We start from the raw sequence: 144179 nt of genomic DNA on the forward strand, positions 1-144179 counted from the left end.
AACATGACAAAAATGTGATTTTCCTACTTTTTGTTAAGCAGGTCACCAACACCTGTAATGATAACCTAATCACCTCAGCAAAATCTCTTCATAAACCAAAACCACAAAAATGTACGCTTAAAATGAAAGTGCGTCAGTCATTGACATCCCGCCAAAAGACTTCTGATTCTCTCATAGCAAAGACCGAGGGCTCCTGGACGCAGCCACCTCCTCCAGCCTTCTAATTGGCTGTCCTCGCAGCTGAGGCGGAGCCCGATTTTAAATACAGCCTATCAACAGCCCCGCCTTTTGTGGCGATTTGCTCGCCGCGGGACGAGCGGCGCGAAGAGCAAGGAACGGAGCATGCGCATTCCTTCTCCTTTTCTCATTCTACCTTGGGGGAGCCTTCGAAATGAAATCCTCGAGTCGCGGCGTTTGGGCGGGACGACGGGATTCGTGGAGTCTATTGGCTCTCGGAGCCGTCGGTCTGCAAGAGGCGGGAGCAGCGGTTTTCACGGACTAGGTTTCCGATTGGGCAACAAGTTTGGGGAAGAGAAGGGGCTCGGGGAGGCCATTGGCCGAAAGTTTTGGGTCGCGGTGCGGCAGTTGGAGGGGGCGGGGCTGCAAACGGCTTCCCGAGGAGATTTGGGTTTTTTTACCTTTGCAGGTAAAGGTGAGGACGGAGAGGCGGCGAGAGCGTGGGAGGCTGTCGGAAGGTGGCTGTCGGCGCCTCCGCTCCACAGGTGTGCCTTTCCGCGCGTGGTCGGCTCGCTCGCCTGTTCCCCTCCGCTTAATTCTGCTTGTTGGGCATGCGGGAAAGGGCTGTTGCCTGCCCCGCTGAGGGTCGTCTCTGGGGCAGTCAAGGCCGTGCGGGTGTTGTCAGGTGCGAGGGAGGCAGGCCCGCTCGTAGGCCTGTGCTTTGTCCCCGTGGCCCATTTCAGCAGCATTGGGAAGATCCCCCTTGAATTATAACTTAGTGTAAGATAAACAAGAATAATACTTATTTGACTTGCCCTGCCTATGTCACCGGTGGCGACCCAGGGCAGCTTGCATTATCCTCATCACAACCCTAAGAGGCAGGCTAAGTCAGGGGTGGCCAAACTTGCTTAATGGAAGAGCCACATCGAATAAAATGTCAGATGTTTGAGAGCCGCAAGGCATGAATGTCAGATGTTTGAGAGCCAGAAGGAAGGAAAATAGATGAGGGGGAGGGAAATTTGGAAAGAAAGCAACTTTAACTTTAAATGCATTCTCCAAGTTGGCCAGTGGGGGGGGCCTCGAGAGCTGCACAATGTGTGTGAAAGAGCCAAATAAATGTCAGTTGGCCAGATGTTTGAGAGCCACAAATAGATGGGAGAAGGGAAAGGTGGAAAGAAAGCAACTTTAGCTTTAAATACATTCTCCAAGACGGCCAATGGGGAGGGGGGAGTGGGTGGGGTGGGGGCCTCAAGAGCTGCACAATGTGTGTGAAAGAGCCAAATAAATGTCAGATGTTTGAGAGCCACAAGGCATGAATGTCAGATGTCTGATAGCCAGAAGGAAGGAAAATAGATGAGGGGGAGGGAAATTTGGAAAGAAAGCAACTTTAAATGCATTCTCCAAGTTGGCCAGTGGGTAGTGGGGGCTTTGAAACCCACACAATATGAGTGAAAGAGCTACAGTTTGGCCACTCCTGCTGTAGCCCATTGCAGCCCATTTCCACTAAGGAATTATAATTGTTACTGTAATATAAGTAAGACTAATACTTATTTGACATGCCCTGCCTGTGTCATAGGTGAGGACTCAGAGTAGCTTACATTATCCTCATAACAACCCTGCTGTGAGGTAGGCTAGGTTGGGGTGGCCAAACTTGTTTAAAGTCACATAGAATAAATGTCAAATGAGAGCCGTAAGACATGTATGTCGGAGTTTGAGAGCTAGAAGGAAGGGAAATAGATTTGGGAAGGGGGAGGGAGATGTGGAAAGAAAGCAACTTTAACTTTAAATGCATTCTCCCAAGTTGGCCAGTGGGGGTTTTGAGAGCCACACAATATGCGTGAAAGAGCCACAGTTTGGTCACCCATGCTGTAGTCCATCGGAGCAGCATTGGGAAGGCCCCTGCTTCCACTAAGGAATTGTTACTGTAATATAAGTAAGAATAATATTTACTTCACATGCCCTACCTTTATTCCTGGTGGAGACCCAGAGCAGCTTTCATTATTGTGAGAATAGGACAACATTGTCTTATTCTCACAACAACCCTGTGAGGTAGGCTAGGTCAGGCCTGGCCAAACTTTCCTAATGTAAGAGCCACATCAAATAAATGTCAGGTATTTGAGAGCCGCAAGGCATGAATGTCAGCATTTGAGAGCCAGAAGGAAGGAAAATAGATGGGGGGAGGGAGATGTAGAAATAAAGCAACTGTAGCTTTAAATGCATTCTCCAAGTTGGCCAGCAGGGTAGTGGGGACTTTGAGAGCCACACGATATGTGTGGAAGAGTCATGCGTGGCTCCTGAGCCACAGTTTGACCCTCCTGGGCTAAGTTGAGGCTATGGAGGTGACCCAGGTTCACCCAGGGAGATTTCATGGCGGGAGGGGGAATAAAAAAAAACACAAAGCAGCCATTTGTTGTTACTTCTTTAAAAGAAGCACTGTCTACCTTTGTCTTGCAGGCTGGAAATATAAATGTTGCAGAGTTGTATATTTTATATGAGGCAGTAGCTTATATTTAGCAAAAACAGACATTCCTGTGAGCAATAATTCTTCATTATGCAAAATAGATATTGGACTCAGATTGCATTTTTAAAATCATTTATCCTTTGATAGTAGTGAGTAACTAAGAAGTGCCAGTGCTAAGCTGGTACCTGTATCATATCTGGATCTGAAGCCTTCTTGTCATAATCACAGGTTATGAGCACTTGTGATATAATGGGAGAGGGGGGGTCAATACTCATTGTGCATAAGCTCAAAGATATTTTTTTGTTGCTAGAGATTTGAGCCTGTTGAAAATTTGTTCAGAGCTGGACAAAGCTCTTTGTAATGCTGTTTACTTTCAATCAGGATGTTGATAGGAAAGTTGTTTTGCTTTGCATAGGGATTTTTATGTGCATTGTGGATGTTGCGGTTGCCTGGCCTTGCTTCGTATGAATCAGTATTTGGCTGGATAAGGAAAACGGCCCATAATGTTTTGGGTGCTTCACAGAACTATGTCAGTCATTTGGTGCCTGCATGGCAACCCAACCAACAGCTGGAATGTGGGCATGCAGCTCCAGGAACCCAGCAGCTTGGGGAGGGACGGTGGCTCAGTGGTAGAGCATCTGCTTGGGAAGCAGAAGGTCCCAGGTTCAATCCCTGGCATCTCCAAAAAAGGGTCCAGGCAAATAGGTATGAAAAACCTCAGCTTGAGACCCTGGAGAGCCGCTGCCAGCCTGAGAAGACAATACTGACTTTGATGGACCGAGGGTCTGATTCAGTATAAGGCAGCTTTATATGTTCATATGTTCAGAGCCAGGCTTTTCAGCCTGTTTGGAGAGAGGCTCAACCTAGGACCTTGGCTAGAGGCATGGCCTGGGAAGTGTGACTCTGGGGGCACTGCTGAGCACTGAAGGCAGTGTGGGAGGAGCTAGGGAGGGGGTTTGGAAAAGTGGAGAGGTTTAAAAGGCTGTCAAATGAGAAGAAGGGAGAGGGGAATTGCAGAGGAAACAAAAAAGAAAGAAGAAAGGGAAAATGGTGGGAAGGAACTGGAAGAGTTCCTTGAGCCCGGAAAGGCCTGAAGAGCCACACTTGAAGAACAGCTGTACTCGTTGGTATTCAATGAATATTTAAGTTCACCAGCTTTGGAATTCTTCTCTCTGTTATAATCAGTAGAAGGCTAATTCTTGTTCACTACCACCCCGCTTTGGAGGTGGGAGAACAGCAACAGATGCAAATATATATCCAAGGGCTGGTAGTCTCTCTGGATTAATTTTCAGAGAATAAGTAAAGGACATGACAGTGTACCAAACATGAGTGATGAACAAGGGTGTGGTAAAATGTTCTAATTATTGTGATGTTAAATGATAATTCTGAAGAAATGGTGAAACACACTACAGTAAAATTAATTCTGAAAACACCACGTGCCACAACCAGTGTTTAGGGGCCACAACCAGTGTTTAGGGGCCATAGCATGGAATTTGTCAAGCCCTAGCTGAACTATATCGGGGTGGCCAAACTTGTTTGATGTAAGAGCCACATAGAATAAATGACAGATGTTTGTGAGCCATTTGAACCTCAGATGTCTGAGAGCTGGAAGGAAGCCAAATAGATGGGGGAGAGAGGTGAAAAGAGCAACTTTAAATTCCAAGCTGCTTCGAGAACCATACAATATGTGTGAAAGAGCCATATGTGGCTCCTGAGCCACAGTTTGGCCACCCCTGCACTATATGAGCACATCTAATCCTTGCAATAACTGCAGTGAAATATATGCCATGAAACATTACAAGATGTACTAGCGAGAAATAGCAAATACTATGTGTTTTGTTCAGTGTAGTTACCTTTTCAGAAGATGGTCACCAGACTTCCCCCTGTACTGTTCTTTATAATTTTTTGAAATCAAAAAGCAGTTTTAGGATTGGGTATGAGAGCTACTCAAAAGAACAATTACAAAAAGGTTGCATGGCTACCAAATAGGCCACTAGTGTAAGCAGGGGCAGGAATCAAATTTAATCTCCACTCCAGTGGAGAAAAATAAAACATGCAGCCCTATACTGACAGAGATCTATTAAAACTAAACGTATCATAGAAGGTTTTAAAGAAGAAAAGTAATTGTTATGAAATGTTCCCAAGGTTTACTGATACTGGAGCTAATTTTAATTTTTCTTTTGTAATAAACTTACTCTTCAGGAAGAAAACGCTGTAGAGCTAAGAAATTCTGTGACGATGGAGAAACACGGTTGTATTAAAGAACTGGAAAAGAATGATGAAAATAACATTAACAGACAACTGCAGAAATTGAAAACTGAGTTGGAGGAGTGCTATAGACAAGAGACTTTAAAATTAAAAGAAATTTGTATAAAAGAAGTGAATACAAAATATAAAAATAATCTTGAGCAGATAAAAACAGAATTAAATGCTATTAATTATGAGGGAAATGTTCAGAATTTGAATATCATTGTTAATTTAAATAATAAACTTCAGGCATTAGAATCTGATAGCTCCTCCTTCTACAAGGAACTTGAAAACTGTGTTGGAGACTTTGTGAGGAAACACTCTGAAATTGATTGGAAGTATACCACTCTGGTAGAAGAACTTGTGTTACAACTTACTAATAGTGAAGAAAGAGCAAGAGAATCAAAACACGAAAAGGAAAGTTTAAATCAAGAGATTGAAAAACTCAGTTCTTTAACTTGGGAATTAAATGACAAACTCCTTCTTGAAACAGAAAAAAGCAAAGATTTACATTGTAAGTATGAGAAAGAAATACATTTTTACAACATGATGCTAAAAAATTTACAGCTAGAGACAACACAGTTACAAGAAGTATTGGGGAGGCAGAAGATAAAACTTGAAGAGATGCGCAATACGCTGCATCAATATGAAAATGAACTGTGTCCGGCTGACGGGGAAGTGACTTGTTTGCGTGATTTCAGAATAGACACTTTGAAAAATGTGTTAGAAGATGCAAGGCAAAACCTAAATAAAGTCAAAGCCCTAAAGGATACTGACAACTTACAATCTGGTTATTACGTAAGAGATCATATAGCAGAACTAGAGCTAGAGGCTGTTCCTGAAAACACAGAGGGATTAATTAAACGTTTTGATATCACAGAGAGGCAGGAGCAGTCGGGCATATGTAACAGTCCTGGACATTCAGACCCTGGAAAAGCTGCTTTTAATACATCCACATGCAGAGGTGTTTTAGAATCCAGTAATGGCAAGACAGGTTTTAATTTTAATGACGATTTTTATTCAAATGATTTGCTAGAAGAGACTTTAACTGAAACTGAACTCAGTGAACAATCTATGGCTTTACTCTTTTCTGGTTATTGTTCACCACAGAATGAAATAGAAAGGCACACCCATATAAGTGATCATCAGGTTGATTTTGGTATTGGAGATAATGGCCTGATAAAGCAGAGCAGTGAAAAAGGATTTATTTTTGACAAGGCTTTTCAGGGAGCTGGAGGAGATGCAACAGCTGAAATCACAACTGCACACTTAAAAGAACAGGAGGCACATGTTGCTAATGATGAATCTCTCAGTCGAAAAATGGAGAAGGAGCTAGAACCAGAAAACAAAAGGAAGCAAGGAGATAACAGTGATTTAATTATTTGGGTTGAAGAATTCAAGCATGCAGTGCAAGACTTAACATCTCGTTCATGGGAAGAAACAGTAAAGGACCTCCAGCAGGAAAAAGAAAATTTAATGATGCAATTGAAGCTGCAGGAGCAATTAGTAAAAGATGTTCAGGAGCAAAAGACAGCCTCTGATTCTGTGACCAGTGAAGTACAATCTCTGTTTGGACGACAGCTAACAGTTTTGCAGAGGCAAAGAGATCAAATGCAAACCCAGATTGATAGCCAAACGGCAAGGAACAAGACCCTTTTGGAACTTCTTGGTCAAAAAGCTGTTCTAGAAAAATTCTTATTGAAAGAACAGGAGGATCTCAAGTCTGAAATCAGCATCAAAGAACAAAGTTTATCGTCTTTACTTAGGGAGAAATCAACCTTGGAAGAAAAACTTTTTGCAATAGGGGAGCATCTAAAGGAAGCAGAAAAGGCTTTTGAGGAAAGCGCTAACAAAACAATGATTCTTGAACAAACGGTTGATGAACTTAACATGAGAATGAAAAGCACTCAGGAATCACATGAATCTGACAGACTAGTGTTTGAAGAGAAACTGAAAGCCAGTAGTTTAGAATTACAGAAGCTTAGCGCTGAAATAACACAAAAAGAAAGGGAATTTATGCAAAAGGAAAATGAGTTGAATGAAGAAGTAGCTTCTTTAAGGAATGTTCAGTTGGAACTTGAAACTCGTCTAGAGGAGACTGTAAAGAACTTGAAAGAGATGCAGGCTGAGTCAGAGAGAGTTCAGAAGGAAGAACTTAGTAGAACCAAGTCTCTTTATCAGTCTGATCTTTCAGATATGAAATTGCAGCACCAGAAGCTGGTAGGTATTTCTCTGGACCCAGGGGCCATTTCTACTTTTATTTGTAGAGGAATGATAAGTTGAATGCATTTGAAAACCTGTAGTCTTTATAGTTATGCGTTTGTATTGCATAATTTGGGTTTAGGCCTGGTTATGGAACTGCAGCAGCCTTGGTCATCCTGGTGGATGACTTGCATTGAAAAACAGACACAGAGACTGCAGCTCTGTTAATTCTCCTGGACCTCTCTTCAGCGTTCATGGTATCCTTCTGAACCACGTGTCTGGGCTGGGTTTGATAGGCATTGTTCTGTTGCGGTTCCAGTCCTACCTGGAGGGTAGGTTTCAGAAGGTGCTGTGAGACTGCTGCTCAGACCTTTGCCCTGTGGGGTCCCATAAGGCTCCATCTTGTCCCTTGTGCTTTTTAACATGAAACTGTTGAGTGAGGTTATCCAGGGGTTTGGCTGGAGTGTCACCAATATCAACTCTGGTTCACACTTCCAGCTGATCCTCATGAGGTTGTAGAAACCTTGAACTGGTACCTGGAACCACTTTTGGAGTAGATGCAATCTAATAAACTGAAGCTTAATTCTTACAACACAGTAGTTCTGGTGGTGGGCAGAATATTTGACCTGGGATGTAAGGTGTCACCCATTCTGGACAGGGTTGTACTTCTCTTGAAGGAACACGTCTGCTATCTGGGGGTGTTCCTGAACCCAGTCCTACTCCTAGAGAAGCAGGTAGCCAAGAACACCTTTTACCAGCTTCAGCTGGTTAACCAGCTGTGGCCTTTCTTGGGCAGCATCTATTCTGCATGCCCTGGTCACATCTAGATTAGATTAGGGCAGCGTGCTCTATATAGGGCTGCCCTTGAAAAGTGTTTTGAAACGTCAGTTGATAAAAAGATGCTGCAGCCAGGATGTTGAATGGATCATAGGGACCATATCATTTCAGTCTTAGCCCATCTATACTGGTTCCCAATTTGCTTCCGGGTACAATCCAAGGTGCTGCTCTTGATCTTCAAAGTCCTGTACAAGTCGGGACCAACATACCTAAAGTACTGCCAGTTATTCCCTTGTGAACCTAGCTGAGTAATATGGCCATCTTTGGAGGCCCTGGTTTGGGTGCTCCCACTGTCTGGGATTAGGTGGGTGGCAAGCCAGGAGAAGACCTTCTCTGTTTGTAATCAGCAGGCAAAGACTTCTGTTTTCTTTAGCATTCCCTGAGTGATCCCTCCTTCCTAAGTAGTGTTTTAATTGCTGTTTTTATGTATTGTATGCATTTTAACTCTTGTTTTTAAATTGCTTTAATTATGTTTCTTTAGGGGGTTGATTTTAGTGATTTTATAATGTATACTTTAAACCAGACACATCAAATACATGGTCTTGGGAAAAAGAAGAGGGCCATATCTGACATAAATGTCACTTTGTTGTAATGCCAGGTACCAGAGATACAAACTTTGTAAGGATAGCAGCAGGTAAGCTCAGAGTTGGCGTGTCCTAACTGTGAGGCCCCATAGGCTAGAGAGGGAGAATGCAGAGGAAAACCCATATGGGGGGACTGGAGAGCCGACGGTGTAACACTGGGCAGATGCCCCTGCATTGCCTGGAGGGGAGCAAACCCATCTCCACCTGTTCCTGCCATCAGTGCTGTGAACCCAGACCCTAGAGTAAGAACATGAAGCAGCTTTACAGTGTCTGTAATGAAAACCTGATGGGTTTTTAGGTATTTGGAATAATTGGAAAATCAGTTTTTCTTTTTTTCTCTCAGATAGAAGATCTGAATGAAGAAATAAAAGAGAACATAGAAAAGCAGAAACAGTTGGAAGTAGAATGGAAAGAACAGATTGGAATAATAAAAAAGGTATTGAATTAAATTAGTGTGCAGCTGATTTGATGGCAACTGGATCCTGAAAGCACAGTAAAACGGTATTATTTTTTATATGTCAGTCAACACCTATAGTGAGGAAATACAAGGGAAGTGTTTGACAGTAGGTAGTAGGTAGTCTTGCTTTTGTTTTTTTCTGCTGATGCTGTGTTTATCGACTCAGGGTACCTGGGTGTCCCAAGTATAGGAAGATACCACCAGGCTACAGTGTGGGTATGTCTCTTATACTGGAGTTCAGGGAACATGAAGAAAAATTTTCCAGGGTAATGGAGCAATTTGGTGTGATATGCCACTGTCAGCCTGGGTCTGGCTGGTGGTACAAATGTTGTACAGTCTGCACTTATAAAAATTTGGGGCAAATGTGCAATTAAATTATTCCCACAAGGCTCAACATTAATGTCAGTAGTTTACAGTCAAGAATTCAAAAGTTCCCGGCTAATGTACAGTTTCACTTAACTTGTGTAAAGAACATGGGGTAGGTTCAACATGACTAAAATGAGAGAATTTTCAAGCAGTGATTCAATAGTGTACTTTGTGAAATCAGAACAAAAGAGTATTTCCAAATAAAATACTGTTTACAACTAAGAGACTATGAGAGCAATCCTAAGAAGATCGGCTCAAAATGCTATTATGTTCTATTCAATGGGATTTACTTTCAGGAAAATGTTATTAGGATCAGGGCTTCTTTTGGTAGAAAAAGCCCAGCAGGAGCTCATTTGCATATTAGTCCACATCCCCTGATGTCACCATTGTTTCACCCAGGGCTTTTTTGTAGAAAAGACCTAGCAGGAACTTATTTGCATATTAGGCCACACTCCCTGACACCAAGCCAGCTGGAACCGCATTCCTGTGTGTTCCTGCTAAAAAAAAGAGCCCTGATTAGGATTATGCTGTCCATTACTACTGTCCAGAGTTCTGAACATCTGTAGGAATTGGACAAAATTTGAGCAGTTTTTACATGATCCGCTAGGCAAGGAAGACTTGTGTCCGCAATGTACATCTGCTTGGGTAAATTAGGTGAGACACTGAAACTCATAAAACGGCTTAGGACCATCTGTGATCACATTAGATGTCGCCTCTGGGGAAAATACACTTATAATATATAGATGGCACCTCAAAATGTGGCAATACTTGTAGATTTAACTTTTGTTAAAAGTGTTTTAAAAACTCACCAGGATTTCCCCCCCTATGGGGTGAAATTATGTACTGGTGCAGTCCTGCATATCTAAAACTTTGGGAGAAAATGAGTAGTTTTGTATGCAGTTTGAAGAGTTTATTATAACAATGACCAAGTTTAGTGGCAGTCCTTACTATTGTGATCATATTAAACTATAGGCAAACATTAGACTTTTCCAGAAAAGATGTATTTGAAGGTGGGATTTTGCTAGTGTTATTTACACCAGTTCCACTCTTGTCTCTAGTAAGCAAGTGGCAGATACATGTATTACTTCTGGCAAAGGCTAACTGTGAAGAAGTGAAGTCTAAATAATGAAACTTCTTTTGTTTATTAACTCTTTCTAGCTGACAAAAACCCAAACTAGCTTAGATACCTTGCTACTTGGTCTCTAACACTGGATACATTTTGTTATTATTGTTAGAACAAATGGGGACCTATGAGACTTGATGTGGGCCAGGGATCCTGTAGGGTTTTTTTGCCATCTGGGCAAGGAATCACTAGGAGTGTGTATGTATCGGGGGGAGGCATTTGTGAATTTCCTACATTGTGCAGGGGGTTGGACTAGATGATCCTGGAGGTCCCTTCCAACTCTATGATTCTGTGATACTAATTCCATCCTTCCTGCCCTCTTCCTCGCTTGCCTGGCAGCCCACTCCAAGTAGTTCACATGGCAGAGGAGAGGGGCAGTGGTGATTATTTTATTTATTTACGTTGGATTTATATGTTGCCCACTCCGCAAGCGGACTCTGGGCAGCTAACAGTCATAATAAACCAATTTAAATTACAGTTGTAAAAAGATAAACATATATAAACGATTTTTAAAACCCCAAAACATTTGTTGCTATGAAAGAGATTTTGTAACACAGGCGGTTTATATCGATATCTCAGTGTGAGTATTGATTACTCCTCCCTCCTCCTCCTTTGCCTGCCATGCTGCTGCAGTATTGGTGGCTGGGTGGGGGCAGTGGCTCTTGCTGCTTCCCCACCTCCCCATCTCCAGTACCCCTGCCTAGGTAGCGATACAGAGAGCAGCTGTGGCAGGAGAGGGATAGAAAACAACTCCTGTTCCCCCTTCCCCGCTTGTCTCCAATACCACCGGTGAGGAGTTGGCAGTTGTGGGGGCGCAGTAGTGGCTCCTGTTTTTTCTCCTCCACCTGCCACTAGCTCTGGGCCTGAGGGTGGCGCCTCAGGTGGCATCGCAACTGCATCCAGGCACACTTGTCAGACTCAGCTGTCTTCTCCTTGCTCAGTGCAGCACTTGCATAGGCAGCATTCCGCTTGTTTCGGAAGGGTTTAAGCCGCCTCTGTTTTTTGTAACTTCAGAGGTCTCCTGGACGGCAAAGACTTCAAATTTTCATAACTGTACCAAATACTAAGCCGAGTATACATAATGCATTTTTAATATAACAAAAGTAGTTTTAAATAGAATCAAAAAGTATTGCATATAATTAGCCCCCCCCCCGCACACATTTTTTCCTAACTGTTTCCTTTAGGCTCCACAATTTCACAACTGTAACTATATAGCTTCTCCATATAAATGAATTTGCTTGTATATAAAATCAGCCTTTTTAAAAAAAAAATAATGTATGTTTGCTGGCTTGCGATATTTGCATTGTATTTTTCCGCTGTAATCGTTCTAATTTAATTGACCTTGTAGCTTCATGAACGAGAACATGATCGTGAAGTAGCTGAGCTAGTTACACAGCATGAGAATGAAATGAAAGAGCTACATGCTAAATTAATGCAAGAGCAACAGCTGTTGTTGGATGAGTTGCAACAGCAAATGGAGGCTGCACATGAAGAAGAGATGCAGCAAGCAGAGGTACAGTGTCAAACACCAAAAATTCAAGGGTCTCTGGCTGTTGAAAGTAGCCTAAAGTTAGGCCACTTGTTTTTAAAAAGGCATATATAGTATTGCTAGTTAATGCCAAATAGTTTTAGAAGTATAGGACTAAAATATTCTTAGGCCTGAACATGTTGTAATTAAGAATCTATGATCACAAAACTGATTGATGTTTGAACAGTATTTGAATACCTGTGTATGTTGAGTCAATCCACTTTTTTGGATATATTGATGGGGGGGGGGGTTTGTGTGTGTGTCTGCATCTGGAAGTCATGTCAACCTCTGGTGACTGACCCCTATTTGGGGCCCGGAGGATATTTTCCTATGGTTTCCTATGCAAGTATTAACCAGATTTGGCCTTGCTCAGCTTCCAAGATCTGACAAGATCAGGCTTGCTTAGGCTATCCAGGCCAGGGTGAGTCAATCCACTTTCGATGGCCTCAGTGATTTTCTCACAATTAAAAAAAAAAATTAGCAGCACTATGAACTGTGTGTGTGTATGCCTCTGTGTGATGGCAGCATTCAGGGTGCCGGCTTGCTGGATAGTTGCTTGCAATGCATGTGTAACTACCATGCCCCACATCATCATGTGATATTTGTCTTCAGATCAGCCAATTTGAGTTATATTTATGACTTTGGTGCTTGTAAGACTTGGCATACAAGCCTTAGGATTGCACCTTAAAAGTGATAAAACCGTCAGTTTAGTAAAAAAACAAAAACAAACAAACCCAAGAAGCAGCATTACTAAAATAGTATAAAGGCAGCATAAGCATAATAATAATAATAATTTTTAATTTATATCCTGCCCTCCCCGCCGAAGCAGGCTCAGGGCGGCTCACATAGCATAATATAACACAAACACAGCATTACAATAGTAGATGATAAACCAGTTCAAACCAGCGACAACAAAAAATTGAGTAAAATGAAAAATTTTGACCCAGTGCCAAAAGAATTTCAGATTTGGCACCAGTGGAAAGTTAACACGGATAGTTGATAGTTCCGCAAAAGAGAACACTGTATCCTCCCTGGAGGGGATGAGCCCTGCTTTTTGATAGTGGGGGAGTGTAGATCTCAGTTGCTAGGTTTGATGAGAATGGGTGGTCTTTTATGTACACTTATCAAACAACTAGTCCAAGAGTATCATTTTGATAGATCTTTAAAGAGGATCTGAAGTGAGAATTTATGAAGGCAACACATTGACAGTAAAAGAATAAGGCATCTTGAACTGCCAGACTCTGGAGTTTTGACTCGCTGTCCCTTTGACCATCTATGGCCCCCAAATCCTATGCTGCTTCTAATAAGTGCAATTATCATATTTTTCCTAATCTATATGCACTGGTTGTAGGGGGGATTTTGTAAAATTAACTATCAGAATAATTATGGGAAGCTAGATACCTGCCTGATTGGTTTTCTTTAACCGTGGGACTTCTGTATCTTTATGGGGTTGTCTGGATGTGTGTAAAGAAATTCAAAGCTTAAACAGTTCTCCTGAAGTAGAAAGAACCTTCAAGATGCCCAGACTTTTTTGGGTCTTGATGGTGGAAGAGCTTGGGCCTAATTGAGGATTACTTCACTTCAAGGTAGGGAGCTAAATACTAGCAAGTAAGATCCAGGAGATCTGTTTCTAACTTAAATGTCTACTGTGGGACAAAGAGGCAGAGTCTGGGGGTATCGCAAGGCTACTGGGGGCGGGGAGGGGGGGCGGTGCGGGAAACCAATGGCAGGAATTGGGAAGTAGAGAAGTTGACTGTTGATGTACTGGCTGATATGAGATCTTTTACTCCTCTTTTATGTATTTGGTCGATGACTGTAGAAATAAATGATGTATGTATGACTGTTGCCTTCTGTCCCTCCTCTTAGCAAGTTGCTTGTTCTGGCTTTCCTCACAGTCAGCCTTTGACTCTCCCAGTCGGCCATCGTGATGTGTTCCCAGGTGGTGTAGCCTGAACAAGGTAGCCAGGATAGCATTTCAGGGTGGCCATCTGGGACCCCCAGCAGTTATCCCCAGAACAGGATGTTTGAAGTGGGAAGGGGATTCCTCAAAAGTTCAAAAAAGAATGAATGACTGGGACTGCCTGTTTCTTGAGGACTTTAATCCCATGGATACCCTGTCTCCTGGTACTAATAGGGAATCGAATAGTGTCCTATCTGGTCTGCAGCTTGAGAATCTGATGGGGGCTCAGGACATAGGGCTAGAAGTTGTCTAAATACATGATTTGTATAAAATAAAAATATTATAGGAAGCGGTTAGACCTCATGTGGCTTAAGAAATCTGCAGCGATTACCGTTTTTTTAAATTGCATTTTTCATTGCTTTTCTTCATTGCAGACTCTGCATAATCTTAAAATTGAAGCTTTAAGATTAAGTTCAAACAATGTGCACACGTCTCAGTTGGAGCTGATGCAGAACAATCTGAGGAAGGAGAAGGAAACGGCCCTTGTGGAACTGCGGGAGATGCTCAACGATAAGCATGCTCAAGAAGTAGCGGTTCAGCAAAGCCGATATCAGTTTGAGCTGCAGCATATCAAGGAACAACATCTGAAGGAAAAGGAAGAAATGATTTTGAGGCATCAGAGTGACCTAGGTATATAGCTAATAGATTTTAAGCTCATATTGCAAGCAAACTAACTGTTGGCTTGCTCCTTTACTGGTTGACAGCTGAAGGCAAAATCATGGTTGCCACCTAGATATATCACACTCTGTATACCACACTTTGAGGTTAAATGCTTACACTATGTACTTAGGTCCACCCACATTTAATATAGCTCTTGGGCAAAATGTAAGTGCTAGCATGCTTCTCAGCAAAAGAATCCAAGCTAGTGGGGCAGGTTTCTCTTCTAGGTCCCAGTTGAGAGCAGCAGATGAGTGGCTGGCTGCTGGTGAGTGGGACTTAACGTTTTCTCCCCCTCCCCCCCAAACAACAACAACAACAACAAAACTGTTGCCTGATGTGATTGTCAGGTTGCCTCATTATGAAACTGGCCCTGATGGTAAAGTTATTAGAGGCTTTACAGTAAAGCCTAGTAGAGAACTTAGTTCACCTTCTTTGAATACATCATGTACAAGAACTGATACATCAGATATTTTATGCAGTTGAAAATGTTTTATTTTTCAGATAAAGAGAAGAAAAGGGTAACATTAGAAATGGAGGAAAAACATGCCAAAATATTAGAGGTATTGTGTACAACTTGTTCCTTTAATAAATTAAATTGCCACAGCAATTGTTCGATTGATTTAGAGTTCCTCAGAATGGGTTTTCTGTTTCTTACACCCCCCACCCGCACAGAGAGCATGTGTTTTGATCTTAGGCACTACACTATAGAGAGATTTCTACAATGTGGGAGAGCAATTCAAATAACGAAGGTCACACTACAGACTTGTGTCCTGTATAAATAATTATTTCATGTCCACTGGTGTTGCTTGCAAGTCTGGGAGTAGTCAGACAAATACATTGACACTACTTTAATGTACATGGATATGGTGAAACAAGCCAGCAATACCAGTCACTTGGTTGCCTGTTTTGCCTAGATAGTATCTCTAGGCAGGGGGTTTCACACCCCAACTCTACCACCTACCTCAGCAGCATCTGCTGCTCAGAACTTTCCCTTAAACTGCACAGAATCAGCTTTAATCAAGCTTATTGTGAAGCCTCCATTTAGAATCTTGTAACTTTCTGCACAGTTCCTTGGTACATGGGACATAAGGATGAAAGGTAATGCTATATTGTTAACCAGTTTCTTTAAAAATGAACATTTTATTATGAAGGACAAACTATTTAAACTAACATTAGTACTACCAGCTCTTGATCTCCTGGGCCCATATCAGGAAGGGAACACTTGGAGGTTAGGAACTGCATGGCTCTCAGCTTCCAGGGATGGGGCGGGGGAACCTCAGAGATTGCGAGAAAAGGAGATAGGGGAGATTGACGGAAGGGGAGTGAGTGAGAAAGAGGGGGGAGTCTGTTCAAGAAGGAAATAAATAAGTGGGGGGATGGGGTGCACCCTGCCTGCAAGTTAAGGCCTCGTGTTAAAAATCTGAAGCCCATGTTTAAAACATTTGAAACATACTTGAAATTGAGGAAAATTATTGTTATATGTCTATACACATTGTATTCACAGGTAATTCTACTCAGTGGAGTGCTCTTATCATTAAAGGCTGGCCTAAGTGGGGCTGCGTTCAGAATTCCTGTTTTCCCGGAAGTTATTTAGCAATTGCCAAAGAACTGAGTGTGAGATTAAAACTGAGATGTTGTCTTCCTTCTACAAAAAAGGGAATTGCTTGGGGAAATGTGTGCAAGTGTCTGCAGAGAGTTTTCAAGTTTGGGTTTTGGGTCTACCCAGAAAGCTGCCTTCTTTTTGAAAGGGTCATAGAGTTGACAAGAAGGCCAGGAAAACCACTGGATTGTTGCAAGGGGCCAGACTGGAAGAATTACTGTTCTCTGTGGGAAAGAAGGCATTGTCTTTTCAGGATATTGTGTCCAAATTTTTAATGTTAAAATAAAACTTCATTTCGTTTTAGGATCTTAAAAAAGAATGGGCACTGGATACAGAAATCAGTTGTAAAAACATATCTGAAGAGTTAGCTGAAAAACATCAGGCTGAGTTGAATGAGGTGAAAAGAACTCTGAAATCAGAACTTGAAGAAGTAAAAAGAAAGTTGGAGAGCCTGTGCCTTGAAAAAGAACAGGTTGAAAGTAGGTAGTTTTATTTTGAGGGAAGCTGTCGTTTCTGTGAAAGTCCTTGTGAGGGAAGGCTCAAATGTAGAGTTTAATCTGTTTAATTTACATATGTTTGGTGCTTCATCACTGAGGTCAGTAGGATGAGGACTACCTCAATACTTGAAGTGCTGGCCAGAATTATGAAGCAGATTCCAAGGGGAAATGGGCAGTTGCTAGGGAAGGTATGAGCTTGTGTCTCATACAACTTTGTTCAGTTTCAGTATGCTGGAGACAGATTGCATTCCTTCCCGTCAAAATCAACACTACATATTTGGCTGTAGGTTCAATTGTCGGACTGGCATAGTCATATATTACTGTGGCAGACGATAATATGGAGAACTGAAACAGTGCTCACCCAGTGGAGTTTATCTTGTATCTATCCAGATAGATACACATACACACACATACACACACACACACACACACATACAATATTTAAAACAAAATATGGACATACAGGGAGGAGGGAAAATAAGACTTGGTAAGGGAATGCCAGGCCCCACCCAAAAAAAGCTTCTTGTGGCAGAAGACAACAGTAGAGGTAGACAGACAGACCTCTCTGGGGAGGTAGTTCTGAAGCTTTGGAGCCATGGCCAAGAAAGAGCTCTCTCAGGTTGCCACCTATCTAGCCTGACATGTTGGGTGCAGCCAAAGCAGGGCTTCTCAAGATAACTGGAAAGGTTAGGTGGGTTCATATGGGACAAGGTGGTCTTTATTGGGTGCTAAATCATTTATAAGGAGATACTGTTGTTAACTGAACTCAACATTATTTTGTAGCGGAGTGTAAAAACCTGGAAAACCAGTACCAGCTTGCCATGACGAAGCTGCAGACTGACCATGCCCAAGAACTGCAAGATGTGAAAGAACAAAGCCAGACCAACCATGCACAAGAGCTGCAGGATGTGAAAGAACAAAGCAAGAAACGTGAAGAAGAGTTACAGCAGGAGGTAAATGGATTTTTTTTTTCATTACTGTAGATACCATGAAAACGCTTAATTTAATGTTCTTTGCAGGGATGGAATTCTAGCAGGAGCTCCTTTGCATATTAGGCCACACACCCCGATGTAGCCAATCCTCCAAGAACTCTATTTTGTATGCTCTTGGAGGATTGGCTAAATCCAGGGTGTGTGGCCTAATATGCAAAGGAGCTCCTGTTGAATTCCACCCCTGGTTCTTTGTATTTCCAGTATGATGCTGGATTTTACATTTCCAGTATGGATGTTTTTCTGATGCATGTAGGCAGCTATCAGTCCCTCTAGAAAAAAAGGGTCATATATAATACAGTTCAGTTAGAAGCTTCTCCTTTCTTTGATGTGACATATGAACAATAACTTTTCTGAATAAGGGAAAATTTGCTCTCATAATATGTCACGTAATGGTGGGAGAAAGCCATCTGGTAGTTATAGTTCTGGTTTCCACATAAGAAGGATTTCCCAGATTTTCCATTCAGGTACCTCTAGGGCAGGGGTCCTCAAACTACGGCCCGCGGGCCAGATGCGGCCCGCTGAGGACGTTTATGCGGCCCGCCGGGTTATGGAAAAATCAGACTGGAAGTGACGTTCGACCTAAACTCGCGTTAGCAACGCACACCTCCGGCACTGGGCTGAGGCGGCAGAGACAGAGTGTGAGGTGATACCAAGGTGAGGTGAGTTCCCAGGCCGGGGTGTGTGGTGTACGGAAGGGAGAGAGATGCAGAAGACGGAGAACTGACGGCCCGTGGCCTTGTACAGTAACGGCAGTCCGGCCCTCCAACAGTCTGAGGGACAGTGAACTGGCCCCCTATTTAAAAAGTTTGAGGACCCCTGCTCTAGGGTATTTTACTACATGTAATGGTGTAAGCTATTCTGAGGAGTTCATAGTTGAAAATCAGGATATGTGTAGTAAGTAAATAAATTAAATATAATTTAACTCCAGAATGGATTTTTAAATTTCTATTGGCAGCTATTGCATATTCATTCTTTAATTATAGAAGGATCCTATAAGGAGTCATGCTTGGGACCTAAACTCAGTTCTGTTATCATTCATACAGTCTCTCACTGTGCGAGAGCATCTATGTAGCATCTGGCTCCTTGAAGTTTTCTGTAAGAAACAGTCATTGTTGTCGGCGAGATAGCTGCGCTACAAAGAAGGCAGACAAGTACTGTCTTCCCTGATGAGCCGACATCTGTCCTTTCACATCCCACTTTTTTGTGAAAGGGGACGTTTGTGGTTTTTGCTTCAAAGATCTTGCACCGGTGCCTTTGCTGTATAACCTGTATATTCCACAGATAGAGGAGTGTCATGGTATAATTGAAAAACTAAAAGCGGAGTCTCAAGAAGAAATCAAACATCTTTGGTATCAGCTGGACAGTGCACGAGCAAGTCGGCAAGAATTAAGTGGTAGGTTCCTATTTCTGACAATAGAGAATAAAGCTAATTGTAGCCAATTTTCTGTTTCCTTAGGAATTGTAGGGCAAGATGCTGTGTCATTCAGTTATTAGTTAGGCTAAGGAATAAGAGATACTGATTGAACTTATTGTCTTGAAATTTGAACCTAGGTCTCCATTTTGGAATACCAGTGTGCATTTGACACCTCTCTGAGGATGTATCTTTCCTTTAACAGTCATTCTCTCTTCCCTGGGCACTATGGTTTTGTGACAGGGGACTAGGAAAGGAAAGGAAAGGTCCCCTGTGCAAGCACCAGTCGTCTCTGACTCTGGGGTGATGTTGCTTTCACAGCGTTTTCACAGGAGACTTTTAATGGGGTGGTTTGCCATTGCCTTCCCCAGTCATCTACTCTTTCCCCCCAGCAAGCTGGGTACTCATTTTACCGACCTCGGAAGGATGGAAGGCTGAGTCAACCTCGAGCCAGCTACCTGAAAACCCAGCTTCCACCGGGGATCGAACAACACTCTGTGCCACGGGGCTCGACAGGGGACTAACAGACAGTTAAGCTGGTCTAGGAATGATACAGATTTGTTCATTCCTGGAACTTTTGGTTTTATACATTCTATTGAAACTGGTAAGAGGCTCCTAAGAAAGCCAAGAGTGTATTTTTTCTAGTAAGCTTTATCTTATTTTTCTATATAATCCTGTTTGACATAGTAAGATATATTTGAAGAAAAATGTGTCCTCTTTGCCACCACCATCCCTGCATTCCAGAGTTAAAAGAACAGCTACTTGCTCGCACATCCCATATGGAAGAAATGGAAAACTTGAAGAAAGATTTTCAAACTAAATGGGATAAAAAGAGAAGCGATCATGAAAATGAATTGGAGCAGTTAAGGCTTTATTTCGAAGAGAAATTAAAAGTTCTGGAAGGGAACTACAGAGAGGAATTAACAGTGCTGCATCAGAGGCTGCTAGAAGGAAAAGATGATTCTCTATTGGGGATTGAGAATGACCAAGATGAACATATGGATATGGGGTAATGCCACAATTTTCCAGTATATTGATCTGAAGCAACCTCTTTTCTTCCAGAATTAATTGCGAACATGCACTGGCAGCTGTCTTTGTATACAGCTCTGTTTGGCCTAACACTTTACATGTGTGATTGTGGACTATGGGTGGTTGAGTGTAGGACATAAATTGGGGCTAGGTTTGCAAATTCAGCACATAATTACATCTGTTCTTTTATTTTTTAAAAAAATCTTTCTCAAGTTGTCTTTCTCTCTGCATAGCCCATCTGTCACACTTTTAGAAGAGATGACTGAAAAAGAGAGACGGGATCTTTTTGAACAGCTCACTGTGCAACTGGAGCACCACAAGGTAAATTAAATGCCTAGTAGGACGTATAAAGGTATAGTTTAAAGTCTGTGTGATACTGTTTTGACTGTCTAGATTTTCCCTTTATTCTGTAATTTCTTGACCCCTTGTTCTTTTTTTGCCTCATTCTTTCCCTTTCACCTCAGCCAGCTGTATTCTGTTAATCCTTATTCCTATCCCAGCTTCCTTGAGGGCCAGTTCGGTGTAGTAGTTAAGAGTATGGACTCTAATCTGAGAGAACTGGATTTGATTCCCCACTCCTCCACAGGCATCTGCTGGTGTGATCTTGGGTCAGTCACAGTTCTTGAAAGAGCTCTCTCAACCCCACTTAACTCACACGTATCTGTTATAGGGAGGGAAAGGAAAGGAGATTGTAAGCCACTCTGAGTGAAAGGTGGGGGTATAAATCCAGTCTTCTCCTCCTCCAGGTTGTTTGCTGAGCTAATACATTTCTTCTTAGTTTTTGAAATATACTACATTGATGTTCCAAGATGCCTTTAAGCCAGTGGTTTCAATTTTGTTTTATTTGAGTCTCCTTTCTAAAATTCCTTCCAGGATTGTCACCAAATTTAAAGGATTTTAATTTATTACTGAGTAATAATAATGATTTATTTGCTAAGACTTCCATAAAAGAGAGTTTGTAACATGACTTTTCCTGAACAGTTGTTGCTGTGTGAATGGCTTGCGCAGGTTAATATTTCAAGTTGTTATATGTTGAACGTTTAAAATGACTACATTTCCTATGTATCCTATTTATATATCATTTCTGCATACTGGCTTTAGGAAGAACTGTCCGGTTTACAGCAGCATTTGGATAAAAAACACAAAAGCGAGCTAGAGTTATTGAGCTCTTCCCTCACACTCCAGTACCAAGAGAATCTGATGAAAATGAAGATGGATCTTTCTGATAGATACACTCATGAAATTGAAGAACTGAATAGGAAACATTGTTTAAATCTTGAACAACTTCGTGCCAAGCTTTCAGAGGAGCACCTCAGAGGTGAAAAATTGTTAACTTTCCGTGGAGAAAATGATATTTATAAGGAAGAAGCTTCCTTTGTGGTGTAAAGTTAAGACACCATGTTCACGAGGCTTTGGTTTAGATGTGTTCCACTGTCTTTTGCATTTTCCAATTTAAGAAATGCATGTAGCAGTCAAGATGGCATTCCAGCTTGAATGGTATTCTGAACATGCACACCTGTTTCTATTCCAGTGTCGCAGCCATCATGGGAGCTACAGCACTGCATTGCACATTGCAGTTTCTTCCTCCCTTTGAAATAAGGTTGGCAACAACATGAAGAGAACCTGTCCCTTTAATAGGGGCTTAATGGAATATTAACCAAGTGGCACTAGTTACCTCCGTGCCATGAAAAGCTTCACTTGTCCAATTCCATGCATTAAGCCTCCATGAAAAGGATATGACTTTTTTTCCCCTTCCAGGTTGTTGGCAAACACTATTTTGAAAACAGGTGTGTGGACTGAGTTCTTATTCTAACTTAAAATGCAAAATTGTGCCCTGGACATGTGTAACAAACTTCATTCTAGTATCTCAGTGGTAAATTAACCAAATGATGAATTTGCTACACTCAGCCAGTAATTGTATGCATATAAAAACATATGTAAACACATGTTGTGAGTGAAAGTCTACCATGCTTTCAAAAATTCTTGCAGGTTCTCGGTCTCTTGCTCAGTTCCGAAACACCAGCTTAAAATTTGAATCCTGTTTCTTCACACACACTCAGTGCAGCAAACTACCATATTATTTAAAAGAGGCAACCTACTGTTAAAATGAAATCAAAATATAGCAAACGTATAGCAGGAAATATTATGTGGATAAGTTTCAGAGGTTCGTGAAGTATTTCCCTCCCAGGATGTACAGAAATCATTTTAAGCATTGAGTATACCTGTTCAGTTTTTAAAATATTTGATTAATGGATCTTTTATGGTACCATTTTGCGTTGGGAGCAAATGAAGGATCTCTAGCAGCAATCTGGACTTGCCAGTGTTCTTGAGTTCCTGACTGCTCAGTAGAAACCGTCAGGTACAGAACAAGTTCCTCCGTTCTTGTTTGCTATTCAGCATTTTGGTACGATGGAAGGGTGGGACTTAAAACGTGTCAGTCATAGTAAATTGCACAGAGGCAGACTTCTGTTGAGATGTAGGGTTTTTGGTTTGCTATAGGGTGGCCAGACCGTCCCGGTCTCCCGGGACATTCCCGGATCTGGCCACCCAATCCCGGATCCCGGGCTGCCTATACCGGGACCATTAAAGGTCCCGGTTTAGGCAGCCCCGGAGCCGGTGGGCCGCGGGCGCGGGCGGGGAAGGCGGGGAGTGAGGAAGGGAGCGTCCCTGCGCCTGCGCAGGGACGCTCCCTCCCTCACTTCCCGCCTTCCCCGCCCGCGCGCGGGGCCCGGCGGCAGTGGTGGAGGCCTCTCCGTGGCCTCCGCTGGTCGCTGGAAGCCCTCCAGAGACTCTGGAGGGCCTCCAGCGACCAGCGGAGGCCGCGGAGAGGCCGCGGGGCACCCGGCGCTGGTCCCGGAAGGCCTTCCAGAGCCTCTGGAAGGCCTTCGGGGACCAGCGCCGGCCAGCGAAGGCTTCCCCGCGGCCTCCGCTGGTCCCTGTAGGCCCTCCAGAGTCTCTGGAGGGCCTCCAGGGACCAGCGGAGGCCGCGGGGAAGCCGCGGGGCACCCGGCGCTGGTCCCGGAAGGCCTTCCAGAGGCTCTGGAAGGCCTTCCGGGACCAGCGCCGGCCAGCGAAGGCTTCCCCGCGGCCTCCGCTGGTCCCTGTAGGCCCTCCAGAGTCTCTGGAGGGCCTCCAGGGACCAGCGGAGGCTGCGGGGAAGCCGCGGGGCACCCGGCGCTGGTCCCGGAAGGCCTTCCAGAGGCTCTGGAAGGCCTTCGGGGACCAGCGCCGGCCAGCGAAGGCTTCCCCGCGGCCTCCGCTGGTCCCTGTAGGCCCTCCAGAGTCTCTGGAGGGCCTCCAGGGACCAGCGGAGGCCGCGGGGAAGCCGCGGGGCACCCGGCGCTGGTCCCGGAAGGCCTTCCAGAGGCTCTGGAAGGCCTTCGGGGACCAGCGCCGGCCAGCGAAGGCTTCCCCGCGGCCTCCGCTGGTCCCTGTAGGCCCTCCAGAGTCTCTAGAGGGCCTCCAGGGACCAGTGGAGGCCGCGGGGAAGCCGCGGGGCACCCGGCGCTGGTCCCGGAAGGCCTTCCAGAGCCTCTGGAAGGCCTTCGGGGACCAGCGCCGGCCAGCGAAGGCTTCCCCGCGGCCTCCGCTGGTCCCTGGAGGCCCTCCAGAGTCTCTGGAGGGCCTACAGGGACCAGCGGAGGCCGCGGGGAAGCCGCGGGGCACCCGGCGCTGGTCCCGGAAGGCCTTCCAGAGGCTCTGGAAGGCCTTCGGGGACCAGCGCCGGCCAGCGAAGGCTTCCCCGCGGCCTCCGCTGGTCCCTGTAGGCCCTCCAGAGTCTCTGGAGGGCCTCCAGGGACCAGCGGAGGCCGCGGGGAAGCCGCGGGGCACCCGGCGCTGGTCCCGGAAGGACTTCCAGAGGCTCTGGAAGGCCTTCGGGGACCAGCGCCGGCCAGCGAAGGCTTCCCCGCGGCCTCCGCTGGTCCCTGGAGGCCCTCCAGAGTCTCTGGAGGGCCTCCAGGGACCAGCGGAGGCCGCGGGGAAGCCGCGGAGCAGCCGGCGCTGGTCCCTGGAGGCCAGCGCCGGCAGCTCCCTCCCTCCCTCGCCGCGAGGCCGCCGCCGGAGGACTCCCCGCCGCCGCTGGACTCCGCCGCCCTGGAATAAGGTAAGGGGGCCGAAAGCGGGGGGGGGGGCGGGGGGTTGCCTTCCTTTCTTCCCTCCCTCCTCCCTTCCTTCCTTCCTTCCTTCCTTCCTTCCTTCCTTCCTTCCCTCCCTCACTCCCTTCCCTTCCTTCCTTCCTTCCCTCCCTCCCTCCCTCCTCCCTTCCTTCCTTTCTTCCTTCCTTCCCTCACTCCCTTCCCTTCCTTCCTTCCCTCCCTCCCTTCCTTTCTTCCTTCCTCCCTTGCCTTCCTTCCTTCCCTCCCTCCTCCCTTCCTTCCTTTCTTCCTTCCTTCCTTCCCTCCCCCCTTCCTTCCTTCCTTCCTTCCCTCCCTCCCCCTTCCTTCCTTCCTTCCTTCCTTCCTTCCTTCCTTCCTTCCTTCCTTCCTTCCTTCCTTCCTTCCTTCCTTCCTTCCTTCCCTCCTTCCCTCCTTCCTTCCTTCCTTCCTTCCTTCCTTCCCTCCCTTCCTTCCTCCCTCCCCTCCCTTCCTTCCTTCCTTCCCTCCCTCCCTTCTTCCTTTCTTCCCTTCTTCCCTCCCTCCCTTTCTCCCTTCCTTCCTTCCTTCCCTCCCTCCCTCCTTATGTTCTTATGTGACACAGAGTGTTGGACTGGATGGGCCACTGGCCTGATCCAACAGGGCTTCTCTTATGTTGTTATGTGATGCAGAGTGTTGGACTAGATGGGCCACTGGCCTGATCCAACAGGGCTTCTCTTATGTTCTTATGTGACGCAGAGTGTTGGACTGGATGGGCCACTGGCCTGATCCAACAGGGCTTCTCTTATGTTGTTATGTGATGCAGAGTGTTGGACTGGATGGGCCACTGGCCTGATCCAACAGGGCTTCTCTTATGTTCTTATGTGACGCAGAGTGTTGGACTGGATGGGCCACTGGCCTGATCCAACAGGGCTTCTCTTATGTTGTTATGTGATGCAGAGTGTTGGACTGGATGGGCCACTGGCCTGATCCAACAGGGCTTCTCTTATGTTGTTATGTGACGCAGAGTGTTGGACTGGATGGGCCACTGGCCTGATCCAACAGGGCTTCTCTTATGTTGTTATGTGATGCAGAGTGTTGGACTGGATGGGCCACTGGCCTGATCCAACAGGGCTTCTCTTATGTTATTATGTGACGCAGAGTGTTGGACTGGAGGGGCCACTGGCCTGATCCAACAGGGCTTCTCTTATGTGACAATACTGACTTTGGTGGACCCAAGCACTGATTCAGTGTAAGGGAGCTTTGTGTTTGTGTCTTCTAGTGCAATTTTGTTCTCAGATCCTGTATTTACTTCATCAGTATATGGGATAAGGCACTTTCTCAACTGTGCTGCATAATGCAGCCTATTTATTTTGTCCTGTTGGCTCTGTTGGCTCTATCTGCGCCACCTTCATCACTTTCGGGGTGTGGATCCCCCAGTGGAGTGGTCTCCCGACTCCCTCCGCCGGCTGTTTCTGATAGCCCTGCGCCCCCTCTTTCATTTGATATGTGTCCCGTGCGGGTGCCACCCTCCCGCCGGGAGATGCCGCAAAATGAGCCCCCTTGAGGCTTATGGCGGCAGGGCTCGGGGGAAGCGAGCTAGACTGCTGTTCTTTTGAGGGGTTATAGAGTGTTTCGAGCCCGTCCCTGTGGCATCGGTCCCATCATTGTGGGGCCCAGGGGGCCGGCGCAGCAGCACGCTGAAGCAGCCTGTCGGTCACTTCCAGGTTCCTGTCCTGCATCTTGACCGGTGTTATTAGTGACAGGCTGCTTCGGCGTGCCGCTGCACCGGCCCCCTGGGTCCCACAACGATGGGACCGATGCCACAGGGACGGGCTCGAAACACTCTATAACCCCTCAAAAGAACAGCAGTCTAGCTCGCTTCCCCCGAGCCCTGCCGCCATAAGCCTCAAGGGGGCTCATTTTGCGGCATCTCCCGGCGGGAGGGTGGCACCCGCACGGGACACATATCAAATGAAAGAGGGGGCGCAGGGCTATCAGAAACAGTCAGCGGAGGGAGTCGGGAGACCACCCCACTGGGGGATCCACACCCCGAAAGTGATGAAGGTGGCGCAGATAGAGCCAACAGAGCCAACAGGACAAAATAAATAGGCTGCATTATGCAGCACAGTTGAGAAAGTGCCTTATCCCATATACTGATGAAGTATATACAGGATTTGAGAACAAAATTGTTTCCGGCGGTGATATTTGGGGGATTTTTGGGGACGTCACAGGAAGTGCTGTGAAGTCACTTCCTGTTTCTGGCAGGTGACGCGGGGGAAATGATGTCACAGGAAGTGATGCCACTTCCTGTTTCCGGTGGTGGCATGACATCACCGGAAGTGACGTCACCGGAAGTGACGTCACTTCCTGTTTCCGGCGGCGCGCACGCTTTGCGCGCACCCCCCCCCCCCCCCCCAGTGTCCCTGGCTGGCCTTCAGACATTATGGTCACCCTAGTTTGCTACAGGGATTCGCTATCAAATGGTTTGTTTGTTTTATATTATGCAGACAGTCCCACCAGTAGAACTCCTTTTCCTGGTTTCTGTTTTCTCTCTGCTTCCTTTGCAATCACTAAGAGAGATGCATCTGGCTGCTCTCCTCATGAGCTTATGCGGGGTGGTTGACCACTAGGGGGGCGAGAGGTATGGGGCAGGTCTACAGACAGGTCAGTTTAGGGCCTTGTTCTCTCGCCATCTCTTTCTGAAGGATTTACACATTTGAAATCAAGGAATCTTTGTTGCCTTTTCCATATCTTAAATAAGCCTTGATTTTTTTTTCTTTTGGAATTGTCAAGGTTTTGTATCCCTCCCCGCACTACCGTTTAAATGTCCTGTCATTTTTAGAATTTACTAAGGTTCGCCTACAAAGCGCTCAAGACGCTGCGCGTCAAATAGAAACGGAGGTAGCAGAACGATTTGCAGCGTTGGAAAATGAATACAAAGTTAAGTTTGGTGTTCTTGAAGCTGAGAGGAAGTCAGTTTCCACCCAACAAGAAGAAATAGAAAACCTGAGGAGAGAAAATTCTAAACTGAAGGAAACGAGTGTACAAGAAGAACTTCTTTTGAAAGACAAGCTGGAACAGGTTGGTGCAATGTGGAAATATACTGAAATAAGGAACGATAGGAAACGCTTGATGGGAGCTAAAGGTATCCTTCCATTTGGTGAAGGAGTCCTTTTGTAAGCACCTCTGGATCTTGTCCAGTTTATTTAGAAGTCTGCCTCAACTAGAAATGACAAGTTTACTTGACTGTAAGTTCCGCCAAGTTCAGAGGCCCATAAACCGCCCTGTAAGGTAAGCCAGTATTTATCATCTCTATATTGTGGATGGGGATGTTGGGTGGAGAGGACAGTGACCATAGGGGAGCAGTCTTAAGCAAATCTAACTCATAAGTAAGTCCACTTTTATTTAATATAGCTTCCATGAAAGTCTTGCAGTTTAGGTTACCTTGTGAGTTAGTGGCTGGAGTGAGCATTGAACTAGTGACTTTCTGACAGTGTTTCTTATCCTCTTTACTAAGCTGCCATCCCTGCTGAAGTTGGCCTTTATTTCTTTTGGGATAATCATATTGCTACAAGACAATTGTCTTTAGCATAGCAATAGTCTGGAACACAACTACCACACTATAGCGGAAATGGCTATATGTCTAACGGAAATTTCCATAGGTGATTTAATGTTTTTGCATAACATTCACAGATTAAATGTCAGCTCATTGAAGATCACGTGAATGAATTAAGAAGAGCTAGAGAAGAGGTACATGAAATAGAAGAAATTCACAAAGCAAAAGCTGAAGAATGGAAGCTGAAATGGGAGGACTTGAACATCAAGACTGAAGAGAAATTGCTGATGTGTAAAGAGCGTGAAGACAAGGCAGAACAGGAGAAGCAGACCTTGAGAAAGCAGTTTGAACTTCACGAAGCTGAGATGACTTACCTTCAAGAGCAGCAGGCTGCCAGAATCGCACAGTTAGAGAAATCTCTAACGGAGCAGCAGAACAACGTCCAGCAGCTGGAGGATAATTTAGCAAATGCACAGAAGACTTTGTCTCAGTATGGTGATGAACTAAACTCTGCAGAGGCTCTCATGGCCACAGAATTAGAAAAAACAAAGCATGCGTTCCAAGAGGAATGCACAGAAAAACTTGAGGATGCACAGAACAGGTTTGTAATTGCACATTAGAACCAAGGTCCGAAAGAACCATGGATGAAGCTCAGAGCACGCAGCAGGCAGGGGCCCGTCGCTATGGTGGGGCCCCCCAGGGTCCCAACTGAAGCCACAGCAGCCCTCACTGTGGGAACTGCTGCCTGCTGTCCAGGGAGGCAGGAAAGGAGTGAGTGGCAGCAGCAGCCCTCTCTTCTGAAGCTCCCAGCCCCACTGAACTCCAATCCCAGCTATAGGTCATCCTCCAATCAAATGCCACTGTTGTGCTCTCTTTCACCTGCCTTACTGGTTGGCAAGAGGTAAGCCATCGCCAAGCCAGCAAGGCAAGCACCACTGCACCCTCCAGTTCCCAGCTGCCTCAGTGCTGTCAGATTCCAGGGGGGACGGGGGAGGATCCTTATGACAGAATGTCTGCATGAGGGGGGTAGGTGGAGTCCCTCACTGAACAGATACTCTGTTGGATGTGTGGAAGCACACCCATATCTCTAAGGCAGGCCCCCAACCTTTTTTATCCCAGGGACTGGCCCCACGGCTGGTCGGCCCACCGCGGCCCCAGAGCCAGACCCCGCAGCACCTCCTCCTCCCCCTGTTTCCTTCTCCCTCCTCTGCGCCCCCCACAGCCTTGCCGCCGGCCCCCACGCAGCCTCACCGCCTCCTGTTTTTACCACTTTAAGGCCAGGAAAGGTGAAGTGCCTTCCAGATGGACCTCCCCCACCCCTTTGCTGATCAGTTGATCCAATTCGCCGGGAAAACTGCGGCAGCACGGCTGTTTCAGTGGTCACTTGCTGCTGCCGCCGTGGTTTTCCCCGCTGATTGGATCAGCTGATCAGCAGGGGGCGGGGGAGGTCGGCCTGGAAGGCGCTTCATGGCACCTTCCCTGGTCTTAAAGTGGTATAAACGGGGGATGGCAAGGCTACGCAGGGGGACGACAAGGCTGCGTGGGGGGGGGGGGGGCGGGCAACTGCGCCCATCTGGAAACAGGCCACGGACTGGTACCGGTCCAGGACCCGTGGTTGGGGACCTCTGCTCGGATTGATGATGAACACTATCACAAACCTGGATCTTGTGCTATTTTTCTTTCTTTAGCTTTGTCCTCTGCCCATCTTTAAGCCTCAAAGCTATTAGCAGTAATATTCCCTACAAAGAAATATGTGCTAGAAATGTTGGCCTACAGTGTTGCTTCCTCTTTGCTCCATTTTTTTTTTAGCCTTGAATACATAAATCTGTTCTCTGTACATATTTATAAGACTTTACAGAGCAGAATTTCTTTCCTTCGTACATGTTCAAAGCCTGCTTTGTGAACTACAGAAAGACTCCACTTGGATATTAGATCAAGAAGCAATTTTTGATGGCTCTACTGACAGTGCTGCACCTTAAACCTTTCACTGTTTAGTCCAGGTTTGGTTCCCATTTGCTTTGCTTACCATGATGGCAAGTCAGAGTTTGATCCAAAGCTTCTGAGCCCTGCAACTGGTCAGTCACTCTCTGCATATGGAGGGAGGCAGTGCCCAAACAGGCCAGGCAAGCTTCTGTCTGTCATGAACATCAGATTTGTTCCTAACATTTAAATGGAACTTTTATAGTCTCATTTTGGGCCATAGGAATGTAAACAGCATTGTGTGCAAAAATGCCCTAGAAGTAAAAGAGCCAGTTTGGTGTAGCGGTTGAGTGTGAGAGAGAGCCAGTTTGGTGCAGTGGTTAAGTGTGTGGGCTCTTACCTGGGAGAACTGGGTTTGATTCCCCACTCCTCCACTTGTACCTGCTGGGATGGCCTTGGATCAGCCTAGCTCTGGCAGAGGTTGTCCTTGAAAAGGGCAGCTGCTGTGAGAGCCCTCTCGGCCCCACCCACCTCACAGGGTGTCTGTTGTGGGGGAGGAAGATAAAGGAGATTGTAAGCTGCTCTGAGACGCAGAGTGGAGGGTGGGATATAAATCCAATATCATCTTCTAAAAATGCTTTTTTAGTCAAAGCATTACATTTCCGTGTTGAGATCTACTGTACTTGTTTTTTAAAGTTTTTTTGAAAGTGTTTAAGAGCCTCATGGCACAGAGTGGTAAGTTGCAGTATTGCAGTCCTAAGCTCTGCTCATGACCTGAGTTCGATCCCCAGCGGAAGCTGGGTTTTCAGGTAGCCGGCTTGAGGTTGACTCAGCCTTCCATCCTTCCGAGGTCGGTAAAATGAGTACCTAGCTTGCTGGGGGGAAAGTGTAGATGACTGGGGAAGGCAATGGCAAACCGCCATGTAGAAAAAAGTCTGATGTGAAAACGTTGTGAAAGCAGCATCACCCCAGAGTTGGAAACGATCGGTGCTTGCACAGGGGACTACCTTTACCTTTTTACTGATAGTGTTTTCTGTTTCCTTGAAATTCTAGGTTTATGGAAGACAAAACAGTCATGACTAAGAAGTTTGCTGAAGAACATGAAATTCTTCTTCAGCAGCTGAGAGAAAAGCATATTGCTGAGCTGGTTTCTCAAAGACAAGAGCTGGAGCATAAACATAAGGAGCAAATTTTATCCCTCACATCGGATCTGCAGGCGCAACACCAAGCTGAAATTGAGACCCTCAAATCCACATTTAAAAAGGAGCACCAGATTCATTTAGAAACAAGCGAAGCTTATCTGCAGAAAAATTATCAAGCCCAAATGACAGAGCTAGAGGATAAGCATTTATCAAATATGGATACTTTGGAGTCCATCTATCTCTCTGAAATTCAACTCCTGCGGGACGAGCACAGACAAGCAGTTGAAAGTTTACAGGTAAATTTGCAAGAACAGCAACTTAAACAGGATAAGGCAAATCAAGAGCTGTTGGCACAAAATCTAGCGAGGATGGAACAGAAACACGCGGAAGAGCTGCAGATTTGCCAAGAAAATCTGAAAATACAGCTGGCTACAGCTCACATAGAAGAACTTAAACTAATGGCTGCCGAACTGGAAGAAGCTCATAAAGTAAGTAGGAGTAATAAATGATTAGCCTTTTTGGTTTTAGTTTGGTTGCCTTTTCGTTGATAAGGAGCAGCATGCTTGACATTGACAGCGCACAAATCTAATTAGATTAGAATTTTTTTCCTGTGAAACGGATTGATAGCATCTTAACAATTATTTGCATAATTGAACAGATACAAGTGTTTGTATTTATGTGTTAAGAAGAGCAAACGTTGTAGTAATTATAGGTTATATATTAAAAAAACTTGTAACATTTAGCGGGTTAGTTCTGGAATTGTCATTCTACAATGATGGAATGAGGTTTTAGTTTCAAAGCTGTGTAGAATCAGTACACGAAAAGTAACATGTAAGGGCATAGGGTGCAATCACACCAGCAGTTTGGCCCAACATATTCACCCCTTCCCTCTGGATCATATGGGCGTGCTCAAATGTGCATATCTGGCTCCCATGCCCCACTTGTCCCTACCTTGTGCAAAAACAACTCCCACATGGATTAAATAGCCACTGGGAAATTCCAGTGCCTACCTCGGCGAAGTACTGCCTGAGCTCCCTGCTCACAACCTGAGTTCGATCCCAGCAGAAACTGGGTTCAGGTAGCCAGTTCCAGGTTGACTCGGCCTTCCATCCTTCCGAGGTCGGTAAAAGGAGTACCCAGCTTGCTGGGGGGAAAGCAGAGATGACTGGGGAAGGCAATGGCAAACCACCCCATAAAAAGTCTGCCGTGAAAACGTTGTGAAAGCAACGTCACTCCGGAGTCAAAGATGACTGTTGCTTGCACAGGGGACTACCTTTACCTTTTTAATCTAATATGAGAAATATTGAAGCGTGGCATTTCAATGCAGAATCTTGCTGTTCAGTTACGAACTTTTTATTGAGGCCAATCTTATAATCTCAGGCAATGCAGACCAACAGCCCCCCACCCTCTCCCCAGCAGAGATGACTGGGGAAGGCAATGGCAAACCACCCCATAAAAAGGCTGCCGTGAAAACGTTGTGAAAGCAACGTCACCCCAGAGTCGGAAACGACTGCTGCTTGCACAGGGGACTACCATTACCTTTTTACCCCAGCAAAGTACTTTCATGGTGGATTTCCAGGCGTCTGATTGCCCAGGCCACCATGGAAAATGCCGCCCTGAGCCTGCTTCGGCGGGGAGGGCGGGATACAAATGGAATAAACTAAACTATAGTATTATTCCACTCTGTTTCTGATGCATCCTTTCCCCCACCAGCTGCACTCCCAACATGCATTTCAGTGCCCCCCTAGAACACAACCAGGAGCACATGTGCATTTGTCTGCTTCTGTGCATGCACATTGGGAATTAGGGAAAAAACCCAACCCAGCCACAGGTCTGTGATTGTGGCATGTTAGCAATGTGAATGACTAACCACGGGCCTGCAGTACTATTATGCTGGCTTAGAGGGTGCCAGAAACCGCACCCTCTAAGCCAGTTTGGTGTAGTGGTTAAGTGTGTGGACTCTTATCTGGGAGAACCGGGTTTGATTCCCCACTCCTCCACTTGCACCTGCTAGCATGGCCTTGGGTCAGCCATAGCTCTGGCAGAGGTTGTCCTTGAAAGGGCAGCTGCTGTGAGAGCCCTCTCCAGCCCCACCCACCTCACAGGGTGTCTGTTGTGGGGGAGGAAGGTAAAGGAGATTGTGAGCCGCTCTGAGACTCTTCGGAGTGGAGGGCGGGATATAAATCCAATATCTTCTTCTTCTTCTTCTTCTTCTTCTTCTTCTTCTTCTTCTTCTTCTTCTTCTTCTTCTTCTTCTTCTTCTTCTTCTTCTTCTTCTTCTTCTTCTTCTTCTTCTTCTTCTTCTTCTTCTTCTTCTTCTTCTTCTTCTTCTTCTTCTTCTTCTTCTTCTTCTTCTCTCTATGGGGCGATGACAGCCTGCCTGTCTAACCGTGCCTAGAATCCAGTTCCTATGTAGTTTTGTGTTGGGATGAGGAAAGGCTATTTCTTATAGAAAATCCCCCTGCCCCGTTCATTTCATTCAGTGGATAAATCTCCTTGTCTCGCTTTCCTGGTATATTTTACCAAAAACATTCCTTGTTCTATAGGCCACTGGAGTTGGGTGTGTGTTGGTTCCTCTGTTATCTGGCTGTAGTATTCTTTAATCTAGACATTGCTCTAAATGTATCTATTTGGCCTTGCTCTTAAAGGAATATCTGATTGCTGGAGTATATGTTAAGATCAAACAGGTAGCTGTTTTGTAATTCTAAGATATGCAGTCTCTAAACAGAACATCAAAGCTGAGTTGTGATGGCTTCATTTTCCATTTAAAAATGCTTAAGTTGATATGGCTGTGTGGGATTTTGGTATAGCAAATACCTACCTGTTTGGAAATATGAGCTGCCTATAATTTGGGGCTTTTGTTTTACCTTTGAAACTCTACAGGAGGATTTAAGGGCAGAGTTAGAAAAACAGAGATGTTTATTAGAGCATGATTATCATAAATCCTTGGATTTGTTACGGGGAGAAATCCTTGGTATGGAGGAGCAGCATAAGAAAGCAATGCAGGAGCTTCAGGAGCTTCATATTGCAGAAATTCAGAAGGAAAAGGAACATTGGCAGCTGCTTCAGAGAGAGAGAGAGCAGCAGAACTCAGACAAGCAGCAGGTGAGAATTCTACAAATTTGACTGGAATTCTGAGTAAAACTCTAGTTAACTTTGAGTTTGGTTCTTTGTGGATGTTCCGCATTTGTAACTGAAGAACAACCTTGTCCCATGGTTGCTGCATGTGAGGGTATCAGGTTTTCTCTCTGGGACATAAAGGGGTGCAGGAGGTCACATTCGTTTTGAATTAGCAGTGTCTCACTTTTAGAAGAACATCAAGCAGTTTCTGTCTCTCATTCTCATCTAAAGATATATTACGTTTTACTGCTAGTGCTTGGACTAACAGTCCAGGCAACATGTGAGAGACTGAGTTTTTGTGGATTGCGTGTATCCACATAACTTCTAGCTCCCTCAAAAGGCCTTGGGAGCGAACAGTATTCAATAGCCAGTCCAAAAGGAACAAAACAAAATATTTTGTGCTGTCATAGGGAAGTGAAGGCTGAACAGAAAGGGTTGGCAGTGTGTTGCCTGTAGTCTGTAGGCAGATTTAGCAATCTGAAAAGCAGTGGTGGAATTTAAGTAGGAGGCTAGTTGGAGCTGAATTAAATTTGACGGGGTGTCAATTTGATCCAAGCTTGCAAATCAGCCATATAAATTTGGGGAGATCAAGTATGTGCCCTACTATTTTACACACAGGCATTCTGCAGTCTGGCTCCTTATGGTAAGTAAAAACAAGTTTGGGCAGCGATTCTGAGTAATCATTAAACATTTTATTAGAAGTTTTTAATTGCAAAGCAGCATAAAAATTATTAGGCTACAAATCCAGCTATATAAAAGCACATGGTTACAAAAACACATGAGATTTAGTAGAAAGAAGAGAATAAGGAGAAAGAAACAGAAGGAATTTCTAGTACATTGTTAAGGAGATAGTTTGTTGGTTGAGAAGGAGAGATAAACAATTTAAAATGTTACACTTCAGCTTTCTTCAAAAAATAACTTGGGTATGTTACAGAAGAAATGCATCTGGTTACTTCATAATGAGGCTCTCATGCCTAAGGGGCAACCAGAGAAATGACCTGAAAACTAGAGGGATGCGAAGAGAATAGATAGATAGGAAATAATGTGGGGATACAGGGATCTGCCTGCAGTGGCTGACTTCCTTTCTCCAAGATCGGGGACAAAGGGTGGTGATAGGGGAGGAAGCATCCCAGAGGCACCCCCTTAGTTGCGGGGTGCCGCAGGGAGCGGTCCTATCCCCGATGTTATTTAATATCTATATGCGCCCCCTTGCCCAGATAGTCAGGAGGTATGGACTGGGTTGCCATCAATATGCGGATGACACCCAGCTCTACCTAATGATGGGTGGCCAGTCTGACTGTACCCCGGAAAATCTAGACCTGGCATTACAAGCCGTGGCCTTCTGGCTCAAACTGAGTCGGCTGAAATTGAATCCGACGAAGACGGAGGTTCTCTACCTGGGTCGAGGCGGTCCGGGGAGAGAGATCCAGCTGCCGGCCCTTGACGGGGTGCCACTAATACCGGTCCCCAAGGTCAAGAGCTTAGGCGTGCTCCTCGAGTCCTCCCTTACAATGGAGGCTCAGGTGGCAGCCACTGTTAGATCTGCCTTTTTCCATCTTCGGCAAGCACGGCAGCTGGCCCCTTACCTGGACCGCAGCGACCTAGCGACGGTAATCCATGCTACGGTCACCTCAAGAATAGATCACTGTAATGCTCTCTACATGGGGCTACCCCTGACGCTAACCCGGAGACTACAACTAGTGCAGAACGCTGCGGCACGGCTGTTAATGGGGCTACCACGATGGGAGCACATTCGGCCAGTGCTGAGAGAGCTGCACTGGTTGCCTGTTGTGTTCCGAGTTCGCTTCAAGGTGTTGGTATTAACCTTTAAAGCCCTTTATGGTCAGGGACCTGCCTATCTACGGGACCGCCTTTCCCCATATATCCCCCAGAGAGCACTGCGATCAGGGACAAAAAATCTGCTGTCCGCCCCTGGCCCAAAAGAAGCCAGGCTATCCGCAACAAGATCTAGGGCCTTCTCGGTGGCAGCACCAGAACTCTGGAACACCCTCCCAGAAGCTATAAGGGCCCTGCGGGATTTGTCGGCGTTCCGCAGGGCCTGTAAGACCGAACTGTTTAGGCAGGCTTTTCTGGTTGACTGAAAATGGGCTGCCACCGGACATCCTACAGAAGCTGGTGGTCATAGTCAGAACCTAATACCGCCAGACTAGACTGAGATAGCGTAATAGTTTTTAACCTATAAATGTATTATGGTTTTATATGTTTTTATGGAATTGATTGTTTTTATGATATTGTAAGCCGCCCTGAGTCCGCTTGCGGAGAGGGCGGGATATAAATATAAAGTAATAAATAAATAATAAATAATAATAAATAATAAACTTGAGCAAGAAAAATCTCTTGTTCTTCTCTGTGTTGGCTGAGACTATTGCTTCAGAAATGTGATCTCCCCCATCTCTTTTCCTTAGCCTTAGAGAAGACAGCCTCAGCCTTCAGCTCACAGCCCAGTGTATGCCCAAACTCTTACAAGCAAGAGTCTGGTAGCTTACCTCCCCACGTGTGATGCATTGCTCCCCTTTTCATGGTTCTCTTGATTAATGAGACATTCTCTGTTGTGTCACACAACAGAGTATCTGTTATGGAGGGTTCATTTGTCTCAGTCATGGGCCAACTGGCCTTGCTGTCCTTCATGTCCAGGTATTCCTCTGGAATGTTTAGTAGTAAGGCCTTAGAGCATGTTCATCTCTTTCCCCTGAGAGACCTGTGCAGTGCCTGTGTCGAGAGGCCTCTGCTCCAGTTGTGTTGAGGTAAGGCCTGTTATGCTCCCTGCAGTCAGCTATTGTGACATTGGCATGGTTTTTTGCCCATTGATGCCTCATCCTGTTTCGAGGGATCACTTATGGTGAAATTGCCAAGCCCAGGAACAGCCTTGGAGCTACTGCTCTGGACTCTACCCCCATCATATTTCAGTTTTTCTGCTAATTTCCACTCTAATAGGGTTCTGTTTATTCAATTTTACCTGGGATTTGTTATCAGGCAACAAATACAGTTAAGAGTAAGGCTGCAACATTTTGAAGAGCGCGTTGAAAGAATATTTGCTGAGGACAATGCTATGTGCTTCTTGAGCAAAAGTGATACTTGAGCACACGTGATTTTTTATCTCCCACAGCTGGAGGCAAAAATTAAATCTTTAAACAAAGAGATGGAAGAGGCCCATGCTGAACTGAAAAGCTTACGGCAACGGGACAGAGAGAAGCAAGAAGGAGAAGCATTAATAGCTCTGTTGAGATCTGATTTTGAGCTTTCTAAAAATGAACGGTCAGTATATTTTAGGACAATTCAGCTATACTTTTTACATTTAATTGTTGTATTAGTTCAGCAAACCGAGGTTAAAGTCTGAGAGTGTATCAGTATTGGAAATATCATTCAGACAGGTTGTTTTTTTAAGGTGGTACAAGACACTCTCTTGTGTTTGCTACAGAATGATGTGGACAATGTATGTGAAATTTATTGCCACAAGTGACTTGCTCCAAAGAATTGTCTTCTTTTCTCTCACTTTTCTGCCTTCCCATCCTGCCCTTTATTCTTGTTGCAACACCATTGATATTAAGGTGGGCTTTGGGTAACGAGTATAGTGCCCCAGTTGTGGATAAGAATTTGGAGCCAAATCCCATTTCCTTTAAGACCAACAGTAGATAGTTGCTGCCCTTAATTCTTGACACATTTGCTCCTCTTATCCCCAGCTCTGGCTTACTTCAATACTGCTACACCTTTCAGGTCCAAAAATGGCTCTATAAATCCTCAGTATCACTTTTCTACTTTCAATGTCCTAGTAGGGCTGGCGAGTCTTTTCCTGGTCTTTTCCAGTGAGTCTCAATGTGACCAAAATTCCAAATGTGTGTTCAGGTACCATAAGGTCAGGGGCCCCTGTTGTAGACTGTATACTCCTTTGGTATAGGAACTGTGTTATATCCATCTGTGTGCATGCATAAAAATACTGGGTAAATGAGGAGCAGTCCACAGACTTGAGAAGCAAGCTTTCTTTTATCATTATAGCCTTTATTTTTTTGTAGCCGCAAGAGCCATGGGATAGCTATGCATGTAATTCTGTTTTTTTAGGAAAAAATTGCAAGACTGTAATCAGCAGGCTTTGAGATTACTTTTGATAATGGTGAAAGCCACAAAAGAGATAGAAGGCCTTATCAGCAAGAAGACTGGCCTTTGTCTTGATGACAGCCTGGCATCTGGAGATTCGGGAGAGAGTTACAGCACAATTGGAGAAATGGCACTTTCTCAAAAAATGATGGAGCAAGGGGACATGAAGAAAAGCGAGAGGGTTCACCAAGGTAATTATGTGCAGTGAGAAACAGTTTCCGATGTATCCCCACAGTGTTCTTATTGCATCCCAAAGCTGCCTGCAGTCCAGGTGGAAGGTGCTATAGATCCGGTGCTAAACAATTCCCAAGGATTTAAGAGGGAGAGTGAACAGCACACTTCATTCCCCACTGTTGAAAGGGCTTAACTTGTTCTATGATCTAAATTCACGGTCAATATCCGTTTTTCTCTTCCATTAATACATTAGAATCTATTCTAGATCGTGGCCAGACGCTTCTTCGTGCCTGGCTTCTGCTTGGAATAAGACTGGAGGCGAGGGGCTTGTGCCTTCCTTCCCCTGTTATTACTTTACTGCTGATCTGAAAGTCATCATGACACCCTGTGACTCCTCCTTATGATCCCTGTAGGCAGGAAATGTTGGTCTTTCCATCCCCAAGCATGGGAAGTTCACTTCTTATAGCAGTTCTAGAATTTCTTGAGGAAGGGCTTTGCCAGAATGGGAATGGGGAAAGGAATGTATCATTCCTGTTCTCCCCAAGTTTCTCATATGCTTCTTATGAAATTATTTGATGTGTTTTTCAACTTTTTCCATAAGTACTTTATTGTTTTGAAGCAAAATTCTATTATGTAGGGGGTATATTCAGTTCATAGATAACTTGGTTCTGAGTTTATATTATTGTTCACATAATATAACTGGGTTTTTTTGGGGGGAAGTGTTTAAGAGATTAATCAATTACAATGTTATTACAATTAATGTTTTTTTAGGGCAAGTTCTTGATGAAACTCTACCTGAACACAGCTTTGACTCTTTGGTGCCTGATGAAAGGTCTGAACTGAGTCAGCATTTATGCGAAAGTATTTTTGAAAACCCAGATCTGGTATTTGAAAATGAAGAGAGAATCCATAAAATCTGTCATTCTGTGCATATTGCTGTGGAAAAGGTCATAGAGCTGCTTGCAGAATCAACTAAACAAGTAATGACATAATTGCATTTAGTTAATTTAATGTATAGCAACCTAATTATATATTGTAACCACACCTATAGATAGTTTGTGTGCAACAGGAGCTTATGCTGGCCCCTACTAGGACCTTCTTCTCTAATATATTCAATGGAATGGAAGTGTTGGGGATCAGTTGTTTGATATTTTCCATGAAGGAAAACAATATTAAGTATTGCTAGTACTATTTCATGTATACATGATTTTATAGAGGTTTTTTTTTTAAAGACATATATTTGTAAGTATTCTGCATATTTGTAATCCAGAATAGTTAATGAGGAAGAAAACAAAGGGTAGGGAAGGGAGACTCAGAGAAAGGTGGGATGCCTTCTGAATAAAGCGGTTACATGTACAGAAACTCAGTTACTTGTGGGATGAACATTAAGGGCTGAAGCCCTGGTGAAGGAAGTTGCCATACAGAAGCAGAATTATAAAGGAATGTTCTTACTTTTGCAGATCTTAAAATTGCCTTAGAGCAGTAGGACTCGCTCTGTGGATCACAGAGAGCCACATCCACAATTCTGTCGAGCAAAATAGGCACCCAGATCGCTGTATGTCCCGCATGGTGAAAAGTACTGTCAAGTTGTGGCTAATGTATGAAGATCCCATAGGGTTTTCAAGGCTAGAGAAGTTCAGAGGTGGTTTGCCATTGACTGTCTCTGCATAATAATAATAATAATAATAATAATAATAATAATAATAATAATAATAATAATAATAATAATAATAATAATAATAAGTTTTTATTTATACCCTGCCCTCTGGACTTCCTTGGTGGTCTCCCATCCAAATATGAGGCAGGGCCTGACCCTCCTTAGCTTCCGAGATCTGACAAGATCAGGCTAGCCTGAGTCATCCAAATTAGAGCTTATGTCCTGTGCACTACCACAAACACACACTGACAATCATGTATAACAACTTTAATTCCTAGAGTACTTCTGAGCACAGTGCCATCGAAGCTTAGCCAGCCCTTGTGTGAGGGGAGATGGGTTTGCACATCAGAGTTGTGAGACAAAATGTTGTGGAACTTTTGAGTTCTCCAGAAACCTAAATGTTTCTCCATTAAAAAGTCCTTTTCAAATTCAGTTCTGCCGGAGAAGAGATATTCAGAAACTCTGTGTGCTGAATTTTTTTACTTACGTGGAATTTTGTTTGATAGGGTAGCATTCAGCATGATATACCTGATTGCAGTACCTCATTGAACTGCATATCTTGACCTAGCTTCATACACAAGAACCCCTGTGTCTCCACAACCTTGATATGATCACCATGGACAAGTTGTGTTGTGTTTTGAAAGTAAAGTTGCTGGTTTTACTTTGGACCAGAAGTAATAAAGAAATAACCTTACTTTCTAAAGAAATTGCCCAATTTGCTGGAACCAAGGAGTGCATGCTGTATAGAGGAATAGTGCTCAGAAGAGCCATTAATGGCAAATCCAAGAGCCACATGGGGTCCCAAGGCTTTGAGTATCACTGACAGAGTTAATCCTTTCACTGTGTATCCAACCATTTCTATGCCTGCTATTATTCTTTATGCTGCAAACAAAATGGCATTTCACTAAGCCTCATGTGGAGATGAATGGCAGAAATGAGGTCATGGAGCTCCAATAGAGGGGAAATAGAGAAGCAAACCAAAATGGAGGTGTGGTGTCAAAAGTCTATTAGAAATAAAAAGTAAAAAGGACTTCTGGCTATGACCACTAGATGTCACTCATGTATCTTAAAAACATTTGATAGCAATTTATTCTGTACAAAAGTCCAGTCTGTCTTGTTTGGTTTGTGGTCAGAACCAAAACAGTATTATAGCAGCACAATAAGATACAGTCCCAACTTTCAATAGTCTCACTCCATGACTGAATGAATTGGTTCCTATATTGAATACATTGCTGAGATCGGGTCCCATCACCAGCCTATTGGGTTTGAAAAAGAGACACTCAAAATGTGATATTTCTCATCCGGAGAATGCATCATTTTCAAGATTCAACATAGTCCACTCTTATTCAGAAGTGCATGTTAAGTTGGACATTAGAAATTATTGGAGTGAGGCTATTGAAAGTTGGGACTATATCCTATTGTACTGTTATAATACTATTTTGGTTCTGACCACAAACCAAACAAGACAGAGATAGGACTTTTGTACAGAATAAATTGCTATCTAATGTTTTTAAGATACATGAGTGACATCGAGTGGTCATAATTAGCGGTCCTTTTCACTTTTCATTTCTGTGCCTGCACGTTGGCTCCCTCCCCCTCTTTTTTTCTTGTCAGAAGTCTATTAGAAGCAATGCTGATTCAGAAGTAGGCATGCAACTGGTTCTGGTTGAGGTTACAGCCTCATGAAGTACCATATAGTTTCCCTCCCTAAATGTCTATATTCGGTTCCAGTAGTATATGAGATTACAATTCACGTGGATAAAACCAATGAACAAAAAAATTCATTTAAAGTTAGATTTGGGACAGTGATTGAAAGGTTGGTTCACATCAGTTTTGATGTAACAGTACTACTTCACAGTATGGGCAGCTAACTAGAAAAGTGGATAGCGTATATTAAAATATAAGAGAAATACAATGTATCCTTCATTTAGAATGTTAAAATTTAATCTTTTGAAACTGGAGCAAAGATTCAGACATATCCCACCCATTCTCAGAGAGAAGAGGAATTCAAACGTAGGAATTGGGAAGCCTGCCAGGTCATTAATGAGCACCGTGAGCTAATGGAGCGTCTGAACGAAGAGAGCGCAGCAAAGAACCAACTGGCATTGGAGCTTCATAAAGCAAGAGGTAGGGGAAATCATCTGAAACATCTGGCTTATAGAAGTACATCAGGAAGGTTAAGACAGGTTTGCTCAACCTTCATAATTCGCATTCCCCTACCAGTTTGCATCCCAATGTATTTTTATGATTTAACATATCCTAAACGTAGACCTGTCTTTATGTTGGCACATCTTAACGCTTTACCATCTGCAGGCTTGTCAGAGACGCTGGTATTCTATATTCAAACAGAACATGCAGTTGCAGCCTTAATCGCATTGACTCTATTAACCACATACTTTTAAGCTGCCCTGAATTTTTAAAACTCAGACAGGAACTGATTTCCCCTCTACTTAATAGGAATTCTGCTTCTCTGACTGCTGAGACTTGTAGGATACTGAGCAATGGAAGATGGATTGGTTATACATAGGGTCGCTAGATTTTTAGCTGTAGTTGTAGAAATAGGGAAACATTCCAGAACAACTGCATAAACCCTGTCATTATGCAGGTAGATCTCTATTCATTGCTTGCCCATGAACTCAGCAGCTGTTCGGGACCACTGTGGCCAAGGAGTCTTCTCAGTTCCTTCCTTCTGTTGACAAAAGTTAGGCTTCCCCCTTCTCCTGCCTACATATAAGGAACAGAGGTTTGGAGGTATTATATGCTAGAGGGGCAGAAAAAAGTACATGTCTAGAATTTTCAGGACCTGGTCAAGGATGCGAAGAAATAGATATGATAAAAACTCCTTGGCACAGGAAGAAGGTTTCTTTTCCTTTGATGCTGCATCTGGGAGTGCCTGCAGACCTCTCCACTGGGAGGAGACAGCCATTGTCCATGTGGTTGGCCTGGACAACTGAAGGGAGCTCTGAGGTAGGAGCAACTCTATAGGGATTGGTAACATCCTAAGTAAAAGGAAGTCTATCCTGTTTTAACATCTGGTAGGGTATGGATAGAGAAAGGGTCAGAGGGATGTCTTTTGGAATTTCTTGCTCAGTTTTTGCTGTGCTATAAAAGTGTGTCTGTGCACATTTTCTTTTTAATAATACTTTGAACTTTTGCTGTTGGGAGTAGTCCTCTGTTCCCCATAGACCTCCACCATCTTGGACACGCTGTTTTAAAAGGGACACTGGGGGAAGGCAGTCAGCTGGGGTGCCCAATGCAGTCAACTGTCTCTGTGGTGACCAGACACTGGGCAGTGGGTGACACAGAGGCAAGGCCTCATGACTTGGTAGAGAAGATGGGAGTCCTGTTGCTCCCAGAGGCAATTCCTTCAAAAAGGCAGATGGCGTGGCTACTCAAGAGTAAGAGAAATACTCTCCGGGTATTGAGAAAAACCTAGAAGGGCAGGGCGGAATAGGGCCTGCCAGCCCGTTCTGCCACAGTTCCAGTGAGGCCTGCACACATATATGTGCTGTTTTTTCCTTGCAGCTGCAGTTGATGTTTCCTGAGGCTTTAGTAATACATTAACACAACAGCTGGCAAATGCAAGAATTAAAAGCATTAATAAATTTAGTCTGGTAAATAGAAGGAAATCAAAATTGAGAAGTCTGACTTCTGCTTTTTAAAGACTTAACAGTTACAGGATTACGTATGAACAAAATATGTTTATTAACAGTATATTTTGACATTTTTTTCATTGGATTTCTTTGCAATACTGCTTTGCCTAAATGCTTTCAGTGTCTGATCATTATTCCTTGATGCCCTTTCTGGATTTAAGGGCTCCATGAAGGCTGTTTATCAGAGAGAGATACTTTGGAAGCAGCCCTGCGTCTGAAAGAAGAATCTGAGCGCCGTCTTATTGTAGAATTGGAGAGGGTGAAAGCACAGGTCCAAGATCTTACCGAAGAACATACAAGATGCATTGAAGAGCAGAAGTTAATACTAAGTCAAAAGAAAGCTTTGACTGCCAATTTAGGGGAGAGAGAAACTGGTAAGAAATAGGGTGCTGTATTGGCGGGGAGGGCGGGGTATAAATAAATAAATTATTATTATTATTATTATTATTATTATTATTATTATGTAGTTTGTTCGACACTGAAACTTGTTTGTTAAAAAGGCTTGAGAAGTAGACCAAAGGGCGGGAGGGGGGGAAGATTTCCATTAGTATTTTAACTGTGTTGAGACTATTTCGCTCCTTGGCCTTTTGGCTCAGATCAAGTGTGTGTGTTCGTGTGTGCATGTGTATGAGAGAGAGAAATCGAACGTAAGCATGTATTTGCTTAGGGACAATCTCTGGATATTCTCTAAAGGCCGCCTTCAAGTGACTTATACTACAGAATGACTCTTCTTTGTTACGTTGGTGAAATAAATGAATATAGCAGTCTTCAAATGTTATAAATGTATTTAATTAACATATTGATATGCTGCCTTTCTGCTACTGCGATAATAAATTGTTGCCTACAGTATGCATGACACAAGAGAGAAAAGGTGACAGGAAGAAAAAGAGGAAGACAAACTGTGATACCAGATAATTTACATGACGGGTAGATAGTGAATAGGTGGAATGGCCAGTGTAACTGGGGGGAGTAGGAGCCACGCAGCAGTTGCTCTCAGTTCACCCAACTGAAAAAGCTTCCTTGTCTTGCATCTTTCCCTTAATTCTACTATTTACAATGGCTGCTTTTAGAAGCAACTCTGGAAAAAAGAAACAGTTTGTCCAAACTGAGCCAATGAAGTGTCATGATCTCCCTATTTGCTTTGATGCTGGTGCTCGGTCTAGATTATTTTTAAAAGCTCCATTCTTATTCTGAAATAAATTCTCCGCTTATATATATTTTTTTCTTGTTGAAAAGACTTATTGAAGGAAGTTGAACGTCTCTCAAAAGCGAAGTTAGAACTGCAGTGTCAGGCGGAAAAGGACTGCTCCGCCTGGAACGCTCAGGTGAAAATGTTAGAGGCGGAGCTCGAAGAGCAGCTGCACAAAAATCAAAAGATGGCAATGATGTCATTAGAAGCTGTTGATTTGAAACAACAAATACAAGCCCTTGAGAGACAGTTGAGGAGTCAACGGGATTTCATGGATGTAAGATAATCAATTGCTTTGTAGTTGTAGGGACAAAGTATCAGTTTCTCTTAATTATCAATTAATCCATATCCTTAAAATAGTGTTTTTGTTGTTTCTCTTTTTGTTCCTTAAATTATATAAATATATATATTTTAAAGTGGTGCTAATTTATTTGACAGAAACAAGCAGTTGAAAGAGAGCATGAACGCGATGAATTTCAAGAGGAAATTCAGAAGCTGGAAATGCAGTTAAAACAAACAGGAAAAAACCAGGCTTCTGGGCTTTTGGTAAGTAAAATGCCATGGGTTGGATTCTCCCAGCTTCTCCTGTTAAGAAGTAGAGCAGAGAGGTACTTTTTGACATCCATCATCATTGTATCTGTAAGCAAGGAAGGCCCCTAAGTCTGTGAGATGCCTTATCTTTACACAAATCAGAAATGAAAAAAGGAGAATGTCTAGAAACCACTGGGGACAGCGTTTCATCATAAGAGGAGCCCTACAAGATCAGATCAGTGGTCCAGCATCCTGTCTCACACAATAGCTAACCAGGTCTTCTGGAGGGCCAACAACAGGGCATAGAGGCTGAGGCTTTCTCCTGATGTTGCTTCCTGGTTCTGGGATGCAGACGTTTAGTGCTTCTGAATGTGGACATTCCCCTCAGTTACCATTGCTAGCAGCCACTGATAGACCTATCTTCCATGAATCTATCTAGTCCCCTCTTAAAGCATATAGACAACAATTTATAGAATCTAAAGATGATATAAGAATCTAAGATGATTTAAGGCCCCCTTAAGGTCAAGAAACCATGCATATAATCACCCCCTTAAAAGATGACTGGTTCTCAGCCATTGGTAGAAAACTAGACAACGTTCACAAGTTGAAGAATGTGCTTAAAGCCTATCTGTTCATGCTTCAATATGGCTTCTGATTTCATCCAATCTAAACATTTCTTAAGTGGATAAGCAGAATGTGACTTTCCCAAAGAGGAAATGAGGCCAACTGGTTGATAGCAGGATGGGTCCAATCTGGACCCCTTTTAAATATTGGGACAGTAATTGAATGTCTCCGTGAATCAGACATTTTCCCACTGGAATAAAAATTGGAGCCAAAACTGTGGCCCACCTATGTGGATTAGCCTTGAATAACTCATCGGGAATTAGATCAGAACCAAGGGAGTTTCCTACTTTTAATAATAATAATAAATTTTTATTTATATCCCGCCCTCCCCGCCAAGGCAGGCTCAGGGCGGCTTACAAGACATGGAATGAACCATGATTATAACAATACATCATATAATAAAATACAATAAAAACATTAATAAATTAATTTAAAAAACCCACTACAGTTAAAGGTGCTACCATACAACGCGGTGTATATGTATATATCAGATGGCTAGGTGTCACTTCAGGATTCCATCTTATAGGCCATTTGAAAAAGGACAGTTTTGCAGGCCCTGCGGAACTGATTATAGTCTCGCAGGGCCCGTACCTCTTCTGGTAGTTGATTCCACCAACGGGGGGCTGTTATTGAGAAGGCCTGCTCCCTCGTTGTTTTCAGTTTGGCCTCCCTTGGTCCAGGGATTTTTAGGAGATTTTGGGAGCTAGATCTCAGTGCTCTCTGGGGGATATATGGAGAGAGGCGGTCCCTAAGGTAGGCAGGTCCTCGGCCATATAGGGCTTTAAAGGTAATAACCAGCACCTTGTAACGAACTCGGAACACAATTTTAACCCCTTAATAAGGCATATAACTATATAAGGCACCTTTAGACGCATTAGCATCAGAAAATAGTCTCTTGAAATGCAGGCCCATAGCCAGGAAAAAATTTTGGGGGGGCCCACTGGGGAAAGTGGTGGGGTCCAAAATTATGTCACAAAAATGAAAAACAAATGCTGTGGGGTGGTCCGTTTGATCTAGGAGGTAGGAGAGCTGAAGAAGATGGTGGGTGTTGTAGAGCTGGGATGTCTGGTTGGACAGCCCCAGTGAGGATGACAGGAGGTTTGAACTGGGAGGGGAGGTGGCGGAAGGCTGACTCCTGGGCGCTGTGGTAAGCAGAGCTGTGGGAGAGCAAGCCCATGCGCAGCACTGCGCTGACCAGATGGTTGAAGCTGAGGGATGAAGGGACACTAGGCTGAGAGGACTTGATGTGGAGCAGGGGCTCATGGGGGGACAAGAGGCCATTGGAGGTCAGGCTGAAGGTAGTATCTTGCGGGGTGAATGAGGAGGTGACAAGGAAGTTGTGCCCACTGAAGGAAGCTGGGTGCTGGTATGCAGAGAGCGCTGATGAAAAGGTACCAGAGCTTGGGAGGACCTCTGAGATAAAGAGCTCAGACCTTCTACTTTTTAAAAAGAAGCCTCTTTATTTTTTGTAGCTTCCTTGACTTGCATTGTCAACTAAACATGCCTTCTTTTAGATGTGGCAGTACCTTTCCTAACCTGTGGAATGCATTCTATTTGTGCTTCAATTAGTGCAATTTTAAATAGCTTCATTTTTGTAAATCAAATATTACAGTTTTGGAGTTCAGGGGTAGCTTTCAATTGACCTAAATACGGGAATTAATAGCATTGTGGTCACTGTTTGCAACTGATGTAACAACCTCTACATATCTCATCAGGTCTTGAGTTGTAGTCACTGTTCCCAATTGGTGGAACAACCTCTACATCTCTCATCAGGTCTTGAGATCCACTCAGGACAATGTTCAAGATCATTATCCCTCTGGTTGGCTCTGTGACCAACTGTTCCAGTGCACTGTCATTTATACTGTCTAGAAATCTCATATGTACAGCTTAACTTGAGTACGTGTTTTACCTAGTCCAGGGGTGTCAAACATATGGCCTGCGGGCCAGATCAGGCCCACAGAGGGCTCCAATCAGGCCCTCCAGCAACTGGCTGTCATCTTCATTTTCCCTTGCCTGCTTTTTTTGGTCGCCATTTTGTGATTCTCCTCGGATAAGCCAGAGCAGCAAAGCAGCCTTTCCCTCTCCCCTTTCCCTTTTCCCAAAGGGAGAGGAGGGCGAGTAGCCTCAGCCAATGAGGGAGCTTGGCTCTATAGCTCTGCTGGGTGACTAAGTTTGCCAGGCTCAATTAATCACCCTGCAGAGCTACTGAGACAATCCTCTTCCTTCTAATGAATGGCTGAGGCTCCTCCCCTCTTCCTGCCCTGGGGAAGGAAAGAAAGAGCCAGAGCGTCCTTTGCCCAGTTGCCACCATCAGGAGAGCTACAAAGAATGCTTTTAAGACTATCAATGTTTTAGTGAAGATATGAGCTTTTTGCCTTGCTACAGAGAGAGAGAGAGTTTTGTTGGGTTTGTAACTGGGTTCCCCTCCTCTTTTTCACTGTACTCATGCCCTCCAGTCTTTCTCAATAGGAAAGCATGTGAACTATTTAGAAGAGAAGTATCAGCATTAGGCTGATAGTGTGCTCCACCAGGTTTACTCAGCAAATTTTCCTTATTTTTTTCTTTCACATTTTCCTTTGATTGGGGGTCTTGAATTTAGACTTCCCAGATAGTAGGCTGACACTGACCACTGTACATGGCTGTCTCTCTGTTCTTGTTTTTTTGGGGGGCGGGGGGAGTTGTATTTTTTTTTTTAGTTGTAGTCATTTTTCTGGGGAAAATTACAGTTTTGTAGACAAGCACATAGCCTCAGTCTGTGCCATGGTGCCTTCACATGTTCTTCACTAGTATGTGAAGCAACTTCTGTACAAAAGCTCACAATGCCCAGCTGCTTCATGTTCCTCTGGGTCTTAGGCTCAAAGCATTGACCATGAGATGTCTGCAATGAATGTCAATGAATCAAAAGCAGGTTTGCAACTTACAGATGTGCACATCTGAACAGCACATAGTCAAGACTGGTACCGCACAGACATTGTCTGCAGTTTTTGATGCAATAATTCATAGCAAGGTGTGACATTTATCAGAGAATGTAAAACAAAATATTGCAAGCGAGCTAATATTTGAAGCGTGTTTTATTTTAAGCAAAAAAAATCTTTAATTGTGTTTCTGTGCCCTTTATAAAGTTTATATTTCCGCTACCTGGCATTACATTTTATGATACACATGGCTTGGCCCAACAAGGTCTCATTTATGTCAGATCCGGCCTTCATAACAAATGAGTTCAATACCCCTGACCTTGTTAATGTAAGGGTAGTTGAAGTCTCTCAGTGTAGTAATATTATCTGCTTTAGTCAGCTCCTCTATTTCCTTCTCTATCTCAAGATCAGCCTCAAGGGTTTGATCATGTTGGCAATACTACACCCCCACTTTTGAAATAAGCATACAAAGTTCCTTAAATCTTTTTCTATAAGAGAAAATAATATAGTAGGGATAGGCACAGACCTGAACGCCAAGCCAGAGTCCGGCCCGAACTTGATCCAATTCGAAGCTTGCAAGCTGAGATCTGAGGAAGGTGCCTTCTCCAGACACTCACCCTGGGCTTTTCGGGTGGCCTTGGGATTGTGTTTGGTTTGATGCGCACCTGCCAGTTCTGGGTAGCATCACCCCCTGATCCCGATGTGCCCGTGTTTTCCGGAAGCGATGCAAGTGTGTCACTGATGCGCTTGCATCACTTCCAGAAAATGTGGGCATGGTGGGAGTGCTGGACAATACTACCTGGAACTGGCAGGCAAGCGTGGATTGCTTCCAGATAATGTTAGCATGCGGGGGTGGGGGCTGATGCCACCCAGACTGGTTTTGTTTGGGCAGGATTTTGGGTTTGGGAGTTTGATCCAGGGCTGCCTGGCTTGCAAGTCCCATACTGAACCAAAATTTTCCATCTGTGCCCATCCCTAGTCTTTAGTGTCATTGTCTTGGTGTGGTTCCTGGGCTTGGTGGTATTGTTCCAGTTATATATGCAAGTGTGTGTGTGTGTGTGTGTGTGTGTGTGTAAAAAAGCATGGCAAAGGCAGAGAATACTGTATGTTTCATATATCAACAGTACATGGAGGTTTTAATTATATGTGTGGACTTTGAAAGCAAATTAAAATGTTACAAATAAATTTGTTGGTTAAATTTACTTTCCATTTCTCAAAGAGCATGTGACATGTTGTTTCTCCATGATTGCAGGTAGAGTCCCTCTATGACGAAATCAAAGAAAAAACAGATGATTACAATAAGCTTTTCATGGAAAGAGAGCAATTGCAGACAGAACTTACTCTTCGAAATGAAGAGACAGAAAAGCTGGCAGCAAGGGTCAGAGAACTAGAGTCCCTCAGCATGGAAGAGGCAAAGAATGTCAGCCAGCTGACAAAAGAAGTGAAGAAAATGAAAAAAATGGAAGCTGAATGGAAACAAGTAACCTTATCTTAAATTGTTTTTACATTTTTTAAATGGGGGGAGGAATTTGATAATGTGGGGTAAATGCTAATAACTTTGTATGAACTTTGTCATTTCAGAAGCAGTAGATATCAGTTTGTATTCTATCTGTTCTTCTTTTCATGGCCCATTAGGCTTCATATTCTGGCTTCATGTTTTTAGGGACACAAAACATCAGGTTCTAATTCAAGCCAGACTTCCTTTTCTCACAGTTTAAGCCATTGGGAAACCATTTTTCCATCATCTATCATATTTTAGCCTAAGGACAAAATCAATAGGAAATATAATTTAAAATAGGGGACCCTCTTCATAGCCCTATGTATGCTGTCTCCCCCTACCCTGACAGTCATCAGATCTCTGTTCAGTTTTTAGCACTATTTAAGCATATCACATTCACTTTTATATGGTGTTAATTTTGATACTTTAAATTTCAGGCTTTGTGGTTTGTATTAGAATGTTTTCACCGCATTTGTGGACATAGTATGGTCACTGCTGGAAGTATGAATCCTGGGTTTAATTGCTTCATAGGAGGAGGTGCTCTTTGAAATGTACAAGGTTTAGACAACGTTTATCTCTACAGATTGTATTAGAAATACTATTATTTATCTTTTTAAACTACTGTCTTTCTTGCTCTTGATTAGGTTGCTAAAGAAATTAATTAATGACTGCAGGTTATTGTTTTTTAGTTTAAGTATTATGCTTCCTTTTCAGATAAAAAAACTCATGTGCAGTTTGGAAAATCATTTCAAACAATGTCTAATATTTTCATTTGTTAGCTACATTATCATAATTTCCTTTCTGAAAAGGAATAGTTAAATTAAAATAGAATGGTAATTTCTTATTACAAGGTGATTAAAAGAAAATGGGTTGCAGCGCCTCACATATATATGCTAAATTACAGATCATGACATGTTTTCAAAATAAATTTAGTTGTGACCAAAGCAAGGCAGAGTCAGATACAATATATTTTATAAGGGCTCAGTTACAATTGTCTCTGAGAGACTTTTTATAAATGACACAAGATTTTCTTACATTTGGCGTTCAGATTAAAGTGCCACATCGATTAGAATAATATTTTGTTCCTTAATTCTTATATTCCTTTTTATAGGATAAAGAAGCATTGCAGCAGCAGCAGTACAATAATTTGATTCAGATTTCTACTCTGCAATCCAAACTGGATGAAATCAGACACAGAGTACTTCCGGAAGAGGATATAGATCATACGTTAAAGGGAGAATTAAAAGCGCAAGAGGAGCTTCTAACAAAAAAGAGAGAAGTAAGTTGAAACAAAAATAGTGCACAGGTCCAATAGGGGAAAAATTGACAGTATTGACTCTGGCGTTTAGAAGCTGAAAATCCCCTTTTAAGATTGTACCTAAAAACAGATCTTTCATAAGGCTGTGTGTTGTCCAGTTTTCTTCTTTGAGGGGCCTTTGTAGGTTTGCATACCTAGACACTTGGAGGTGTATATCTTTAATATATGGTTTGCTTGACTGCAATACTTTCCCAGAGCATTGGGTTTTTCTGGCTAAAGAGCTGAGGAGCTCTGAGTCCCTGTACAATGGACACCTGATACATTTTCTTGGTCAGACAAATGTTGGTGTAAAGAAACTGTGATGGATGCTCTGTGACAAGTTTCACTGGACATTTGGTTTTAATGTAGACTGTCAAATCCTTAACACTTTAGTAACTGGTAGCTGTGCCCGTCTATCCACATTACTGGGAAGTATTTGGGGCTTTAGTAAATAGCTAGATTGAACTACCCTTCACTTTTCTACATTTATAGTCTGTAGGGTGTTTTGCAGAGCTGGGTACCAAGATTGGTGGATTGGTACCCAGATTGGTACCCAGCTCTGCAAAACACCCTACAGACTATAAATTGCAGAAAGTCTCAGAACAACCAGCAAATTCCACAGAACAATCAGCACAGTCAACAACCATCTTCCTTATCTTCAAACCCCTTCCAATCCTCCCAGCAATTAACACAGAACAATGGTCACATTCAACAGCCAGTTTCCTTATCACTACCCTTCCAGGAAGCCCCACCAAACAATGGGCACATCCACAAACCAATTGCCCTTTCATCACACACCCTCCAGCCTAGAAATAGCAGCTCTCCAGCAGCCCTGGCCCCACTCAATGCACAGCAGCCAAAAGGTCTGAGCGCCTGCTCCGGCTGCAACGCCACTGAGGATGTTCTCCGCAGCTGAGAACGAAACGTTTGGAAGGAAAACTTTCTCCAGTAGAACACGGCACTTGATCCCGAAAGACTCTACAAACCCTAATGAGCAGAGTTCTTTGGAGTAACAGGATGTTGAAGGGGGAGGATCGTTAACCTCTACCCATCATCCTGTGGTCACAAGATTCACAGAGTTCTGATGGGACAAAGCAAGATCTCAGACCCCCAGATATTTATGGACAATGGAATCTGACCTAAGCCAGACTCCTTTCTAAAAGTAACTATCTGATGTAGTCACTACAATGTAAAGTCCCATCTCTGATGTCACAGGCTAACTTTACCAATCAGAAAATTACTAAGTTCCTCACAGCTGTTAATAACTCTGAACGATCAAAACCAACAGCTGGTCCAGTCCAAACTGTGTGTGTTAAAAAGAGATTAATTTTGGCAAGGTGGCCCAATGTGGAATGGGAATTAATGGGTTATTCCAATGTAAACACCTGGGGTCTTGAGCTACATTAAAGTTTAGGGGTTTTGTTACAAACTTAGACCACAAAGCTTGATTTTTTTAAAATAAACTTTTTATTCCTCTTACTAAGGGATTTGTTTTGTGCTGTTAGTTCAGGCCTTAGAGTTTTGGCAGGGGCATGCCTAAATTGTCAGGTGTGGAATTTTGCAGTTGTGTTGATAGAAGACAGCATTTTTCTTCAGAGATTTTTTTATATACACCGATACTAAAACAGATTTTATTTTTGCTTTGTTTTAGGTCGAAAGCTTGTTAGAGCAACTCAAACAATTTGAAGAGGATTTGATGAATAAAAATGATGAAATCTTGAACCTTCGTTTAAAATCTGAAGTGGAAAAAAGAGACTACGCCTCCAAAATAATCCAGCTTCAAGAAGAAAATGTGTACCTGAAAGTAGGTCTGATTTCTTTTTTCATTCCAGATCCATGATCCTGGCTTGTTTTATCTTAGTGAGCGAGGGTGTTGGAGTAGGAGCTAGGAGACCTGGGTTCAAATCCCCACACTGTCATGAAATCACTGGCTGACCTAGACTAATGTTATGTGTTCAACTCATTTCTTTAGGAAAACAGTGAAAAACTTAACAGGAGTCAGAGTCCAGGGAATGGTGACTTGGCTCTTCTCCAGTTTCTCAAGTCCTTACTTGAAGAAAAGAATCAAGAAACAGATCATTTGAATACGCAGATTGCGCAACTAGAACATGAGCTTGAAAGCTGCAAGGAAAACAAGGTAACATGTTGAGGCTAGGCCTTCTTTCATAATAAAATGTTAATATATATCAGGATTAGGGATGGGCGCAAACTGGTTCACGAGCCAAAATTCATCACGAGTTTGGCCCAGTTCATGGCCTCTGAACTGATGATCGGGGAAGGCATCTTCCCTAAACATTTACTGAACTTCTGCCTGGTTGGGACCATTTTAACCTAACAGTCATAGAATCATAGAGTTGGAAGGGACCTCCAGGGTCATCTAGTCCAACCCCCTGCACAATGCAGGAAACCTACAAATATTTCCCCGTAAATTCACAGGATCTTCAATGCTGTCCGATGGCCATCTAGCCTCTGTTTAAAAACCTCCAAGGAAGAAGAGCCCACCACCTCCCGAGGTGCCTGTTCCACCGAGAAACCACTCTAATGGTCAGGAAGTTCTTCCTAATGTTGAGCCGGAAACTCTTTTGATTTAATTTCAACCCACTGGCTCTGGTCCTACCTTCTGGGGCCACAGAAAACAATTCCACACCATCCTCTATATGACAGCCCTTCAAGTATTTGAAGATGGTGATCATATCACCTCTCAGGTGATCATAACCACCTCTCAGCCACCTCCTCTCCAGGCTGAACATGCGTGTCCACCTGCTGCTGGGTTTAAATGGCTACGAGCCATTTCAGTGATCTGTTTCACTCTCCCTCTCCCCATTTCCAAGTGAGGAGGGAATTAAATGGATTGCTGAAATGGCTACAGGCATGCCAGCCTAACAGCAGATGGCCATCCCACCCCACGGTAAAGCTGACACGGCTGCAAGCCATTTCAGGGATCCATGCTTTAGCATGAAGTGAGGTGGGAGTGATGTGGATCACTGAATTGGCTTGCAGTTGTGACAGCCTAACAGTGGATGGGTGCATCTGGCCTGCTGTTAAATTTAAATGGCTGCTGTTAGATTTAAATGGGAGGGTCTGCCAGGAGACAAGGTATATGAGAGCCTGCCCATTTTAATGACTAAACATAGGATTATGTACGCTTCCCAGCAGATTGTATCCATATAGTTAGGACTGGATGGCAAGCTCCCCCTCTGACCAGTGAGACAGCAATTATTTATATATTTATTAAAGCATTTATTAGCTGCCTTTTGCCTTTGCTTAGTTCTTAATAACTGTTTTCACCCCCAGAGTCATAAACAGCAGATCCTCACCCCACAAAAGGAGAGCCTAGAAATTACTACAGAAATTATCATAGAAGTTAACATCAGCTGCCGAGAGAGTTTCACCATGCAAAGTGATTGGTTTATCTCCGAGTAGCCAAGGTGTTTTAGTTTCTGAAGAGACAAAAGTCCTGATTAACTGACAGAGATCAATTCAGCTTTTAATCAGAATTTTGGGGGCAGTTAAACAGAACATTATCCACGTAATCGATTCAGTTGTTACTACAACTCCAGAGATAATCTGAATTTATGAGTGTTATTTTTCTTTGGGCTGGTCCTAATAAAAGGTATTGCATGGCTTGAATGCCAGTTGTGTGGCTAATTTGCCTTTACTTGAGAACATGATGCGTAATCATATTCTGATCATATTCAGGTTATTGTCTACTCTGCCTGGCAGAAGTTCTTCAGGGTTTCCAGTAAGAGGGGTCTTTCACATAGCCTACAACAGAACATTTCTAACTTGAATTAACAGGGATTGAACCATGGCCTTTCTGCAAGCAAAGCAGATGCTCTGCCACTGAACCATGGACTTCCCCATAATTGCTTTAACCATGTTTTATCTTCTACTTTGAACTTATATTTTAACAGAAAATGTAGCCTAAAATATTCCAGATAAAATGAAAGAAAACTAGCTTCCAAATAATGTGGAACAGCTAGAAGAAGAAGGTATTGGATTTATATCCCGCCCTCCGCTCTGAATTTCAGAGTCTCAGAGCGGCTCACAATCTCCTTTACCTCCCTCCCCCACAACAGACACCCTGTGAGGTGGGTGGGACTGAGAGGGCTCTCACAGCAGCTGCCCTTTCAAGGACAACCTCTGCCAGAGCTCTGGCTGACCCAAGGCCATTCCAGCAGGTGCAAGTGGAGGAGTGGGGAATCAAACCCGGTTCTCCCAGATAAGAATCTACCAAACTGGCAAGTCTGCATATGCCAATAGATTTTCATAGCAACTAAGTCTGACATGTTTTTTTTTTAAGGTTTTGGAAAAGCAAGCATTGAAAATTGAGGACCTGAAGTCAGTTATAGAACAACTCTGTGCTGAAAAGGAACAATTGGCAAGGGATAAATCAGAAGAAATAGAACAGCTGCATGGTGTAATTGAAAATCTTCAAAAAGAATTACTGCTTTGTGGACCGATTGACGATGAAGGTGATGATAGCCAAGACCATTCTAATACCCTTGTACTAGAAGAGCAGGAAGAGAACCTTCAAACTGAATCACAGAGCGGATCATTGACTCCTCCGGAGAGCAGAGATGGAGATGGAGATGCCAGCTGTTTGCTATCTCAGTCCAACCAGCAACACCTTCACCACCAGCTAGAAATAGCTTTGGCTGACAGGGAAGCTTTGCAGCAGCTGTTTGAAGAAAAAGAATCTTGTTTTAACATAGAAATAAAAAATCTGGAACAAAACCTTAAGAACATTCAGGAGTCTTCTAGACAGTACTTCAGAGAGCTAACGGATTTACAACTACAGCATAAGGAGCTGCAGGAAGACTACAAGCACATGGAAGTTTGCTTAACAGAAAGGAATTCTGAAATATCTGTCGCTACTTCCTGTATTCAGGAACTTAAAGATAAACTGAGAGAAAGGGAAGCTGCGTTTTCAGAGAGAGAACTGGAACTCCAGGCTGTGTCAAAGCAGAAGGCAGAGCAAGTCATTGAAGTGCTGCGAGAAAAAGAAAATGTTGTGCAGCTTGAAAATGAGTTCAAGGCCTTAGCGGCCACCCTGCATGACAAAGAGGTCACTTATCAGAATGAAATCAGTGAACTTAAAGCTGTGGCCGTGGAACTTAAGTCTCAGAATGAGAAGTCCATGGAAGAACTGGAAGCCCTGCGGTCCGAGGGAGCTCTTTTTCACTTACAGTTGAAGTTGTCCTTGGAAGAGGACCAAAACGTCGATCAGAAAGAAACTAAACTTTATAAATCAATGTTGGAACAAGATACCTTCCAGCTTCCTCTAGAAACGGAGGAAGGGAGAGAAGAGCAAGAACTAAGTAACAAGCCATCCGTGTCGGTTCATAGTGGCAAACTGGTATGTAACACCCCTAATGTCCTAAACTGTCCTGCATTCTGCGTTCCTAAAAATGATCAGCCGTTGTACACAAGGTGTTCATAAGACAGAGTGAGCTTGGACCCAGAAATCAGGTGCCTTCATGACACTTTCCTCATATACCAACAAGGTGTGCTATCAGACACTTTCTTAAGTGATGAATTAAAAGAAAAGCCCAATAAAGATTCTCTTAAGTAAATAAGTCCTGCTTTTTCTGCTTTGATAATAGCTAACTTTAAATGAGATACTCACTGATTTTTTTTTCTTTTTTTTTTGCACAAAACAGTATATATAGACTAAAAAGGGCATAGCAAAGAATGAAGAGAGGGTGGAGACAGTTCCAGCCATAAGGGACAGCAAGATAAAAAAGGGATTCTTTGAAGGAATCAGGAGATCTGAGTCTGGTGAAACCGGAGCAGTGAAGATCATGATCCTTGACTGTTTCGGATACAATAAAGTAAAGCAGGCACGATCATAGAGCAGAGGTGTCAAACTCATTTGCAACGAGGGCCGGATCTGACACAAATGAGACCTTGTCAGGCTGGGCCGTGCGTGTCATAAAATGTAATGCCAGGTAGCGGAGACATAAACTTTATAAAGGACACAGATTTTTTTTAAAAGCTTAAAATAAAACATGATTCAAATATTAGCACTCGTTGGTCTTAGAGGTGCTTTGTTTGTATCTGAGTTATACGTAGGACTGGATCTTTGACCGTTTTTAAATTAGAAACCCCAGGTGAGAACTTAAAAGGCAAGGGGAAGGGTAGCTTTATGAAGGAGTGTGGAAACCTTTCCTCTAATCTCTCTTACAATTTAAAACAGCCTTTCGAAACTCTTACCTCTCTTTGGGGGAAAAGACAGGAGCAAGCATCCAACCCTGCCTCTCCGCCCCAGCTGCATACATTTCAATTTGGCCTAGAGATGCTTACAAAACAGCATGGGGAAAGTTTGCCACAGATTCACAGAACATACAGCAGTAGCCAGTGAGGGCCGTGAAGTATTTAACTGGACTGCTTCGCCACCACTGGAACATTAGCTGCCAAGGAAAGGTACAAGGCCTTGAATATGTTGTGCTGTGTATTTGGTCATGGACCGTAATAAAGCAAACTGAACTGAACTGTTGTGGTAGAGAGAGTGCTGTGAATTCTTTTATGTTCTCTTTCAGTCCATTTACAAGGGGACTTTTCACAAGGACAAAGATGTTTGTAAAATTAAATTAAACCTGTTGTTGGTCCTTCAGGGCTACTGTTGAATTGTTAAGGCAAGATACTGAACGTTTGAACTGTTTTGCAGGAAAAAGATGTTCTAACGACTGATCACGAGACCTCTAGCAAAAATCTTAGTATTCAAGATGAACACCTCGAAGGAATGCCTTTGATCGAGGAGGCAGAAACAACAAATACTGTAAAGGAACAACGGCATTTAAAACTGCACGGTCAGCAGACATTGCACGGTAATCAAGCCCCAAAATCTTGGACGTGCAACTTAAGCAGCCTTTCACAAAACATGCAGCCCATTCAACAAATACCAGAAAACTTCCAAAGTATGGTCATCATGGATAAGACTTTGTGGGACTCTCCTGAGATTATGAGAAAACAAAATAGTATGGAACTCCATGCAAGTGGTCATCTAACCCCCTTCTCAGAAATGGAGGCCATGCACAGCGCAGCTTTTGAAAGCCTGTGTTCCGAGTCCTCGGTCATACAGGCAGACTCCTCTGGATCGTTGAGGTATAATCAAGAAACAGCAAACAGCTTCCCCTTCCAGTTTCCAGCATTCTCAGGACCTACCTTCCTGGACACAGAATACAACGGTGGTCAGGGAAACATTTTAGTAAGTGATTGCTTTGTAAAGGCCCTTTCAAATATGTAAAATTCCTTCATCGCATGTTGAGACATTGCTTAGTCATGTGCCTTCAGTAGGTTCCTATGGAAACTAAATGAGCAAAGAGTGAATAATAATAGGTATTGTGTCATACTAGCCAGTTTTTGTCACTTTATCATGAATTTCAGCCAGTGAGGTAATTCTGGACTACACAGCAACATCTTTTAGTACCGGTTGTATGTAAGTCACATTAGGGTTTATTTTATTTCTATTTACTTTATTTACAGTCTGGCTTGCTTACTGAGACCGGAGGTGTATTTACACAATGTAAATCAAGACATCTAATAAGCAATGTAATAGTGCCAGGATTACAGAAATCCGTAACGACAAAACAGAGTTTTGGAAGTAAATGTTAATTTGAGCTAAGCAAAGGACAGCGCTGCCTTATATTTATGGGGACCTAATCTAATATGGAAAGCCCCGTGGCGCAGAGTGGTAAAGCTGCAGTACTGCAGTCGGAGTCCTCTGCTTACGACCTGAGTTCGATCCCAGCGAAAGCTGGTTCAGGTAGCCGGCTCCAGGTTGACTCAGCCTTCCATCCTTCCGAGGTCGGTAAAATGAGTACCCAGCTTGCTGGGGGGAAAGTGTAGATGACTGGGGAAGGCAATGGCAAAACACCCCGTAAAAAGTCTGCCGTGAAAACGTTGTGAAAGCAACGTCACCCCAGAGTCAAAGATGACTGTTGCTTGCACAGGGGACTACCTTTACCTTTTTAATCTAATATGAGAAATATTGAAGCGTAGCATTTCAATGCAGAATCTTGCTGTTCAGTTACGAACTTTTTGTTGAGGCCAATCTTATAATCTCAGGCAATGCGGACCAACAGCCCCAGGCACAAGTGCGGATACGGGTCTCCTGAGGATTGAAAGGGCAGGAAGGTGTGAGGAAACAGCACCCCTTCACTCTCATTTTGTTGGTTCAGTATAACTAGATACCAACCCATCTGGTGTCAGTGTTGGTTGCAGGGCAGCGGTTTGGCAACAATTCACTTACAAACTGGAAGAATTTGAGGGCGGTTCTGGTGGGCACCCTTGGGATGAGGCGAAATGCGCTTCCTCCTGCTGGCACCAAGGCTAGGACCTCAGTAGTGCCCTTCAGTTCAATACTCCAACAGTGCATGTGTGACTAGATGGCAGCATTTTCTTTCAGTATATTCAACAAGGGGAGCATGGTCAATTTCTGCTTGTACCCTGTATTTCAGGAGAAACCTATAGTGCATATAAGGGCAGTCCTTCACGATTGGTATGATGTGAAAAAAGAACTGGGTGCTCATACAGCAAAGGCTCCTCTTCACTCATAAAGAAAATTTAAGCACCAGTTTAAAAAAACTTAAGCACTAGTTTCCTTTTATTATGGAACAATTCAAAGTGCTTGTATTTGATCATTCTTCCCCCCCCCTCTTTTTGCACATCTGTTGTTGAATAGTTACGAGATGCTGAAAACGTCACATTGATGCCATCTGAATTGCAAAATGATTTAAGATCAACAATGTCCAAACTTGAAGGTGCAAGCACCGATTTTGGCTGCGGTAAGTTACCTTTTTGAGCTGGGGAGGGGATTGCTTTTGTAGGCCAAGTCAAATGTTGTTTGGATGCTAATTGGTCAACATGAAAGCATACCTTGGTGCTTGCACACTCCTCTTTTCTCCCTGAATTGGAAATAGAAGGTGATTAGGGGATCAGAAGATCTCGCACCTGTTTCAGTCTCTGTTGTGATATATTATGTATGTAGCCCATAGACTCCTGGAGTTGTGGGGCACTAGGGTTATTTGCTGGATTAAAACTGTAGGGATGGTGCTTCTTTTGCCCAGGTAGAAGTATATGTAGGGTTTTTTGGTCAGCTACATGAACAGTATGCAGGCATCTTCCCTTCTGCTTCAAAACAGCCAAATAGCATACCCGGTTACTCACCCTGTGTTTTCTGGGTAGTAGTACACTTCTGGGTTTCCGCCATGCTTGTTGGTTGCCGTATGGGCTACATTAGAGAATCTTGGTGCATATATATAGCATTACTGAGGAACTTCCGTATTCATGGCCTTCTTTCCCCAGTGGAGCTGCCTCCTCCCCCTGAACCATCTGCAGTCCACTTTCAGATCCTGGCCTGCAGTTTGAGAACCACTGGCAGGACACTGGTCCCCCCCCCAAGGAGGAGATGCCATTTCAAGGTCTTGCTGGTTCCCTGTCCATAGTTTTAATGTAGTCACTGCTTTGTTTTTCAGGTACTCATTCAGATTTAGTTCTTCAGTGTAGTAATGAAAATGAAGAAGCCACAGTACACGAAGGTGGCAATGGCACACAATGTCTCGGAATTGTTCCAGGGGCCACTGAACACAGAACGAAGGAGAAGGAAATGTTTTCACAACAGTTAAAGGTAGTGTACAGCTGGAAAACTGCTGAATTCCAGACTGCAAGATCTAATATAAAGAACATCAATAAAATCAAGGGAGTAGAAATAACATATTTTATTTAATCTATTGGTTTAATCATTTTAAATTTTAAATTTCATCTTTTTTTTTCAAAAATTTCCAGAATAAGAGGATGTATTTAGTTACTCTAACTGATGAAAAATATTAATTTAAAACTGGGTAAACCTTGTATTTTTTACTAAGGATATCAGGACAGCTTGCATGGTTGTCCCATCCTGCATAATATTCTTTCTATACCCTGTGTGGCAGGTTAGGATGAGAAAAATGAACTAGATCCAAGTGTTTCATACCCTCACTGGGAATTTGAACCTGGGTGTCCTGGTCTTAGTCTAACCACTACACTGTAGCAGTTTTTTAAAAATGATATGCTGTGTAATTATCTTTTACATCTTGAGGCCAAAACTGGTGGGTTTTTTTTTTTAAACTTTAAATTTTTATTAATTTTAACAACAATTAATAATTCGAATACACTTTTAACATTTAAACATTTCAACATTTCTTGAAAGATGAACAACTATGTAACAGTTATACGTAGATTATTGTAAGTCTCCTCTTATTCTTTATAACAGTAAATGTCCATAAATCCAAACAATAAGTTATCATTCTTTTAAATATAATACTCAATAATATGAAAAATCAATATATTTTTTTGGTACATATTTTTGAGGATCCTCTTCTAAATTTATATAAGTAAAAAACGGAAACCATTTTTTAATAAAATTATTATTCTTCCTTTGTGTCTCCATTGCTTTTATTTGTATTGCCAGTTTATCCAAAGCTGCTACCTCCCATATTTTTGTCAGCCATTGTTGTGTTGTAGGGGACGCATCTCTTTTCCAAAATTGAGCAATCAGTAACTTTGCCGCCATTATCAAAAGACTTATTAATTCCTTTCTCAAGTTAGAAAGTTTTGAGTTGGGCCAGAAATTCAAAAGGAACGATTCTGGAGTGAAGGGGATATCTTCAGCTGCAATAATATCAACTATGTGTTTAATTTCTCTCCAAAATTTATTAATTTCTGGACACAGCCACCAACAATGTAAAAACGACCCTTCCTGCTTACAGCCCTTCCAACAGTCTGGAGTTGGTTTTATGTGAGCCAAAAAAAGCTTTTTAGGTGTCAAGTACCATCTTGCAAACAGCTTGTAGTTTTGGAGTTTCACATTTAATGAATAGGTGGTGTAAAGTGGAGATTCCCAAATGGATTGCCATTGTTCCAGGGAGAAGGATATACCACAGTCTTTCTCCCAAGCTTTCTGTTGGGTTGTAATATCAGACCAGTCCTTAGCATTAATTAAGTTGTATATAGTCGACGTTAATGTTTTAGTTCGTTCTGTATTCTTTTTTAACAGGTCTTCAAAAGTTGTTAACGGCCTGTCTATCACTTCTACAATTCTGGGGTTATGTAAGATGAAATGTATTTGTTGGTACTGAAACCATGGGATTGATATTTTAAATTGCGTTTCCAATTGTGTTTTAGTAAGCATTTGTCCATTCTTAATAATATTTTGGAACTGGTATATTCCTGCCTCTCTCCAAATTTTAAAATCCCCTGGTTCACGTCCTGGTTTAAACCATGCTTGACCCAGAAAGCTTGCCATCGGCGAAGTGGATGGTATTAAAGTTTTTTTGTGTTTATCCCAAAGTTTTAAAGTCAGAGCTAAGTATGGGTTATTATTTGCGGCAAAGTGTCTGTCATTAGGGTTGTTCCAAATGGTTTCCCATAAATGGTCATCTGTTAGATATGATGCCTCAATTTTTACCCAGGGTTTTCCGCAGTACTTTATTGCATACATTAATATGTTTTTTAAATTCGCAGCTAAATAATAAGCTTCTAAATTAGGTAGACCTAGCCCTCCCTGTTTTATTGGTCTTGTCATTAATTTAAATTGAAATCTTGGTTTTTTGTTTGACCATAAAAATTTAGAAATAAACTTTTGTCTTTCTCCAAAATCCTTAGTTGAAATATAACAGGGTAGGTTATAAAATAGAAATAAATATTTAGGAAGAACAAAGGTCTTAATCATATCAATTTTTTCTAACAACGTCAGATTTAATTTACTCCACTGTTCCAATTGTAGTTTAATGGTACTATCCATTACTTTGTAGTTGACCGCATAGAGGTCCTGTAAATTTAATGGTATTTGTATACCCAGGTGCCGAATCGATTTTTGAACCCATTTGAACGGAAAGGCGTTTAGTAGAATTGATTTAGTATTTGGAGACACTATGATAGGGTATAATTCAGATTTTGTATAATTTATCTTAAAACCTGATATTCCACTAAATATTTGGATATGATTTAATAGTGATGAAATAGATTGGAGGGGGTTTGTAACATAAAAAACTGCGTCATCGGCAAATAGACTCAATTTATACTCTTCGTTTCCTACTGATATGCCAGTTATCGATTTCTCCTGACGTACCGCAAAGGCCAGCGGTTCTATAGAAAGTGCGAATAGTATAGGGGACAGGGGACAACCCTGTCTTGTACCCCTATGCAACTCCAAGTCCTCAGATCTATAATTATTAATATAGATTTGTGCTTTAGGTTTTGCATATAAAGTTTTAATGGAAGTTAAAAATTTCTGACCAAAACCCATGTATTGTAATAAAGTAATTAAATAAGGGACCTCCACCCTATCGAAGGCCTTCTCTGCGTCGATGGCCAAAAGAACTGATTCTTCCTGTCTTTGTTTCCCCAAAAATATTAAGTCCATTGTTTTACGGATATTATCCGTTAACGTTCTTGTGGGGATAAAACCTGATTGGTCAGTATGTATGTATTCTGTGATGACATTATTCAATCTATTGGCCATCAGAGCAGAGAATATTTTAAAGTCATTGTTTAGAACTGAGATAGGTCTAAAAGAGGCTGGGTTTTGTTTGTCTTTTCCAGGTTTAGGGATTACTGTAATTCTTGCTTCGGACCACGTGTTAGGCATTTCTCCATTGTACATGACCGAGTTGCAGGTGTGAACCAAAGGGTCTAGCAGCTCTTGCTCAAAGGCCTTATAGAATTCTATAGGGATACCATCCCTGCCTGGAGCCTTATTGTTTTTAATATGCTTTAAGGTTTCAGAGACTTCCAGGGGAGTTATATCTTGTTCTAAGTATGCCTTATGTTCCGAAGATATTTTAACATTGTAGTTTATTGAAGTAAGATATTCTTTAATTTTGTCAGGTTTTGGGTTCTCTGATTCGTATAACTTTTGATAGAATTTCTGAAAAACTTGAATTATATCACTTGACTTAGTAACTAGGGATCCCTGTTGATTTCGCATATTATGGATAAGATGGGAGGCCCTCGTTTGTGTGGTCCTCTGTTTAAGTAGTTTTATCGATTTAGGTGTTTTAGTAAAATATTTTTGATTGAGTATCAATAAGTTCTTTTGTATTTGAGATGTTTCCAATAGTTCCAATTTTTTTCTTTCCTGTTCTAATGTTCTTAACGGTTTTTTCCCTCCTTTGTTTGCATATTGCAGTTCCATATGTTTGATATTATTCGTTAGGTCTAGTATTAGTGATTGTCTTTCCTTTTTATGAGTGGAAGCTATTGCAATTAATTGCCCTCTAATAACTGCTTTAAAAGCATCCCACAATGTGCTTTGTGTTACATCCTTGGTGGTGTTAAATTTAAAGTATTCCTTTATCGCTGCTGAAATTTTTTTACAAATTAGTTCATCTTGTAGCAATAATTTATTTAGTTTCCAATGGTATCCCTGTTTGTCTTCAGATTGAGTGGTAAATGATCCCGTAACCCAGGAGTGATCTGAGATTGTACGGGGGCCTATATCTGCTTCTTGGATTTGGTTAGCCAACTTTTTGCTCACTAGAAGATAATCAATTCTTGTATGAATTTGGTGAACGGTGGAGTAATAAGTATATTGCCTTACTCCAGGGTTTAATGCACGCCATATGTCCATCAAATTAAATGTATCTAATATATTCTGTATACCTGTTGGTTTCAGTATTTTTTTCCCCGTTTTGTATGTTCTGTCTAATTTAGGGTCCAATATGTAATTTAGGTCGGCACCAATTATTATTTCTCCTTTCTGAAATTCAGACAATAGTTGTAAAGTAGTTTTCAAAAACTCTTTTTGATTCACATTTGGGGCATACAAAGATGCAATTGTTAGTGGCTGGCCGTCCAATTCTCCACTAATAAAAATATAGTGACCTCTAGGGTCTGCTTTTACCTTTTGGCAATGGAAAGGTACTGATTTTGATATTAAAATTGCTACTCCTCTAGATTTTGATGTTCCTACTGCCAAATAACTTTGATTAAACCAGTTTGTGGACAATAGTTTTCCATTTGTGTTTTTTAAATGCGTCTCCTGTAGGCATACTATATTTGCTCTATCTCTTTGCATAGTGTTCAGTAGTCTCTTATGTTTTACAATATTATTGAGACCTCTACAGTTCCAACTGAGGAGCTTATATGGGCGTGTCATCTTCCAATCTAACTAACAAAGATAAATAAAAATAGAAAATAAAAAGAGCTCACACAACAAAACTTATCTTAAAAAACAACTTTTTAGATAATTTAGATTAGATTAGATTAGATTAGATAATTTTATTTATATCCCGCCCTCCCCGCCGGGGCAGGCTCAGGGCGGCTAACAGTAACAGTAACATTCCATTGTATAAAAACAAGGTTACATTCAACATTAAAATTCTAATAGATTTAAAATTAATTACAGTTATAAAAGTGCTAATGCTATTGCTATTTGTTCTTTATTATGATGGCGGTATCATTAGTACTTAATTTTCTACATCATCGAAAGCCAGTCGGAAGAGGAAAGTCTTGCAGGCCCTGCGGAATTGTTCAAGATCCCGCAGGGCCCGCATTTCCTCTGGAAGTTGGTTCCATAAGCTCGGGGCCACAGAGGAGAAGGCCCGATTGCGGGTGCATTGCAACTTCACCTCTCTTGGTCCGGGGATAGTCAGCAAGTTTTTTCCAGCTGACCTCAGTGCTCTCTGGGGTTCATATAGGGAGAGACGGTCCCTGAGGTAGACAGGTCCTCGACCATATAGGGCTTTAAAGGTAATGACCAGCACTTTGTAACGAACCCGTGCAGCTCGCGCAGCCCAGGCTGTATGTGCTCCCATTTAGGGAGCCCCAACAGTAGCCTGGCCGCTGCGTTCTGCACCAGCTGCAGCTTCCGGGTTCGGTACAGAGGCAGCCCCATGTAGAGGGCATTACAGTAATCCAGTCTCGAGGTGACCGTTGCGTGAAGTACCGTTGCCAGATCTTGGCGCTCTAGGAAGGGAGCCAACTGCCTTGCCCGCCTCAGGTGGAAGAAGGCTGACTTGGCAGTGGCTGCAATCTGGGCCTCCATTGATAATGAAGGCTCCAGTAAAACTCCCAGACTCCTAACCCGGTGCGCCGCTTTCAGCGGCGCCCCGTCGAAGACCGGAAGAGGTGTTTCCCCTTCCCGGGCGCCCCGACCCAGACAAAGGACTTCTGTCTTCGCTGGGTTCAATTTCAGCCCGCTCCTCCTCAACCACATTGCCATATCCTGCAGGGCCCGGTCTAGATTCTCAGGGACGCAGTCAGGCCGGCCGTCCATTAGCAGATAGAGTTGGGTGTCATCTGCATATTGATGGCACCCAAGTCCGTATCTCCTGGCAATCTGGGCAAGAGGGCGCATGTAGATATTGAATAATATTGGTGAGAGAACTGCCCCCTGAGGCACTCCACAGTCCAGTGTGCGCCTCCGGGACCGCTCGCCACCAATTGCCACCCTTTGTCCCCGATCCTCGAGGAAGGAGGAGAGCCATTGTAAGGCAGACCCCCTCACCCCTATATCGGCGAGGCGGCGGGTCAGTAGCCGATGGTCGACCGTGTCGAACGCGGCCGACAGGTCTAACAACATCAGCACCGCCACACCGCCCCGATCCAGATGCCGTTGGAGATCGTCTACCAGGGCGACCAGTACTGTCTCCGTCCCATAGCCCGGGCGAAAGCCGGACTGGCAAGGGTCTAGGATGGAAGCGTCATCATTTTTAAACTAACTTCCCTAATTAGGGGAAACTTTTCAGAAACTCCTCCCCTACAAATACCAAACAGAGCAAAGAAAGCTGTTACAGTGCTTTCTTATCTGAAAAGTAAAAGTAAACCTATTACCACTATCCGGGGGCGTTGTTCAAACGTCACAACTTTTCTCCATAGGCAACAATACAAAGTAAACGTTCCCCCCTTCCCTCCTGTAAAGATATAAGCAGACTGAGTGAAACTCCACATTTCAATTTAAACATATCATATATGCCTTTTCATATTTAATCTACATATAATCGTACCCTCATTCAATTTTAACTCAAATTACTTTCCCCCCTCCCTTACTATTTAAACCAATTAAAATTCATATAAAATAATATTTAACTTGACTTTCACTATACAGTATGTTAGTTAAAGAATATACGTAGGTTCCATCTGATTTACTTAACTAGCACTGCATTACTTCTTCTAACAATAGAACCTAATACACATACCCAATATCTGCACACTACACTTTAACATGACTTGCACTCTACAGTATGCTAGTTAAAATACTTGCATAGGTTCTATCTGAATTACTTAACTAACACTGCCCTCTAGTGGTTTTGGAAATTACTGTTTCTGACTATAAAACTTAATAACCATACTTAAAGTTTAAATATTACACAGTATAATAACTTCTTCTTGTATCTCCTTCTTTTTTCTTTTTTTCTTGTTCTCATATGCATTGTCAGTTTATTAGTAGTTCATGTGTCAGTAGGGGTTTGTTCTTCTTCTTCCTCTATGTCTGGCGAAAGAGCTTGTAGTTCTTGTTCTTCCCTTCGAGATAGTTTAATGTTCAGTTTCTTTAAAAGCAGTTTTCCCGTTTTTAGATCTGATGCTTTTAGTAGAGCCCCTCCTTTGTACACTATAATGTCAGAAACAGGGCTCCAACGGAATCGAAAGTTCTCAGTGTACAATTTTGTTGCGAAGAATTTCAAGTTCCTTCTTTTTTCTATGGCTTCTGGTGGCAAGTCTAATAAGACTAGTACTCTTTGGCCCTCATGACTCAAGGCATCTTTCTTCCTAGATTCCTGAAGTAGTCTAGCTCTCGTTGTGGGAAATGCGAACTGGACCAATATATCTCTTAGCCTTCCTTTCTTTGCTAAGGCAGGCGGTCCCAGACGTAGGGCTTTTACAATCTCAGGAGCTGTGCTATTTTCTCGGCCCAGCACCTTCAGCAGCCATTTATTAATAAAGGGTAAAATACCCATTTCTTCTTCCGCGCCCTCATTAATCCCTCTGAGCTTCAAATTATAGGCTCTCCAACGGTTTTCAAGCGTTATAATTCTTGCATTCAGCCTTGTTTCTTTAATTTTTATTTGCTTTATTTCTGTTTGCAATGCAAGTGAGGCTTCTGCAGTGTGTTCGGCCATTTTGGCAGTTACTACCATGTCGTTCTCCATCTCCTCAAGTTTTTTGTTTATTGGAGCTAGCCAGCTTTGCATAGATTCCTTAAAGAAGGTATGTATGTCTTCTTTAAGCTGCAAAATGTCTTTTTTTGTTAAGGGAGCCTCGTCCATCTGCAACTGCTCAGTCCCGGGGGAAAGTTGTCCTGTTGCCATAGCTAAGGCCTCTTGGTTTTCCCGCCCCGGTGAGGAGTTAAGGGGAAAAAACTTCCTTACCGACTGGGTCGTCTCTGTCGCCTTCTTCGTTCTCAGTTTTGGAGTTTCCTTAGCCTTTGCTTTGTTCTTTAAAGGTTTTCCCATTTGGGGCTGTTTTTAAAGTCTGCGATTTAGCAATAGGGCCAGGATTTCGGAGGGAAGGAAAGGAGCTGTGTTAATTTGCGTCCACCATTACCCGGCGACGCTCCGCCCCCCCTGGTGGGGTTTTTTAATAGACGGATTTTACATAAATCGTGAAATAGCTGATTGGCACGTGAAGGCAATTAAGGCAGGAATGGTGTACCAGATCTCTCCCATTTCTTTTTCGCATGGGCTTTTGAATTTCAAGATGAAATACGATAGCAGTATGGTATTAGAAACATCTGAAAAATCATTGTTTCTTGTGAGCATTAGAAAGCACCTTCCCATCCTCGGCGATTTTCAGCGGCGGTTGCAAAGGAATTCCCGTTGTTTGAATTCAGTTATGGTTTGCTCTCACAGTCTCGATTCTCACACGTGCTGCTTTTTAACCCTATGGACTGTGTGGCCCTCATGATTTTGTCAGAGGTGCTCATGGTATCCTGTCAGAAGCAATGTCACTGCAGATCCTTATAAACATCACATTGGTCGCCATGGCTAGTTGGATTAAATGACGGATAAGGAATTGAATCAAAGACTTTTGAGGCAAAAAAAAGGATTAGGAAAATGGTGCGAAGAAGCAGCAACAGCCAGTGAAGCAAAAGGGCACCAAATTGCATCAAAACAAGGCATGCAGTCGGTGAAGTAAGCAGGAGTCATTTCGTAGAAAAAGGTGCCGGGGCTCATTTGCACAACTCATTTGCATGTGCCACACACCCCTGGCATCACCAGAAGGTGTACTAAATTATGTCTGCTCAGCATCTACCTTAAAATGCTTCTTGAATTATAATTGTCATCATAAAACCTTACTCCCATCATATTTTTTTAAATTACTTTCTCCTATGTGGCCACAGTGGCACGAGGAAGATTTCCATCTGTCTGCTTGATATGTTTTGGTTATTTCCCCAGTTTTTGTGGGGGGAAATATTAGAAAGTTTGTAAGAGTTCAGCAACATTCTCACAGGAGGTTTGAGCAGTGGAGCCCAGAAGCAAATATTTCGGAGGGGAGGGGGGTAAGAAAAAAAGAGTATGATAAAATGTAGAGGTTCTGGAGCTCCACTCCTGTGAGCTCCTGCCCAAAATGAGGCCTGGAAGTAAATCTTAAGCTGCATGCTCTAGGTTTCCATTGGTGTGCATCCTGTCCCTGTGCGCAAGCAGATGATATGTCTGTGCTTGATGGGTATGTATCAGAATTGGTGCTGCAATATACATATGAATGCTGTTGGTTTTATTTATTGTGGTTTCTTTAGCTCTACTTTTATGCTAAAAGCTGGCTCCTAAAATGACTTAAAACAATCAATTAGACATCAGTTAAAATACAACTTCGGAGATAACGTCTCGACTCTCTGCCAGTCTCCCTGTCACAGTTGATACAGTACGGGAGCTGGAAGCCCGTTGCCCATCTCTGGGTCCCTTATTGGACCACTTCAGCCGTCTTACTCGGGAAGATGTGGACGGGATCTTGGCTGCAGTGAAGCCAACCACTTTCCCGTTGGACCCATGTCCATCCTGGCTTATTAAGGCAGGTGGCGGGGGCATCCAAGACTCTTTAGCTGATATTATTAACCTTTCCTTGGAAACAGGGACTTTTCCAGCTACACTTAAAGAAGCAGTGGTCTGTCCGCTTTTGAAAAAGCCATCTTTGGACCCGATGGTCCTGGCCAATTACCGTCCAGTCTCAAACTTACCGTTCCTGGGTAAGGTAATTGAGAAAGAGGTGACAGAGCAGTTTCAAGGTTTCCTGAAGGATACTTCTACCCTCTATCCCTTCCAGTCCAGCTTCCATCCTGGTCACGAGACGTGGACTGTTTTGGTCGCCCTCACAGATGACCTTAGAAGGCATCTGGATCAAGGCGGGTCACCGCTGCTACTGTAATTAGATCTCTCAGCAGAATTTAACGCAGTCAACTATGACCTCATGACCCACCACCTTGCTGACGTCGGAGTTCACGGGGTGGCCTTACAGTGGTTTTCCTCCTTTCTCCGTGGTCGGGGATAAAGGGTGGCGATTGGTGAGCAGACCTCTCGGAGGCACCACTTGAATGTGCTGTGCCACAGGGAGCTATTCTCTCAACAATAATGTTTAACATCTACATGCGCCCCCTTGCCCAGATTGCCCGAGGTTTTGGGCTGGGTTGTCACCAATATGCAGATGACACCCAACTCTTATCTGCTGATGGATGGCCATTCGGATGCCGCCCCAGACCATCTAACCAGGGCATTAGAAGCTGTGGCAGGTTGACTGCAGCTAAGCCGGCTGAAGCTAAATCCAACTAAGACGGAGGTCCTGTACCTGGGTCGGGGGGGACCAAGATCGGGCATCTGACTACCCACCCTAGATGGCACCTCTTTGGTGCCAGTTCAGAAGGTGAGGAGTCTGGGGGTGACACTGAATGCCTCCCTTTCTATGGAGGCCCACATCACAATAGTTGCGCGATCTGCCTTTCACCATCTGCGGCAGGTCAAACAGCTGATGCCCTATCTGACATCCCAGGACCTAGCTACAGTGATCCATGCAATGGTCACTTCCAGGTTGGACTACTATAACTTGCTCTACGCAGGCTTGCACTTGAGGCTGATCTGGGAACTTCAACTGGTGCAAAATCCTAACTGGATTGCCTATATGGGCAAGAAGTTGACCGATGCGGTACGCACGGCATTGGTTACCGGTTGAGTACTGGATCCGTTTCAGGGTATTAGTATTGATATTCAAAGCCTTACGTGGCCTGGAACCGACATACCTGCGGTACCGCCTCTCCCCATATGAGCCCCGAAGGGCGTTGCGATCGGCCAACCAACACCTTTTGGTCACTGTGATCCCCCACAGTGATCTATCATCTGAACCTTTATATTCGGGCCACTGACTGATTACACCTAAATTTGCACTATGTGCCGCTCGCCTCTGTTATTAATGTGGATGTAATGCTGTTTTAATTGTATTTATTGGGTTTTTATTCTATGTGACTGGTTTTTATCTGTATGTGATCCGCCCTGAGCCCGTCTGGGAAAGGGCGGAATGTAAGTGAACCAAATAAATAAACTTCATGAGGTGCTCAAGGAAAGTGTATGATGAGAGGATGCTCTCTTGCTGTTGCTTCTTTGTTTGGTCTCACTGTTGGCAGGCAGTAGCTGGGAGGAGTAGTTCAGACTTAGCTGCAGTGAAAGGAGGTCTGGCTGCTGGTTCTTCTGAGATGTTTTCAGCTGATTTGTTTGCCAAATGGGATGAATTGCACAGGGAGCGGACGTGTCTGAGCAAATAAAAGTATTGGATTAGGATCCTGGGAGACTTGGGTTTGAATCTCCACTTCTGCCATGGATGTCCTTGGCCAGTCATGTTCTCTCAGCCCCGACCTACCTCACAGGGTGATTGTTGTGAGAAAATGGAGGATGAAAGAACAGTGTTCTACGGTGCCTTGAGTCCTTGTGGGGCAGGATATAAATAATTAAATGCAATGCATATATAGCATCACATTTTCCTGGAAAGTGTCGCAATTGATTTTGTTTAAGGTTTTCAAGGCACTGTTGTCATGCTAGAGCCATTGCATTGAAAGCAAAGTTCTTTTGTGTTCTATTGTTAGCAAACTGCAAGACACCAAAACTGATGGTGAGTTCCTTGGTGAATTGACTATATATGTATATTTTTGCACTCTTTCAGAACATGTTGAAGAAGGTAGATGAAGAAAGCTACAAAATACTGGTTTTGTCTGAGAAAACCCTGCCTGTTAAAGAGGAAAAAAATGTTCAGCAGGCACCCCTAATGGAAGGATTGCGAAAAGAGAGCCTCACCTTGCTCAATGCAGTACAGTCGTTGAAGCATTACCTGAGCACAGTGCTGCATAAAGAAGACAAGGTACAGAGACACATTAAACAGTTTCCAGCCTGTTCTCTCCTCCCGCAGAGACACTTAGGGTGACTTAACATTTCACAATTCAAATAAGGGCACATTATAATCACTTTTAAAAAAACGTATTTCGTATCCTGCGGCTATGACATTTGTCATACAGTTTTATTTAAACTGCATTAATTTGTGGATTGAATCCTTTGCCTTTCTGATCCTGCAGAAGCAGCCAGATCTGAGAAGATGCATTGTAGAAGACTGTTAGAGGCCTTTGATATTGCTCAGTTCTCTGTGATCAAGCACATGGGTCAGGCAGGCAGCCACACCACTGATAAGCACAGAATGCAGATATGGGGACTTGTATAATAAGAGAGAGCTGCTGTTGTATGCCTCAGTGGTTCTTGTCAAAGAAACTTTAATAGTTTCTTGTTCAGGTACTTCTGTTGGATGGATGGATGTTTGTGTGCATGTATGTATAGGTACGCTGGCAAGCTTGTTTCTCTGGCCAACTTTTTAATGGTTCAGGGAGAGAAAGAGGACTGTATTTTGGACAGGATGTATGGGGATGCTTGCAACAATGTAGAATGGAGGGTCAGATCTCCTTGTCTGATGAGAAAGCATGAACACAGCAGAACTCGAATGAAGTGGGGCTTTTTTCGTTTTTCCTTTCCAAGGAATATTCATCTGCCTTTTTTGACTGGAGAGGAGAACTACTTCAGGCAGTCCAGTGTGTGTTGGAAAAGGAGCGAAAATTGTTGCAAAGCTACTTGCAGTCACATTTTTGCAATTCTGGATCTGGAGATGAAGGATCATTGGTAGAAAAGCTGGAGTATATAGCAGAACAGCGGGTATGTCAATCATATTCTCCTTACAAATCTTAATGGTTCTAACAAGGCACTGAGAGCCATTTTGGTGTAGTGGTTAAGTGTGCGGGCTCTTGGTTTGATTCCCCATTCCTCCACTTGCAGCTGCTGGAATGGTCTTGGGTCAGCCATAGTTCATGCAGAGCTTGTCCTTGAAAGGGCAGCTTCTGTGAGAGCTCTCTCAGCTCCACCTACCTCACAGGGTGTCTGTTGTGGGGGGAGAAGATATAGGAGATTGTAAGCCGCTCTGAGACCCTGAGATTCAGAGTGGAGGGCAGAATGTAAATCCAATGTTGTCATCTTCTCCTCCTCCTCCTCCTCTCCCCCTTCCTTAGTTATAAGACTTTTCAGAATGTTTTCCTGTTCCGAGCTATAAAACAGATGCCCTCAGAGCTTGACCCTACTTCTGACCCTCATTTGAGAGATCATCTGCCTTTCATGCTAAGATGTAAACCTTACCTCATAAGCTTCTTGAATTTAGTTGCATTTGAATAAAACAATACTTTTGGACTTCTGGAAGTACATTTTAAGAACCGAAACGTGCTCGCTTTTGTTTCAGGAACAGCAGCAAAAAGTAGTTCTGGAGCATCTTTTGTCTTCGGACAGAAACAGCTTGCTTACCGAAATACAAGACCTCCAAGCTCAGTTGCGACTGATGCATCTTCAAAACCAGGAAAAGCTGCAGCAACTCCAAGAGACTCTTACGAACACAGAGAATCATGGAAGCAAACAAGAACACCAGCTTCGAAGACAAGGTAGTATCTTGTGGAAGTTTACCAGATGTTCTTTACTACTTAACTGCATTGTGTCATTTGACTGAAAACTGTAAAACAAGGATGGAAGGCTGTCACCAGTTTTCATTTTAGGAGCACTTATTATTTAAAGGGAAAAAACCCAGTCAAAGCTGACAAAAGGAGCTTTGACTCGAAAGCTGAAAGCCTGAAAATCTTGTTAGTTTCTAAGGTGTTTCTGGACTTGAATCCAGATGTCAAATGTAATTTGTTAGCAGTATCCTGGTATTTGTTGCCAAAGGCGCCTAAATACTGAAAGCAATAGGTGGAGAGTAATAAATGCTATTTCTTGGCTAGTGGTAGCAAGAAGTTAACTTACCCTTTAGGGATGTGCAAAAAAAAATACGGAATTACATGGATTCGGAAATACACGGGGCCAAAAAATACGGAATACCGTGTATTTCCGATTATCCTACTCGGAATAGCCGCATATACGGTAGATGCGCGGCAATTTCCAAATATACGGCCCCATGATACCCTATGGCCATTGAAATCAATGGCAAAATAGGGTATATTGGAAGCTGCCTGGAGGAGAGGGGGTTTGAGGGAGAGCCCCCAAATTTGCAGGGGATCTGCAAGGGACTTTCCCCTATGAACCCCCAAGTCCCAAAAAGATTGGGCCAGGGGGTCCCATTCCAGGGGCACCCAAAGAGGGTGCCCCTATCCCACCATTATACCCTATGGGCCATTGAAATCATTGGCAACATAGGGCATAATTAAAGGCTGCTGGGGGGCAGGGGGTTTGAGGGAGAGCCCCAAAAACTGCAGGAAACCCGCAGGAAACTCTCCCCTATAAAACCCCCAAGTCCCAAAAAGATTGGGCCAGGGGGACCCTGTCTTTGGGCTCCCCAAAAAGCCCATTGCCACCAATGATGGTGAAAGCCCAATTAGCCACTTCCTCCACTATAATTGCTGTGAGGAAAGTGGCTCTGGCCAGAGGGGGGTTTGAGGGAGAAGCCCCAAAACTGCAGGGCAGCCTCAGGGGACTCCCCAGCATGAAGCCCCCCTGGCCCAAAAAGACTGCACCCATCTGTGGGCACCCCAAAAGGAACACTGCTCCCAATGGTGAGAAAAAACCAATTAGAGCCACTAATTGTCGTGGAAAAAGTGGCTCTGGGGAGTAGGAGGTTTTGAGGAGAGCCCCCCAAACTGCTGTGCAGCTTCAGGGCACTGTTCCACACAAAACCCACAAGACCAAAAAAAAAATTGGACCAGGGGGTCCAATTCCTGGGGCACCCAAAGCCAAACCTAACTTCACACCAGAGAATCTCTATAGGACCCAAATGCACTACATCCATCTATCTACTCTATGAACCCTGCAGGCCTGGAACCAATATAAACCCAGTTGCCAATGCCAACGTCACTGCCACACAAAACACAATCTGCTCAAGGTCTGCAGAGCCTGGCTGCAGCAAACCCAGATGCCAGCTCTCCAGCCCTGCCCCAAACAACATGGGGAGAGCTGGCCAAGCACAACAAGCCTGCTGGTTCTGGGTCTCTCACCCAGGTGCCACTTCCCTGCCACAGAACACACAATCTACAGATGCCAGCTCTCCAGCTGTGCCCCAAACAACACAACTCTCAAACAAGAGAAGCAGTGGACCACACCTAGCTCCACATCATTCTGTATCTGACACAAAGCAAGAAACATTTAGACTTACCTTGAGTGATGGATGGTTGGCTGGTCCAGGCTCTTTTGTGTTACCCAGGGTGCACCATGAGGAGGCGAGCCAGAATTGCACCCTAAATGAGGAAGATCACTGGGAGGGCCTCAGATTGTGTGAGAGGAAGGCAACCATTCCTTCTCTCTCAGCTCAGCAGCAACACACCAGCATCACTGTCCCATTAGAGGGACCTCAGCATTGGTATGGCTGCTGGCTGCCTGTCATCATCACTGGCACCTCCCTCTTTCTTCCTCCTGCCCCTGAAAAAAAACCTGGGTTATCCGGGCTGGGCCTGTGGGTGCTGTCGGTTACAGTTGGGGGCTGCAATGTCCCTTTCAGTATTATTAGGCATGTGTGGATGGGGACTGGGGAAACTTGGATCGCTTTGCAGTTTTTAAACCAGCATTCACTTTCGGTTTGGGGATGGATGGGGGGAGAGATGCACTGCCAATCAATTTGTGAGTGAGTTTTTGGGCTGTCTTTGGACTCTAGTCTATTTTTAGTGGGAGAGCGTTTTACAACCATCTTCCAAGTGTGGGCCAAAAGAGGATGTGTCAGACGAGAGCATTTCTGTGTGGGTCTTGAAGGGCCCAAGAACCTCCATGGTCTGAGAAATGACCACACAATCCTCTTGGGTGAGACGGTTCTCATCCCAAAAAGACAGCCGCCTTGATGTTGGAGCCACCATCAGTCACCACGAAGCCCGTGGCGACGTCCCCGCTGCCTACCCAGCCCTCTAACTGCCGTGAGAGGATGGCTCTGAGAGTGTCCGCCGTGTGCGGCGTGTTGACTGCTTCGGCGTGCAGCAAGACCCAGCAATAGCCGGCCTGGCGGCCCTGACCCTACCTGCCGCTACTGCCACCTCCACCCTGCACCTCACTGGGTTGCCACCAATGTGCAATCAGGGAGAGATACCCCTCGAACGCATGTTGGGAGCTCCAGATATCTGAGGTGAAATGCGCAGTCCCCCTGGCAGCACAGGACAAATGCTTTTTCACCACAGATCTGGTCGCCCTGAAAACAGCTGCCACAATGGTCCTGCTAATGATGGTTCTAGCAGGAACTTTGTACCAGGGCGCCAGGTACTCGAGCAACCCTAGCACCCCAGGATTCTCGACTGCTGAAAATGGAAGCCCATGGGCGATGGACCTGGCAAGGTTCCAGGCGATCACCCTCCTGCCGTACCTGATTCCCCCTCTTGGCACACAGGTGCCACCCCCACCAAACATATCAGGCAGAGATGGCTGGCGTTCCTGTACTTCCACGGAACGTTCCTGGAGAGCTCCAGAGGTAGTCGCGATGGGACGGACCTCCTGGCTGGGTGGTGTTGGCCGCTTGGGCACCCCAGCACCAGTCTGCTTCTCCTCCTTAAGAAGCACCGCTGGGTGGTGCTTCCGCAGGTGGTTCTGCATCCCCCCCGGAGTCAGGTGGGCAGGGTCCCGCCCACGACTGATCTGGGCCCTGCACAGCTGGCACTGCGCATAGCGTGAATCCTCCATAAGTTGGAAATGCTTCCAGACTTCGGAGGTGTACGGATGCCCAAACTGACTGGCAGCTTGGGTATCCAGAGCCACCTGTGAGGGGCTCGGGGCAGACACATCGTGTCTCGGGGTGGCAGGAGGGGCTGGCCGCCGGAGGAAGTGGGCGGAGATGGAGGCACCTCGTGTGTCTCCATCTCTTCCCCCTCCACCCCATGCAGCCTCCCCTCCTGGCCATCCCCTGAAGGACTGCTGGTGCCCGAAGGAACCGGAGAAGGGGGCTGGTCCTCGTCCTCAACCAGCTTCTCCTCCAGCTCCTGCACGACACTCTGCACCCTGCTTGGGGTGATCATTGTGGACAGAAAACTGTCCCCAAAGCTCATCTCCAAGGAGGGCTGCTCTTGCTGCCCCTCCTCCAGCTGCTGAGGCCGAGCGACATCAGCTGGAGGAGAGACTGCCCGAGCAGCAGACCCCTGCTCAGTGCCAGCACCTAATGGCACCTCTGCTGGGGACACCCCAGCAGCAGCCTCGATGAAGGGCCCAAAGCGGGCTTTCTTCTTCATCACACTCCGGCCAGAAGTTGGAGTGCAGGAAGGCAGCTGTGAAGTGGCCCTACTCACAGGTGGGGGGGGAGACCTTGATCCTCCCCCTCCCCACCACCTCTCTAGTCTTCTCCTTGGCCTTGCCCCCAGGGCCCCCTTCTGCTGCCTGTCACTCATGTCACCCTTGGCCAGTCTCACACAACCTGAACTGAGAGTGGGTTTTTTTTACAAACATAACTTACTGCACGGTACCCTGAACCAACAGGTGCCCTGACTTCTTTTTAAAAACCCTCCCACCAAAACTTGTTTTTTTTTTTCCTTTGGTCCCTAACCTGTCCTTCTTTGGTTTGGGGTAGTAGTGATCTGGTAAAGTTTAGGAGACTAGGTGATCCTGCCTCTACCTGGCTACAGTTTTTAAAAGGCTACCTTGAGATGAAGGCAATCCTTGTTATATCCTCCTAGTGAAATTTCTCCTAACTAGATCCTGGGACAAACCGGATTTCCTTGCAAACTAGAAATCAGGTGTCCCCTATAACTTGAGAGAAGCTGTGGTTTACCCTAAGGAAATCTAAGGATGCACCGGCTTTCAGTGGCTGAAAGCAAGATGCACTGCAGCCCTAGACTCTTTAAAAGGGAGCCTGATGTGGCCTAGTAGTCACGCTGCCTTTTATGAGAAACCTAAAATCTTTTTAAATTGCCCTTATCTGGCCTAGTTGAATTTTGAAAGAAGATAAAATCCTAAACTGGATTTAAAAAATTTTAAATTTCAAAAAACACAATCCCTAAAAACAACCTTATTAGTGGGGCAGCCTATTTGGTGGCCCTTGGCAAACCGAAAGCAGCCTCAGACTCCAAAAACAACTCTATAAAAACCCCACCCCAGACAGCCCACCAACCCTCTCACACCAACCAGAGGTAACTTAAAAAAACCAAAACGTGACAGAAAGTAACTTAACTTTTAACACACACACACCCCAAACCAGGAGAAGGCCAAGAAACTCAACAGTTTAAAAAGTGGCCTTTTCACCAATAAGAAACCTCAGGCCAGATCAGTCAACAACACGCGCCCCCCCCCCCAAACCAGAACCAGGAATAGGGGCAACAGGAGAAGGCCAAGAAACTCAAGTGTTTAAAAAGTGGCCTTTTAAACAATTAAAATTAGGCCAAACAGCCCCCCCCCCAAGAACCAGAACCAGAAGAGAAAAGGAACAACAGCAGCACAACACAGCAGCAACAAATCAAACACAGAATCCTTTTAAAACAGTAAAAAACTTAACTTTTAACAATACAGGAACTTTACCAACCCCTCCCCCCCCTAAAAAACCTTCACCCTAACCCCAAGAAATTCAAGCCACCCAAATCAAGAAAAGTAAAAGGACACTGCACTTTTAAAAGTCCTCTTACTAAAGTAAGATATGGGCAAATTGGCAAACGCCCCCACTCCCAGCAGAACCCCCTAACCCCAAATAAGCTACCCAGTACTCACCCACCCAAATCTGGATAAGTAAAGGGACTCTGAGTCTTAAAAAGTCCTTTTACTAACTAAAATAAAAACAAGAACCCCAAGACTGTCTTACCTTAGACATCTTCTCTTCTCCAGGCACTGGCAGGTCAGGCAGGGCTGAAAGAGAGCAGCAGCAGCTGAGGCCAAGGGCCAGCGCAGCACAGTCTCTCTCTCACACCAACACAACAGCAATGGAATGGAGTCCAGCCAGGCAGACTCCTTAAAATGGTTCTCTGGCCCTACACAGAGCAGTTTCAAAAAATAGCACTGCTCTGTGATTGGCCAGAGAACACTGTTTACTTGGATACCCAAGTAAACAAAAGAACAACAATGTTGCTGATGGCTGAGGAATTAGCCCAGCCATCAGCTACACAACAGCCCTGCAAAGCATGCATTTGCAATGCTTTTTGCAAATGCATGCTTTGGATTGGCTGCTGGGGCTCCTCTCCCCCTCCCTCCCTGATCCCAGGGAGGCTATGGGAGAGGCGGGAAAAGGCTTCCAAAGGTGGTAAAGGAAGCAAGCAGCTCCCCTGAGGCTGCAGAAGCTCCTTTCCTGCCTTTTCCATTGACTTCTGTATACTTCCGAATATTGATACGGAAGTATACGGGGAGCCATATACGGCTCCCGTTTAATGGGCTGAAAATTGATTCGGAAGTATACGGTGCCGTATACTTCCGAATCAGGGATGATTCGGTGGTCTATGCGGTTCGGCCGAACCGAATGCACACCCCTATTACCCATCTCCTAAAAGCAGGGCCATCCAAACAGTATTCTGCATATGAAAGGAATGTTGCTTTAGGCCTGACATCCTGCCAGCCAAGATGTTCCATTCTGCATCACTGAAAAAACTAAACAACCAGAAAACACCAGATATCTCACTTGAACATGAAAACAATGTACTTAATATCACCAATACATAAAAAATACACAAACACTAGTAATACTTATGAGAAAAAATCAAAATGTTGTAACACACACACTGTTGCCAATAAATACAATAGCCAGAATAACATAAACCAATCCACCAAGTTCCATTACAGTTCCAAGTTTCCAAGGAATATGTAAAGACTTGTTCAACACTCAAAAGCGATACGAATATAAATTCTCCAAATGTGTATAAAGTAGGTTCTCAATGGAATTTTGATTGTTTTGATAAATGTCTTAGTCAAGAGATGCACCTATAAATAACTTAAGCCTTTACTCTGAGGCTCTCAAAACCATGTGTCAGCTTCAAAAACATTTATTTTAATATTTTTTATCTCTGGAGCCTTACAGCCTCTGTAATATTCATGACTCTGTAGTACATACTTCTTGCTGGGCTAGTAGCTCTCCTTTTAAAGGAATCATTACTGTTGATTACACTACTGGATTTATTTATTTATTTCCGTTTATATCCCACCCTCCCCGCCGAAACGGGCTCAGGGCGGCTTACATATTCCTGCATATGCATGGGCATAACATGTAATAAATAGGATAAAAATCATAAAACAATTTATCAACCATAAGACATAAGCATTTACATTTAACATTTGACTAACCACGACCAAAGTAGCTTTGCAGAATAATAATAATAAGGTGATGCTGATTGATGAAGATGCAAATTAGGGGTCGTTAGTTCCCCTTCCACTTTGCTTGAACTTATCTACAATCAATTCTTGGTCGTCTAAAAAAAGGTTAGCTGAAATTTTGTATAGAGTTTTAAACTTTTTGAAATCTTTGTTTTAGTTGAACTACTAGAATATAAACTTCAGCAGGAGAAATCCATTGCAAGTGACTTGCAGACTTCTCTAAAAAGTGAGCAAGAAAAGGTCTCTGAGATGCACAAGCTACTGAAAGAGGAGGACACTGCAATAATGAACTTGAAACTGGGTCTCTCTGAAAGCACGAATACAAATGAGCAGTTGCAAAAGGCTTTACAGAATCTCCAAAAAGAAGTAATAAAGTACAGGTAAGACTGTGGGTTCTACACAACTGATTTGTGTTTTGAATTATCTTTTGCTACAATTTCGTAAGAAAATGTTTATTGTGAGGTGGTTTAATTTAATTGTTAGATTTATACCCCACTCTATCCCGCAAGCGGTATCAGGGTGGCTTACAACAATAAGCCTTGCTGTCTGTTTATTATTTGGGTAATTCATACCCAGCTTTTCTCCTTCAAACATTACCTACACCACTTTTTAACAGAGGATAAATAAAATTCTACAACTGCAATAAAATCAGTAATAATGAAAAGTAAAAACAAATTAGTACAAAAAGCAGCAGAAATAAAACAGTAAAAATAGGGATGGACCTGAACCACATTTTTACATTTTGTTTTGGTTTGTAGTTTTTGGCCACACCAGTACAAACTGAGAGGTTGATCAGGCTACATAGACTCTTAGAGGCCATGAGATCTTATTTTCTCTTTTGCTGAGCAGATTTTATGCAGACCCCACCCGTTCCCTTCAATTGGGGTCTATGTCACATTCTGTGTTCTTAATTTTCTACCAACATCTGGCATAAATTCATTGTACGAGGCCAAACTGCCCTGTTTTTTGCTATCCCTGCCACTGTGCGGCTCTAGAGAAGAGTCTTTCTCCTGTGCAGTGTTATTCCTCTGTTACCTGAATATGTCTTTGTCCTTATTAATAAATAAGATGTGTGTAGCAGAGGGAAACATGCCTTGTTAATGTCAAAGCAGACCTTTTACACAGAAAGAACAGTGCAGGGCATAGTCAGGCCTGAAGCGTCAAAAATCGCTGTGCTTTGGTTTGCCGTAACGTAGCTCAGAGCTCTCACACTAGGGTTGTCTCTAGCACTAATAGTTTACCGGTGAGATGTATAACTTATATATGTTTCAGTTCTGCACTGGAAAGCAAAGAGAAAAGTATGACATCTGTACTTCAAGAGTTGCAGAATACACGCCTTAAAGAAAAAGAGTTACAGGCTATGTTAGATGAACAACAGCAGCAGAGGAAGATAAAAGAGGATGAAAAATCAAAAGCAATAGAGGTAAAACATTGTATGAAAATGACAGACCTCCAGGGTGCTGAAGCTTTTGTACTGCTTTCTTCTGCTTATCCAGGTCTTGCACCGAGGAAACCCAAATCCCATCAGTGAGAAGAAATAGTGAAAAAGAAATAAATGCATACTGATTGATCTAGCATTTTCTTTAATGAGATTTTTGTATCAGGAAATGGGTTAAATTGGAGTGCACAAACTCTGTTCTACCCATGGAAAAGTAAGCCAAGCATTAATGAGCTAAAAAAACCCAAAAAAGTTTGCAATTTCTTAGGAGTTCTCTTTTGGCTTCTTGTGTTAAATTTGTGTATGCTGATGGTGCTATGTAAATAACCATTTTCCCCTAGGAACTTCGAAGGAGAAAATCTGTTTCTCCTGGTTAAGTATATTATCTTGTTGTTAGTATTGTTACGGAGTGCTGTTATGAAAGGGCGGAAAACATAGAAAGAAAAGGGAAGGAAGGTTTTTTTAGAAATAATTTTTGTTATTTTTGGTGCTATTGTACTGGACACATCAGTCATAGTGTCAGACATGGCCAAAGAGAAGAACATCTTCTCTTTTTATGGGCAGTTGGGAAATCACCAGATGGATAACAGTCCCAAGTTAACCTCAGGGGACTAGAGTACTGGTGGTTTCCATGCTATGGATACATAGGAGTGCCATGAGCACATGCCATGCAGCGGGTTTGCAAAGGCTGCTTTGTCTCAGTACAGGTTCTTTACAGAATCCTGGGCCAGTGGCTATGTTCTAAGTGTCCAGTAGGCTTTTCCTTTGAACACCCGTGCTCAATGAACTGTCAAGGGTGACAGGCAGAACTCTCTGGGAACAGAGAAGTCTGTATTGAGGAGCCGATAACAGAGGGCCAGTAGATCCTAAGCAGCTGATGTTTATTGTTTGGAAGCTTGTCATCAGGTGCAACCTAGAAGTTTTTATTGAATGGCCAGGTATAACGCTTTGGTCAGCAGCAGATGCGATGCTGTGAATAAATCTTGCAGCAGCGATGGGATCTGGACAGTGTGTTGCATGGATTTAATATGAGCACCTTATGAGTGGTAAGTGTTGGCCGGCGATAGCATGCCGAGTGATTTGTTTTGAAAACCCGCGTTTAAAATTTCCTGAAGGATCCACACATTTTAAACTGCCTGCTACTGTTCTGGAAGAGCTTTTCTCTCAGGGCTGTTACCAGTCATAGCTGCATTGGCAAAAGGGATCTCCAAGTTAGAGGCACGATCAGGAAGTGATTGTGCTTCTTTCACAAGACTTGAAATAACTCTGCAACCAGATTCGTTTTGTTCCACACACATTTCAGTGTCTTACAAGGCTCAGATGTTTGCTCCAAGCTCAAGCCTTTTTCTGTTGTGTATTTTAGAAAAGGCAGCAGGAGCATTTAATAAGCCACCCTTTCATTTTATACTTCATTGTTGATACATTTGCAAGGTAGAGGGGTTACTGACATGTTCCCTCTAAGCTGCAGAGTCTTGTGAGCAAAAATTCTACTTTGTGAGCTGCTGGCATTAAAGTTGTGAGCTACCACATAAATTAGTGTGCTCTGGGGTCATCCTTCCTGAGCTAAGACAAAAATGTGTGAACTGGAGGCTAAAAATCCGTGAGCTGGCTCACACTAACTCCGCTTAGAGGGAACACTGGTTACTGATATCCTTGGCAGCTGACACTGAGCAAAATGAGCACGCCACAGAAAATCCATATTTGTAAAATAAAACCCAGGATGAATGACCAAATATTGATTCGCAGTTCAAAAAATGCTTCTCAGATTTAGTTTATAAACTGGATTTCTGACCTGATGTTATCCTCCTACAGTGCCTTTATGCCTAGATTGTAATAATTTAATTGTAGATCAGCTGGTTACCTAGATGGTTTTCTTAATATGCCCACAGGCATAATGCCAGTGAATGTCTCATTCTGTTGAACAGGAGCTGCAGGCTGCCTTGGAGCTACAGTGCATTCAAAACAACCGGTTGTCTGTGGCTTTAGAGCATGAGCAGACCGCAAACAGCAACCTGCGTAAAGAACTTCAGATAGAGCATTCTCGCTGCGAGGCCTTGCTGTCCCAAGAACAGAGTAAGTCAGTAGAACTGCAGAAGAATATAGATGCTGAGAAGAGCCACTGTTCAGAGCTTTTAAGTGCTTTGGCCCATGAGCGTGTTTTAACGGAACAGCTGAGCAGGAGAGTAAATGAATGTGGGTCTTGTAAGCATAAAGATTCACTGCAAGAAGAACTGCAAGCTCAGTTGGCTATAGAGCGGTCCCGTACCAAGGATCTGGAAGCCATCGTTGAGAGGACGCAACAGCAGTTTCTTGATTCCAAGAAGCAAATACGCGAAGAAGCGGAGAGAGAAGAAGACCTCTTCAGAAGTTTGCAAATTACGCAGTCATCTTTGCATAATCAAAAGCAGGACATTATCCATGCCTTGGAGACAGAGAGGGAAAAGGAGGCCCAAATGAAAAAGGAATGGGAACAATTGCAGGCCATCTTCAGATCCCTGACGGATCAGGAGAACACAGCAGAACAAGGAGCAAGAGAGACGAGGCCAGACCGACAAACGACATTGGACAAGCTAAAGGAACTGCAGAAAGCTCAAGAAAGCCAGGTAAAAAAAAAAAGGTGATTTCTTTCTGTTTTGTAACCAGTGCGTAATAAAATGTCACATACAGTAATCCTGAAAATCTGCCCTATGGAACAGCAACCCAAGAAGAGGTTTTATGATTTTTTTGTGACACAGTTTGGCTATTTACTGAACAGTATTTATTATTTTATTTATACCCTGCTTATCTCCCCACTGGGATCTTATAGCAGCATACCACATTACAGCATTATCCACATTTCCTACTATATTTGCATGGAATGCTGCAGCCCATTTATCTTTGAATATCAGAGATAAATGGCCTGCTCTTTAAAAATGTCATAAATACACAATTACTTATTTACAATCTCCCCCATGCTATGCCACTATTCCCTTCAGCTTAGTTGTAGCCTTCAATTTCACACCCTGAGCTGGTCAATGAAATTAGAGGTCTGGAGGAAAGCCCTAGTGTCCAGCAGTACTCTTGAGTACAGACGAAATAAATTAGAAACTCCTCGAGTTTCCAACCTAAGTACAGCAAAGACCTTTAATCTGTGATAAGCGATAGGTTGGATCCTTCCATTTAATAGCTTTTCAGAAATTGGAATGTGTTGCTTCTGCGGAAGATTTTGGAGCGTTGTCAAGAAGTTGGTTGAGTTCAGGGCTGGCCCTGCCACTAGGCAAACTAGGTGATCACCTAGGGCGCTGGCCTTCTGGGGGTGCCAAATGGAGCCCCCTCCATGTGATTCAGTGATGTTATCAATGCAGGGAGGGGGCACCAGAAGTTAGCCTTGCCTAGGGTGCCAGACAGTCTGGGGCTGGCCCTGCTTGAGCAAAGTTGAGTAGAATTTACCAGAAAACACTTGGACTGTACTATAATTATACAAACTTACATATATTTCTTGTGAGCTCATAGTGGAAGTCTGTCTAAAAGAGTGAGTTATGATTGCCTAAGAAAGTACTTGAATTGTATTATAGATACATAAGTTTGTATGTAACCGTTGTATAGAATTTACAGAGAAGTGTTAACATTAAAGGTAATTTTGCCTTTTAAAAAAATTAAGTAATTGAATTGTTATGAATAGTAGCCGCTCATCACAGTGCTTTCTCCAAACAGCGATACACGGTTCTCCTCTCTCCTTTTTTCGTCTCAAACTTGTGTGGTAGATTAGGCTGGCCTAAGATCACCTTGCAAGGTTCATTACTGAGTAGGATTTGAATCCAGGTCCTCCAAATCCAGCACTTTTAACTTCTGCTCCACACTGACTGTTAATATTTATGTACAGGATATATTTCTATACTTTTTTTATTCCAATAGTTAGAATTACAACATTGGCAGAACGCTGGAAGAATCGAGGAACTGCAGCACATGCTAGAAGAATTGAAAGAGCAGGAAGTATACATTCAGGTCCAACGCAAACTGCCTTCATATCCTTCGAGAAATTGTACTGCCAACGTATCAGTTAACCCGCAGCTGCAAATGGAACAGCAGAAACTAGAAAACATCAGAGGACAGTTGCTCCTTGCTGCTACTTACCTTTCTGAGTTTGTGTATAAAGACAGGTAAGATTTTTTTTCACAAGGATTTTTTAAAAATTGAATTTTGTATGTGTGTGCCTGGAAGCCATGGTTGACTTTTGGTGACCCCTGGTGGGGCTTGGACATTTCAAAGAGGTGGCTTGCTGTTGCCTGCCTCTGCGTCCTGGCCCTAGTATTCCTTTGGAGGTCTCCCATCTAGGTACTTGCCAGGGTCAAGAGCTGATGAGATCAGACTTGCCTGAGTTATCCAGGTTACAGCACAAGGGTATTTCTAAGGATACTGTTCCTATTTCTAGCTTGGAAAATATTGTCTACACAATTGGGAAGGATTGTCATTGTGATTCTAGGTGCGTAGCTATGTTAGTTTTTTGGAGCAAAATTAAGGTAGACCTTAAAAGACTCTCAAAAAGGGTAGGCTTTTGTAAGTCAAAATTCACTGCATCAATTGTGAATCATTGTTTCTACTACTCACTAACTGTGTTCATCAGGTCTGTGCATGGGACAAGTGAAAAATATCAGTTTTCATTTGATAAAAAAATGAAAAGTGTTTTTTTTTTTCAAAACAGGAGTTTCATAAGGGTTTCTTTTTAGCCATATATTTTATTTAGATCAGTGTAGAACAAGGGTGGCCAAACTGTGGTTCTTTCACACCTATGGTGTGGCTCTCAAAGGTCCCCACCACACTAATGGCTGACTTGGAAAAGACATTGCATTTCTCTTTTTAAATCACTTCTTCAAGCTAGCTGGTGGCATGGAGAATGCATTGACGTTAAAGTTGCTTTCTTTCCACCTCTCCCTCCCTCCCCCAGTCCATTTCCTTCCTTCCTTCTCTCAAACATCTGATGTTCACCTCTTGCAGCTTTCAAACATCTGACATTTATTCTATGTGGCTCTTATGTTAAGCAAGTTTGGCCACCTTTGGTGTAGAATATGGTTTGCTAGCACTGTTTTAAAAACTATACAAATGTATTCACACAAAACAACCTTTTGAGATGTGGCTGGTTTGCACCTTTTTGTAATGGCTAATTAAACTTTATTTCATATAAAGTTAACATTCTGCTGTAATTTAGCATGCAAAAGTGCTACTGTAATAATAAGTATTGGGGTTGCAGCTCTGGAGGAGGTGAGAGATAAAATTCCCGTCGCCTGGACTTAAGCCAAGAGAGGAAAGTATCTGATTGGTGAAATGGCCCAAGAGGAAAGAGTTAATTCGTCTTCTGTAATCAGGCTTTTAGGCAACTAAAGTATGTGTCAAGGATCAAGGCGAATTATCACTTGTGTGCATGTCACTTGGCCATCTGTTTCATTACCTTCATTCTAAGGAACTCAGACTTCACGTGTACAGCAAGAGATGACTGCTTAAACAGTCTTTCTGCTCTGTATTTAATAGAACACTTAACTGGCCTGCCTTAAATGATGAAACCATTTCAACCTTGTTGCGTACACTTGAGGATCTGAAAGCAGAATTACTGACTTCTTCCAGACCTTTGGTAAGAGAGTTCATTTTATTGTGATAAAGTGTTACAGTGTGTAGAATTTTTAAAGAGGACAAGTAACTTTCCTATTTCAGTTTTCAGAGGCTTAAAGAACTTATCCTAATTTTTTGTCCGCTGTTTCAAAACTTTCACGTCTTGCTTTTGATTGCTACCGCAGGTTTGTTGCCCGGATCAAAGGCATTTTGCATTTCAGTGGTGGTCCAGTTCTTCTATAGAAGAATGTAGGAAAATATCCATCGTGTGAGATTTTTTATAATGCTCAAGACAGCAGCCTTATGGCGCACTCCTACGCAGAACTGCTCCAGTAAATCCGTGGATTTGAATTCACTGTAACTGTTAGTTTAGGGAGGTGGTCTTGAATGTTATTCCTGTGGGCCCTGAGCCATTGGCTTCCTGGTAGCAAACTGCCTAGAACGTATTTAGAATTCTGATGAATAATTTATGTGCTAGCGTTATAAGGAGAGGGGTTTAGTCCTGTGCCCACTTTCATGTCTAAGGTTATCTGTTTCATATAGGTTCCCTTGGGATTTTTCTGCCTGAAAATTGGACAACATAGCTTAAGCAGGCAAGAGTTGCAGAAGTCATGATTGCGCACAAGGCCACGATGTTTCAGAGAAATTCAGCATCATTTGTCCTCTACATGTTCAGACAAACAGAGAAATAGCATACTGAATGTTGCCTTTGAAGGGGACACATGATTGGTCTTGGGTTACTTTCTTATCTTGAGATCAGTATAATCCTCCTCATGAGCTTTCTTGTATTAGAAATGGATCTAAAATTTTCTTGTGCAGAGTCATCCTCCAACAGCTATTGTAATTCCCCTTGCTACTTTGTCTTCTACCTGCAAATGAGAATGAAAAGGTGGACTGACTACAAAGTTCCTTTGGGAAAGCAGACAGACCCTCCTCCGTTGTCTGTACTAGGGGAGGACTACACAGTGGGGTTGAGTTGGGCCACTGTCATCTTTAGGACATGGTAGAAGAGAATTCCCTGCTGAAAAATGCCTTTCCCCCCCTTGTTGCAGGTCAGCGTATTGTTAGAACTCTCTGTCTGGGGCAGTGATGCTCTGTATTCTTCGTGCTTGGGGGAATACAGTGGGAGGGCTTCTAGTGTCCTGGCCCCACTGATGGACCTCCTGATGGCACTTGGGGGGTTTTTTGGCCACTGTGTGACACAGAGTGTTGGACTGGATGAGCCATTGGCTTGATCCAACATGACTTCTCTTACATTCTTATCTGTAGTGGTTGCATTTGTTTTTCCAATGGATTGGAGTTTCCCCCCCAATTAAAATCATACTAGAAAACTGGGAGGGGTCTCTTCACTTGACAGGGCATCAATTTTGCTTTGCTGGTTTTGTGACGGAACAGAGTGTAATGCTTTGCTGCCTGCTCATCTATATGTTCAACAGAAAGGAGTTTTCGTAATCCAGCTTTCCAGTTTGCATCACCACCAAGGGTTTATCAGTCTTTTTTTTTTTAACTAGACTGTTGTACATTGAGAGTACCTTAGTGTATTGTATTTTAAAGAGATTTCAGCAGGTTATTGTTTGAATATTATGTTAGGCCTCCCCTACGTGTATTATGAACTCCATGCAGGAATTGGAAAGAATTGCGTGGCCACAAGAGAAGGCTGTTTCCCAGAATGGTTTGAAAGCACCAGAGTATGAAGTAACAAAAACTAATCCTGTGTCTGAAAATAAACCAACCACGGGTCCCTCCAACCTAAAGGTATTTTTTCTAAGTATCATTTGTACATTGGAACCTTTAAAAAAAATGGTAGCAACAATAGGTTATGGAGCATAATTGGGTTGTCATGTGGCTGTGTGGATTTGGAGTATAACAGGAGCAGGAAAAAGAGCTGTATCTGAGCGAAGACTCCTTGCTGTCTCATAAGTGCTTTCTGTAGTAGAATCATAGAATTGGAAGGGACCTCCAGGGTCATCTAATCCAGCCCCCTGTGCAATGCAGGAAATTCACAACTACCCTCCCCAGCATCTCCAATGACCCGTTTCATGCTCAGAAGATGGTTTTAAAACTTCCAGGATCCTCGACCAAACTGGCATTTCCCTGGGTTTGCAAAAAAGGGCCACAAGAACTAAGCACTGATAATAACCCTTGCTGCCCGCCCTTTCATGCCGAAGTTCACAGAATCAGCATTGCTGTTAGAAAGCCATCTAGCCTCTGTTTAAAAACCTCCAAAGGAGAGCCCAGTACTTTGCAAGGAAGGAAGCCTGTGGAACTGTGAGGGTGGGGGGAGTGAAAGAGATAACTGAAATAGCTTGCAAAAGCCATTTAAAGGGAAAGTTCCCTTTAATTACTTTTGCAAGTGGGCCCTGCAGCTGAGTGAGGTCCAAGCGACAAATTCACCCAGAAGTCCAAAATTCATGTTTACAAAACGTAATAATAATAAAGCTAAATATATGGGTGTAGTTCTAAACAGTGGTGTAAGATCCACTTCTGTGAAGAAATTCACATTGGCTTTAGCGGAATATGATACCGTCCACATAACAGAAATTAGTTGGTATTCAGATGTTTAAGGTTCATCTACAAAGAACTTCCTGCTCTTCTTCCACTATGATACTGCAGAATTTTCTGGGCAAGCGGTAAGTACTTTAGGCCTGAGGAGCATTTGAATACTGGGCATGGAATAGCGCTCTGAATATGCATCTTGCTACACCAGCACAGTATCCCACAAACTACAGCAAGAGATTTGAAAAACAGCTTTAACGCCAGTGCTTTTTAATTAATACTCCTTGTTTACTTTGAATGTGGTGGATAGAGATGCAGACCCTCCATCTCTCTTTCTTGTACTTCAGACGGAGCCTTTTCAAGCCAACGGGAATGACAAGTCTGGGGCACATTTAATGTCCAGCAAATCAAAGTCATTACTTTTCAAAAGCGTAAAGTCAATTTTCTGTTGATTATGTGAGACGTAAAGTCTGGCAGGCCTTCCTGTTTGCCCCTTCTTGATATTCAGTTTGTGAACTGGGTTTATGGAAACGTGGTTGTGGTTAATTGGGTGTAGGGCTTTTTTTGTAGCAGGAATTCCTTATCATATTAGGCCCTGGGGTAGCCAGTCCTCCTGGAGCTTACAGTAGGCCCTGTACTAAAAGCCCTGTGAGCTCTTGGAGGATTGGCTGCATCAGAGCCTAATATGCAAAGGAGTTCCTGCTACAAAAAAAAGCCCTGATTGGGTGAAAGAATGAAGTGAGGTGGGACAGCTGTGCTTGGAAGAATTAATTGCAAATGAGGGTGAGCTCCATGTAGTTTTTCAATGCAAAAGATCCCCCCCACCAAACAAAAGCACCCCTGCCATAAACTGCTAACAGGCTATACATTAACAAAATGTTTCAGTAAATTGTTTTTGTAACTAGTTTTAATCCCTCATAAGAAAAAAAATCTTTTTTTTTGTTTGGTGTTTCAGCTTCAGAAGCTATATAGGAAGTATTTGCGAGCTGAAAGCTTTAGGAAAGCTCTCATTTATCAGAAAAAATACCTTCTGTTGCTTCTGGGTGGATTTCAAGAATGCGAACAAGCAACTTTGTCCCTGATAGCTCGTATGGGCATCTATCCGTCCCCTCCAGATCTTAAAGTTTCTGAATCACGGAGCCGTTCTTTTACAAAGTTCAGATCTGTTGTTAGAGTGGTCATTGCAATATCAAGGTAAATAGCATTATATCATTACCAACCAATTATTTTCTGTTATTAAATATCATTGTAATTATTGATCTCAGGTTTTTTAAGGAAGAATAAAAAATTATATAAATGCTGTTGAACCAACAGAGTTGAAATGCTCAGTAGAGCTCCAAACTGTATTCGTTTTTGTTGCTGTTGTTATGTTTTGTTACTTTATTATCCCATTCTGCCTCAAGGGGCCTTGTGGTGACTATATTATTATGGGGCATAAAATTTTCAGGTTGCACTTCTAAAAACACATCAGACACTGCAGCAATTTGTGCCATTTGTTTTACAGCATTTATAATCTGCCTCTCTCAAAAAATTCATGGCGGATATCTAAACTATGATGCTTGTAGCTCTGACCTGGATAGCCCAGGCAAGCCTGCTCTTGTCAGATCTCGGAAGCTGAGCAGGGTCAACTCTGGCAAGTGCTTGGATGGGAGACGATCTTGAAATACCAGCAGTCGGGAGGGCAGGGGCAGGCTTCATTCAGCCCCCTGTATCCTCCTGGCCCCCAGTAGGGGTCAGTCATCAGAAGTCACCATGACTTCCAGGTGCAGGCACACATACTCACACACACAAACGATAAACTATGTCACACATTAATTTGACTCTCTTTTCTCCCTGCCAGGTTAAAGTTTCTGGTGAAAAAATGGCATAAAGTAAGTAGAAAAGAGATGGCTTCAGAAACCCTTTCACATAGGACTGGACATAACTCAAGTAAGGAATTCTTCTGAGTGTAGAATTCTGGGGATGCATTTGGTCATTCTTCTTTAGGTATATGAGAACAAGATTAAATAGGGAAGTCATGAGATGTATACACCAGTTTGGTGTAGTGGTTAAGTGTGTAGACTCTTATCTGGGAGAACCAGGTTTGATTCCCCACTCCTCCACTTGCAGCTGCTGGGATGGCCTTGGGTCAGCCATAGCCCTGGCAGAGGTTGTCCTTGAAAGGGCAGCTGCTGTGAGAGCCCTCTCCAGCCCCACCCACCTCACAGGGTGTCTGTTGTGGGGGAGGAAGGTAAAGGAGATTGTGAGCCGCTCTGAGACTCTTTGGAGTGGAGGGCGGGATATAAATCCAATATCTTCATCTACCTCACGGGGTGTCTGTTGTGGGGGAGGAAGGTAAAGGAGATTGTGAGCCGCTCTGAGACTCTTCGGAGTGGAGGGTGGGATATAAATCCAATATCTTCATCTACCTCACAGGGTGTCTGTTGTGGGGGAGGAAGATAAAGGAGATTGTGAGCTGCTCTGAGACTCTTCGGAGTGGAGGGCAGGATATAAATCCAATATCTTCATCTACCTCACAGGGTGTCTGTTGTAGGGGAGGAAGGGAAAGGAGATTGTGAGCTGCTCTGAGACTCTTTGGAGTGGAGGGCGGGATATAAATCCAATATCTTCATCTACCTCACAGGGTGTCTGTTGTAGGGGAGGAAGGGAAAGGAGATTGTGAGCTGCTCTGAGACTCTTTGGAGTGGAGGGCGGGATATAAATCCAATATCTCCATCTACCTCACAGGGTGTCTGTTGTGGGGGAGGAAGGTAAAGGAGATTTTGAGCCGCTCTGAGACTCTTCGGAGTGGAGGGCGGGATATAAATCCAATATCTATCTACTTATTTCTGTTACCTCTGCACTCATAGATAAACAGCGTAAGATTTTACTGTACAGCATACAGTCAAAATTCCTAATTAATTACTAAGAAAACAAGACATTAGCCACTGAAATCTGGAAAGAAATTCTGTTCATCTGAATGCTGGCGCAGAAAGCATGGCATTGAAAGCAGTCACAAGGACACAAGAATCGTCGTGTCGGATCAGACCCAGTGATCCATATAGTGTTGCACAGTGGCCAACCAATTCTTCTAAATGTCTACCAACAGGGCACAGAGGCCAAGGCGTTCACCTGATGTTGCATCCTGGCACTGGTCTTCAAAGGTTTAGTGCCTCTGAATGTGGACATTCCCCTCAGTTGCCTTGGCTAGTAGCCACCGATGGACCTATCTATCAAATCCCGTTTTAGAGCTGTGGCCATCATGACATCCTCTGGCAGCGTATTCCACATTTCATTCATTCTGTGTGCATTCTGCATTTTAATCAACTCCTTTCCATTCAGGCAGCACAGCGCTTGCCTTTTTAGCAGTGCTCCCTCTAAGCTGAATTAGCGTGAGCTAGCTCACAGTTTTTTAACCTCCGGCTCACGTATTTTTCTCTTAGCCGCAGGAAAAATGTCCCCGGAGCCAGCTAATTGATGCAGTAGCTCACAGCTTTAATGCCAGTAGTTCACAAAGTAGAATTTTTGCTCACAAGGCTCTAACTCATAGGCAGCATTGCTTTTCAGTTCACAGCATTTTATTAGGGATTAGTCTTAGGGTAATCAAGAGCCTCGTGGCGCAGAGTGTTAAAGCTGCAGTACTGCAGTCCTAAGCTCTGCTCACGACCTGAGTTCGATCCCCGGAGGAAGCTGGGTTTTTCAGGTAGCTGGCTCGAGGTTGACTTAGCCTTCCATCCTTCCGAGGTTGGTAAAATGAGTACCTAGCTTGCTGGAGGGAAAGTGTCGATGACTGGGGAAGGCAATGGCAAACCACCCCATAAAAAGTCTGCTGTGAAAATGTTATGAAAGCAACGTCACCCCAGAGTTGGAAACGACTGGTGCTTGCACAGGGGACCTTCCCTTTCCCTTAGGGTAATCATATTAGGTCTAACAAGCGTTTAATGCAAAATGCTGATTAGGCAGGAGGTGAGGCAGCTGTTGTTTATCTATATGAATAATTTACATTTACGCTCCAGTGTAGGGGTGTGCATTCAGATCTATCTGAGCTGAAAATATACCTGAAAATTTCCTTATTGGTTTTTGTTGTATTTTGTTGTTTTTATATTTCGGCTTCCCAAGTGTATCCAGATTTTCTCCTGCCATCCAGGAGAGGGCATCTCAGCCAGGATCCACTGCGGGGAGCCAGTTGCTCCCTGCAAGTGCAGTTTAGCTCTGCTTTCTGTTGGAGGTTTTATGGCTTGTATAAAAAGGTAAAGGTCGTCCCCTGTGCAAGCACAAGTCGTTTCTGACTCTGGGGTGATGTCGCATCACGATGTTTCCATGGCAGACTTTTTTTAAAGGGGTAGTTTGCCATTGCCTTCCCCAGTCATCTACACTTTCCCCCCAGCAGGCTGGGTACTCATTTTACCGACCTTGGAAGGATGGAAGGCTGAGTCAACCTGGAGCCAGCTACCTGAACCCAGCTTCCGCTGGGATCAAACTCAGGTCATGAGCAAAGGGCTCCGACTGCAGTACTGCAGCTTTACCACTCTGCGCCACAGGGCTCCTTATGGAATGTGTACTGGCCTGTATATTAAACATTGCTTTATTCATTTTTAACGTACATGTTATTCCTTACATAACAGAACTCTGTTATTGAACACATTTTTGGTGTTTTTCTTAATCTCCTTTTGCACGTATTTATCTAACCTCTCGGGTAGAATTCAGATATAAACAAAAAAACCCCAATATGTCACTCATTCACTCCAGATCCCAGAGGTAAAATACAAGTAATCAAGCAACCGCAGTCTTTCCCAGCTGTTGATACATCATCTCCAGTAACTCGCGAAACTGGCTGCCGCAACAGAAACGTCACTGTGAGACTTGGAAGCGGCTCGCTGAAATCACCACCTCAAATGAATGCCAGGTTAGCGTAGATTTTGTTCTCTGTTTTTTTCTTCTGCATAGTTTTCCTAAAGCGATACATCAGTCTAAGTGAATCTCTAAACAAAACACAATTTGAACGGTCTATTAACATCAGATTAGCTCAGAGGTCCGTGTAATCCATTTAGCCAACCAGCTGTTCTCTGTTCAAGCAGGGAGCAAATGCTTTCCGCTGCCATTACTTGTCTCCCCCTTCACGACTGGTATCCAGCTGCGTGTCACCTGTGAAATGAAGAGTTCCATTGAACCATCAAGGGTAGTAGCTATTGATAGACCTATTCTCTGTGAAACTGTCTGATTCTTTTTAAAGATACCGGCTGTCATCATATGTTGTATGTGTTGAGGGAAGATAAACTTCTGTCTGTTCAGAATCTAATGTATAGATTATTATGGTAGAGGAGGAAGAAAAATTCTCTAGCTTGCCCACACCATGAATAATTGTATAAAGCTGTTCCCCCTTTTTTTTTGTTATCTTCATTCTAAACTAAAAAGGTCACAAATCTTTGAAACTGCCTGGTTGGATACAGGCGACTAACTTTAGAGAGGAGAATTAGCCCTCTCTCTGATTTAGGAGGAAGAAAAGCCAAGTGATCATTTTTTTGCGTTAGGTGGGATGCGAGAAGAATTCACCAGGGCTTGCACTGAGTGAACAAATATGAAACTTGTACCTGTACTAGAGCCCTTTCAAAAATACTTAAGACTTATTACTAGCTGCATCTCATATGCTGTAAATTGGCTCAGTTTTGGAAGTTGTAGTTTAGGAAAGGAAAGGTCCTCTGTGCAAGTACCAGTTGTTTCCGACTCTGGGGTGACGTTGCTTTCACAGTGTTGTCATGGCAGACTTTTTACGAGGTGGTTTGCCATTGCCTTCCCCAGTCATCTACACTTTCCCCCCAGCAAGCTGAGTACTCATTTTACCGACCTCGGAAGGATGGAAGGCTGAGTCAACCTTGGGCTGGCTATCTGAATCCAGCTTCCACCGGAATCAAACTCAGGTCGTGAGCAGAGAGTTCAGACCACAGTACTGCAGTACTGATGCTTTACCACTCTGCGCCACGGTTTAGTTTAGATTGCAGCAATATCTTAAAATGTTCTTTTTATGCCTAAATATTGTTCTTTCTGTGCCCGTTCAGTGTTCCTAGCTAATTTTGCTTATTTGAACATTGGAATCTTGTTAATTTTCTTATTTTTATATCCCGCAGGTTCACTAGCTCTTCCTCTCAGGCTTCATCGAAGATTCCTGAACAGTCCTTAGCGGAATACATTGCTTATTTGGAGGCCATTCAGCAAAGACTAGGGGTGATGATGCCAGGTAATGTACATATATTCTGCTTCTGGTGTTTGGCTTAACTTATGACTCACACTCCTGTATGGATGTAAAGTCTGTTTCCGCTCAGACCGATTTCTCACTAAGCTTGTTCCGGTCTCTGAACCCTATTTCCCCCACTGCTTCTGTCCGATTTCACACAAGCTGCCCCAGGTCTGCAAATTGCCCTGCCTCTTTCCTGAGGCAAGCAAGATCCTCTGAAAACCGGTTTCTGCTTGCTGCGGGAAAGAGGCAGGGCAAGTCACAGCCCCGGGGCAGCTTGTGCGAAATCAGACAGAAGCACCAGAGGGAAAAGGGCTCCGAGATCAGAACAAGCCTAGCAAGAAATCGGTCCAGGTCTCTCAGTTTCTTTCTGTTGTCTGTTTATTGGTCATCAAAGAAATTAATTGAGATTACCTGTAATATTTTATAAAAGAGAATTAAACTACGGAGATGTCATCACATTAACAGAGCAATCCTAAGCAGAATGATGCCCTTCCAGCCCCATGGCCTCCCAAAGACTTGGAGAGAGTCTCAGTCTCTTTAGGATTTGTATTGTGAATGTGCTTCAATTTAATACTCTATATATCCAGTCTTTTAAAATAATCTGTGGAGGTTAGAAAATTGCTTAATTGTCAGTTTGAAGAACTAACTGTAGGCAAGAATCAAGACCCTCCTATTGTTTACGTTTTATTTCCAACTTTTTATTGAACTGGATTGCATTTATTCACAAGACAGAGTCTTGAAAGAACCAGCAGACGATGTACGTAGCATTCCCTCGGAGTGCAGTGGTGTAAATCAACCCACACTGAGTATGATTTGCAAAACAGGAAACTTGATTTAGATCACTTATTTAAATTGGATCTCCTTAGTTGCCGTGATTTAAAAGCATTACTTGAGCACAAGCGCGCCACGTTTTGATCACATTTGGGTTGGATTAGTGTAATGCACTATAAGTGGGACTGCTGTTGAAAACGGTTAAGAAACTTCAGTTGGTCTGTCTACCATGCAGCAGCCAGGATATTGTCAGGGGTGGGCTACAGGGATCTTGTCTGAAAAGGCTGTGCTGCAGCAGCCCATTTGATTGAGTGGTTAAGTGGTTGAGTGGTGTAGTGGTTAAGAGCGTGGGCTCTAATCTGGGAGAACCAGGTTTGATTCCTCACTCGTTCACATGACCTTGGGTCAGTCACAAATTCTCTCAGAGCTGTTCTCTCAAGAGCACTTCTTTTAGAGCTCCCTCAGCCCTACCTGCCTCGCAGGAGGATGTCTGTTATGGGGAGGGGAAGGGAAAAGAGATTGTAAGCCACTCGGAGTGAAGGGTGGGTATAAATCCAGTCTCTTCTGTCTTCTTCCCATTTGTTCTTGGGCACAATTCAAAGTGCTCGTTTTACTTTTAAGACTCTAAACAGCTTGGGACCAGGATACTGGAGGAAGGAATGGCTCCTCCCATACTGTCCAGCCCACCTGTTAAGATAGAATCAAAACTTTCTGGTTTTGCTCCTATGTGAAGAGGTGAGGGAGACCAGAGATACTGCAATCAGAAATATTTTCTCTCTTTAATTACTACAAGGCTTGATAAGGGTGTCTTTTTTTCAAAGCAGGCTTTAACTCAGTATTTTCTAACAGCTTTAATATGCTTATATTCCCATTATGTTGTAACCAGTGTTCCCTCTAAGCTGAGTTAGTGTGAGCTAGCTCACAACTTTTTAGCCTCTGGCTCACACATTTTTGTCTCAGCTCAGGAAAAATGGCCCTAGAGCAAACCAATTTATGCAGTTGCTCACAACTTTAATGCCAGTAGCTCACAAAATAGAATTTTTGCTCACAAGAGTCCACAGCTTAGAGGGAACATGGGTTGTAACTTGGTACTAAAAAATCAGATATAATGTGGCTGATATTTTTAAAACATAAAAAAATCTACTTTAAAGTTTTTAAAAATCTGAATAGAATATATTTAAATTTTTAGCTCCTCAATTGTTATCCCTTCCTGCATTAAATAATGAAATCAAACTACTAGGTGATTATATTAACTTGAATTTATATCCTTTTGGGACTTCTCCAGAACCAGAGAAACCTTAAACATGGCCAGAACTCATCCTGGGTCTTGCTGGAACTGCAGCTCCTGGAACTGGAGACTGTCTCGGTCAACAAACCGCCAACAACAAACCGCCTCACACAAGCCACAAGCCTGCATACTCAGTTGAATAAAATGCTCTGAATATCTGCATGTTAGTTTTACATCCGAGTTTTGTACAAGCTTTTTCTATACTTAAATGTTTTTATACTTTGGGGGTAGTGACTGTTCTGGTTGAAAACAGCGCTTCAGAATTTTATTTGAAATAACACATACTAGCTAAGACCACCCAGTATTGCTGTATCATCAAGGCAGCTGTCATTTGTCTTTTTTACTAAAGAATTTGTAAACAGTTATTAAAAGACTGGTGAGGTTTTTATTTAGTACTACGTTGGTTGTGTCTGTTCCTTATTGATTTCATTAGGTAGCTGCTGTTCTGCTTTCTGTGGAAAAAAACACAAATTTAGCTAAATAAATGAAACTCCTTCGTGCCTTGTACTGCTTCAAGAGGGCAGCCTCAGTTCGTTGTCATGGCTTCTGTGCAGTCCCACATGGGACTTCATCATTGCAGACCTCCCACAGAGAACAGTTTCCAAGCTTTGTAAAGAATATTCAAGGAGTGTTCCCACCTCCCTTCGATCTACAAATATACTGTCTCCCTCTGAGGCGGAGGCCATCTCTGTGGGTTATTCCCATCCATCCTTCAGGGAGGCAGGAAATACTTTTTTCTACTTCCTGTTGGCGCCTTCGGAATGACCCACCTTTCAGTTCTTTTCCTTCCTCTACAGGGAGAGCAGCTTAGATCAGGCCTTGCCTTTATCTAACTCTTAAACTCTAGATTTTTCTTACATATTTTCCCTCATAACTACTTTTATATACTACTTTCACTGTTCTGCCTTATATTCTAACTCATTTTGGTGAAGACTAACAAATCTGCTGCATTCTTCCTCACAGGAAAATGTTCCTCCATGTCCTGTGTATCCTTTCTATATCTTACCATTTTTCTCCTCTGCCTCCCTCCCCCTCTCTCTTCAGAGGCCTACAGAGAATCGATACTTTTTTGCACTTCTGAAGCGCTCCTGCATAATATTTTTTTCTCTCACCAAATGGTGGAGGCAGAACACTCAGAGGCTTTTCTGACTGACAAGGAGTCAGAGGTGTCCGCAGCTGTGATTGCTGCACACCTTTTAGGCGGGGCCGATATGCCTTCGTGGCTTGTTTGTGCCGTCCATCTCGACGGAGCCCAGCAGTCAGCGACACTGGCGGCCAAATGACAGGCCAAGAAGTGCCATCTACTTTCAGGTGGGGCCGATATGCCTTCGTGGCTTGTTTGTGCCGTCCGTCTCGACGGAGCCCAGCAGGCAGCGGCAGTTGAATGACAGGCCAAGAAGCACTGCTTGCTGGTAGAGCATGCCAGTACTTCAGGCTGTCAGTAGCTGGTGGTGGCCATTTTGGAGGCTCAGAGTCTGCATCTACTGCATTCACAAGCCCTCACTTGTTTGATTTCCTCTGTACCAATGCGCCATTTAAACAGGTGCCACATCAACTGGCCCTGGAAATGGCTGACAGTGACAGAGGTGCCTGTTCAGCATACCAGATGGAGCGGGGTCCTCACAGCCGCCTTCCTCAGTGGCAAAGTACTGAATTCTGGGAGTTTCTTTAATCCACATTGGGGTGATGTGAATCTTCTTTAGGAATATGCAAGAGGGGATGGCTTCTTTCTGCCCTAAGACGGCACTTATTTCACAGGGCTCTGATCAACCTCCTCAAACTTCTCAGCCCCTCCTTCTCAGCCTCTACCTGGGTGCCACTAAGGCACCCAGGTAGGCTGTTACCCATACAAAGAGATGGAGAAGCCCTGGAGCAGAACCTAGGTTCTCTGACTCTGTGCCTGACGACTGGGAGGAGGGGGAATCCCTATCAAAGAGGAGGAGGAGGAAATCCAGGTGGCATTCTTAACAAAGGCTATAACAGCCCTTGCATTTCATGCTTACCTTCCACATGCATAGGAGCTTAAGGCTTCTTGTAGAAAGGTTATGGCCATGAGTACTAATGAGTTTTCCCTTTCACACTGTGGCTGAATATTTGAAGGTCACCTCAGGGTGGAATGGGGCAAACCTGACTCAAATGGGCAGTTTCCACATTTGTTTAAATGCTTTATGCTCTGTCTAATGCTGATGAGTTATTACAGGTCTCCCCAGTTGACGGCCCGTGGCAGCATTGCAGTCTACTGGTCTGCTTTCTGAGGATGGTGAGAGCTTCCACTACAGCCTCCATCACATCCAGAGCATCTGGGTCTGCAAGGTTATCCAGGTCTTGTCAGAGAACAGCCACTGCCTCCTTGAAGGCACTAGCAGGAGGCTGAAGGCTGCCTTTTTTCTCGCTGATGCCACCTTAGACAGCTTAATGTTCATTTCTAAGGCCATGACTTCTACCGCAGTGGCTAGGAAGTTGAGTGCTTGGCCTGCAGGATTGCTTCCCAAATCTATAATATCTGCCTGTCCATTCCAGAGCGATAGGATGACCAGCCTGGGGATTCCAGTACTCCTGGGGAGGGGAAGAAATGACGGTGGGAACAGACACAAATGTAACGAAAGGCAGTGTGGGTGCCCGGCCCCCTTCCAGTCTGTCCCATCCCAATGGTGACGGGGTGGGGCCAGGTTGAATTACTCGCCTCCCTCACTGGTGTTATGCAATGCCAGGTCCACAAACAATAAGACCTCAACCCTTCGAGATTTCCTGAGTGAACAGGATATGAACCTGGCATGCATGACTGAGACCTGGGTACGTGATGGGGAGACGGTAGCCCTCTTCCAAGTAGCCCCCCCAGGATACTCAGTCTTTCACCAGTCACGGACCAGCGGGCAGGGGGGAGGAGTGGCACTATTCATAGGGGAGACTTACTCCTTCCGGGCTCTCCCGACTCCAGAGATCGACGGCATTGAATGTGCGGGTTTGAAGTGGGATGTAGGAGAGGGTTTGGCGATCTGGCTGGTGTACCGATCGCTTAACGCACCAACCAGCGCCTTATCGTCCGTGATGGAGGCCGCAACAGGTTGAGCGTTGGAACACCCAAGGCTTTTAATTCTGAGTGATTTCAATGTCCATGCCGATGACGCAAACTCCAATCCGGCAACGGACCTAGTGTCGTCCATGGCTACGCTAGGACTCTCAATTTATAGCTACACCCACACATCAGGCCGGGCACGTGCTGGATTTGATATTTGTGTTGGGGGTTACAGTGACCCGAATTACTGCTGATGCAGTGCCATGGTGGGACCACTATGTCCTGAAGGCCCGTGTGGATGTACCACCCCAAATCTGTTTAGGCGACGAGCGTATTTTAGCTTGCCCGTGGAACCTAACGGACCTAATACAGTTCCAGAGCGAACTGCGGGATCCCTGGCCCCCTGGCGACTCACTTGATGACATGGTTGAGCTATGGCAAAATCGGCTCACCATGGCCATTGATGAGATCGCTCCTCAGCGCCCTCTGCGCCCCCACTCAAAGATGGCACTGAGGTACAACATGGATTTGCGATTGATGAAACGGAGGCTCAGACGACTGGAAAGGCAGTGGCGGCAGATTCACGACGAAGCAACCCGAACATCTTATAGAGAATATATGAGATCCTATGAGATGGCAGTCAAGGCCACAAAGAAAGCTTACTTTGCAGCCAAGATTGCATCCGCGAATTCACACCCGGCCCAATTAGTATTATTCGGACTCTTACAACACTGCCACAAGGCAGACCAAATCATAGGGAACTGGAGATTGGCTGTGAGGCTTTTGCAACATTTTTTGTGGATAAAGTCTCGTTGGTCCTCTGTGACCTCCCTGCCACAATTGAAACAGTATGTGAGCTCGAGGCTCCGTGCCTGTTTTCTGGATTGGCTCTAAATAGTTTTACAACACTTAGCTTGGAGGAAGTTGACAGAATCCTCGCAACTGTACGCCCAACAGCATGCGATTTGGACCCTTGCCCATCCTGGCTGATTAAAGCATGCCGGACGGAGCTTCAGTATCCTGTGCGGGATATTATAAATAGGTCCCTCTTGGATGGGCTTTTTCCAAGGCCTCTCAAAGAGGCGATAGTCCATCCCCTCTTGAAAAAACCAACACTAGATCCGGCCGAATTGGCACACTACCAGCCGGTCTTGAATTAACCCTTTTTGGGTAAAATTATCGAGAGGGCAGTAGCGCTGCAGTTGCAGAGCTTTCTGGAGGACGCTTCCGTCCTAGACCCACACCAGTCCAGCTTTCGCCCAGGCCATGGGACAGAGACGGTGCTGGTCACCTGAGTGGATGATCTCCAGCGACAACTGGATTGAGGCGGGTCAGCAGTACTGTTGTTGTTGGACCTGTCGGCGGCATTTGACATGGTCGACCACCAGTTGCTGGTTCGCCGCCTCGCCGACACGGGGATTCAGGGGTTGGCCTTGCAATGGCTTTCCTCTGTGGTCGGGGACAAAGGGTGGAAATCGGGGGACAATCATCCCAGAGACATCCACTCAATTGTGGGGTGCCTCAGGGGGTGGTGCTCTCCCCGATGCTGTTTAATATCTATATGCGCCCCCTTGCCCAGATTGTCTGGAGTTTTGGACTGGGTTGCCATCAGTAAGCTGATGACACCCAGCTCTATCTGCTTATGGATGGATGGCCCGCCTCTGCCCCAGAAAACCTGGCCCTAGCACTACAAGCCGTGGCAGGGTGGCTCAAGCTGAGTCGTCTGAAGCTGAATCCGACGAAGACGGAAGTCCTTTGTCTGAGCTGCGGTGGCCTGGGAAGGGAAATCCCTCTACCAGCCTTTGATGGGGCGCCACTGATACCGGTGTCCAAAGTCAAAAGCTTGGAAGTGCTACTGGAGCCCAAATTGGCTATGGAGGCCCAGATAGCCACTGCGAGATCCACCTTTTTCCACCTTAGGTGGGCACGACAGTTGGTCCCCTTCCTAAAACACAGCAACTTAGCAACAGTGATTCATGCAACAGTCACCTCGAGACTAGACTACTGTAATGCCCTCTACATAGGGCTGCCCATGTCTCGAATCCGGAAACTGCAGCTGGTGCAGAATGCGGCAGCCAGGCTGCTATTAGGCCTCCCTATGCGGGACCATATACAGCCGGAGCTGCAGAGACTGCACTGGCTGCCAATAATATTCCGGATTCACTACAAGGTGCTGGTCATTACTTTCAAAGCCCTATATGGCCGAGGACCTGTCTACCTTGGGGACTGTCTCTCCCCATATATTCCCCAGAGGGTACTCAGATCTGGATCACAAAACCTATTAGCAATCCCCGGTCCGAGGGAGGCGAGATTGAAGGCTACTAGAGAAAGAGCCTTCTCTATTGCGGCCCCCCACTGGTGGAACCAACTCCCAGAAGATGTGAGAGCCTTGAGGGACCTTGCTCAGTTCCGCAAGGCCTGCAAAACATTATTTCAAATAGCCTTCAACCAAAGTACATAGATGCCCAACGCCACTGAATGTATGGCATGAATTTTAGCACCATAACTGTTGTTTTAAAAAAAATTATATTAATAATTTTAAATTGTTTGAACTGTTTTAACTTTTAAACTGAACTATTATTGTAATTGCTTTTATTGTTCATTGTTCTATTATAATGTTAGCTGCCCTGAGCCTGCCTCGGCAGGGAGGGCGGGATATAAATATGAAAAATAAATAAATAGTGTCCTTTGTGACTGCCTTGATAGATTTCTGATGAAGACACATGACTAGAAACACATTGTTGTCTCAGTACATCCGGCGTTTTGATAGATGGGGAAATCACTCCTTTTGTGCTTAGCTCTCCTTGTCCAGTTTTTGGTCTGTGCCCCCTCCCCCCCCCCGACAAAAGGCAATGTGAGTCCAATCCCATGCAAGCATGGCTGCATGTCCCTTCCAATGGAAGTCAGGTTTTCAACCTTCCTTCTGGTCTGGAGGTATTTTCAAGAAGACTTGTGGACCCCAAATGTCATTGTTCCTGGCTACAACTTAAAATCCACAATCTCCCATTGGAATGACTCATTCAGTCTCTGGTGTCCAAGGTCTGCATCCAAAGAACAATCACTGAACAGGCCATACAACATTTTGTCACATTTGGGTTATGCAGCCCATTCCCCTTCCAGAGTAGGATTGGGGGAGTATATTCCATTTTATTCACAGTTTCGGAGACGAATACCAATTGGAGGGCCAGTTTGGATCTCAAAGTTTCTCAACAAGTTTGTCAAGCTTCAGGGCTTGCTCAGGGAATCTTTGAGGTCCGTAACAGAGGCCCTTCAACCCCAGGTATTTTTTTTTACTTCAGTAGTCCTGATGGATGTCTACTTACACATCCCCATTAATCCTGCTCACAGAATATTTCTCAGATTTGCAGTGAAGGGCCAATGTTCCCAATGCTGGACACTTCCTTTTGGACTTCCCAAGGCCCCCAGGGCATGTACCAAGATCCTGGTAAACCCTGTAGTTCACCTCAGGCACCAGGGGATTTAGGTCCTCTTTTTCTACAAAATGACCCCTGCCCAGAACAATGTCCATAAGTTGTGCTTCCTCTGCCTTTCCTACAAGTAAAGGGTGAAGAGCCTGGGACTTTTCGGTTTAGAAAAAAGAACTAAGGAAGGTCACGATGGACGTTTACAAAATTACGCACCTATGGACAGAGTTGACAGATATTTTTCTCCCAAAATACTAGATCTAAAGGACATCTGATGAAACTGTTGGACAGTAGGCTCAGGACAGTCAAACGGACAGACTTCTTTACGCAGAGAGTGATTAAAATGTAGAATTTGCTGCCAGAGAATATAATGACGACCCCAGGAATAAGCAGATCTTCTTCGTGGTCTCTGCGCTTCACACTCATGGGATAGTGCGCCTGTGCCGATCCCCGAATCGGTAACTGAAAAAGCCCGGGATTTTTTCGCGCTCGGCGCCAGTGAGCATGCGCACGCGACCCACTGCGCATGCCCACCAGCGCCCGCGCGACAATCCCGCCAGTTCCTTTCTGACCGCCGCGCTAGAGAGGTTCACTTTCTGCTTTCCCGGTCGGTGAGATTTTTCTTCTCTCGTTTTTTGCCCGTTTCGCTGTGTAAATAGTTCCTTAGTTAGTCATAGTGTATAGTTAGATAGTTAGATAGTGTTTAGTAAAAAAAAAAAAAAAAGCGTTTTTTTCCGTTTGTCTGGCGGCCTTGCCCCTTGGGGCGCTCCGCTTTCGCTTTCCCCCATTTTTTCTCTCAGTCGTTTTTTAACTGAGAGTTTTTTCTCGGGCGGCTGCTTATGGAAAGTCGCTGGGGGTTTTTCAAGCGCTGTCGTGCTTGCGGCAAGAAGATCGCCCCTCCGGACGGCCATTCCCTTTGCCTGCTGTGCCTTGGAGAAACGCACAGGGTAGAGTCGTGTCCGCATTGCCTTCGGTTCTCTAAACAGACTAGAAAGAACCGCGCGGCTCGATTATCGGCAGCACTGACTGAATCGGCGCTTCGGCCTCATCGACCAATGGAGTCATCGGCACCGAAGTCGACCGACACCCCGGCACAGGAGCTCGCATCGGCCGATGCCGCTCCGATATTGACTTTGGATCTGCCGGAGGAGCGTGGCGCTACAAACCGTTCCCACGAGGGCTCGAGTACGCCCGCTGAGAAACGCCGAGAGGACTCGGGGACCCGAGCTCCTAAGAAGGCGAAGTCGAAGGAGAAGCGCAAGCGACCCCGCACTCCTTCCCCGTCGGGCGATGCATCGACTTCGACAAAACCGTCAAAGTCGGCGCGGGTCTCTCCGATTCGGAGTCCATCAGGCTGTCGGCGTCGGAGCACGAGCCTGAGATCGACCTCACACAACGGTCCTCATCTTCCGGCTCCCGTCGGCAGTCGATCAGTGATTCGGCGTCGGAGGTGGATGCTTCGGCACCGGTCATAGACCCGCCGTTCAAGCCCCGACAGAGGCGAGAGCGATTTCCCGTTCTCCAGCGCTTCCCGATACCGCCATGGGAACAGCGCAGGTGGCAGCCTCCCTACTCCAGATATGAATCCGTTCGTTGGTACCCCGACGAGTATCCAGACTGGGAGCAAGCGTCGGAGTTTTCTTCGATGTCGAGGGTTTCGCATCGATCCCGGAAAGCGTCGGCATCGGTTTCGGTTCCCCCAGACCGTCAGCTGGTTCCGATCGAGACCCCGCTAAGACCACCGCTGACTCAGCTTCCACCTCGAGAATCGACCCCGATGTTCTCGGAGCACTCTACCCAGCGAGACTCCTCTTCGTCGGAGTCGGAAACTGAAGAGCAGGAGTTGGAACCCTCACCGGGTCCCCAAACGGCGGAAGATCTCCCGATTTCGCCGTCGGAGGATCTTAAGTCTTACGGAGACCTCGTGAGGCGAATTGCTGCTACCCTCAAACTGCCTGTGACTCAGCCGGAGCCTGTAGTGGATGACAATGTGTTTGACATCATGCAACGCAACACGTCCACTGCAGTGGCCCTGCCGGTCACCAAGGTGATCCTTCAGGCCATCAAGGAACCGTGGAAGAAGCCTTCTTCGACACCGGTCTCTTCCAAACGGCTGGACCATATGTACAGGGTCCAGGAGGCAGGGGCCGAATTCTTATTTACCCACCCGCGTCCGAACTCGGTGGTGGTCTCATCCTCATCGAAGGCCAGGAAGGTGCATTCCTCCCCGCAGGACAAGGAGGGCAGGAAGATTGACGTAATGGGCTGCAAGGTCTATTCAGCGGGGGCACTCGGCATTAAGGTGGCCAACTACGCTGCATGCATGGCCAGATATCAGTATGCAGTGTGGGAACAGCTCTCCCCCTTCCTCTCCTCTTTAAGCGAGGATAAGAAGACGGCGGCAATCAAATTGCAGAAGGAAGGCCTCGTTGTGGCCAGACAGCAGCTGGCCGCGGCGAAACATATGGTTGAGGCTTCAGCCAAGGCTATTACTTCGGCAGTTTGCATCCGCCGGCACTCCTGGCTCAGGTCAACGGCACTTCATCAGGACACCAAGACCTTTATTGAGGACTTACCCTTTGAGGGTGATGGACTTTTCAGCACCACAACTGACACGGCGCTGCAAGAGTTTGACAAGAGTGTCAAGACGTCTAGGAACTTGGGTGTCCAGTCGTCCTCCAAGTCCCCTAAATCCAAGCAATGGTCCAAACCCTGGTCCAAAAAACCGTACCAAAAGTTCTCCCCGGAGCAGTGGCGTCCTCGTTCTCAACAGCCCGAACGACCATCCTACTCCGGTAACGGCAGAAACCGTTACGGGGGCCAGCCTTCTAATAAGTCTAAAGGGGCCCGGCCACAGAAGCAGGGGGTTTGACTTCCCGCTGGCACGCGTCATCGCTCCCACTGTCGACTCCTCCATCTGTCTACGCCCTTTCCTGCCTGCCTGGGAGTTGATCTCCACGGACAGGTGGGCTCTGTCCATCGTGAAAGAGGGCTACATAATAGAATTTATTCAGACCCCAGACCAGTCCGTGGTAGTTACCACTCCCCCTTCCCCACCTCTGCTGGCGGAGGTGAACAACCTCCTACAGAAACAAGCCATAGAGGAAGTTCCATTGGAGGCCAGGACAGGAGGTTTTTACTCCCGCTACTTCCTGGTCCCCAAACGGGACGGGGGCCTGAGGCCTATCATGGACCTTCGGAGTCTGAACAAATTTATTCGGTACCAGAAGTTCAGAATGGCCACGCTGCAAACAATCCTGCCCCTCATCAATCAAGGGGACTGGATGGCGACCCTGGATCTCAAGGATGCCTATTTTCATGTCAGCATTCATCCTGCATTCAGGCGTTTCCTAAGGTTTGCAGTGGGTGCTCGGCATTTCCAATTCAGGGCCCTGCCGTTTGGACTGTCTACTGCCCCTCGGGTGTTCACAAAGCTGATGAGTGTGGTGGCTGCCCATCTTCGTCTGCAGGGAGTCGTCGTCTTCCCATACATCGACGACTGGCTTCTTGTGGCGAGGTCGAGGGAGAGTCTAACAACACACATTGCTATCACTCTGCGTCTTCTCGGCACCCTGGGGCTGCAGATCAACCTGGAGAAGTCCCATCTCACTCCTTCAAGGACAGTCCAATTCATAGGGGCTCTATTGGACACACAGCAGCATCGAGCATTTCTTCCTTCGCAGAGAGCGAAGGACATCATCGATCTGGTACAGCTTCTTCGAAGATGGCAGTGGGGCACAGCCCAGCAGCTCCAGCGGATGCTGGGGTTGATGGCTGCGACGACAAGCGTGCTACGCTTCGCAAGACTGCACATGAGAGGCCTACAGTTATGGTTCTTGCGCCATTTTCGACCTCTCAGAGACTCACCTCGAAAGAGGTTCACCATTCCCCTGGGGACTCTCCGCTCACTGCAATGGTGGGGAGTAGAGAGCAACATCTGCCAAGGGGCTCCTTTCATCTGCCGACCCCTACAGTGACCATCGCTACCGATGCTTCCATGTGGGGGTGGGGAGCTCATCTGGAAGATCTATGTGTGGGAGGCAAGTGGACACCAAAATTGAGTCGGTGCCATATAAACTATCTAGAACTGCTGGCGGTTCACTTCGCCCTTCGATCTTTCCGTCCACTGTTAGCGGGAAAGACTGTGGCATTGCTTACGGACAACACCACTGCCCTGTGCTATATAAACAGACAGGGGGGGACGGTGTCTCGCAGGCTATGCTCGCTGGCGATAGACCTCTGGGAGGAGTGCCTCCAGTGGGACATTTTTGTAAAGGCCACACATCTGCCGGGGGTCCTCAACATACAGGCGGACTCTCTCAGCAGGGGGGGAGCCTCCCCACACGAATGGGAACTGCATTGGAGGTTCCTGGAGCCAGTGTTCCAACTTTGGGGCTACCCGCAGTTGGATGTTTTTGCCACAGCGCAGAACAAGAAGTGCCCCTTGTTCTGTGCAAGGGGAGGTGCGGATCCGGCGTCCTTGGGAGACGGACTCCTACTTCGGTGGGAGGGCTGGTTCCTGTACATGTTCCCGCCCTTACCTTTGCTGACGAGGGTGGTTCACAAGCTAGTGCAGGAGAAGCCACGCTGCATCCTAGTGACTCCGTGGTGGCCCCGTCAGAGCTGGTTCTCGATTCTGCTCCAGCAGTCGAGGGGGACCTTTTACCAGTTCCCGGCAGAACCGGACCTGTTGTCGGCCCAGGACGGGCACGTGCTCCATCACAACGTGCCTCACCTGAAACTGACAGCGTGGTTCATCGACCTCTAGACTTCTCCTCTAGGGTCCAGCAGGTGCTCCAAAGCAGCAGGAAACCTTCCACCCGCGCCTCTTATGAGAGGAAGTGGAAGAAGTTTAGCAAATTTGTAGCTGACTCCCCGTTGCCGCCCGCCTCGGTCGGGCTGTCGGCAATCTTTGAGTTTCTTTTGTCTTTGGTGGATGAGGGACTGGTGTTCTCCTCCATCAAGGTCTACCTAGCAGCTATTTCTGCTTTCCATGGTTCGGTTGAGGGTTACACCGTTTTTGCTCACCCGCAGTCAAAAAGATTCATGAAGGGGCTGTTTCACCTCCATCCCCCTTCTAGATCCCCTCCACAGTTGTGGGACTTGACTTTGGTTCTGGACAAGTTAACTCGCCGTCCTTTTGAACCTATGGCAACGTGTTCCCTGCAACTTTTGTCTTGGAAGACTGCATTTTTGGTTGCCATCACTTCAGCACGTCGTGCGGGGGAGCTCATGGCAATGAGGTGTGACTACCCATACCTTGCCTTTCGGGAGGCTGGGGTTTCTTTGGCTCCGGACATTACATTCCTCCCGAAAGTGGTTTCCCAGTTTCACCTTGACTTAGAAGTCTGGTTGCCTACCTTTTTCCCTAACCCTTCCTCGGATGAGGAACGCAGGCTGCATGCGTTGGATGTTAAGCGTGCCCTCCTGTTTTATTTGAATCGTTCACGGGGGTTTCGTAAGGATAATCAGCTTTTTGTCTCCTACTCTGCCCCCAAGTTAGGGTCCAAGATTTCGTCTCAAAGACTTTCCAAGTGGCTCACTGAGACGATCAAACTTTGTTATTTGTTGGCTAAGAAGCCTTTACCTGGACCTGTTCGTGGACACTCCACAAGGGCGATGGCCACGTCGGTGGCATTCCTGAAGGGCGTGTCCCTGTCTGATGTCTGCAAGGCGGCTACCTGGTCTTCTCCGCATGCCTTCATGAAGCACTACGCGCTGGACGTGCATGCTCAGCAGAGGACTCGGTTGGGAGCTGTGGTGCTACAAGCTGTTTCTTCGGGCTGACCGTCTTCCCACCTCCAGGTATGCTTGCTTGCTAATCTCCCATGAGTGTGAAGCACAGAGACCACGAAGAAGATAGACAGGTTGCTTACCTGTAACTGTAGATCTTCGAGTGGTCATCTGTGCATTCACACTACCCGCCCTCCTTCCCCGCTGCTGACGGTCTCCTTCCAGCAAGAGGCTCTCGGCGGTCAGGAAGGAACTGGCGGGATTGTCGCGCGGGCGCTGGTGGGCATGCGCAGTGGGTCGCGTGCGCATGCTCACTGGCGCCGAGCGCGAAAAAATCCCGGGCTTTTTCAGTTACCGATTCGGGGATCGGCGCAGGCGCACTATCCCATGAGTGTGAATGCACAGATGACCACTCGAAGATCTACAGTTACAGGTAAGCAACCTGTCTCTTTAAAAAGGGATTAATAGATTCATGGAGAATAATTCTATCAATGGTTACTAGCCATGGTGACTGAGGGGAACCTCTACATTCAGAAGCACTAATCCTCTGAAAACCAGAGCCAGGAGGCAACATCAGGAGAAGGACACAGTCTCTATGCCCTTTTGGTCCTCCAGTGTGTGAGGCAGGATGTTGGACTAGATGACCCAGTTGGACTAGTCTGACCCAGCAGGGCTCTTCTTATATTCTTATGAACGCCTCGGTCTCTGTACCCTGTTGTTAACCCTCCAGTGGTAGAGAGAGGGAAGACTGGCCCTCCAGAGGTTGGCCACTGCGTGAGACAGGATACTGGACTAGATTGATCACTGTTCTGATCCAGCATGGCTCTTCCTATCAGGGGAAGGCCACAGCCTCTATGCCAAGTTGTTGGCCCTCCAGAGGAACTGATCAGCCATTGTGTTAAACAGGATGCTGGACTAGATGGGCCATTGGTCTGATCCAGCAAGACTCTTGTGTTCTTTTGAGTATCAAATGGAGAAGAGGTGAACCACATAGGCCATGGCTTGGAGAATGCATTTAAAGTTGTTTTCTTTCTACCTCTCCCTCCCTCCCAGTATTTGCCTTCCTTTCAGCTCTCAGACATCTGATGTTTATTCTACATGCCTCTTACGGTAAGCAAGTTTGGCCACCCTTGTATTAAATGTTAGTAACTCCTGGCTGTTATATTTTCAATGGGAGGTTTTTCCTTCGTTTTGTTCCGCCAGTATTCTTTGCTGTAATTGATTTTTTTTCACCAGGCAGGCCTTCCTCGTTCTGCTCAATGCTCCTTTCATCTTAAGACTTGACAGTAGCTGTCATCGTGCCCCAAAACCTGTTTCCCTTTTCTTTTGCCAGTCCGGCCCTCTTTTCATTGCCTAGTTAATCCAGCCTGAAGTAGCATTCTGGTGAACTTCAAAGCTCGCACGCTACTTTGTGATTTTTCAGTTGACATTTTTAAAAAAGAATTCTTTTACTATCTCCATATGGAAACATTTCAGTCACTTCTTTGTTCCAAAAGACTTAGAGGTCGATAATATGTTAAGACAAAGATGGCCATGCATTGTATCCAGCACAGTTTCCACGGAGGCTTTCTCCCTGTAACCCTGTACGATGGATCACTAGAGTTCAAGGTAAGCAGCGGTGCTTAAGGTTCAGATTGCAAATGGGGTCTGAGATCACAGCCACTGTGAGATGGCATAGTTTAGACAAATAGTCTCACAGTGTGTAATCATGGCAGACACTCTCTGGTCCTTTTTCCCAGGGACTACAGGTGCACAGACTACAGATCATGGCTTTTAGTGCATCCGTGATAGTAGCTATTTTGGATTAAGTTTCACAACACCCTTTCAAAATATAGTTCTGCGGCAGGACATTTGCAGATGGAGGTTTCCTTGGCCTGGAAGAGTTTGAGGCAGGCAGCAACACAATGTAATTGATGAAGGACAGGTAAAAGCAAAGCTTTTGTGTAGCGGGAATTCCTTTGCATATTAGGCCACACACACCCTGATGTAGCATCTCCTCCAAGAGCTTACACCGGGCCCTATACAAAGAGCCCTGTAAGCTCTTGGAGGCTTGGCTACATCACGGGGGTGTGACTTAATATGCAAAGGAGTTCCTGATCAAAAAAAAAGCCCAGGGTAAAAGTGTAAGATGACAATAACTTTCCGGGGATGGATTGGGAAGAATTGCAAACAAAGATAGAAGAAGATATTGGATTTATATCCCGCCCTCCACTCCGAAGTGTCTCAGAGCGGTTCACAATCTCCTTTCTCTTCCTCCCCCACAACAGACACCCTGTGAGGTAGATGAAGATATTGGATTTATATCCCGCCCTCCACTCCGAAGAGTCTCAGGGCGGCTCACAATCTCCTTTACCTTCCTCCCCCACAACAGACACCCTGTGAGGTAGATGAAGATATTGGATTTATATCCCTCCCTCCACTCCGAAGAGTCTCAGAGCGGCTCACAATCTCCTTTACCTTCCTCCCCCACAACAGACACCCTGTGAGGTAGATGAAGATATTAGATTTATATCCCGCCCTCCACTCCGAAGAGTCTCAGAGCGGCTCACAATCTCCTTTACCTTCCTCCCCCACAACAGACACCCTGTGAGGTAGATGAAGATATTGGATTTATATCCCGCCCTCCACTCCGAAGAGTCTCAGAGCGGCTCACAATCTCCTTTCCCTTCCTCCCCCACAACAGACACCCTGTGAGGTAGATGAAGATATTGGATTTATATCCCTCCCTCCACTCCGAAGAGTCTCAGAGCGGCTCACAATCTCCTTTACCTTCCTCCCCCACAACAGACACCCTGTGAGGTAGATGAAGATATTGAATTTATATCCCGCCCTCCACTCCGAAGAGTCTCAGAGTGGCTCACAATCTCCTTTACCTTCCTCCCCCACAACAGACACCCTGTGAGGTAGATGAAGATATTGGATTTATATCCTGCCCTCCACTCCGAAGAGTCTCAGAGCGGCTCACAATCTCCTTAACCTTCCTCCCCCACAACAGACACCCTGTGAGGTAGATGAAGATATTGGATTTATATCCCGCCCTCCACTCCGAAGAGTCTCAGAGCGGCTCACAATCTCCTTTACCTTCCTCCCCCACAACAGACACCCTGTGAGGTAGATGAAGATATTAGATTTATATCCCGCCCTCCACTCCGAAGAGTCTCAGAGCGGCTCACAATCTCCTTTACCTTCCTCCCCCACAACAGACACCCTGTGAGGTAGATGAAGATATTGGATTTATATCCCGCCCTCCACTCCGAAGAGTCTCAGAGCGGCTCACAATCTCCTTTCCCTTCCTCCCCCACAACAGACACCCTGTGAGGTAGATGAAGATATTGGATTTATATCCCTCCCTCCACTCCGAAGAGTCTCAGAGCGGCTCACAATCTCCTTTACCTTCCTCCCCCACAACAGACACCCTGTGAGGTAGATGAAGATATTGAATTTATATCCCGCCCTCCACTCCGAAGAGTCTCAGAGTGGCTCACAATCTCCTTTACCTTCCTCCCCCACAACAGACACCCTGTGAGGTAGATGAAGATATTGGATTTATATCCCGCCCTCCACTCCGAAGAGTCTCAGAGCGGCTCACAATCTCCTTTACCTTCCTCCCCCACAACAGACACCCTGTGAGGTAGATGAAGATATTGGATTTATATCCCGCCCTCCACTCCGAAGAGTCTCAGAGCGGCTCACAATCTCCTTTACCTTCCTCCCCCACAACAGACAGCCTGTGAGGTAGATGAAGATATTGGATTTATATCCCACCCTCCACTCCGAAGAGTCTCAGAGCGGCTCACAATCTCCTTTCCCTTCCTCCCCCACAACAGACACCCTGTGAGGTAGATGAAGATATTGGATTTATATCCCTCCCTCCACTCCGAAGAGTCTCAGAGCGGCTCACAATCTCCTTTACCTTCCTCCCCCACAACAGACACCCTGTGAGGTAGATGAAGATATTGAATTTATATCCCGCCCTCCACTCCGAAGAGTCTCAGAGCGGCTCACAATCTCCTTTACCTTCCTCCCCCACAACAGACACCCTGTGAGGTAGATGAAGATATTGGATTTATATCCCGCCCTCCACTCCGAAGAGTCTCAGAGCAGCTCACGATCTCCTTTAATTTCCTCCCCCACAACAGACACCCTGTGAGGTAGATGAAGATATTGGATTTATATCCCGCCCTCCACTCCGAAGAGTCTCAGAGCAGCTCACAATCTCCTTTATCTTCCTCCCCCACAACAGACACCCTGTGAGGTAGATGAAGATATTGGATTTATATCCCGCCCTCCACTCCGAAGAGTCTCAGAGCGGCTCACAATCTCCTTTACCTTCCTCCCCCACAACAGACACCCTGTGAGGTAGATGAAGATATTGGATTTATATCCCGCCCTCCACTCCGAAGAGTCTCAGAGCGGCTCACAATCTCCTTTACCTTCCTCCCCCACAACAGACAGCCTGTGAGGTAGATGAAGATATTGGATTTATATCCCACCCTCCACTCCGAAGAGTCTCAGAGCGGCTCACAATCTCCTTTCCCTTCCTCCCCCACAACAGACACCCTGTGAGGTAGATGAAGATATTGGATTTATATCCCTCCCTCCACTCCGAAGAGTCTCAGAGCGGCTCACAATCTCCTTTACCTTCCTCCCCCACAACAGACACCCTGTGAGGTAGATGAAGATATTGAATTTATATCCCGCCCTCCACTCCGAAGAGTCTCAGAGCGGCTCACAATCTCCTTTACCTTCCTCCCCCACAACAGACACCCTGTGAGGTAGATGAAGATATTGGATTTATATCCCGCCCTCCACTCCGAAGAGTCTCAGAGCGGCTCACAATCTCCTTTACCTTCCTCCCCCACAACAGACACCCTGTGAGGTAGATGAAGATATTGGATTTATATCCCACCCTCCACTCCGAAGAGTCTCAGAGCGGCTCACAATCTCCTTTACCTTCCCCCCCCCACAACAGACATCCTGTGAGTTAGATGAAGATATTGGAATTATATTCCGCCCTCCACTCCGAAGAGTCTCAGAGCGGCTCACAATCTCCTTTCCCTTCCTCCCCCACAACAGACACCCTGTGAGGTAGATGAAGATATTGGATTTATATCCCGCCCTCCACTCCGAAGAGTCTCAGAGCGGCTCACAATCTCCTTTCCCTTCCTCCCCCACAACAGACACACTGTGAGGTGGGTGGGGCTGGAAAGGGCTCTCACAGCAGCTGACCTTCCAAGGACAACCTCTGCCGGAGCTATGGCTGACCCAAGGCCATTTCAGCAGGTGCAGGTGGAGGAGTGGGGAATCAAACCTGGTTCTCCCAGATAAGAGTTCACACACTTAACCACTACACCAGCTGGTGACACAAAAGATAGCAGCACATTTCTAATTTTAAAAATGGTGACTTAAAGGGACCCACTCTCAACCACCATAAAGGCAATAGATATAAATTATCTAGTTTTGATTTAGAAAAGATGTTAATGCAAAGCCTGAAGTTGCTTAATTCTAGAGCAAGGGTGTCAAACATGCAGCCCGGGGGCTGAATTAGACCCCCGGAGGACTCTTATCAGGTGCCTGAGCAACTGGCTGTCATCTGCTTCCTTCTCCTTCTCTTGCTTCCTTCTGCAACACTGTTTTACCAGGCTTGCTCTATCACGTAGGAACTACAGAGCACACCCTCTATTTTCTCCACTGGCTGAAGCTCCCCCCCTGGGGAGGAGGGATAGCTTGATTTGCCAGACTCTCTCAATTCCACAGCAGAACTACTTGCCAACCTCCTCTTCCTTCTATTGGCTGAGGCTCCTCCTCCTCCTGATCCTCTGGGGAAGGAAGGAAAGAGCCAGAGCTTCCTTTGCCCCAGTTCCCTGGATCGCACAGGGAAGATACAAAGAAAGCACCTTTAAGACCAACGAGTGCTATTGTTTTCATCATGTTTTATTGTAAGGTTTTTTAAAATCTTTGTGTTTGTCAGTGTGCTTTATAAAGTTTATATCTCTGCTACCTGACATTACATTTTATGACACACATGGCCTGGCCTGACAAAGTCTCATTTATGTCAGATTTGGGCTCTGGCCCTCATAACAAATGGGTTCAACACCCCTGTAGAAGGTAAGTTCAATAGTAAACTTTAAAGAGAACTAATTTCAGGCAACAATTATGTACTGATGGAAGGAAGGGAGTATGTTGCAAGGGATAATGATGTTATCTTGCTGTTAATCTGGCTGACATAAATAGGTGTTTTAGAAATGAGGACTGCTGGGATTGTGTTACACCAGAGCAGCATTGAATTAGTCTGGCATTATTTCTGTCATTTGAAACAGACAGCATGAAATGAGTTGTAATTCGAAAGTAGGAAAATGGACATTCTGGTTTCTTGCACCATCTATAGAAAGATAATGCAACTGCTGGAGACAAAGCAACAAGGATTGGTTTTCAACAAATGGTGCCTTTTTTTGTTGCATCCTCTCTGGCTTCACTGTTAGAAGTCCAGCAGTTCTTGCAGGGAAAACTTTTCATGCCCATGTGCCAGGATGTTCATGTTTGCGAACCTTTGTCCTCAAACCAGCTTGTAAACGGCCTTCCACAACTGTAAGGAAACCTTTAGGCAGGGGTGGAATTCTAGCAGGCGCTCCTTTGCATATTATGCCATACTCCCCAGATGTAGCCAATCCTCCAAGAGCTTACAAAAAAAGAGCCTTGTAAGCTCTTGAAGGATTGGCTACATCAGGGGTGTGTGGCCTAATTTGCAAAGGAGCTCCTGCTAGAATTCCACCCCTGCCTAAAGGTTCACATCACATCCCACCCTAAAGTTAACTGCAAAATATAGTTCAGGGACTGAGATCCGGGCAGCTCAATGTGAAAATTGAAAACTTCAGCACATGGTCAAGGATGTGATGTCTTTATACACAAACACATGCTACGTTCCTACACAGCTCTAGAAGTGCCCCAGAGCAGGTTTTTAGCGTGGTGAGAAGGGGAATACAGTGAGAAGAAGAGAAAAATGGTATATATGATTTTCCTCCAGAACCTGGACAGAAAAAGGATTGTATTTTGGAAGAAAAACTGTTGGTAAGTACTACTTTTATTATTTATGAGTTTATTTGCATTCTACACATGGGGGTTGAAACAGTTGTAGTCAGGGCTATTTTTGTAGAAAAAGTCCAGCAGAAGCTCATTTCCATATTAGGCCACACCCCCGACACAAGGCCAGCCGGGACCGCGTTCACGTGCCTTCCTGCTAAAAAAACCCAAAAACCCTGATTGTAGTGTTTTGAACCTCTTCATGGGTATTGCACTACCATAAATAAAGTTTTAGAAGCTATTCCCAAACAGAAAACAAGCTTTCCTTTGTCTCTCACCTAAATTTAGGTCTGAACAAATTTAGGAACTTCCATTGGAATCCAGTTTATTAATAGGATCTGTGTGCTTTTGATAGTGTTGCAGCTTTTCGGAGAGAAACGTATAAGGGTTTTCCCCTCTGTCTCTTCATACAGCTGTCTACATTATTCACACTTTCTTTTCTAGCTCCCCAACACCCTGCGTTCTGTGCACTTCGTCAGATACACATTTCAACCAGTCTTTCTCACCACAGTGACTGTCATCCCTTTCATCTCTGAGTTTTTCCACCAGCCAGTGTGTGTGTGTTTGAAAGACACCTGAGGAAAACGCACTGGAGAAAGCAGCCTGCCTGTTTGCGACAGAGGTAAGGGGAGCTTTAGTCTTTGATGCTGTGGCCAAATTTAATGAAAGCAGTTTAATGTTTAAAAATAGTTTAAACATTAATGTTTAATGTTTAAAAATAGTATTCTTTCAGGGTACAATTCAGTTTGTTTCTGACGAAGTCAAGGAATTGCCTAAAAACATTTCTGTAATTTTGATCCCGCAGTTGTAGTGGACCCAAAGTCATGGATGTTTTCTTTGACATGTGAAATGTTATTTTGTGTGTGTGTGTGCGCACCCATGTGCATAACTGTAAAGATGCATTATAGTGGAGATCTGCAAAACAAAAGACGTTCCAGGAAGATTTCAGTATCAACAAATGTTTAGTAATGTGAAAGAATGACAGCGTTGTTTTCATCTCACCAGACACTAATCATAGTCAATAGAAGAGTTGTTCTGGAAGGGTATTTTACAGACGAAAGAATACACATTATGACTGCTATCACTGAATAAACTGAACATATTAAACACCCTTATGTCGAGGAGGAAAATCACTGTGAGAGTTTGGGGGGGAAGCTCTAATCTTATGTAAAAATAGTGTCACAATGAGAGAGAACAAGTTTGATATTTCTGTGTGCAATATTATTCTTTTCCAGGCATTTTTTAAAAAGTGTTAAATAACTGGTGTTTTGCTTTGACATACGCTGAGGCTTGAGTTGATCAACTAAAACGCCTAATTGGAACACTTTTTAAAAATCAATATAGCAATTTTAAGCAAGTTCATTGTTGTACAAAATGTCTGCGAAACGCTCATCACAACTGTGAGCATTGGAAACGAGGAGGAATGGAATTGCGCTTTTAGAAATAAGATGAGAGTCTAACAGATATTCAGATAAAAGATACTAGTGTAGTCAGCAAGATTAAAAAGATAGCCTTCTTTGATTATCCATGATTTGACTAATGTTGTTTATCTGTCAGTGCAGGGGCTAGAAATATGCCTGGTTTTTGGAAACTAAGAATATATCTACTTAATTAAACGATCATTTGGAATACTGCCATTTCGGATAAACTAGCTAGGCAGATTGTTCAGGAAGAAATTCCCACAAAACAAAATTATTTTACAGAAACCTGGTTTCCATTTTTTTAGTGTATACAAAATCCTGATTCTGTTACTTATAAACTGCCAAAAAAGTATACTGACTTTATGCTGTACTGATATTCCTATTTATTTTGTATTGCTTTGAGAACAAAATTGTATTTTGCTTACTCTCTTTGGCTGGTTTTATTCCCACCCCCCCATTTAGTTAGTTTGTTTTTTTTTAAAATAAAAAAACTTTCATCAATACAAACAACATACAAAAATGGGGTGGGGGGTGGGGAATAAAAATGGAAACCAGGTTTCTGTAAAATAATTTTTGTTTTGTGGGAATTTCTTCCTGAACAATCTGCCTAGCTAGTTTATCCGAAATGGCAGTATGATAAGTAACAGAATCAGGATTTTGTATACACTAAAAAAATGGAAACCAGGTTTCTGTAAAATAATTTTTGTTTTGTGGGAATTTCTTCCTGAACAATCTGCCTAGCTAGTTTATCCGAAATGGCAGTATTCCAAATGATGGGTTAGTTTGTTCATAAATTGTTGTGTAGGTTTTGGATGAAATAAAGCGGCAGCTTTGATGTCTCGTTTCTCACACTGTATCAATAAACACTCATTACAATGCAGGCCTTAGAGAGAAAAATAATTTATTTATGCTAATTCTTTATTAATGTGCCAGCTTTCCAGTCCTTTGGGATAAGTGATGTGCCTTTTTTCCAGGTAATGAAAGAAATGTTAACTAAACTGTCTGCAGGTGGTAGTTGTTGTGCGTTTGTTGCATCTGCAAGGAATTAGGAGGCATCATTCTGAGTTACAGCTCCAGAAACTTATCTCTAAATGATTGCCATTCACCAGGTAGTTTGTTATAGTTATGGGCAGGGGTGGAATTCTATCAGGAGTTCCTTTGCATATTAGGCCACACCCCCTGATGTAGCCAGTCCTCCAAGAGCTTACAAAAAAGAGCCTTGTAAGCTCCAGGAGGATTGGCTACATCAGGGGTGTGTGGCCTAATATGCAAAGGAGCTCCTGCTAGAATTCCACCCCTGGTTATGGACGAGGCTTTTTTTTCTGGAAAAAGTGGTGCTGAAACTCACAAGAGGGGAATGAAGGGGAAGCACATAGGTGCCCCTCATGGACTTTTAAACATTTTTGGAGAATTTCGTTTCCACAAAAACATTCTGGTGAATTCCCCTTGGGAAAAATAACCCTGGTTATGGGTTACTCCTATGATGCTTCTTTTCACTGCTGGTAAAGTACTTAAATGTCATTGTATAGCACGTGGGTGTCAAACTTGCTTAATGTAGAAGCCACATAGGATAAATGTCAGATGCTTGAGAGCCGCAATACATGAATGTCAGATGTTTGAGAGCTGCAAGTTTGCAAGATGGAGGGAAGGAGGGAAGGGAAGGGAAGGGAGGAGAGGGGTGGAAAGAAAGCAACTTTAAATGCATTCTCCAAGCTGATGGTTGGCTTGGCTTGGAGAAGTGATTTAAACAGACAAATGCATTCTCCAAGCTGGCTGATGGGCTGCTGGGGGCTTCAAGAGCCACACAATATGTGTGAAAGAGCCACATGGGGCTCCCAACCCACAGTTTGGCCATCCCTGCTCTAGCAAGAAAGATTAAACAATTAGGGGGTTAATAAAACACATCTGACCAACGGGAAATGTGTTTATCACAAGAGTAGGTCTGTCCTCTGCTCTGAACCCTGCAGTCTGGAGTTCATGAATTATTCCCATGACACTATTGGTCTTTTCAGTGTCATGTAAGCAGGGGTCATTTCACAGAAAAAAGAGGTGCCAGAGCATATTAGCACAACCCATTTGCTTAACTGATCTGCATATACCACATACCCTTGACATCACAAGAAGGCGTACTAAATTATATCAGCTCAGCATCTATCTTAAAATACTTCTTGAGATATAACTGCCCTAATAAAACCTTACTCCCATCCAGTGTTCCCTCTAAGCTGAGTTAGTGAGCTAGCTCACAGTTTTTTAGCCTCTTCACACACATTTTCCTATTAGCTCAAGAAGGATGGCCCCAGAGCCAAGTAATTTATGCAGTAGCTCACAATTTTAATGCCACTAGCTCATGAAGTAGAATTTTTGCTTGCAAGACTCCACAGCTTAGAACAGGGGTGGCCAATCTGCAGCTCAGGAGCCACACGTGGCTCTTTCACACATATTGTGTGGCTCTTGAAGCCCCCACTGCCCTGCCGGCCAGCTTGGAGAAGGCATTTCTCTCTTTAAATCACTTCTATAAGCCAAGCCAGCTGACTTCCGGGGAGGAAAATGGCGAGCTGAGTTGTCTCTCGTAACGGGAGCAAGCTGAAGGTCTTGTTCGGGGTAGTGGAGGGCAAACCAAAGCCCACTGCCTACCTTTCTCAGTGAGAGAAAGGTCCAAGACTTGCACTAAAAACTTTAGAAGAGATTTACCTTGGCTGAAAAGGAGCTTTGGAGAAGGGTCCTTTGAGGCTTTGAGGAGTCTCAGAAGTTTGCAAAATTATCGTCTGCAAGATCTCTCAGAGCCATGGATTTGGCATAAGCTCGTCACGATCCTAACCTTCTGGGACATTTTTAAACAACTAAAGTCTTGGAAGACCAGTGGAACTTGGATAAACAGAGGAAAAAAGGTACAGAAACTCTTCTTTCACTCCGGAGCTATTTACAGACTAAAGAGACGTTTTAAAGGTGGAAATAAGGGGAAAATATAAAACTTGCAAGTAGAAGAAGGGAAGGGTGAAGTTTGGACTATTTTGACATAAAAGACTGTTAAAAACTGCTAAAAATTGAAGAGAAATCATTGTTGTGTCTACTTACGATTTGTGGAATGTAAACAACCATACTGCGCAGGAATATACTGGAACAGTCCTCTAACTCTACTGAGCAAGACAGGAAGTGCGTCAAGCAATCTATAAGGTTGAAGGTGACAGAGACAGGAAGCAGTAAAGAAAAAAGCCTACTCTACATCATAGAGAAACATCGGCAGCCATTGCTGGGAGGTCCAATTTAAAACATCGTTTTAAAAAGATTTGGGACTTTAAAAAGTGACAGAAACGACAGGGAAAAGGGTAAGAAGATAAGAACTATTGACTACATTATTGGTGGGCCCCTGGGGTGATTTTAAAAGGGGGAAAAAAATCTTTAAAAGGAGAAAAAATCGCGGCCGCCATTTTGGATTTTTTAAAGACTTTTTTGTTAAATATCTTTGCTTTGGGGGCTCAGAAACCAGCGAAATTGGGCTTGCTGGAAAGGGCAAGCCCTGCTCTATTGAACCTGACTGTCAGATTTTAAATTGGTGAGGTCAAAAATTTCGTCATTTTTTTAAAGGGGAAAAATTCTTCAAAAATTTATATCTGGGCCTGGGAAGCTCAGAAGAAAACAGAACAAAGTTTAATTGAGAGAGAAAATTTAGACCTTCTGAACTTGGTAGTCAAACTTGCAAATTGTGCGACGGAAATTTTTGGTATTTTAATTGCATCCCCCTTGCTCTTTGCTTAAATGTCAGAGCCCAGGCAGCTCCGAACAAGAGCCCTTTCATTAGAAAAAATGCAAGACCAAATGGAGGCTATGGAAGCCAGGATTATGAAAGGAGTTAAGAAAATGATGGAAGAGTTGAAGGAAGAACTTACTACAGTGATTAAAAAAGAAGTGGATGACCTCAAAAACCAAATTGGGAAAATAGACAAGAAAGTACAGGAGGTGGAGGAGAAAGTTAAAACACATGATACCACCTTGCTGAAAGTACAAGAAAAAGTGACGATTCACGACTGCAAATTAATGGAAAATCAGCTACGTTTGAGAGGAGTACCTGAGGAAGAGAATGATGATTTGAAAGATATATAACAAACATAATCGCAGAATTCTTAGAAGAAGACCCTGATAAGACTAAAAGCATGTATGATCACATGTATAGAGTCAACTCGTTATATGCCAAAAAAAATAACTTACCAAGAGATGTGGTTGTAAGATTCATGACAAAGGAAATGGTGGGAAGGATTATGAAGAGAAACTTTGAACAATCATTGATAGTAAGAGGTAGCAGAGTGAGAATTATGAAGGAGCTACCGAAAGAAGTGATAAATGACAGGAGAACATATAAAAAGTTGACAGAAAAATTGAAAGACAATGGCACAAGGTATAGATGGATAATCCCCGAGGGTGTGAGCTTTGAACTTCAGGGGAAGAGAGTCACGATCACAAATGCCCGAGAATTGAGGAGATTTTTTGAAGAAAATAAAGAATTTGCACCATGATGGATTACAAACTATTGTCTTGGAATGTTAATGGACTAAATTCACCACAAAAAAGAAGGGCAACTTTTCATTGGATTAAAAAGCAAAATTGTAATATAATTTGTTTGCAAGAAGTCCACATTAAACAAAAGGATTATAAATTTTTATGGAACAAACAATTGGGAAGGGAATTTTTTTCGTTAGCTGACCAGAAAAAAAGGGGAGTAGTTTTTTATATTAAACAAGACCTGGAGCCAAAATTGGTATTTAAAGATAAGGATGGAAGATTTGTAGCAGTGGAAATAACATCAAATGGGAAAAAAACGCTGTTATTGGGACTATATGCACCTAATGGTGCAAAAGATGTTTTTTTTAAAGACATTACACAACAACTAGATGAGTTGACCTACGATCAAATACTCTTAATGGGAGATTTTAATGGAACAGTTGAGAACTCATTGGATAGATCCGGAGGGAAAAAAAATAGTGGAAAAGAAGGAAAATTGCCAAAGTCTTTTTTTGAATTAGTAAAACAGGAAAATTTGGAGGACATATGGAGAAAGTTTAACCCTGAAGTGCGGGACTATACTTTTTTTTCTGCAAGACATAAGACATTTTCTAGAATTGACATGCTATGGGGAACCAGAGATTTAGGCCTCATAACAAGAAAGATAGAGATTTTGCCTAAAATTGGCACTGACCATAACCCAATAATGTGGATTACAAAACTGTCCAAAAGATTGAGAAGATGGAGATTGAATGAAGACTTGCTACAGAACAAAGAAACAGTGACTTTCCTAGGAAAAGAAACTAAAGAATTTTTCCAAGTGAATGATAAAGAAGATATCGATTTTCAGACGGTCTGGGATGCTTATAAAGCAGTAATGAGAGGGTTGCTGATTACTTTGAACAATAAAGATAAAAGGGAAAAAGAAAAACAACTACTGGATATTCAAAATGAAATAAAGAAAAAAGAAAGAGAGCTGAGGAAAAGACCAGGGAAAAAGAAAATTCTAAGGGAAATTTCAATATTGCAAACTCAACTAAGACATTTATTAAACAAAGAAGTAGAATGGAATTTGAAAAGGCTCCAGCAAAAATCGTTTGAAGGAGCAAATAAGACGGGGAAATACTTGGCGTGGCAGCTGAAAAAAAAGAGGGAAAATAAAATAATTAATAGAATTGTGATAGATGAAAGAGACGTAGTTACTCAAGAGGGAATAAAAAGAGAATTTTTTAAGTATTATGCCAAGCTGTTTAAAGGTGCTGAAGTAAAGAGAAAAAAGATAGATGAATATCTACAGAAAATAAAAATTGAGCCATTAACTGAGAATATGAGAAAAATTTTGAATGACCCAATTGAAAAAATAGAAATTGAGGCAGCAATCAACGTGATGAAAAATGATAAAGCTCCCGGGCCAGACGGTTATACAGCCAAGTATTTTAAAATGTTTAAAGATGAATTAATACCAAAATTACAGAAGCTGATGAATGCAATAAGAGTCAAAGGGAAGGTACCAAATACATGGAAAGAAGCTGTTATTTCTTTGATACCTAAAGAAGAAAGAGATGTTACAAATGTGAAAAATTACAGACCAATTTCACTTTTGAACAATGATTATAAAATATTTACAAGAATTCTGGCAGAACGTCTTAAGCAATATTTGATAAATTTTATAAAAGAGGACCAAGCCGGTTTTCTTCCCAAAAGACAAATAAGAGACAATATTAGAACTGTTGTAAATATTGTAGAATATTATGAAAGACATCCAGAAAAGGAAGTAGCGCTATTCTTTGCGGATGCAGAAAAAGCATTTGACAATTTAAATTGGGACTTTATGTTTGCAGTGATGGAAAAAATGGAGCTTGGAGAAAGTTTTATAAGAATGATAAAGGCAATATATTCTGAACAAAGTGCAAGGCTGTGCATCAACGCAGATCTTACAGATGAAATGAAAATTAGTAAAGGTACCAGACAAGGCTGCCCGCTTTCGCCATTGCTGTTTATAATGACTCTTGAAATTTTACTAATGCAGATTCAAGAAGAAAAAGATTTAGAAGGACTACAAATAAAAGGATTTACCTATAAATACAGAGCATTTGCAGATGATATAATGTTTATAAATGAAAATCCTTTACAAGTTACACCTTTGTTGTTAATGAGAATACAAGAGTTTGGGGAGTTGGCGGGACTTTATATAAACAAAGAAAAATCAAAAATCTTATGTAAGAATATGCAGAAAAATAGACAACAAGAACTACAAAGACTAACGGGTTGTGAAGTTACCTCTAAGGTAAAATACCTAGGGGTAGAGATAACAATGAAAAATATTGATTTGTTTAAGAACAATTATGAAAAGCTATGGCGTAAAATAGAAGAAGATATGCTAAAGTGGAACAAGCTCAATTTGTCACTGTTGGGTAGAATAGCTGCAGTAAAAATGAATATTTTACCAAGGATTATGTATCTGTTTCAAACCATCCCCATTGTGAAAGATGCTAAGCAATTTGATAAATGGCGAAGAAAAATTTCGGAATTCGTGTGGGCCGGGAGGAAACCTAGAATTAAAATGAAAGTCCTGATAGATGCGAAAGAGAGAGGTGGATTCCAATTACCAGATTTGAAACTGTATCATGAAGCAATTTGTTTAGTATGGTTAAAAGAATGGATAACGTTATTAAATAAAAAACTTCTAATGTTAGAAGGCCATGGAAAAAAATTCGGCTGGCATGCATATTTGTACTATGAAAAAAAGAAGATGGACGGTCTTTTCTCTCACCATTATATAAGGAGTAGCTTATTAAATGTGTGGATAAAGTACAAGAAATATGGTGATGAGAGGAGACCTTTATGGATAGTGCCGGCTGAAGTGATAAAGTTAACGGCCAAAACAGTCAAGGAAAAACAACTATCATACAACCAGTTACTAAAAATACAAAGCGGGAAAATAGAATTGAAAACTGCAGAAGAACTAAACTATAAATATGATTGGTTTCAAATGCAACAAATAAAAAGTTTGATGGAGAATGATATCAAAGCTGAAGGAATAAGGAAAGAACAAACAGAAATGGAAAGAGTTCTGCTTGGAGATAATGAGAAATTAATTTCAAAAGTGTACAAATTACTTTTACAATGGGCTACAGAAGATGAAGTAGTGAAATCTCAAATGATAAAATGGGCAATTAATGTAAATAAAGAAATAAAGATGGAATCTTGGGAATATCTGTGGAAAAATTCCATGAAACTCGCAACATGTCATAGTATTAAAGAGAACTGTTTTAAGATGATGTATAGATGGTATATGACTCCAAAAAAATTAGCAAAGATGAACAATAAGATGCCAGATAGGTGCTGGAAATGTAAAAAGCATGAAGGTTCTTTCTACCATATGTGGTGGACTTGTGAAAGAGCTAAAATGTTTTGGCAAATGATTCAACAAGAGATATCTAAGATCCTGGGATATGAATTCAATAAAGAGGCAGAGATTTTTCTGCTGGGATTACAAATGGAAAAATTTCCAAAAGAAGATAGAACATTAATATGGTACTTGCTCTCAGCTGCTAGGACATTGTATGCGCAGTTGTGGAAGCAAGAAAAAATACCAGAAAAATGGGACTGGATTATGAAAGTTATGCCATGGAGTGAAATGGACAAATTAACAAGAAAATTAAGAGACTGTGATTTAGAACTTTTTAACCAAGAGTGGAAGAAATTCAGAAGATATGTAGAGAAAGAGTGGAAAATAAAAGGACATTGGACAATTTTTGAGGATTAAGATTTTTAAGATAACAATATAACTCTTGAAGGGGGTTCTTCTTCCCTATGTTTCTTTTTTGTTTCGTTTTTTTTCTTGATAGTTAAGGGTACCTTTAATATCTGTTTTTTTAAAGAAAATAACACTGGCGGGGGTCAAGTAATTGGGGGAGGGGTGGGAGAAAGTAAGATGTGGGGTAGAATGATGGTCTTTTTCTTAATATATATTAAGCTTTTTATAAGTTGTAGTTATAGTTCTACTACCATATGTTACTAATAAAATTGTTTATTCACTATAAGCCAAGCCAGCTGGCAGCTTGGAGAATGCACTTAAATTTAAAGTTGCTTTCTTTTCACCTCTCCCCCATCTATTTGTCTCTCTCCCTTGTGGCTGTCCAACGCTTATATTTTGTGGCTCTCAAACATCAGACATTTATTCTATGTGACTCTTACATTAAGCAAGTTTGGCTACCCTTGTCTTAGAGAGACCCATCATACTTTTTAAGTTACTTTCTCCTATGTGGCCAGCCACAGTGGCATGATGAGGATTTTCAGCTCCCTTGAAAGTCACTCTCAGGGTTGCATTTTAACAGAAAAATGCTGTTGCATGATGCATGAGATACTGGAATCTGAAGCTGGAGACAATCAGCCCAATGCGCAGAGAATCTCTTTGCCTTTGATTCTGTATTTATTTTCCCTTATGAATGTTCTCTGTGCTTACTGTTAATTTTCTACAACTCCTTTTGAGCACAGAAACTTATAAATCATATATAAAAAGATAAAGGTAATCCCCTGTGCAAGCACCAGTCGTTTTCGACTTTGGGGTGACATCGCTTTCACAACGTTTTCACAGCAGACTTTTTGCGGGGTGGTTTGCCATTGCCTTCCCCAGTCATCTGCACTTTCCCCCCAGCAAGCTGGGTACTCATTTTACCGACCTCGGAAGGATGGAATGCTGAGTCAACCTGGAGCTGGCTACCTGAACCCAGCTTCTGGTGGGATCGAACTCAGGTCATGTGCAGAGCTTAGACTGCAGTACTGCAGCTTTACCACTCTGCACCATATAAATCACATATACATATACATATATATACATGTGTGTGTGTGTATATGATTTATAGGTTTCTGTGCTCAAAAGGAGTTGTAGAAAATTAACAGTGTATGTATGGAAACAGTGTATGTATGGAAAATTAACAGTGTATGTATGGATGTGTGTGTGTGTGTGTGTGTGTGTATATATATATATATATACACACACACACACATACATAGACAAGTTTCCAGTGCCTTGTTTTCCAAAGGAAACTGATCCTGATGAAGCTATCTTGTTTTAAACAATTTTATTGGTAACTTATGATAATAATTTCCATTAATAACTTCTATCCCATATGCTTCTTTCTAATTACCCCTCCCCCCGTTACTTGACCCCCGCCAGTGTTATTTACTCAAAATACTAACATTAAAAGGTACCTTTAATTCCTAAGAACTAAAATTAATATTCTTCTTTCTTCTAAAGTGTAATCATTATCAAAAATTGTCCAATGTCCTTTTACTTTCCACTCGTCTTCTACATAACTTCTAAATTTTTTCCACTCCCTTTTAAAATCTTCTAAATCATAGTCTCTTAAAGTTCTTGTTAATTTGTCCATCTCATTCCATGTCATAACTTTTACAATCCAATCCCATTTTTCTGGTATTTTTTCTTGCTTCCATAACTGATGAAGTTAGCTTGAAATGGATACTGTTCAGGAAGAAGTGAGAGAATGCAGCAGTAATACAAAAAGAGTCTGGAAGACAGCCCTAAAACTTTGACTTTGAAAGTTGAAGTGCAGAGTTTCAATACACAGTTTGGGCTTGTGTCAGGTGTCAAATGTGTGCATTCCTGTACAAGTGTTTGGAAAGCAGAGATCACAAAAGTATGAGCAGCTGTTGGAAAGTAATGGGCTCCTGTTCTCAAAAAGTGGTTGGAATGCTGAATGGCATAGCTAGTCTGTTGAAATAAATGTCTTGTGGGCATCTTGAATTACTTTTGAAATGTGGGAGCCACTACTGTGTACCTCTTGCTTAAGTAAAGCCAGAAACCCCATGCTATGTTGTGAAGGGTTCTTCTCCATTCCAGAAATGTGGGAAGGAGCCATGCTTCTGTGCAACGAGAGCACTCTGCATTTTCTTGGTTGGCTCCAGGCGTCGTTTTAGACAGGAGCTCACAGGAGCGGAGCTCCTGAACCGCTACATTTTATTGTGCTCTTTCTTTCTTAACCCCCCCCCCCCCCAATACTTGCTTCTGGGCTCCATTGTTCAAAACCCCCTGTGAGAATTTTGCTGAACTCTAAGATTTGACAAACTTTCTCATATTTCCCCACACAAAAAATGGGAAAAGAACCAAAACGTATAAAGCAGACAGATGGAAATCTTCATCATGCCACTGTGGCCACATAGGAGAAAGTAATTTTAAAAGTATGATGGGAGTAAGGTTTTATAATGACAATGATAATTCGAGAAGCACTTTAAGGTAGATGCTGAGCTGATCTAATTGAGTTGCGCTAATGAGCTCTGGCATCTCCTTTTCTACTGAATGGCCCCTGCTTGGCTCCCATCCCTGGTCAGTACTTGGATGGGAGCCAACGAAGAAAATGTAAAGCTGTGACACAGAAACAGACAATGGCAAACCATTGTCTGAATGTCTCTTGCCTTGAAAACCCTACAAGGTTATCAAGTCAGCTGTCACTCAACAGCCCACCCCCCCACCCCCCAAAAAAGAGGTGGTGGTCAATACTCCCTCTAAGCCATGGAGTCTTCTGAGCAAAAATTCTACGTTGTGAGCTACTGGCATTAAAGTTGTGAGCTGCTGCAGAAATTAGTTTGCTTTGGGGGCATTTTTCCTGAGCTAAGACAAAAATGTGTGAGCCAGAGCTAAAAAACTGTGAGCCAGCTCACAATAACTCAGCTTAGAGGGCACACTGGTGGTGGTGGTTTAATGCTTTATTGTTCAACAAGCACTTAGTGATAACCTTTCATTGACTGTCACTCACCAAGGAAAAGAGCCCCGTGGCGCACAGTGTTAAAGCTGCAGTATTGCAGTCCTAAGCTCTGCTCACGACCTGAGTTCGATCCCCAGCGGTAGCTGGGTTTTTAGGTAACCGGCTCAAGGACGGTTGACTCAGCCTTCCATCCTTCCGAGGTCGGTAAAATGAGGACCCAGCTTTCTGGGGGGGAAGTGTGGATGACCAGGGAAGGCAATGGAAAACCACCCTGTAAAAAGTCTGCCGCAACGTCACCCCAGAGTCGAAAACGACTGGTGCTTGCACAGGGGACCTTTCCTTTTCCCACCAAGTATACAACATTCTGTTTGAATGACCCTCCCCTCAACCCCTAGAATATACTAGAATATTCAAACATCATGCCAGGCAACTTTAGGTGCAGGCCGACTTACGATGCATATGTTAGACATTTGAATGGCAGGCATCTTTTAAGCGGGGAGGGGGGGAGGATTTGGGGTTTGCTATTTTATTTTTGGTTTTAGCTGAAAATGTTTTTAACTATGACTGTAAACCACCTTGAACCACAAAGAAAGATGGAATATAAATGTTTTGATAAGGCCTGAATGTAATTGCTTATGGCCTTACACAAATTCATGTTTTCAAGTTCTTTGGTATGGTTCTTTGTCTCTTGATCATAGACAAACTTGAAAGAGCGGTTTGCTTTTCTTCCTATTAAACGCCAACTATTTTGCAATGTTTTTCTAAAATCTATGTTGTCTGACAGGAACAGAAAACGTACAGAAGGCAGAAGATGTATTTCCATTACTTAGTCTGGTTTTGGATTCCTCTCTCCCTCGCTGACTCCGGAGTTCATCATCTTTGCCAGAAAATCTGCTTTTGCAAAGAGGGGGCTCTGTTTGTGAACTGCTCTGGAATCAGTGTTAGCTCAGACCTCACGTTTCCCCCTGAGACAGAACACTTGGACCTGTCGAACAGTAACTTATATTCCATCCCCAGCAGAGGCCTTAGGTCACTCTGGAAGTTGCAGGTTCTCCTTCTGAGAGACAATTACATCAGCAGAATTGAGGAGAGAGCATTCGTCTCCCTTGAAAGACTCCATAAACTTGATATTTCTGAAAATGAAATTGCATTTCTCGGAAACAGTTTTTCTCTGGGACTCGTTTCTCTCCATGAACTCAGTTTGGCCTCCAATAGGCTGCAGAAGCTACACTACAAGAGCTTCAGGAATTTTGAAAACCTTCAGAAGCTTAATCTGCAAAACAATAATATATCTTCGATAGAGACAGGTGCTTTCCGCAGCCTCACCCGTCTGCGCCAACTTTATCTTCAGAACAACCGCCTTCACATCCTCCACAATGGAATATTTTCTATGCTGCAGCACTTAGAAGTTTTGAACTTGGAGGGGAATGTGATAAAACACATCGCTCCGGGAGTCTTTACTTCGTTAAGCAGCCTCACAATACTGAACTTGGTCCAAAACAAAATCGAACACATTCGATTCAAAACGTTCCTTTCCCTCCAGACACCCGGAACTCACATCTTGCTCTCGAACAATCCGTGGTTTTGTGACTGCGACCTTCAAAGGGTTTTTGCAAAACTGCACAGTGTCCGAAGGCTGATATTGGATGACTATCATAATGTGACATGCTTGGAGCCCCAGGTTCTGAGAAACCTTCCCCTGTCTTCGGTAGATTCCCAGTTGTGCATTGCAGAGACGGTGACAGTTCTTGTCATAACATTCACAGTCTTTGTTACAGTGGTAGCTGCCATTGTTATGGCAGAAAGGAACAGAAAGAAAAGGACGGGCAAGCACTGGAGTGAGGACAGTGAAGTCTCCTATGAATCTCATCACTGATGGAACTGTTGGCAATCTTGCGATCTTTCTGCTACTGTGTATTTTGCAAAACTCAGGCCTTTTTTGTAGCAGGAACTCATTTGCATATTAGGCCACACCCCACTCCTCCTCCTCCATATTAGCCAATCCTCCAAGACCTTACAGGGCTCTTCGTACAGGGCCTACTGTAAGCTCCAGGAGGATTGGCTACATCGGGGGTGGGGTGCGGCCTAATATAGAGTTCCTGCTATAAAAAGAAGTCCTGGCAAAACTTAAATGATAACTTCTTTAGGTCAAAATGTAAATGTACATCTAGTACTTCTTGTATCACCTCAGTTATTATTACCCCAAACTTTTGTATTCCTTTAATGTTGATTTTCTCGTTATTCTGAAACAACTTTTTAAGTACCGTACATCTCCATTCATTTATGCTTTGGAATTATGACAAAATCAATATAATCTTCTATCAAATTTATGGATAATGATCTTTTGTAAGGAGTGAGATAGTGTTGAATTGCCTTTTTATAGGTGTTGTGTTAACACACTGAAAACCATTAATCTTCTATAACAACAACAACAAAAAGCCTGCAGCTCTCTAGAATATCTGATCCTAAATCTTTTTCTCATTTGGCAATGCAAGATTTGCCTTGATTTGTATAAAAGTATATTTGTATTTTGCAATTATTAATGAACTGAGACTTGGTGTAACTTTAAAAGCCTCGGGTATATTTATTTGAAAGAATAATTTTTAATACCCTTATTTTAAAATATAGGCTCTACTATTGTCACGTGGTTCAACAATAATACTAGAGAAGTGCCAGTACAAATGTCAGTTTAGTCTAACAATGCATCTACTTCTTTTTCTCCTACGAAGATAATTCCAGAGGGTTGCTGTTTTGGAGTTCAATCAATACTCCCTCTAAGCTGTGGAGTCGTATGAGCAAAAATTCTACTTTGTGAGCCACCAGCATTAAGTTGTGAGCTACTGAATAAATTAAGTTTTCTCTGGAGCCATTTTTCCTGAGCTAAAGCAAACAAAATGTATGAGCCAGATGCTAAAAAACTATAAGCTAGCTCACACTAACTCAGCTTAGAGGGAACACTGCTTGCAATAGAACAGCGAGATCAGGGGTGGCCAAACTGTGACTCAGGAGCCACATGTGGCTCTTTCACGCATACTGTGTGGCTCTCAAAGCCCCTACCACTCCATTGGCCAGCTTGGAGAAGGCATTTGTCTCTTTAAAACACTTCTCCAACCAAGCCAGCTGGCAGTTTGGAGAATGTATTTAAAGTTGCTTTCTTTCGATCTCTCCTCCCCTCCCTCATCTATTTGCATTCCTTCCTTCCTTCTTTCCGGCTCTCGCGGTTCTCAAGCATCTGACATTTATTCTCTGTGGCTCTTACATTAAGCACGTTTGGCCCCTGCTGGGCTAGATTCTAAGGTGTTACAGGACTCAAATGTAGTTGTTCCTTTCCTCCTAGACTACAGTTATTTTAAATAATTCACTTAGTTCAGCTCTGGAATAGCTGCCTTAAAACAATCAACAGATAGATGTTGAAAGCTGACCTGTGAACTGTCAGCTGTTTGCTTCTCTCTGCTGGAAACAGCTTGGATCCAAAGCAGGGGTGGAATTCTAGCTCCTTTGCATATTAGGCCACACACCCCTGATGCATTCTTGGAAGATTGGCTATATCAGGGGTGTGTGGCCTAATATGCAAATGAGCTCCTGCTAGAATTCCACCCCTGATCCAAAGCATGGCTTGTATAAACAGAAGGCATTTCCCCCAACTCTTAGCAGCAGATTTTCAAGTGGTGCAAATGATGGAGAGGTATAGAAATGATGGAGAGGTATGTTCTGCAAATAGAGTTTTGCTCATTGGATCCAACCGAGTGTGAGTTCTAATTTTTAAAAAATGACTGCCTACTCAGAAAAAGGGCAGACTGCTACAAACGTAGGCATAATTAAAGGAGCTTATTGTGGCTTGGCTATTTTTCTAGTTTCCTTCCTTAATGGTCAAAGAGAGATGACACAATGACAAGCTGTACAGCCTTCAGCATTGTACAATACCATAGAGTTCACCCTTTAAAGCAGCCATTTTCTCCAGGGGATACAATATAAATAACTGGTACCAGTGTGTAAATAGGAAAATAATAAAATCACCGGTCAACAATAAATATTCACACTCTGATGCTATTGATTTAATGCAAATATAAGACAAAATGAAGAACAAAGGAACAATAAGGTATTTGTACTCCCCCAAATTATACACTTTAATGTTTCCACATAGGAACCAGCCTTAACCAAGTCCATAAGTAAGTGTTTTAGGGTGGAATCCTTAAACGTCCTGCTGTGACGTTGCAATAGGGAGAAAAAGGAGGGACCTTATAGAAAGGAATCCTCACGGTTTCGCCCGTCTCACACTTCGTCAGCCTCTTTTCTCAGTGTTTTTCGGAGCCACAGTAATTATGTTACAGACACGGATCAACGCATGTGTCAGACATTGTAACTTACTTGCTTAAAATGCTTTAAACTGTTCATGTTCCTTACCCTAACTAACTCCATTTTGAATGACTCTACTAACCCTTTGCATTTCAAACACTGTTGAAACAATAAACAACTCCCATGGGAATTCCTAACATAGCCCTAACAAATGCAGCCGAGCTTTGAAGATAGCTCGCGCCTCAAGGTAACCAGCAGGGCTCCTTCCTTGGGAAAGAGATAAGGGAGTCTGTGAACCATCTATTGCCTCCCAAATGTGTGAGAATGACTTTATTGTTTAGTGTTTGATGTTAGAGGTTAAAATAGCATGTACCCCATTGAAATGTATCAATCCCATTCCGTCCTTGCTACAGACAACTAGTTCTCAAATAAAATGGATTAAGCTGCTACAAACTATGGTCTGTTTACTTTGAAGTTCCAAGTCTGACAGCATGCTCTAAACCTCTGCTGCCTTTTAAATGCATTCCCGCCCTTGGAAATAATGAAGGATGGGGCACCTTCTTTTGAGGCTCATAGAATTCGATCCCCTGGTCCAATCCTTTTGAAACTTGGGGGTATTTTGGGGAGAGGCACTGAATGCTATGCTGAAAATTTGGTGCTTCTACCTAAAAAAAAAGCCCCCCCTCTGATACCTGCAGATCAATCTCCATTATACCCTATGGGAATCAGTTTCCATAGGGAATAACAGAATGCCCAGCAGACATTCCCCCCCCCCCCATTTCTGATGACCCTGAAGCAGGGGGAGGGCCTCCAAACCAGGGGATCCCCTGCCCCCACCTGGGAATTGGCAATCCTAGAAGATATGCAGCAAACTGAAAAGGAATAGCAAGTGACAAAATTAGTCTTTATTTAGTACACTCTGTCTTAGAAAGGTTGATTGTGTTCTGCTACTAAGGACCGTGCGTATCCGGAGAAACAACATAAAATACTTAGTTTATCAAATGTATGAGCGGTATATAAGTAATGGTTCTGTACATAAAGAATAATATTGAAGAATAAGAATTAGCCAAGCTGTGAAGCAAAAGTGTAGCAATTTTACTTTTAGAAGGGATGTACAGGAATTCAAAGTTGTAGGCCTCTGGGCAGCCTGCTGAGGTAGCGGAGTTGCTTTAGGCAAGGGAGGAACCTCTCCCTGGCCTTTTTAGTCAACCCAATTCCATATTTTACAGAAGACTGAACCCCAAAGGAGTTAGTTGTGATGGATCGGTGAGTGAAGTTTATTTAGAACTTATATAGACCCTGTACCTTCTGTTTCTCCAAAGATCTGCTCTATCACAGTGGTCTTCAGCTGAGAGGCAAATTGGTGGTGGCTGCCTGAAGAACAGTCATTGTGGTGGTTAGCAGGAGTAACTGGAACTATAAAAAGGAAACAACCAAAATACAGATGAACAGCTAGTTAATATAAACACAGCCCTCCTTTCCAATAATTAGTATAAGAAGTTCTTGTACCTAAAATATATAGTTTCATAGAGTTACCTGAGGTAAGAGTGCTTCTCCCAGCTGGTTCAGGCCTTCCATTCTCTCAGGGAAAACTATTCCTATTTCGTACTTCATATTTTTATTCCCACCTCTTTACCTCCCTCTAGTGGACTCAAGGTTACACGCACAAGCAAATAAAACAGCTATTTTGATTACTCTTCCTCCCCCACCCCACCCAAATTAAGGAAGAGATTCAAGGTGTCTTTTAAGCGCCAGCCTAGCCAAGAAAATTGGTTCTTTGGCTCCAGAGATAAAAGCCTTGCTGTGGTTGCATGGGGCACTCTGCTCATGCTCAGATGTATTGTCAACCAATGGAAAGCTAGGCAGAAGACAAAAGGGAGTAAAAAATTAGCCCAGTAAAATCCAGGAACTCACCCAGTGCTTAGAAGAGAATAAGATATCCAGAAAACAAACAAAAACCCTTGGTCACTAAGGCACAAATGCCTCTGCCGTCTGTAGCCCCCAAATGCCAGTCAACATTTCCCTGTCACAGTGCCCTATTACTTTGACAATGGCACCCATTTACTATTAATTATAAGAATCTTTAGAAATGGAAAGTGGCCCTGTGGCGCAGAGTGGTAAAGCAGCAGTACTGCAGTACTGTGATCTGAACTCTCTGCTCAGGACCTGAGTTCGATTTCACCGGATTCAGGAAGGTTGACTCAGCCTTCCATCCTTTTGAGGTCAGTAAAATGAGTCCCCGGCTTGCTGGGGGGAAAGTGTAAAAGACTGGGGAAGGCAATGGCAAACCACCCCGTAAAAAGTCTGCCGTGAAAACGTTGTGAAAGCAACGTCACCCCAGAGTCGGAAACTGTTGTGTCCTAGGCTTAATGGGAGAATTGTTACTTTTGGAGGGAACTGTTACTTTTGGAGGGAAGCTGAACAAGCCAAAGCTTGTACTCCACACCAGGGTTCCAGAGAAGGCCTAAGCGTGCCCAATCAGGGGAAGGATTGAAACATAAGTAGCCAATCAACATCTAGGCTCATACTGTACCCTGATAGGCCCTTAGGGCCCTGTAAATAGCCAATCCATGTAGATAGTTAAGGACCAATCAGAAGGGGGCAAGAATTGTATAAAAGAGCGGGAAGTTTGAATAGAGCTCAGTCTGTGTGTGTGTTCCTGAAGTAAAGCTTGCTGAAATCACTCTCCGACTCTGGTCTCTTACTGCGCCAACCCCAGTACATTACAGAAACGATGTGCTTGCACAGGGGATCTTTTCTTTCCTTAGAAATGGAAATGCATTAGCAGAAAAAGAAAGTACAGCAAAGTTTCCCACTCCACATTTCTGCCAGTTTTTAACAGGGCAGTCCAAAGGAAAGTTTACTTTGAAGGGTTCAGAAAAGGGTGACTTCTCTCAGCCTTGCATCTTCCGTCTTCAGAATAAACTGTGAAGCCAGCTCCTGTTTAAAGGAGGGAGAGGACACTGGAAAACAATCCTGTCCAATATCTCAGGGAACCTCACATTCGAGGCTGAACAGAGATTCCAGCAGAGATACCACTTAGATTCTTAAAATCCTCAGAATATTTCAGAATCCTAGGCATGGAGCACAAGAGAGAGGACTCTGGAACTCTGTGATACATCACAAGCAGACATCCCCAAGGCCAACTTTTGGGACTGATCAGCTGGATAGGACTGAAACCAACAGAGGATGATGCTCCCATTTGCCAACTTGGATATCTGGCAGAGGATACCATTATCTATGGTACTGATGGAGAGCCAGCAAGGACACACTCCACCCCCTCTCTCTTTTCCATTACAGGTCTTCCCTCACAGCCACTGAAACAGCCAGTTTGGTGTAGTGCTTAAGTGCATGGACTCTTATCTGGGAGAAATGGGTTTGATTCCCCACTCCTCCACTTGCAGCTGCTGGAAATGCCTTGGGTCAGCCATAGCTCTCGCAGAGTTGTCCTTGAAAGGGCAGCTTCTGTGAGAGCTCTCTCAGCCCCACCCACCTCACAGGGTGTCTGTTGTGGGGGAAGAAAGGTATTGTGATCGCTCTGAGAATCTGAGATTCAGAGTGAAGGGCGGGAAATAAATCCAATAATTTCTTTTTCTAAAAAACATGTCTGAAACACCCAGTTGTTTAAACCTGGAGACTGATGCCCTTTCTCTCCCTATTAGATCTTTTTTCTCCTCTACATATGACGTTTCTATACTTCTCCTACACCAAAGAAGAACTCAGAAGTATTTTCACAATAACCCAAAAGCTGATATTTGGGCACATAACCAATTTAAGATGTACTATTTAACAGGGCAGAAGCCCCGTGGCACAGAGTGGTAAAGCTACAGTACTGCAGTCTAAGCTCTCTGCTCACAACCTGAGTTCGATCCCAGCGGAAGCTGGGTTCAAGTAGCTGGCTCAAGGTTAACTCAGCCTTACATCCTTCTGAGGTCGGTAAAATGAGAACCCTGCTTGCTGGAAGGAAAGTGCAGGTGATTGGGGAAGGCAGTGGCAACCACCCCATAAAAAGGCTGCCGTGAAAATGTCATGATGCGACGTCACCCCAGAGTGGGAAATGACTGGTGCTTGCACAGGGGGCTACCTTTACCTTTTTTCTCTACCCAAAGGAGTCTTAAAGCAGCTTAAAATCTCCTCCCCTTCCTATGGACATATCGGAGACATAACTTTTCAATGCAGGATCTCCCTTGATGAAGTTTTGGAAATGAGGTCCAAGCTGTCCCGTTGTAGGCCCCAAGGAACACTAGTTAGACTTGATATACAAAAGAAAAGAATCAAATGGACCACAATACATGCTGAATCGGGATCTAGGTTTCCTGTCTCATTAAATGCTGCATGTCACACCGAATCCAATCACACCTGCAACTGTCATTTGCCTGCTAATGTCACTTCATTTGGCATTTCATTTGGCATCTAATGTCATTTCATTTGCCATTTTCCAATATATAGGACTTACATTCTAGCTGTATCTGAAGAAATTGACCTTTTCCAGAGTGCAAGCTCCCCCAAATGTCCGTGCACTTGCCATCCCGGAGTTGGCAACCATATGAGAACCGTGGCCGAGACCAATCCCAGCCTGGCTGTCTTCCAAGATCTCAAAACATCTCCCCCAACAACTCACTTCCCAAAAAAACCCACCTTCCCACCTTCAGGCTGCAAGGCTTTTCTCCGGTGTTGTTTATCTGTTTTCTTTCCTCTTTTCCGGATACTCCCACATCCTTGCTCGGTCCCTCTAGCAGACAGCCTTTCAGTGCTGCAGAGAAATGAAAAAACTGGTCCTGTCCTCTCCATGAGATGCTTCAGCCAGGGTGCCCCCTGCATGTCAATGGGAGGGACTGCTCTGGAGTAACTGCGCAGGGTTATGTTCCTGGGCTATCCAGCTCTGTTCAGCTGTCTCAGAACAAGGAGGCTGAAGCTGGTTCCCAGTTGCTTATTCGCATCCCAGTTCCCGATTCACCCGCCTAGTATAAGGACCATAAAACTCAACTGTGCAGAGACAGCTCCCCAGGAGAAAATGGCTGCTTTGAAGGGTGGACTGTATGGCATTGGGGAGGGACGGTGGCTCATTGGTACAGCATCTACTTGGTAAGCAGAAGGTCCCAGGTTCAATCCCCAGCATCTCCAACTAAAAAGGGTCCGACTAGTAGGCGTGAAAAACCTCAGCTTGAGACCCTGGAGAGCTGCTGCCAGTCTGAGTAGACAATACTGACTTTGATGGACCGAGGGTCTGATTCAGTATAAGGCAGCGTCATATGTTCATATGTACCAAACTGAGGCCCCTCCCCTCACTCCACCGTCTCCCAGATCCACCCCCCCCCCAAAGTCTCCAGGTATGCTTCCTTCACTGTACATACTGAGAAACACTGAATGGCGATCCTTGAATGTCACTTTAAAAAGTTATTGTTGTGTTCCTTGGCTATAATTTTTTAGGTGATTTCTGATGTTATTTGTGACGTACGTATGTTTGACGAGCCCCGTGGCACAGAGTGGTAAAGCTGCAGTACTGCAGTCAGAACCCTCTGCTCACGACCTGAGTTTGATCCCAGTGGAAGCTGGTTCAGCTAGCTGGCTCCAGATTAGCCTTCCACCCTTCCAAGTGTTAGGGAAACTGCTCTCAAAATGAGATTGGGGAATTAGACTGAGAGACAGCTTGCCCAATCGGAATCTTTGTTATCTGTGTATACCAGGCTCAACCATTCAGATAGTCAATGCTCAATAGACTGGAGTAAAATCAATTGTAATTTATTTGGAAAAAATAGTTCTTTCACACAAGGTACAAAAACAATCACACATTCACACAGGTCTAAAGAAATATAGAGAGATCGATAGGGGAACATAAAGGATGGACATACAGGGTGATACTACCTCTCGCAGACTCCAAGGAAGACTCCGATGGCGACAGATGAGGGAATGGGGGAATGGGCCCGAAACTGATCAGGAATCGGGGATGGATCTATACAGCGGGTAAGGGAGTTGCTGGATAGAGAGCACACCTGTGGGTAGCTAGTCCACGGGTTATATACGGTCACCATAGTCCTGAGGGGATGGGAGGTGACTGGGAGTGGTAATGGGAGGTTCCGCTGATGACCAAGAAGGCTGGACATTGGCTGGACCAATGGTGAGTCCATGGCGACACCTGATTGGGTGCATGCTTCAACCAATGAACATCACCTTCATCCTGGGCATCCTGGAAACTTCCAAGTGGCGCCAGGACCTGGGGCGGCTCCATTGATATTAGCATGGAAATGGTCGGGTGATTGGGATGAAAGGGGATTGACTGGAAGGTGACAATAGGGAGTCAGATATGTGCCTAGGTATTCCCGGTGTAGACAAAAGGGCTTGGAGGTGTCAGGAGAGATTCTTCCTCTTTCTCCCCATCTCCTGGGTGAGAACTGTTGCTCAGGATATTACTTGGCAATCAAGATCAATAGTGGAGCCATTAATCCATTCATAGACTGGATGGGTTGCTTGTGGGCTAGGAATGACTCAAGGTGTGTAAGTGAGGTTCCCACTCAGAAGGAATGGAGCCCAGCCAGGCAGGAAGATGGCTACATGTGGGGTTAACGAAACACAGTGGCTTCCATGCTTAGTGCTCAACACCATTCGCCTGGACAGTTCCCGTGGCGGCGTAGCCTCCCCCTCGCCATGGCGGACTCCATACAGTAGCGGGGGAAACGTCTGTGTGCGTCTGCAGACACTCTGTGCCTGTCTCAAGCACGGTTTATAGTTAGCAGTTGGTACACATGAGTCCTATGTAGTTCCTGGATAGTTTCACTCGCACTCACTGGCCAGGCGGGTGCAAGCTCACTTCTCTAGGTGCCCTGGCAACCACGTGTGTGACAGAGGGGTTATTTCCTCACAAGGTTGGTAAAATGAGGACCCAGCTTTCTGGGGGGGGAAGTATAGATGACTGGGGAAGGCAATGGCAAACCACCCTGTAAAAAAAGTCTGCCGTGAAAAGGTTGTGAAAGCAACGTCACCCCAGAGTCGAAAACAACTGGTGCTTGTACATACCTTTACGTATGTTTAACCCGGTTCTCCCAGATAAGAGTCCGTACACAATCACTACATCAAACCAGCTCTGTCAGATACCTTTTCAGGTGTTCGTGGACTCTCACTCTTCTCTGCTGCTACAGACAGACAGATTAAATGGCTTCCCATTTTGATCTATCTGCAGGAAGAGGGGAATCATAGCTAGCGAGGGGGAGGGTGTGTCTTCGGTGTAGGGAAACCTGTGGCAGTCAACAAAGCACAATAAAAATGTAAGAGACCCCTCAGACAGGATGACTGCTGTGGTGCATATCTTTTAGCCAGTCCACAAAGCACATTTGGGGCTGGTATTCAAAGGGAGATTAGCACCATCAACACCCATTAGTTTAGGCTCCCTAGAGGAGGTTAAAGACCCACACTCTGAAAGTCCAGGGGAAGGGAGGAGCCCCTTGGAACAAAGGGAGATTCTACACCCCCCCCACCCCCCCCAAGGAATGATAAAGTGCCTTTTAGCCAGGACTGTGAATGTCTTCCCCAACTTTTCTTATTTGAGAGAGAAAATAAGATTAGGAAATGGCAAAGAAGGAACGAAGAGTCACCAAGATCGGTGTTAATTTAATTAATCCATTAATTTTTAACTTTTATTAGCCACTTTCCTTCCTTAGGGAGCTCCAAGCAGCTTACAAACATGGGTAAAATACCCAGAATAAAATACATTCAAACCATATCACCTGAATTGAGAATGACTACTAAACTGAACCAGATGTGCTCCTAAATAAACATACATTGCCTCCTACAGTTTGAAAGCCATCAGGTTCAGAATCCCTGAATTTATTCCCTCCTGATTCTATAATCCTAGTCCTGTGTGGATTTTACAACCCTTTGATTGTTAGATTCTGTCATCCTTCCTGAATCTCAGCAAGAAGGGCAGACAGTAAAGGAAGTAAATCCATCCATAACTGTGAAGAATTGTAGATTTATACCCTGCCCTTCTCTCCGAATCAGAGACTCAGAGTGGTTTACAATCTCCTATATCTTCTCCCTCCACAACAGAAACTCTGTGAGGTGGATGGGGCTGAGAGAGCTCTCACAGCAGCTGCCCTTTCAAGGACAACCTCTGCCAGAGCTATGGCTGACCCAAAACCGTTCCAGCAGCTGCAAGTGGATGAGTGGGGAGTCCAACCCAGTTCTCTCCAGATAAGAGTCCACTTTTCTGTGGGCAGAAAGGCGGGAGGGTGGGGGTATTGCATGACAGAGCAGACAGATCCGGTCTGGATGCTCATCCTGTACTCCATGCGACACAATCACCCATTAATTATGGTTCAGAGGAGCTCGTAATAGAACAACTAGAGGAGAGTCCAGGGCCGCTTTTGAGAACCACTAGATTTTCAGGGTAGCACTTTTGAAAGGTCCCTTCCACAGACACACAGATTGTGGGTTGTCCTCCATTCCTGTGTGTGTTGTGTCTGCTTAGGAACAAGACCATGGTTCATCCTCACAAATTGTCCCAACCGGGAGCCACTCTAGGAGATCTACAGGTTCTGAGATGCCTATATTTTTTCTGTCCCCATACAGGCTGGATGGAAACTTGCCATTGGGACATCAGACCACTCTAAAGATTCATATAATTCAAATAAAGTATATAAAAACCAATGGCAGTATAGATTTATCTCATCTGCAAACTCAGATCATATGGTTTGTGGCCCAAAAGCAACATACTATGTACAATATAAACATACGCCCAGTGCAAGAACAAGGATATTCTAGATTATATTATCCAAAGTACAAGCCCCAAGGTATACTAGTCTCAGACTCTCTGAGATTATGTCCTCATCTATCAGAGAGTATGTTCCACAGTTCCTTTAAGAGTGGACCAATGCTCCAAACTAG

General features: G+C 43.9%; 2 protein-coding genes across 2 annotated transcripts; both read left to right on the forward strand.

The window, feature by feature from the left end:
* Positions 1-330: 330 nt before the first annotated feature.
* PCNT (pericentrin) lies at positions 331-99501 on the forward strand. Its single transcript, XM_060231539.1, has 45 exons — positions 331-722; positions 4841-7105; positions 8852-8944; positions 11803-11967; positions 14317-14572; positions 15104-15162; positions 16507-16681; positions 17483-17652; positions 18973-19084; positions 19847-20111; positions 20365-20452; positions 21233-21449; positions 27050-27288; positions 27901-28364; positions 30737-31313; positions 33709-33930; positions 37073-37221; positions 38023-38249; positions 39004-39212; positions 41884-42016; positions 43704-43916; positions 44779-45008; positions 45170-45277; positions 50054-50281; positions 51411-51578; positions 53248-53400; positions 53569-53733; positions 55900-56955; positions 58267-58806; positions 60283-60385; positions 61076-61227; positions 72720-72914; positions 73577-73750; positions 74325-74520; positions 81471-81693; positions 82586-82736; positions 84677-85354; positions 86646-86890; positions 88257-88356; positions 89925-90089; positions 91786-92024; positions 92671-92759; positions 95559-95715; positions 96935-97044; positions 99101-99501. The coding sequence occupies exons 2-45, from the start codon at positions 4877-4879 to the stop codon at positions 99115-99117; spliced, it is 11904 nt and encodes a 3967-aa protein (XP_060087522.1). The 5' UTR covers positions 331-722; positions 4841-4876; the 3' UTR covers positions 99118-99501.
* A 32307-nt stretch (positions 99502-131808) lies between these two features.
* Positions 131809-132924, forward strand: LOC132585933 (insulin-like growth factor-binding protein complex acid labile subunit). The gene has a single exon (XM_060257813.1). The coding sequence runs from the start codon at positions 131815-131817 to the stop codon at positions 132877-132879; it is 1065 nt and encodes a 354-aa protein (XP_060113796.1). The 5' UTR covers positions 131809-131814; the 3' UTR covers positions 132880-132924.
* The last annotated feature ends 11255 nt before the right edge of the window (positions 132925-144179 follow it).

This window comes from Heteronotia binoei, chromosome 1 (genome assembly GCF_032191835.1).
Source record: "Heteronotia binoei isolate CCM8104 ecotype False Entrance Well chromosome 1, APGP_CSIRO_Hbin_v1, whole genome shotgun sequence".
Taxonomy (NCBI): Eukaryota; Metazoa; Chordata; class Lepidosauria; order Squamata; family Gekkonidae; genus Heteronotia; species Heteronotia binoei.

Bases quoted from the DNA above. Each gene is read 5' to 3' on its own strand.
- PCNT (XM_060231539.1), top strand. From the start codon at position 4,877: ATGGAGAAACACGGTTGTATTAAAGAACTGGAAAAGAATGATGAAAAT. The intron at 14,573-15,103 runs GTATATAGCTAA...TTTATTTTTCAG, and splicing joins GAGGCATCAGAGTGACCTAG to ATAAAGAGAAGAAAAGGGTA. The intron at 17,653-18,972 runs GTAAATGGATTT...TATATTCCACAG, and splicing joins AAGAAGAGTTACAGCAGGAG to ATAGAGGAGTGTCATGGTAT.
- LOC132585933 (XM_060257813.1), top strand. From the start codon at position 131,815: ATGTATTTCCATTACTTAGTCTGGTTTTGGATTCCTCTCTCCCTCGCT.